General features: G+C 37.8%; 1 protein-coding gene, 1 non-coding gene and 2 pseudogenes across 2 annotated transcripts; all 4 read right to left on the bottom strand.

Annotated features, from left to right (window-relative positions):
• Nucleotides 1-76,619: 76,619 nt before the first annotated feature.
• Nucleotides 76,620-125,583, bottom strand: HNMT (histamine N-methyltransferase). Its single transcript, XM_036254570.1, has 6 exons — nt 125,283-125,583; nt 117,374-117,426; nt 95,754-95,861; nt 94,462-94,592; nt 91,803-91,896; nt 76,620-77,224 (listed from the first exon to the last, which is right to left on the bottom strand). Exons 1-6 carry the CDS (start codon nt 125,417-125,419, stop codon nt 76,869-76,871), a joined length of 879 nt encoding a protein of 292 aa, XP_036110463.1. The 5' UTR covers nt 125,420-125,583; the 3' UTR covers nt 76,620-76,868.
• A 5,221-nt stretch (nt 125,584-130,804) lies between these two features.
• LOC118625914 lies at nt 130,805-130,867 on the bottom strand. Its single transcript, XR_004958765.1, has one exon. It is a non-coding gene; the product is annotated as a U7 small nuclear RNA (small nuclear RNA).
• A 4,444-nt stretch (nt 130,868-135,311) lies between these two features.
• Nucleotides 135,312-135,988, bottom strand: LOC118625588 (annotated as a pseudogene).
• Nucleotides 135,989-138,247: 2,259 nt separating this feature from the next.
• On the bottom strand, nt 138,248-139,644 carry LOC118625586 (annotated as a pseudogene).
• Nucleotides 139,645-144,179: the final 4,535 nt, after the last annotated feature.

Below are 144,179 nucleotides of genomic sequence, written 5' to 3'. Positions count from 1 at the left end.
CAGTGACTGTTAAACAGAAGGGATTCTCAGACTCATGCCCCAAAGTGACACACTTTCTTCTTACATATAGGCTCAAGACAACCAGAATCTGTTTTATATTTTAAAGATGTAAAGGCCTTTTTGACTAAGAAGCAAAGAAAGTTCCATAATTGGAAGAACAAGAGGATTTTCACTCTAAGCTGAGACATTTATACATGGAAATAGGGAATGTAATTAAGTTACAAAATAGAATGTGGTTAATTCTAGTTGAATGGAGTTAAGTGTAATGACAATGGTCCTCAAAGCTTGCTGCCCATTAGCATCACCTGGGGCCTTTTTAAAAACTCCAGTGTCCATTCCATCCCAGACCAATTAAATAAGCTTGGGATCTGGACCTTAGTTTTTTGTTTCTTTTTTTCTTTTACATTGAAATCTCCCATTTGATTCTATTTTTTTTTTTTTTTTATCCTCACCCGAGGACATTTTTCCATCTTTTGTTCAGGTATAGTGGGAGGGAGAGAGAGGAACAGAGAGAGAGAGAGAAACATCGATGTGAAAGGGACACATCAAGTGGCTGCCACCCGCACGACTGACCAGGGCCGGGGACAAACTGCAACCGAGTTACGTGCCCTTAGCGGGAACCGAACCCGGGTCCCTCTGGACCGCAGGCTGACGCTCTAACTGCTAAGCCAAACCAGTCAGGGCATCATTTGATTCTATTTTACAGCCAGCGTTGAGACCCCGGGAGCAGAGGAGAATTGCAGGGATGGAAGATGCATCTTGAGAGTTTGGCTAGATGTTCATAGATGGAGAGGAGTAAAAATGGCAGGAGACTAGTGTGAGAACAAGCGGTCAGACTTGAGAGTGGGGCTGAGGGCACCCTTCAGCCTCCAGCGGGTGAGTGACCAGGGCCCTGAGCCTTACAACCACAAGGAAATGAATTCTGCCAACAATCTGAGTGCATTTGGAAACGAATGATTTCCCAGTCAAACCTTCAGATGAAAACTCAATCTGGCTGTCACTTTGATTTTCTCCTTATTAGACCTTAAGAATAGGACCCAGGTAGAAAGTGCCCCAAATCCTGAGCCCTGAGAACTCTGAGATAAATATGTGTGTTGTTTCAAGCTACCGGATGTGTGATAATTTTTTACACAGTAACAGGAAACTACTACACTTACCCAGAAATACAAACCAAAATGGTGATGAAGATGAATCAAGCAGGGACCAGGTAAAAGCTGTAACACTCCATCTTATCTGCAGCATTTTTCTGTAGTTGGGGCTTCTGACTTTCAATATTTTATTTACAGAAGGTTCAGTGTGTAGAATGATCACTTTGACTTGTAAAAGTCCCTTTGAGCTGAAGAACAAGTGGGATTCAGGCAATTTGAGGACACCTTTAAAATTTTAACATAGTTCACTCTTTTAAAGAAAAACAGGTCAATGCAATTTACCATTTGTTCACCAGCATGAGAGAGAGTGGTTTTCTCAGTTATTGTAGTTACTATAATCAATATGAGAGGGAATGAACATTTCAGTGTTTGAGCCAGATCAGTTCATGTCTTTTGAAGCCAATTTTAGAATAGATTAATTGCTTCAAAACAAGCAAAAAATGCTAGCTAGTCAACTCAAAATAGTATCTATCTATCTATCTATCTATCTATCTATCTACTTACCTATCCATCCTGATTAATGTCTTCTTTTAAATAAAGGAACAAGTAATTCCTTGTATGTGCACACATTTTCAAAATGACACTGACTCCAGCTGCATGGGTGTTCCTTGTAGGAAGTAAGTGGCAGTCCTGGGTGACAAGTGAAATTGCCTAATGCAAATCAAATATGAGCTGTAGAAAAGAACTCCTGGAAAACCCTTCAAATGCAAAATGGTATGATCCCTTCTCCCAGAATTCTCTATGTAGATCACTTTGTGAATATTAACTTTTTTTTTTTCAATTACTCTCTGTAGGGTAGTCCAGAGTTGAATATAGTTTATAGGCAAGGAGAACTGGAGACATTGTTATTTAGAATTATGCCTGCAACAATGATTACATACTTAGCAATATTAGTTTATATTTGTATATTGTTTCATAAAGGTGTTCATGTTAATGATCTGCTGAAATATAAGACTAAAGTAATATATTCTCCAGTTGACATTTGGGTGGCGGGGGGAGGGGAGCAAAGCCAAGATGAGAGTGGATGTTTTACACTTTCTTCCCTAAGGACGTAGCATCACCCTGCCCCATTTAATTAACACTTGTACAAATATGGAGACATACCTTTGTCCACCCAGGAAGCCCAAAGAGAGGAGGAGATTCATCAGGCTTTGTCAGGAAAATCCTGATTTTTTTTATATCAGTCCTCCTTCCCTGAGTTTTGAATCTTTGAGCACTAGAATTGATTCTTTGAAAAGAAAACCGGAGCCCCAAAAGGTTGCATGTCTTGTCCAATAAGAGCAGGAGTTGACTGATAAGAGAAGCCACCTACCATTCCTTCAGGTCTTGTTCTGTTCAGCCACTCTGAACATTTCATCTATGATGCTTCCAAGAAACTATACATGTAAGGAAACTGAGGCTCAGAGAATTTGCTCAGAGCTGGACAAATTATATATGTAATGTGAGGGGTTTAAAGCCCGGTCTCTTTAATTTTAAAGCACATGCTTTTTCCATTAAAATAGGGCCCTACTTTAGAATCCAGTTCTCTTTATTCTCAGCTATAGCAATTTCCTTTTCTTTTCTTTTCTTTTTTTTTATCCTCACCCGAGGACATTTTTCCATTTTTTGTTCACATAGAGCGGGAGGGAGAAAGGAAGAGAGAGAGAGAGAAACATCGATGTGAAGGGACACATCGAGTGGCTGCCACCCACACGACCAACCAGGGCCGGGGACAAACTGCAACCGAGGCACATGCCCTCAGCGGGAACCGAACCCGGGTCTCTCTGTACCACAGGCCGACGCTCCAACCGCTGAGCCAAACCGGCCAGGGCTATAGCAATTTTCTTATCAATAAGTCTGAGCTGAGAGTTCTACATTAGTGATAAAATCAAAATTGGTCTTTATCTTATGAGGATTTATCCAGACAGTTTCTTTTCCACAAATAGTTAGAGCTTGGGCTTGTGAGGAGATAGAAGGACAACTGCTCTCTGGTGAAGGTGGGTGCGTGTGTGTGCATGTGTGTGTGAGTGCATGCACATGCAAACACATGCCCTACTATAATAGATGCAACAAAATTGGATGATCTCTCCAATGTTTCTGCATAATTATATATTTTTATTTTTTGGATTTGTATCTGAAGTGTAGATTTTCATTGTTTCTATATGCAGACTTTCCTCAGCATGTATTAAAATGCCCATTGGAAAGTTCACAGTGACTGGGCCATGGTGAGCCATTTCAATATGGCTAGACTGTGCTTCCTAAGGGCATCAATCTGGTGTCATGGAGCCTGAGCATCCTTGCTGTTTCCCCTCAGGAAAGGTAGTAAAAATTTACAGGCACAGAAGGGCTCTATTAAAAACACCAGACTTTGGGTGGAGCCAGGGGTACAGTGTGGTACCGTGAATATTTACGTGGCAAATGGAAGGCTTTTCTTGGAATTTTAAGAACAGAAGGTGCAGACAGACACAGTAGTCTCTCAGATATGCTTTAATGAGCCAGGGCCCTTGGCTGGTTGGCTGCTCAGTAACAGGACCATGTGTGCAGTGATAACACAAGCAAAGGATGCTTGGGCTTGGCTTGGGCAGGTGTCTCCACAGGGAAGACAGCATGAGTCATGACACTCGAGCGAAGTTGACACTACTGCCATCACCCTTGGAAAGCAATCTGTGGGCAGAGATCTAGGTTGTTTATAAAAATGACATGAGCAGAAGCTTCAACCTCAGGAGGCTTCATAGGGATAGATAAGGAGGAGGATTACAAAAGCTAAAGCTTTTGTTTAAAGAGAGATTACAAAGCATTTAGTTCAAATCAAGTCGGTCTGAAGCTTAACTACTAAAACGTGCCCCTTTTCTCTGTTTTGTGATGAGTTTTGCTGTTAAACTTAGTGCTCAAACGTGAAGATGAAGATGAGGCTTTATTTAGAATAACTGCAGATAAGGTTGTCATTCTTTTCCCCTTATGTTAATATGAATTCAGGAAACATGAGGATTAGAAGAGATTCTAATCAACTGCCAGACATTAGTTTTTCTAGTAACAAGGACAAATATGCTTTCTAAGTACTTGAACGTGGAAAGGAAATCATGCAGCAGAAGTAGATGCCACAAGGTTAACACCTACAGAGATTTTCATCAAGTTTACGGTTTCTGTTTGGAAATTGTCCAAAGTATAGACAGACCATGTTGAGAGAGTTAAAAATATAGGTTTAAAAACATTAATCTATTTCTCCCTTCTGAGACTGAATTGGATTGACTGCACGGCTGATCCAGTGACTGCAAAAAACTACACATGCAGGAGGTGACTTGAAAAAATGAATTGACCACAACTCAGCCAATTTGTTAGCTATTTGTAGACTTGGCCTTTGCTCAACTAGGTATCATTTCTGATCTTCTTCTCTATGTCAGAGAGATTTTTCGCTTCAATGAATCTTTCCCTCTTTGGAAATTAAAACTAAAGGAAAATAATAGAATTCTAAAGGAACCATGTACAAAATTAGAAGCATGTGATTTATTAATTTAGTCATGAATACAACAGTGACTCATGGAATACCTACTAGATACCTAACTCTATTCTGAGCACTGGAAATCTAGTGATGAACAGGAGAAATTCCATGCACTTAAGCTACAGTAAGGGAGACAGAAACTAAATAGTAAACAAGTACATATAAGAATATACTTTCAGATTGTGTTGCTACCAAGAAATCAAAGGAGACTGAGCATAGGGAATGGAAAGGCTATTGGAGAATAAATGTCAGGGTAGGCTTTTTGGAGGGGATGGTATCTGAGCACAGACCTGAAAATATATGTAGGGACAAGCAGTGTGAAGATGTAACCAAACAGTGTTTAATGGAGAGGGTATAGCATAGAAAGGGAATAGCAGGTGTAAAGTTCTCAAAGCAGAAGCTATCTTGAAGTGTTGTAGGAACGTCGAGGAAACCAGTGTGGCTAGAGTGGAGAGGGTGAGGAGGAGCAAAGCAGGAGCTAAAACTCAAGAGTGGCAGAGGCCACGTTATGTAGGTGAAGGGAGTTCATGGTAAGGAGCTGGGCGTTATTCCAATGTGATGAGAGGCTATGGAAGAGTATTGCAGGGAAGTGACAAACTCTGATGCGAGGTTTTAAGGAGCTGTCTGGTGACTGGAGCATCACTGTATGCAGCAAGGGTGGAAGCAAGCGACCAGTCATGAGTTCATTTCTAAAGTCTATGAAAAAGATGGCATCTCGGAGGAGTGTGACATTTGAACAAGTGAACAGAAGTAATTGGACCTGATTATACTTCGAAAGCAAACTCAGCAGAGCTTTCTGATGGATTAGCTATGGGGGAAGAAGCTGAGGCGAGAAAAGGACTGGAAAGAATGGAGCCACCTAGAATTTTGCAGAGCACAACCTTCATCTCTGCACAGGCCCTACTGAGCTTTAGCAAGTGGATGAATGTCAGTGGCTTCAATGAGGAAGATAGTGAAGGGGCAGGCTTTTGATGGATGTGAACGTGTGTGTGTGTGGGGCGGGGGGAGGTGGGAATAAAGAGTTTGGATTTAAACATGTTATGTTTTAGATACCTCTTAACAACTACTATTATACTAACTACTCAGTTGGGGATGAGTCTGGAGTCAGAAAGCGGTCTGGATGGAAAATACAAGTTGGGCATTATCAGCACGTAAACGCTGTGTGAGGTCATGGTAATGGAAGATCACTGAGGGAGGGAGAACAGGGCTCCAGGGAGCAAGAATGAGGAGGACAACCTTCACAAAAGTGTAGAGAAAAAACTGGCAGATAAACCTGAATGGAAGCCATCTGTGAAATACGTACGTTTCATAAAGAACAAAACAAAGGGAATATTTTAAATCTCACTGGATTGTTGAGTTATATATGGACATTGAATTGACTGATGAATTTAGTGAGATCGAGGTATCAGTGACATTGATAAAAGTGATTAGTGAGGAAAGAAGGCAAATTATAGAGTTGAAACAATGGAAAGTAAGAAAGTTGAAACATTGTATATAAGACATTCAATGATTTTTCTCTAAAGAGAGTAGAATAAATTGACAATAGCTGGAAGGGGATGTAGGATTAAGATATTTTTTTTTTACAACACATGTATATGCTCTATTAGTTAGAACAGGCTAGATTATGCTGCAGTCACAAATTAGGTCCCAGATCCCAGTGACTTACTACTACAAAGGTTTATTTCTCACTTATGCCACAAGTTCAAGGAGAATCAGCTGGAGGTTCTGCTACTCATAGTTTCTCGGGGTCAAAATTATCCTGCTGCACTGCCTTGTGTCTTCACGATCTTAAATATGCAAACTCTTCGGTTGCTACAGCAGAAGAGGGAGGGCTGAATAAAGGGACTGGGATTTTCTTTCTCTTAGTTTGAGGTGATTTAATTGTTCAGAACAAACATTTAATTGGTCAGAAGTAATCATATGACTTGCAAAAGAGGTGGGGAATGTAGGAGAGCAAATAAAATTTTGGATGGGCATCACTGCCTCTGCCACCTAAGCCAATAGGAAGGATGCAATGAGGAGAGTAAATTAGATATAAGAGGCAAATTCCTGAGGCAGCCAGAGGAGATGAAAATCAGTGTGCTTGAAGAGACTAGTTTTAGCAGCCCTATCTGAAGAAGGATATTTTACTCACTGTGGAAGAAACTTGAGTCTGTGAATACTGATTCATGGAGGCTGGAGGATTTGATGATGGGAAAATGAGTGCATTGTCCTCTGAACACTTTGTTTTATTAGGGAAATAAAAACCTAGGTAATCAATTAAGAATGAAGAGGGGGTGAGTTTTTAGATTTTTAGGAGAATGTCTGTAAATAATAGTCTCCAACAGTGAAAAAAATAAGTTTACTAGGAAAATGAGGTAAGATGGCAGAGGCAGTAAAGTGTACTGGTTACTGTGCAGAGATCCTGAAGCCAGACGGAATCCAGTCTCGGCTGTGTCACTTATGACTATGACTTTGGGTAACTTACTTAGCAGCTAAGTGCCTCAATTTCCTGATTTATAAAATTGGATAATAATAGTATACTTACATCATAGGATTGGTGGGGACATTAAAATGGCCTGGTCCTATGAAATATCATCTGTCAATGTGAGGATAGACAGACAGTGGGACAACTTCAGGCTTATGGTCCTAAAAGAGAAATGCTTCTAGTTAGTCCGGCTCTGTGTTTTTTCTCTATCCATGTTCAACTGCTTAGTTGCTAGGAAACAGGTGTGGAGTGGACAGAAAATTACATTTAACCAGGGTTAGACTTGGTATGTATAAGAAGAGCTCTTGTCCAGAGCTCTTGTCCCTTCAAGTATGAAGATGTCTACTTCCACAATGTTTTAATTCCTATCTGAAACCCTAATTGTTAGTCTATTTTCTGTGAGCTTTGTCAGATTTCACAAGGCTAAACTTCTCAGGATCCCTTCAGAATATTTAGAAGGTTAGAATTCCATTTCTGATTAAATTAATCCTCTTCTCCAAAAAAAGTACCATTTATGATTCCATAAAAGTGACATATTTGGAAGCAAACAACCAGCAAGTCTCTCCATGAGTAAATATCAATTAGAGCTACAGAATCAAGTACACTATTTAAAGCTTCTCTCTTGGAAGTGAAAGAAATTATTTCGGTACCAAATAAAATTATATTATTGAGATAAAGTTTATGTTATTTTCCCCATAGGTGACCCCTTTTTCCTCCATTTTAGATTCCCTGAATATCTGACCTTGATCCTTAGTGGGAAACAGTACACGGAGGATCTCTACTTCAATTATCCTGGCAGCTTACACATTGCTTTCTTGGTTGCTAATGACCTGAGGCTAATGTCACCAAGTAGAAAGGAAGCATAATTCCATTGAGACTATACAGGCATTCCAAATCTGTCTTCTTTCTCCCTGCGGGAATCTGCAAGGAGGCCAATACAGGGATCTGTTCTTGTGTAGAAACATTAGGACGATTTTCTCCATTTGTTACTTTGCCTTTAGAAATCTATTTACTTGGGCGTCTCTTTCCAAAAATTCTTTCTGGCATCCTTAATAACCCAGCTTTGCAGAAACATTTGTAATATTTGATACTCGATATTACTCAGTGTATAATACATTGGGATTCCCCATTCTAAATTATTAGATTTCTGATTTCAGAGGACAAGTAGCAAGCAATCTCCATGATAAACTCTTTTAACTCTCATTAAAATATGCTTGTAAATAAGAACAAGCATATAGATCAATGGAACAGAACAGATAACCCAGAAATTAACCCAAGACATTATGCTCAATTAATATTTGACAAAGGTGCAAGAATGTAAAATGGAGTAAAGACAGCCTCTTTAATAAATGGTGTTGGGAATATTGGACAGCTACATGCAAAAAAAAAAAAAAATGAAACTGGACCACCAACTTACACCATACACAAGAATAAACTCAAAATGGATAAAAAAAAAAAAAAAACTAAATGTGACTCTTGAATCCATAAAAATCCTAGAAGAAAATGTAGACAACAAAATTTCAGACATCACATACAGTAAAATTTTCACCAATACAATGCCTAAAGCAAGAGAAAAAAATAAAAAAAATGAATAAATGGCACTATATCAAACTAAAAGCTTCTGCACAACAAAATAAGCAAGCATCAAGATGGAAAGGGAACCCACTATATGAGAGAACATAAATGCCAACAATATATCAGATAAGGGGTTAATTTCCAAAATATATAGAGTACTCATAGAACATAACAAAAGGAAGACAAACAATCCAGTTAAAAAATGGGCAGAGGACCTAAAAAGACACCTCTCCAAACAGGACATACAAATGGCCAAGAGACATAAAAAAATGCTCAACATCACTAATCATTAGAGAGATGCAAATGAAAACAATTATGAGTGCTCTGGCCAGTGTGGCTCAGTGGTCAGAGGGTGAGCCCACAGACTAAAGAGTCATGGGTTCGATTCCAGTTAAGGGCACGCAACTCAGTTGCAGTTTGTCCCTGGCGCTGATTGGGGTTGTGTGGGAGACAACCAGTCAATGTGTCTCTCTCATATAGATGTTTCCCTCTCTCTCCCTCCCTCCCACTCTATCTGAAAATAAATAGAAAAATGTCCTATGGTGAGGATTAAAAAATAATAATAAAAATAAAACAACTATGAGGTATCACTTCACATGTACCAGAATGGTTGCCATCAACAAATCATCAAACAACAAGTGCTGGTGAGGGTGTGGAGAAAAGGGGACTCTAGTACACTGCTGGTGGGAATGCAGACTGGTGCAGCCACTATGGAAAACACCATGGTGTTACCTCAAAAAATTAAAAATGTAACTGCCATTTGATCCAGTGATTCCACTTCTATGAATATATCCTAAGAAGCCTGAAACACCAATCAGAAAGAATATATGTGCCCCTATGTTCATAGCAGCACTATTTACAATTGCTAAGATTTCGAAACAGCCAAAGTGTCCATCAACAGAAGAGTGCATAAAAAAGCTGTGGTACAATAGAATACTATGCAGCTGTAAGAAAGAAAGCTCTCTTATCCTTTGAGATGACATAGAATGACCTGGAGAGTAGTATTCCAAGCAAAATAAGCCAATCAGAAAAAAGACACATATCACATGATCTCACTAATTTGTGGAATATAATAAACAAAATAAGCTGATGAACAAAATAGACCCAGAGACATAGAAGTAGGGTACAGACTGATAAACCTCAGAAGAGGGGGTGGGGGCAAGGGAAGAGAAAAACCAAAGAAGTTATATGCATGTATGCATAACCAATGGACATAGACAACAATCCCAGGGCAGGGGGAATTGGGAGTAGGGTGTCAATGGGGGGAAAAGGAGAAACAACTGTAACAAAAATTTAATTAATTTAAAAAATATGCTTGTAAATATATGCAAACAAAAAAATACAAATAGCAAAAGTTTAAACCTCAGAAAAGAGTAACTGAAATTGGGAAATAATCTAATGTCAAAGTCAAAGAAAAACTGTAATTATTTATATTGCAGATGGATCCAGATGGGAAGATGCTCCACATTTCATTTTTCTATTTCCAGACATCATTTTCTTTTCCTAAGATCTGAAAACCAAGGAAATAAGCATTTCTTCTATGGCATCAAGACTACAATGCTTACCTTATTGGAGTGGTAGAATTATGAGTAATTTTGATATTTTTTGCCAATATTTATTCTTTATCTTCTGGTTTTTAAGATCTAGAAAGCTTATTTTCAATAACTAAGATCCGGAAACAACCCAACTGTCCATCAGTAGATGAGTGGATAAAAAAGCTGTGGTACATTTACACAATGGAATACTATGCAGCTATAAGAAGGAACTCTTATCCTTTGAAACAATATGGAAGGACCTGAAGAGCATTATGCTGAGTGAAATAAGCCAGTCAGAAAAAGACATGTACCATATGATCTCACTTATTTATGGAACAGCATGAACAAAATAAGCTGTCGATCAAAACAGATCCAGAGTCATGAAAGTAAAGAACAGACTGATAAACCTCAGAGGGATTGGGGTGGGGAGGGGGGAGAGGGAAGAGATAAACCAAAGAACTTATATGCATATATACACAACCAATGGACACAGACAACAGTTTAGGGAAAGTAGGAGGGGGGTGGGAGTAGGGGGTGGAAATCATTGGGGGAAGAATTGGGGGACATCTGTAATACAAAATAAAATATAAATAGGTTTAAAAAGAGAGTATTTATTTCTGTATTTATCTATCTAATTGAAGAAATTATCTTAAATACAAAGTAATTGTCTTTGGGATTGAATGTTTGGGTGATCATTTTGTCTTTTTATTTTATTATATTTTCAAATATTTTTATTATTTTCATATATTATTACCATATAATTAGAAAACAAGATATAGCTTTTAAAAGACAATACCTTAGAAAACTTTGAAGAAACTTATTTTATTACCCCTATTTTAAGTCAGATTTTACAACAAAGTATTTTCTTTCCCACTTGATTTTTTTTTTATCACAAATGTGAGAAAGATTATCTTCTTATGAAGATTAATACATAATTCAATATGGAAATCTGGATTCTGGACCAAAATAAAATGTATGTTTGCGTCAAGGTCTGCCTTGAAATATAGTCTAGTTAGTATGCAGAACTCACAACAGTGGTCCCAGAGGGCCATCAAAGAGTTAGATTGTCTAGAAGCTAAAACTGAGGATAACTTTTTAATGATAATTTTTACAATGTGGGGAGAACTCCTGAGATAATCTGTGTCATTAATGGAAGCACAAGTAATGGATACATTAGGGGCTTCAGCATAGCTTCACAATTGGAGTCATCCTCAGAAAAAACTAAAACTGAAGTATGATAGGAGACTCTTATAAGTGCTATTTTGCAAGCACCTACTTTACAATTTATTATTTTATTGTTATTATTATTATGGAAAAATTTACATAATTAAAATATACAGATTTTAAGTACACAGTTCTATGAGTTTTGACAAATAAACACACCTGTGTAATCTACATCTTCACCAAGAGAACATGTCCATCACCCCACAAAGTTTCCTCTGATTTCTTCTCAAATAATTTGGTTTCTTTCCAGGTTAGGGCTTTTATGAAATAAAGATGCTATGGATATTCCTGTACATTATAGTGGACATAACACTCCTTTATGTTGGGCATACATCCAGGACTGAGATTGTCAGGTCATGGGATATGTATATGTTGAGGTTTAGAAGGTACTTGAAGACCAGTTTACACTTGCCTCACTAGGTAAGAAATTGACAGTTGCTTCACATACTTGCCAGCACTTAGTAATGTTCATCTTTGTACTCATTCTGGTGAGTACATAATGGGAATTCATCGTGGTTTTAATTTGCATTATTCTGGTGACAAAATGATATGAACACTTTTTCATATGTTTATTGGATATTTTGATGTATTTCTTTATGAAGAGCCTATCACAGTCTATTTTCTTGTTATAATTTCACCCCAAAATTTGTCATATGAGTTCCGCAAAGGCAAGAAATGCTTTATTTATTTATTTTTATGTTATTTTCTAAAATTAATTAATTTATTTTTGTTACAGATGTTTCTCCTTTTTACCCCCAGACACCCTCCTCCCTATCCCCACCCCCACCCCCAAGCATTGTTGTCTATGTCCATTGGTTACATGTGCATGCATATAAGTTCTTTGGTTTATCTCATCCCCCCACCTCGAAGGAATGCCTTTAAAAGATCTTTTTTCCCTTGATATTTGGCACATGCACTAGCACATTACAAATTCTAAGAAATATATGGGTTTGAGTAAAATAAGAATGATTATTTAGTTCTTTCTTTGTGCCAGATGCATTTCGTGTATTACTTCAATTAATCCCCATACCAACTCCATTTACTGATAAGGACCTTGAATCTCAGAGAGCTTTCTGTATTTGCCATGGCCACAGAGCTAGTAAGTGGTTCACTTGGCCATAGTGTGAAACCAGGACTTTCTTGTTCAAAAATAATTGTATTTGTTTCTTCCAATCTACCATAATGGTTTCAGCTTAGACAGTGTCTTTCATTGCATTCATTCTGCACCCATTTACCACACATGATGGCAGAGAATGCTATTCTCTCCAATATCCATATTTCTCTTCCTTCCTCTGGGAACAAGCAAACCTACCTTTCCCCTTGAAGTTAGGTTAGGTCTGTGGTTGAGTTATGGCAATTGGATGTGATTCACTGCTGTATATGCTACGTCTGGATCTCACCCACACAAATCTTCTACACCCAATCCTTTCATTACTGATTCTGTGGCAACCATGAGGAGTCCATAGATTGAAGATTGTGATGTCCTAAGATATAAGGAACCTGAGTCCCTGAGAAACTGGAACAGAAATACCTCCCTTTCCTCATCGCACTGTTCTATCATGAGTAAACTTTAAGCTCTCATTGTGGTAGACCACGGAGATTTCAGGGTTTGCTATAACGACCTGGCCTTCTACAGTCTTTCTCTGGGTATTGGTGATGAAGAGATGAATAACTGTTAGCCTTTGGAAACTTCAGTTTGGTAGACAAAGAATTCTAACACATGACATGTTATAATAAAGGTACAGAATGAATTCTATGGCAAATGATGGGGACAAATCAATTCTGCCTTGTAAACTTAAGGAATGTCTCACTGAGGGGATAATATTTATTTTTATCTGGGTCCTTGGAGTATCAGATTAAAGTGATGAGCATTTCACATTTTACAAACAGCATCAGAAAGTGTGTGGAAAGTTAAAAAGCATGCTGTAGTCCTTCCGGGAGATCTGTAAAGTTCCATGTGGCTACATTACAACTTGCACAAAGAGAATAATAAGAGATATATCTAATAAAATGCTTTGGTGGCCAAAATTGAAGCATCTAGTATTCCATGAAAAGAAAGTAGTACTTGGTTTTATGATCAACGGAGATTCATCTTTTATGAATTGAAAGGAGAAGAAACTAGAGCAGAAAAATAATTTGACAGTACTGAAATTATACAGATGGAAAATAATGAGGATAAAAACTAAGACATTGTCAGTGGAAATTAAGAGGAGATAGTTTTGTAAAATTAATACTGATTTGGAGGCAAAAAGAATGACATTTAGACTATTTCTTTTGTTGAATGCCACCAACTATTAGAAAAATATTACATTAATCAAGTTCAAATGAATTTTTGGTATTTTCAGGTCTCATTTTAGAGTTCATGTTTCTTATTAAAAGGTCAATTGTTGATTTCTTTCTCTATCTCCTCAAACTTCTAGAAGCCTTGTTTACTAAAAATGTGCTCATCAATAATATTCTATCAATGGGGAAAAAAAAAAACAGGTTATGGTTCTGTAATTGTTAAATTCTTATATGCCCTTCCCCAACTTATCAATCTCTTTGTTTTGTTTTAGATGGAAGACAAGCTAATTTAATTCCACAAATAGTTATTGAGCTTCTATTATGTTCTCACCATAGCAATAGGCACTAATGAAAGAGTATAAACCTCAATCTCAGCCTTTAAGGAATTTCTGGTCTAGTGTAGGTAGGGATATAATAAATCAAGAAGGTTGAGATAATAACTACAAATGGCTACAATGCAGTCTAAAGTAACTACCAAAATGAGGTATTATGAGAGTCCAAAGTGCTAAGAGGGTTCCAAGGAGTGATGTTAGGAACTAAGAATACAAGGTATAATTTCATGCAGACCACACATAATGTGGTATAGGTTTTAATGATGATGAAGGAGGAGGAGGAGGAGGGGGAGGAGGAGGAGATGATGACAATGACAATGACAGAGGGATGATTCCTTTTAGCATCTACAGTTATATTAGTTGATATGTCTATATATGCTGATATGTCTATGGGCACATAGCCAGGAAGGCTCTTTATTTACATGCAAGCCTGGTCTCCTGCATTAGTGATTCAAATCATGAATTATCTAATAATAGTGATGAGAACTATGAGCCAAAGAGGCAGTTTTCATGGTTTATTTTGCTTCTTCAGGGGAATAAAGGCAGTTTGGGGAAACCTCTCTTGAATTTACAGAATAAAGCAAACACACATGAGAAAAAATATCAGCAAGGATTAAGGAAGCTCATGTGCCAGGTTCAGAGTAGGAAACATGAAGAAGCTTAGCAAAATAAATGAAAGACCAGTGTTTTTTTTCTTTTCTGTCCCTGAAAATAACATACTACTTAAAAACTGAATCACAAGTAAAGGGGTAAAAGGTAGGCCACTGTAGAATGAGAGAGGCATAAATATAGCAGCAAGCAGGATTTCAGTTTGATTTTTAGAGGATCAAATAAGGCTGATGCCAGGAACATGATGAAATATATTTCCCAAAGGCATAAAATTTTGGCAGGAAATCAGAATCATGTATTTAGAAATGAGCATTATTCTTTAACTATAATGACAAAAACTCTAAAATTTTCAGCCCAGAAATGATTTTGGAAAGAATATAATGATGTATTCATTCATTCATTTATTCTGTGAACATGTATTGAATGACTATTATAGAGCAGACACTGCTAGGCAGGCAATGGTAGTAAAAAATGTAGAGACGGTGAGGACTCCCTCATAAAATTTATCTGAGGTGACTCACAGGGAAACAAAAACAGCCAATGAGCATGGTGATGTGCATTATGAAGCTATGTATGGTCTGCTAAGGAAGTGTGAAGAAAAGAATCCTTTATCTGCCTGGGGCAGTCTGAAACAGTTTCCCAGAGGAGAAACCATCTTGAGCTGGGAAGTGCAGGAGGAATAGAAACTGGCCAAGAGGAAAAAGTGGGGAGAGATATTTAAGGCCGGGCAGGGTTGGGGGGGCGGTTATGAGAAACAGATCATCACTAATAGTGCTGCTGATAATATTCACTCTTGGATGCTAAAATTAGTCGGTAAGTGCTTTAGAACAAACTAGATTACATTGTCTCTAAGTATCTCCCACAAGATACATATTAACTATAAAGGCAAAGATAGAAATTTTATAGTAGAAAAATCCAGCATAAACCATTTTCTAACAGATAGAGGTCAACATCACCAGTAACAAGACAAATCAAAATTATGAACTCCATGATATAATTCACCGAGAAGAATATAACATTTCTGTGGTGTTCTTACCCAAAATGCATAACTTCAGTCCAATCATGAGCAGGCATCAGATGAACCAAAACTGAAGGACATTCAACAGAACAACTGGTATTCTTCAAAAGTGTCAAGGTCATGAAAGATGAGGAAAGACTGAGAAATTGTTATAGACTGTAGGAGACTAAGGAGAAATAACAATTAAATGCAAAGTGGGGTGCTGAATATGTTACAGAATAGGAAAAAAAGTGAAAAAACTGGAGAAATTTGAATTAAGAGTGTTAGTTTAGTTAATATAATGCCAATGTGAATTTCTTTTATTTGACAAATGAACTGTTGTTACATACAATGTTCGATAGAGTGAGGGATAATGGAAAGTCTCTGTACTAGTCTCAGATTTAAGACAACAGAATGCACATATGGGAGGATGAATACACTGATAGAATCTTCATTTTGGATGTTTGTGGGAGGTGAGACAGGCCAAGTCCTTCCTAAGGAGTTTAGGTTTAATTTTATAAGTGATAACAGTCATTGGGGAGGCTAAATAGCAGAACATCATAATCTGGTTTGGGTTTAATGAACACCTTTCTGGTGCCAGTAAGAACAGGAATTTGGGGAGACACTGGACTTGAGAATACTGTCAAAATAGTTATAGGCCTAGAGAAAGATGGTAAATACTTGTACCAGCACAGGTGCACAAGTGAGTGATGGAATGGAATTACAGAGTTCTACTACTCCATATATCTTTTAAAAGATTTATTGTCATTTCCTTGTTAAAATCATATATGAATATGTCCTAGGCCTATTTTCTACATCCATCACCTGTATACCTTGTGTATAGCCTGCACCATTGGCCCATTTTATCCTGTTTAGGAATTTACTTATTCTCTATCACATATGTGCTTCTGCTTTCTGATTTTTAGCCTAAAGTTTGGTGTCATTACCTGGAGATTAGCTGCTCCTTATATACAACATGTCAAATTTCTTTCAGTGGATTATCCAACCTGACAATTGGCTTTTTCACCCCAGAATACTCTGTGAAGGCAGCAAGAAACAGAGATAAGGGGTTTCTACTTCTTTCCTTTGCTAAAGTTGCCAATCTATCTAGCTGATCAAGACCACTGGGATTCAGGATCAAAAAGTTCTTAGCCAGGAGGAGTATTACTCCTTTGTTAAAGAAGAAAGAAAAGAAGGGGGAAAAAAGGAAGTGATGTTGTCAAAGAGAATGTTTCGTGAATCTCAAAACAAAACCATACAATCCACCTTCCAAACCACTTTTCTTCTTTGGATCTTATCACTACTTTATAGTGTTTTACCACCCCCTTAAAAATTCTGCTACTTGTGCTTACACTTGAGACTGCTTAGTTCTCCGCTGTAAGTTACTCTGGAGTTTCTATTTTAAAAGATCCAGAAATGGGGAAACTAAGATAAGGTAAACATATTCTTCAAGACCTCTCTACTCCATCCTGTACCCTCTACTAGTTTCTTGGATGCTTCCTTGCAAATGGAGCCCAAGTGACCATCAGGTAGCTTCACAATAAAGCAGATTTGATTTGTTAAGTAGATGAAATAAGAAGTTACCTTCCCCAGTTATCATCTATCTGCATTGCTCTGCTAGACACTCAAGCCTTTTTAATTAAACATAGCTCCCAGTTCTTCCTAAATATTTTTCTAATAAGTCAAAGACTGCAGATAAGATGGCTTTATTAGCCCTGGCTGGTTTGGCTCAGCAGTTTGAGCATCGGCCTGTAGACCAGAGAGTCCCAGGTTTGGTTCCTGCTAGGGGCACATACCAAAAAAAAAAAAAAAGATGGCTATATTAGGCCACACAGTGCTAGTGTTCAATGTTCTTAGATCTCTGTTCTCCTTGAGTAAAGCAGGTAGAAAGCCCAAATATGCTGACACTATAAAAGGAACAGTAGAATAGGGTTCAGAATAAAAAAGATACAGTGGAAATTCTGGTAGTTCAGGAATGCCAGACCTCTAAGTATTAACAGAATACCTCATGTATTCCCACATGTGCTCCCATTGAATAGGATTGCTTTAACCATTAATTTAAATGTAAAGCTACCCATTGCCATTAACATTGGAGTAAGTAAGGAGGAATCTTGTTCACACGTAGAAAAGGAGTCCTGAAAAAGATCTTGAAGGGAGGAGGGAAGAGACTACACCCATGAGAAGAACTAGATTTTTTTCCCAAAAAAAATTAAAGCACTCTTTAATCAGCTAAATGCCCAAGTTGAAATGGGGAACAAAAAATAGAGGAATCAGGATTTGTAAACAGGAGAGTGCAGTCTGTTGGCAGGGAAAGATGAACTGACTTGGAGAGTATAGACACGTATCATCTATTTGCCTAAATTCCTTAGTTCTAGCAATCTGGGATGTAGTTTTTCTCCAATAAACTGATGTAAAAACAAACAAACAAAAAAACATCATAAATATAGCCAAGTTTAACAAGTTTGGTATAAAGGTTATTGAACTCCTTGGCCTGTTTTCTGGCCCTGTTATAAGGAAGGGGAAACCACTGTAGATAAGTCCAATAACAAAACTATCCCAGGAAGAAATAGTGGGTGATTGTTTGTTTTAAGGGAGCTATTGTCTAAATATTACAAAAGACTCCCAACTCCTTGTCAGGCTCCAAATTAATTGGTTCTTTTTATAAGTTAAGGAGAATTCAGAAAATATAAGAAAGCCCTGGCTGGTTTGACTCAGCGGTTGGAGCATCAGCCCATGGACTCGAGAGTCCTGGGTTCTGTCCCCGCTAAGGGCACATACCGCAGTTACGGTTTGTCCCCGGCCCTGGTTGGGGTCGTGTGGGTGGCAACCAGTCGATGTGTCGCTCTCACATCAATGTTTCTTTCTCTCTCTTCACACCTCTCTCCCTCCTGCTCTATCGGGAGATAAATGCAAAAAATGTCCTCAGGTAAGGAGAACAAAAAAGAAAGAAAAAAAAAATATATATATATATATATAAAAGTTTAGACAGAAAGGTTTTCAGCAAAATACTTTTATTTTTTATTCACAATGACGTTAATAATCAAATATTACTCACATTGATTTCTCAGCTTGGTATGAATAAGTTCCTTTGCCATTACCTTTTCAAGTGTCAGAGTATAGATTCAACAGCTGTTTCAGGAGAAGGAAACAAAGAGATTCTTATGAAATCAAGCTTGTGTCTTGTCTTAAGGGAACCATTCTCTGTTACCCAAGACCATTACCAGACATAATAACTTGTTACATAATCCTCTTTCTCATTTGAATGTAAGAGGTAGGTTGTCTCTTTTCTGCTGCCCAGGTTTTACAATGTAACAAGCAAAATTTTCCAGAAGTATAAGATATAAACCCAAAGAAAGTGCTAAATTCACCTTCCCATTCCCTGGTTGTAAATCATGCACTAGAATGTGCCATGCTATTCTAGTGAGAGTATTATCAGTTACACTCACAGATGAAAGCAGCACTTTCACATAAAAAGTGGTCAAGCAGAACTGTTTATGGGACATGTGATACAAATTCGCCTTTTCAAAATGTTGTCTTGAGTGAGCCCTGAGTTCACAGCAGAGTTCTAACAGCAATATGGGAGTGGCCTCTCTCCCTCACAGTTCTACTACTGAGGACGGCAGAATAATAAAGCCAACTTTAGCCCTGGCCTGTGTGGCTCAGTTGGTTGGGTTTTGTCCCATGCACCAAAGGGTTGCTGGTTCCATTCTTGGTCAGGGAACATGCCCAGGTTTTGGGCTTGATCCCTAGTAGGGGGCACACAGGAGGCAGCTGATGGATGTTTGACTCTCACATCAATGTTTCTCTCTGTCTCTCTCTCTCCCCCTCTCCCTTTCTCTTTCTCTAAAAAAAAATTAGTATTTTAAAAATATATATAGCCAACATCACTCAATGCACTGGCTCTCCACCAATGGCATGAGTGGCTGCTGTTGGGATGCAGAGGTTGTCTGTGGAGATTGGTGGAATTGTATAACAATTACCAGAACTTAATTTTCATTCAACCTCCATTAACTAAGATGTGCTACATATTAAAAATATTACTTTTCAGGGATAATTTATTCATGACCTTTGGAATATGAGGAATTATCTTGTCATGTATTATCATACTAAATCCTCTTTCTTTATTATCTAATAGCAGACAGTTTTAATAGGCCTCTGAGGGTCTACTTGAAATATCCAGCCTATTACAGAATGCCTGTAAACACACACCTTGTGCAGATAAAGTGATCTGCCTTTCTTTTTTCCTTGGAGATCCTGGCTTTAGGTAGATAGACTAATGAAGGATATGAAATGTTGAAAGCTGTATTTGCAATTCAACCCCCGTACTTTGAAGTAGAGAGCTCAAGCTAAGAGGTTAGTTGATTGTCCTAAATTAATGGGTAAATCAGAGGCAAAGCTTAAATTCACACTGAATTTTCTTTATTCTCTGTCCATAACTCTATCCTGCACATTGATTTGTATGGCTGAGAACAGGGTTTAGAAGCAACTGCTGTCTAGCAAGCCAAGATAGAAAAACCCACACAAAGGTGAGAGGAAATCCATAACTATACAGTGACTCATGTTGCCATCTAATACTGTGCTGCTAGGAGATAAAGTATTTGGTCCTGTGGAGAATAAATGAGGTCCCCCTGATTCTAACATAGGCCAACCTACATGTGTGTGAGTTAGAGGGTATTTGTTCTTTAAGTAAATACTTTAAAATATATATACACCATGCCTACCACCCATACAAAGAGTGATAACTGTTTTATAAGGATCTTGGGGGCTGGGGTAGGAATCTCAATTTCCTAGCTTCAGGTTTCTATGAGAAGAGACTTCACTTGGTGTCTCTCCACCTCACACACTCACAGCTTCTGGGGAGTGGAGGGGGCAGGGATCTACCTCATTGCAGCATTTCAAAAAGGAACTTAGCATAGCTCAGATCTTTATTCTTTTTCTTCTCTTTGGAACCTGTCTGGTCAGCTCTTGGTCATGTGTTAAGCTTAACAACAAAAGTTTTGTTCTAATGGGAGTCAGTCTATGGTTTCCCCTTGATGCTTATAACCAGAACTATCAATCTGTCTAATACGAAGGCTCAGTATAATAAAACCCAATTTGCCTCAAACTTACATGACGTTTCTATTATGTTTATTAGTAATAATGATGGCTGACATCAGGCGAAAGAGGGTTAGTCCAATAACAGCACATGGACCCCACAGTGTGGTGCCAGACCCCCGGGTGTATGATCAGTGCAGTCACAGGAAGCCTGCTACTTGGTTCAGTACTTTGTTGTTGTAATCTTGAAATTCCTAATAATTTTTGAACAAGGGGTCCCCATTTCCATTTTGTGTTTGCCTGCAAATTGTGTAGCCACTCCTGCCAAGGTCCTTTGCCCAATAGTGGGAATTTAGGGTGTGGGCTGTATGGCTTAATCTTCAGCTACTCGAGTTGAGTATGGCCTGGTATTCCAAGAACATTTTAGGCATTGGTGGATAGAATATTTGCCACTTCTAAACCTTGATGTGGCTGGGGTATACCTACAGAGAGAGCACTGGTAAAGTTTTAATAATAAAATTTAAAATTGCACCGGATTTGCTACCCACCAAGTTCCACTTTATATTTAGGAACATGGAAGGAATTCTGTATTCCTGAGGCTTATTGAAAGCTTCCTTGCAGAAGAATCTGTTATTGTTTCCTCCTTCTTAAACAAACAGGTATTGACTCTATACTGTTTTTAAAGACAAAATATGGACTTAAATGAAGATTAATTCCCTTTGGTATAAGTGAGACCTATGAAAACATCCAAACAAAACTAAGGAGAAGGCAATGATTCAGACAGTGAACTTTCCCTTTTGCATGAGGCCTGAAGAAAGAGCAAGTGCTGCTTCCCTGTCCTTGTTACACCAGCCTGATGCAGGGCCTGTCGTGTGGAAGGTACTTAGCAACCACAGGTCTTATGTTTCCAATTATGAAACTGTAACACTCATTCAGTCAAGCTTCTGCCTCCCAGCCTCACCGAAAGAGGCTCAAGTTTCTAGTCCTACCTGATGATTGACTTCTCTCTGACTTGGGCTTCTCTTGGAAAGAAGATAACGCTGTCTGTCCCAATTGCCTCACAGGCTCTACATAACCCCCACCTTTACCTACACCCCCACTCCACTACACAAATCGACTTCAAAATGGTTCCATATTGTGAACTACTGAATTCTTTCTGTGTATTTGAAGAGCACATGTCAGAGATTTTGGTCTTCTCAGGCCCCCCAAGTGTAAGTTTTAGAAGCTTCAGTTCTAGGGTCACACAGAAACCCAGGCAGGGAAAGGGAGAAACTCTCTCCCAAGGTCTCTCATAGTTTTAACCAATTCTGCAGCAGGGGCTTTGTTAACAGACTCCTGGGCATTGGAGCAAGAGTGTCTGCCAGCATGAGAGTGTGAAAGATGCTTCCAGGAAGAGCCATGCTCAATAGAGGATGGCCAGGGACCCGGGAATCCAAGGAGAAAGGGAAATTAGGAAAGTTTAAATACACTGAATGGGAAGAAGGATACCTCAAAATAGACTTGATGATTGGATTGCTGTCATTGCCAATTTCTAAACCCCAGAAGACACAATACATCAAATGGCAGTTTCTGGGATGGGAGATCCCTGAGGTGGAGATCTCTCTCAGATACGACTGAAGTACAGTACCAAATCAACCTTTGTTAAAAATAAAATCTCCCAACTGAGTTTAAATTTCCAGGTAATGGCTTTCTTGAGAGGCTTGGTCTAGACATCTTTTGGAGCTGAAATAAAAAAATTTCCCCATATACCCACTTCTTTCAAATATCATTGCATCTTTGCTATATTGTTTGGTAGCCCTAGGTTTTAGGCTTCTTTGACTGAGATGAGGGCTTGAGGCCTGGGAATTGCCACTCTTTCTTCATGGCTAGGTTTGCAGCAGGACTAGAATAATCTCTTCGATTCTAACATATCTTTGAACTCTTTAGAAAGTGAAGGACATACCAGAGTTAAAGTAGAACTAATTAAACTTTTGTTGGTCCAGAGGCACTGCCTGTATTTCATTGATGGACACCATGATCTGAGGCTTCTGAAAGGACCAAACTCGCTCTGACCAGTTTGGCTCAATGGTTGGAGTGTGGGCCCTCAGACCAAGGGTCTGGTTCGATTCCCAGTCAAGGGTATGTACCTGGTTTGCAGGCCCTGGTTTGGGTCATGTGGGAGGCAACCAAGTGATATGTCTCTCTCACATCTCTCTCTCTCTCGCTCTCTCTCTCTTCCCCTCCCTCCCTCCCTTCCACTCTCTCTAAAAAAATAAATAAATGGAAAAATATCTTCGAGTGAGGATTAACAAAATAGATAAATAAAAAGACAAAACTCTATTCAGGCATTGAGAAAATATCTTCAACTAAGAGTAAAATACAGAAAGAACTTAACTTTTTTTCATACCCAAGGACAAGAAATTTGATTTTGGACTTTAATTATTTTGAATTTTAATGTATTTAAACTTGCATTTTCAGGAAGATCTAGTCTATGGACTTTATATTCTTGTAATGAATTTGATCCTGGAAAGGAGTTTATGTTTAGGGATTAGGAATTGTATTATTGGATTAATTTTGTTTCCTGGCAATGTGCTTAAACAGAATTCAGGATTGGGGAAATAGGCAAGCAAATTTAAATTGGCTACAGGGCCTTAGAATTAGTTTAATTAATGACATATTTCAGTGGGAACCATCTATACTGTCATCAGCAGCCTTGGGTGGGTCATCAAGGGAGGACTCACCAGTATAGTAGAGATCTTTATGAAGGTAAAATTAGATCAGCCTAATGGGCTGTCAGTCTCCTCCTACTAAGAAGAAAACCATATCATTTTGACCATGTATTTAAGGTTATACCAAATGGGTTAAGAGAACCAACCTTGGGAATATTGATTGGGAGGCATCCTTTATTCTGGTTTATGTTTCTAAGGGAAGTGACATGAATCAGCATAACCTCTTGGCTTTTCCTTCCATCTTACTTATTCCTCTCCAAGGCAGGTGGACTGAGTGATCAGAATGGTGAGACAGGGAGAAGAACAGGGATGCTTAGTTCCTTCATGCTTTCCTTTGGGGATCTCTCTGACTTCAGAAAACATGTGTTCTTCTCTGCTCTTTGCCATGAGCTAAGCCTAGGGCTTACGGTTTCTCTTGGGGAGGCTTACAGTTTTCTCATGCTATTTGAGGTTGGGGTACAGTATTATGAAATGATGCTGCTTTTCACTTAAACCACAATCTCTATCACCTCTACAGTTGAAAAGATTGACATTTTGATTTCTATCTGCCTTGTTGTGAACACTGGAAAGATTTCTATTTATAAGCTAGATGAACTTTGTCTAACTACTTAACCTCTCTATTGCTCAGTTTCCCTGTGAGTAAAATGGGATAATACCTGTGCCTACTTTTAGAGGACCGTTATAGATTAAAAGAGTTAATGAAAACTGGTTAGGAAAATGTTGTCAGTGTTTGCTATTAACCCTTTATCTTAGTTATAAATTTGTACAAAATTTGAGAGTGGGAATGAGAGCTGCTTTTTATTGGATTTCCAATGAAGTCTAACCATTGGTACAAGGTACACACACAATCATGTCTTGGTCTTGGCAACAGTCTAATGGTAGAAACAGATGAGCAAATCAATCATTGTAGTACAGCATGTGGCAAGTTATAAAAAAGACATGTTCCATGTTTTGTGGGAACTCAGAGATGAAAACAACCAACAATTCAAATGTTACTATAGCTGTACCCAAGACTAGCCCCCCCAAAAAATGTGAACTAGAGTTAAATATTTTTTTATCCCCAGAGTTAAACCTTCATTTCAGTGCTTTCCTTCCCCATTTTTCTGCCACACAATGATCGACACTCTGTCACCACTCCTTGGCTGCCCTCCTGGAGTTCCAGATTCAGTCGCAGGTGGGCACAACAGCCGAGGCACACCAAACCACCAGCTGAGGGTTGAAAACATCACTGGCTATGTAACAAGGAGGAGAAAATTGAGATTATTAGAAAAGAAAGGACATTGTACACCCGATGAGGGTTGCAGTTCCAAGCAGCAGAAGCTGGCTCAAAATGATTAAGCAAAAAAAAAAGGAATTTACTGAAAAGATATTTAGCAGATCACAGGATAATTGAAAGCAAGCTGCAGACCAAGTGTTCAGGGAAATGCTCCAAACCACACTGTAATACCAGTCTGGTGAGAAAACTGCAGCTGAGGCCACTGCACACCAGACAGGACGATTTGTATCACCAGCACTTGTGCATCCGGACTTCATTGTTTCTGCAGCCACCAAGGCTGCCTGTAGTGATACCTCTTCTACGCCAGCATAGCAATTTTGTATCTGCCACAGCTCCCACAGACCCCACATTCTGGGCATTTCTCCTTTAATCTTGCAATACAGTAACAGAAAAAAATGGATTCTGTGAAGTTCTTCTTTTGCCACTGTTTACTTTCTATCACAATTTTGCAAAGGTGCAGCCAGTTGGTGGAGTCCAGGTAGCATGCCTGGATTCTAGCTCTAAGGAAGCAGACAGAGCCAATTCTCCAGCTTCTCCCTTAGGGTGGGATTGGAAAGTCTTAGGCCACCAGAAAACAGGAAAAAATGTCTAGAAAATACTAAGAGCCTTGGAGGAGGAATGAGGCCCTTTAAAAGTTTTTTTTTTTTCCTTTAAAAGTTTTATTGAATAATGATTGATGCCAGTAAATATTTTATGAGGTTTCCCTTTCTTTTTAAAATTAATAGAAGGAATAAATGGTGATGAAAAAAATAAATAAATAAATAAATAAATAAATAAATAAAGTTAATAGAAAGGTTTTCTTTTCCTCCCCTGCCTCTTCTTTTCTTTTATATGTGAATTTGGAACCAGAACTCAGAAAAATATATGTGAGGCCAATCACTGCCACTCTGGGTTTTTGTTATCTAACACTTCCCACACAGTGGCCGGCCTCTCCTTTCAGTGTTGAGTATATATTAAAACAAATTATTTTGAAGGTTCATCAAATCACCACCTTATCTGGGGCAACTACTGTCTTGTAATTTAATGGCGTTCCATGGTAAAGTTCTCTCCCAGCCCTTCCAAACTACAATGTCACGGATTCTCTCGTACAAAGAGGATAATGTCAGATATTGTCCAATGACCAAAGCCTTCTGAAATCTGGACTGAATTATCTCTCCATCTTACACTACATTCCTTCCCTCGCCAGATGCAGTGACCAGACTGGACACTACAGGCCTTGCTCAAACACATTGTATTTGTGCCTCCATGTATTCTGAATACAGGCCTTGTCATCAAACATGTTTTCATGTATTAACTCTGAAATGTCATAGATATAGAAAATTTTGGTAAAGCTTTCTACCCTATAATAAGAAACTTCAATATTATCAAGTAAATACCCCCAAAATATTAGCCATTATTATTGTTTTTGTTTTTTTCTTTAGTTCTCTCATAGTTCAAGTTATACTCAATCTCTCAGCCAAAGTAAAATCCAGATGCTCCCGGAGATCGGCCCCCTTCATCACCACCACCACTCTCTCCTCTAACACCATTGTGCTTTGTTCTCCTATTATAACACTCATCACAATTCCATGGATTGGCTTGTATTAGTCATATATTAGCTCTTCCATCTGCCATCATCTCCACTCTGATCAACTTAATTATGTGTTCTCCAACACATAGGTAAGTTGCTTATACAGAGCAGAATTTCAACAACTGTTTGTTAGAATGAGTTAAATATTAATTCTTATTTTGTCTCATTCCCTGGCCCTTTGTTAATTTGACATAGATGCTAAAGAATTTTAATAGAATACTGAGTTATCCCTCCATGTAACTCATTTAATTTTATAAGGGTAGGGGTTCCCTAAAATCAATACAGGTAACAACCCTTGAGAAAATCAGGCAAGTAAGGGCTCATGATCCAGAAGAGAGGTAGAATAACACTTTGGGATTCATAGGGTAAAAAGAAAACTTTCCTGATCCTTCAGAGAAAGACGACAGTGAGCTAAGAGAGCTGACTTCAGGGACCAAGGAGCATATATTGGGGTTGGGTTCAGCACGCAAAAGTAGAGTCACTTGAAAGGTCATTGACGGAAGCTGGTCTAGTGAAAACCAGCAGTACTGGGTGGACAAAAGCTAAATTTTTCAGAGATATTTTTGGTAGTAAAAATGATTGGGTACAGAATGTGAAACAGACTGATTAGAAAGCCAGCCTGTCCTTCTTTGGACTTGGAAGTCAAGGGAAGAGGCTGGCCAACTCTGCTTTAAACTTCCTCTGGAGAGTTCATGTGGCTTTGCTTTCATGGGGAGAAATAAAGCATGTCATCAAAATTCTATGCCAAGTTACACTTTTCAAAACTCTAATTATGATTTTACCATTGTGGCAGTTAAACATGTATGCCAGTAGGCACAGAGAGGACATGGGGAAGCCTGGCGCTGCCGTGGGAAAACGTCTAAAAGTATAAAATATAGGCATAGGGGATTTAACATGGTCACAGATAGTCTTACTTCAGAGTAAGTTCTAGATGCTATTTATTCTTCCACTGAATCTCAGGGCCCTTTTGAGGGAAGGACCATGGACTGTTTGACCTGGAAGAAACTTGGAGATTGCCCAGTCATTAAATATGGCAAAGAAATATCCTGAAGGCCAGTGAGGAAGTGAAGCCTTATTAAAAAGTCATGCAGAGTAAAAAGGAAAATAGGAGTGGAATCAGATCTCTTCATCTAAGGAACTACTCAAAGACACCATCCTCTGCTTTCTCCCTAAGCATCAGGCAGACTTGTATTCAAGCTTTCCTTCTTATAAAGGATTACTTTCCAAATTTTAATAGCCATATTGAGAAACAACACAATTCCAATATTAATTACTATAGATAAAAGGAGAGGTAGACTTGGCAAATATTTTACTATATCTATAAACAAATGCAGCCGAGGAGCTATTTTCTTTGTTACCTTCCTCCCTAATTGCAGTCTAAAAATAGCTTGTTCGAGCCAGTCCATTTTTCAGAATACTAACACTTGTATTTGCTTTTCTTTAACATTGGACATCTGTGGGTCCTGCTTTGGCGTTGTTCCTAATTACTATACGATTAGCTCGCTCTTCATCTGTTCTTGGCTGTTTAGTCTATATGGACTTGTTATCTCTGCCCTACTGATGATGACTTGGGGGGCGGGGGGGGGTGCTGAAACAAGACCACTCAGAGCCAATAGATAACCTTGTCCAATATTAACTGTCTCATTTGACAAAACTATTACTAACCACCCCTGAAGCATTCCCTTTGAATCCTAATCCCTTATTTAATAAAGTTCCCAAATTGGCAATCAGGGCTCTATAGGGTTTAAGCAGGCAAATCCTATATGTTAATCCTATTAAACCAATTTGCAGGGCAGAGCTCAGACCTGGGGTGTTTCTTGAAAAGGTATATCTAATTTTAAGGTTGTATTTGGCAGCTTTGTTTGAGTGAAATTTACTAAATAACCTGGTATGTCATTTTCTCTGGACACCTTTGTGTGTGAGTAGGTTTTTCATATTATAACAAAGTGAAACTGGTTGATAACCTAGCTATATTGAATTGAATAGATATATTCTGTTCAGCAGAAAAACATCTGAGACTCTGACTCATTCCCATACCTCTAGAAAGTCCTAATTAATTTATTCTTCTCTCTAGCCTCTATTGATTACTGGTGAGAACAGGACCTCAGAAGAATTTCACACTTAGTTTAATGTCCTACTATTGTTGTCTTGAAACTAAATAATTTAATATCTGAATGTGTGTTTTGTAAGTGAAGTCCACAGGACAATGGGTCATCTACTTGAGCAAAGGACATACATGCAAAGATATACATGTATTTGAGTTCTTTAATCGCATTATTTTTCTGCTTTTTGAACAAGGAAACCCACATTATTATTGCTGTTCTGAGAGAGTAGCATATATCTCAGTCCTACTTTTCCTTGGCCATTTATACTTACATATGACCCTATAACCTTTCTCTTGGCTTGCATCCTACTCACATATCACCTCAATGACTAAGGTTCACTTTCTTTCACTTTTACGAGCACTTATTTAAACTACTTTTGAAGTACTTACTCTGCACCAGACATTGTACTCAGTGCTTAACCTACATTATTTATGTAATCATCATAGCTCTCTGAGATCACTGTTCTCATTATTCCTATTTTACAGATGAAGACATTGAAATTTAGGTTAAGTAACTTATCCAAAATCACCTGGTAAGTGTTGAAGTTGGTATTTAAACCCTGGCCAACTAAAGCAAGAGCAAATGCCATAGAATCTTCAGTGAGAAATACCTAAAAAATTCTCAGCTCAAAATCATGATTTGAATAGTACATTCTTATGTAACTTATTCCATTATTTTATCAATGATCTTTTAACCTATTATTGACTTCTTTTGATTTAAAAAGTATCTTCAATATAGTACTTTATTATAGTAAGTTTATAGTCTACTAAAATCCATTTTGATGAAACATCAATGAGGTGATAATTGACCATCAATCACCTGTCTTCTCTCATTTCACTTTTTTATTAAAATTGAGGAGTATTTGAGTGACCTGTTGTTCTGTTTAAGATCTTTAAGATACTTGAGTCAAAACTTCACTCTAGTTTACTCAATCGTTTCTACTTTTTGATCACTCCTTCTCTTTCCTTCTGAGTCTCAGTTTAGAAACCTGTGCAGTATAGATAGAAAGGTCAACATCTGTAGGATTCAATTTCTAGAATCTAGCTCCAAGAAAGCGTGCGTGGTCTTCATACCATTTCAGCAAATATGTCCAAAAACCATTGTCTTCTGTCAATTCACCCCTTTAACCCCAGGAATTACCCCCCAAAGACTGCTGCAAGGTACTCATTCTCTTGACTGACATACCAATTACTCCAAGGTCAGAACTTAGACCATGTTTCAGTCTGTGAATGCAAGGACAGAAGTTCACTTTTTACTGCTTTTTTCATTTTTTTCCCATTGCTGTGAAGTCTAAATACAACTTTCTATAGCGTTCCAGTGAACTGAGCCCTGAGGACCTGGAGATCTTATGCTGAGTGTTTCTTGTCCTGCCTGGTGGCTGTCCTACTGCTGGTCCAGGCTGGGGTGTGGGGAGGTGCTTTCCCTCTGCAATTACTGGAATGGGCAACCCTGGGTAGAATGAATACATTAGTTTGCCTTTCTCAATGATGAACAAAGTTTCATCTTCCTTCCTTTATGACCTTTAGTCTGGGAAGTACAAAATGTAATTATTTTTAGGAGGCCAGATTTTTCTAGGGATCTATTTTCTATTCCACATGAGTTTTCCCAAAGAAGAGGCTCTTGACTAGCAAGGAGAGAGAATATGACAGCAGCAGGAGACCACAGAGGAGGATAAATGAGTTTGTACACACACCTCACCAGAACATCGAGTGTGCACAGGCTGTGTCCTCTGGCTGAGAGTGGTTCCACAGAGAAGAACCTCATTTGAGAAACTCATTTTTTGACATTTTCCAACTTGCCCTGACCTCTGTGCTGATAGCCTGACAGTGTTTTTTGATGTTAGAATGATTTAGTGGTAGTTTTCACCTGAGGGGCTCATTTTCCATATACACCAGCCCAGTTGGATGAGGAAGAGGAATCCCCAGCTCTGTGACCAAGTGGCAGCTGCCCACCCAGGGAAGAACCACAGACTTTGAGCTCTCCCATGGCTGCTAGCCATAAATACACTCCCGTAAGCTTCAAGTACCCGCAGGCTGGGCAGTTAAGGAGGTGCTGACCCCTTATAACATACTGGACCTTACCTCCAGGCCACAGAGAGATCCCACGAGGCCTAATGGACACTATCCTCTATCAGGAGGCTCATGCCATCACGTGCTCAAATGTGAGCCTCGCCAGTCATCAGTCACACTTTGATCTCTACTCCACTCCCGGTACTGAGGCTTCCCTTCCCCATCCCCTTCCACCATCCCTCTGGGACACGTGACTCCAGTGGGCAAATTCCCTTCACCCTCAGCTTATGTTGCATAAATCCTTCCATCTCTTTGTTTTGTCCGAGCACTGTTTCTATAAGCCCACTGAAGAGCAGGGTGGTTTGTCTCATAATAGGGATAGGAGGTGGAATTGTTCTCTCCCTTTTTCTTGGGGTAATTCCAGACAATTCCATACCCCTCTGAGGAGAACAGAATCCTCCTATTCCGTTCTATGTTCCTTTACCAACCGACACTGAGACATTACCTCTCATTCACTAACTATTTGATGCCTCTATTCATTGTCTTAACGTCCACTCAACACTGATCGCACTCCCAGGAAAGACAGTGTCTCTGCCTTGCACAGCCCTTTCATTGATCTCTCACTTCCTTGAATTATCTCTTGATTTCAAATGAGTTTAACCTCCATTTCACTTCAACTACCCATTTCCACATATCTGTATAAAAGTGTGATTATAAATCTATGATCCCAAATTTCAACTGAGCTTTCAAAAGTGCTTAACATTGTAACCTGACTATGCTACTAAGCAAATTCTTCTTTGCCCTTTAAAATATAGTTCCCATATTCTCTATTCTCCTCAAAACTCTTAACCTTCCCCTCTACTCAACTTTACTAACTTAAAGACATGGCCTCATACCTCAAAAATAAAACAGAAGTGATGAAATGGGATCTTTCATGTGACTCAGTTGGTTGGAGTGGCATCCGGTACACCAAAAGGTGGTGGGTTCAATTCCTTATCAGGGCACGTACCCAGGTTGTGAGTCCCATCCCCAGTGGAGGCGCACACCAGAGGCAACTAATCTACGTCCCTCCCTCCCTCCCTCCCTCCCTCCCTCCCTTCCCTTCTATCTCTAAGATGAATTTTTAAAATGTTTAAATTTCCAACATAAAAACCCATATTCCTCTTCTTTCCTCCTGCTCTAAAGGGGAAAAAGTATCCCTTACAAATATTAAGGCTCCCAGATATTCAGGTTCCCTCTCACCCTCCCAGGGACCTCTCTATATGTTATAACTTCTTTCTCTTAAATTTATGTATTCTCCTTTAGTGGCTTCTTCTCATTGGCATGCACACAAGTCCATGAATCACTACCTTGATCCCCATCCACATTCAGCCACTGCCCAACATTTCCAGCCCCTCTTCACAGTTAACTTCCTAAATTATCTACATACCCATCCTTAACTTCTCTCTTTCACTCGTACTTAACATCTAAGTGAAAAGCAAATGACATCAGTGGTAGCTCCAAAATAGTTCTAGAATTCTAAGTTTCCTCACCACGTCCAGCACTCCCACCTAGGATAAGCTGCTGTCATCCGTTACCTGACCATTGCCAGGGCCACCTGCTCGCTCTTCCTGCTTCCCTGCAGCGGCTTCTGCCGAGAACCCCCAGCGGCTTCCCATCTCGGAGGAAATACGACGTCTTGAGAAAGGATTTTCAAATCCTGACATAATCTGCCCCAATACCACTCTGACCTCACCTCCTACCCATTTTCACTTCATGCACTTTACTTCAGACCAGCTGGCCGCACTGCTCTGCGTGTGGCTCTTCTGCCTGGAATGTGCTCCACAGATATTCTCTCTCTTACTTCCCATAGCTTTGGGCTCCAACTTTACCAATGAAAGAGAGCTTCCCAATACAAAACAGCAACCACCTCATTCAGTAGTGCCCATTCCCCTTAGTGTTACTTTATTTTTCTACCTGCCGTATTTTATATTTAATTATTTGTATGGTTATTGCCTGTCTCCCCGGGAATTTTTTGTCTTTGTTTTTTTTATTTTCAACTTCTTACTGCAGCTTCAGCATGTGGAACAGCACCTGGCATGTAACAGGACTCAATATCTGTTTTCTGGAAAAGTCGGTATCTTTCAGTTTCCCCTTTAATCTCCTATTTATTCCAAACTGGTTTGCCTCTTTGTCTTCTAAATTTGCTCTTAAGGCCTTCATCTCTTTTGTTAATCATCTTCTAACTTGACCACAGAGCAGGTTTTGACAGAATGGTAACTACCTCACTCTTGAATTACTTCTGATGACTTCTGTGATTTTTTTCTATGTCCCTGGTCTTCAGTCCCATCATTTATTCCTTTTAGGAAGCCCTTAAATCATGGAGTTCTTCAAAGACCTCTCTTCTCGGGCTTCTCTTTCTCTCTAGGTGATCTCATTTCCTCCCATGGCTTATATTTTCATTAAGAATCTCAGTATAATATGTGAAAAACTAAATGCCTAATTTACTTATCCTTATGTGTTACTTCCCTAAAAAATGCTACCATTGCTTAACTTAGAAAACTAGGAGTCTCTTTTATTTCCTTATTTTCTACATGCATTTCATGACCAAGTCCTGTCCACCAAATCCTGCGTTCCACACCATGCCCTATGTCTGTCTCCTCCTCATCTCCTTTGTCATACCAAAACCACCATCATTTCCCACCTAGCACATTGCACTAGTGATCTTAATGACCTTTGTATTTCTACTCTTTTCTCTTTTAATCTGTTCTCTGCATAGTCTCCAGCATAACCACACCACTTTCTTGTTTAAAATACTTCAAACAACTCTCATCACAGTTAGGTTATAAAGTTCATCATGATCTTGCCTGTAACTATTTTGCATGATATCTTATATCTCTTCCTCACACACATCTGTGCTCAAGAATGGCTCATATTAGGGTATCTATTAACTGTACTGTGTAGTGACTTAACCGATATTATCATACCATTACTATATCTTTCATGCAAAATGAACATTGATGTCACTAACTTTTAGATGAGAAAATTAAATTTCAGAGAAAATAATCCTGGCACCGAAATAATATTGATTGAATGAATGAATGAATGAATGAATTAATTAATTAATTAATTTGCCCAAGACTACATATCTAGACATTGCAGAGCTTCTCTACCACATAGGCTGTTAAGATGATACACTTGAAAAGCATAAAGTACTAAAATGTAAATTTTTTTAAAAACATAGTACATTTGGAACTTTGTGTTATCCTATACTACACAGACGTTCTTACTGGTTGTGAAATAAATAACTAAGAGTTTGAGTCCCCATTATTAAAGAATTTATCTTTTCACAAGGTAGGCTTACATATACCAGAACTCATAGAGAACAATATAATATGTCACTTATAAATGTTGGGGAGATAAGTGGAGAAAGTCCTAATGCATTGTGTTGAGCAAGAATTCAAATAAGGAGGGTCCCACCTCGCCAACCTAATCTACCAAGTCAACTAATAGAGTTATTAAATTAAACCAGATTTCCAATATTTTATATTAAAGCTCCCAGCACTTAACTTAGTTCAGCTTATATACAAAACTCGTCAAATCTGATCCTACAAAACAATATCTAACAAAAGAGATTTTCTCTGATACTGTGTCCACCCCACCCTGCAACCCCTACCTCTTCCATTTGGCTCCCCTTTAATATAATGTATTTCCACTCACCACCTGACACCGTAGATTTATTTGCTTGTTGTCTCCTTGTTTCATTTGTTCTCTGACTCCCCAAATAGAATATAAGCTTGAAGAGAGCAGAGACTTTGTTTCATTTGATGTTGTGTTCCTGGTCAGTAGTAGGGACTAGGGATTGACAGTAACTTCATAAATAACGAGTTTGATGAATGAATAATGAGGCATTAGGTTGAATACAGTTCATTCTTCAACTGAGAGACTCAGTAACTAGGATGGTCATTTTAACAATTCTCTACTCTAATATTATCCTTTCTTGAGTGGAAAATACCACCTAACTATCTCCTCTCAATTTTCAGGATTGGCTTTCCTGCCCTTTTACCAAATCTTGTAATAGGATACACTGCAGCCCTATTCAGTGTCCCCAGGGAATATGACCAGAGACATGGGCCACACCCTCTTCAGAGGCACTCTGAGAGCTGTCTGGTGTCTCAATAGGCCTCACTTTGGGCATGGCTGGCTCCAATACAGAGGATCGCCAGCTCATCTCCAAATGTGCCACTTCTGAGCATTGATCCGAATACTGTGCTCCAGAACCCAAGAGGCTCCACACTGGCTCTGTTCAGCTATGACAATGTGCCCAAAAGCTACTGCAGGTTTCACTGAATTGTGGAGCAAATGTCAGACTTGCATTGCATTATCAGACACACATCTTACATGTCCTCTTTATTGGGTTTTATATCTTGAGGGGGTCTTAATAGGATGAAAAGGAGATTTGCTAGGTGCAAATGAGTGCCATTTGACTATTTAAAGGCACATTTAATTAAACTGGATTCATTGCCTGCATGGGGCAAGTTAAATGAAAACTAAATAGATGGAGTATGATTACATATTATTAAGAAAAGAGACAGCTCTGGAGACCAAATTGTTTTAACACAACATTAAGCTGAGCTCATTTTATATGCACAGTTTAGCACTGGCCTATAAGGAGAACGTGTTTTGAGAAAATCAGCAGAATGGTTATGAGCTCTAAACAGCTTTTAGCAAAATGCAGTGTTTCAGGGAAGAAGTAGCTTCTAAGCTTAACTTAAATATGCTAATTAAAGAAAATAAAGTCTCCCACTGATTCCAGGTTCTCTTAGTTTTCCATCTATTTTTTTAGGTTCATCTCACCCAGACTATTTTCTACCTTATTTTATAAATTCCTAGAAATGCTCCAGATTCCTTATTTAAAAGATGTCAGGACTTGCTGAAAGTTGGGGGTGGGGACCTGAGTTTGTCAAATTGACGATATTATTAGAATTGGTTGTTTGGGTCTAATCAGTCCATATACTGAAATAACTCTCAGCTTCTAGCTGATATCTAGACCACTTTGACCAAATGGAACCACCAAGTTTGGCAGTGATAATAAAAATAGTTGCTATCTGTTGAGTCCCTCTGATGGGTTTACAAACATCATCTAATTTTGATATCCAACATCATCCTAGAAGATAGACATTGATTTCCCGATTCCACAGAAATAGAAAAACAAGGCAAATAATGAATAATCAGTGGTGTTGCTGGGATTCAAACTCATGTCTGACTACTTCCAAAATCCTCACTCTCTCACTGGCAACAACTTCCCTGACCCCATCTAGGGAATTACAGCTCTCTGGTGATATTTGAAAAGCATGTAAAATAATAAACATAATTTTTTTTAAAAAAAGAACAAAAACCTTCCAAGACTTTCAAAGCATGAACCTCTTTAAAGAAAGTTTTACATAATCTTCTTGGCTGCTGGTCTATAGGTTTTTTAAAAAGGATAAGAAACACTGATTTGATTACCCAACACTAAGTTACAGTCTTTGACTTTGCCTCACTATTCCCCATTCTCCTGATAGCAACACCTTGGTATAATTACAGCTCTTAAGTGATATTTGAAATCATGTAAAATAATAAACATAATTCCAAGAAAGGAGCTTCAGCCCTCATACTTTTGGCTAAACCTACTATTGAGAACGAGATACTCTCAAGATTTCTAAATTGGTAGAATATATGCTTGGCATTGCTAATTGTGCTCTTGTCTTCATGAGGAGAGCCTGCCTAAAATAAAACCAAACCAAGAGATGAAAAAGCTCAGAATGCCAATGATATTGTTTGAGAACCTACAGTCAGAAATGCAGAAAGTCAAACGCCTACCAAAGAACTTGACAAGTTCCCCAAAAAGTCAATTCTGTTTATTACTAAGCCGATCTGAGTCATGTTTCGATCACTAGCTAGCACCTAGAAAAGTATGCCCTCTTCATCACCACCAATTTAATAGCTCTAGAACCTGAAGCTCAAAGAGGGAGAATGATTTTATCAAAATGTTTACTCCTAATTAGTGGCATATTTAGGCCTAGAATCTAGGGCCACTTCTTCCCAAGCCAGTGTGTCTCCTTAGAGCATTGATGCTGAAAGTGTGATTCCAGATCAGTAGGATCAGTATCACCTGGAACTTGCTAGAAATTCAAACTCCCAGCCCCTTTCAGGTCTGCTGAATCAGAAACCCTAGGGGCTAGGACTAGCAATATGTGTTTAAAAGTCCTTCAGGTGACTTGGATGCCTGCCCAACTTTCAGAACTATTCTAGATCACTGTTTTCAAAATTTTTGAAGTGGCAGACACATTTTCTTCAAACAAAATATTGCATAGGAACTCAATATATATGCCAGTTAAGGGCAAATTTTTTGTTTGAAATGGAGCAAAGAATCTAGAGATCTGCTTGTTCCCAAAGACACCCGGCAGCACCCGAGAACATTTTCAAGAAAGTTCTAGGACCCCATGAAGCACAATTCTGATAAAAATGGGTAACATAGTATGTTAATGAGCACTCATCACATTTAGATAATTTTCCACTATCACTTATGCTCCAATTTTTTGTAATTCCTGTAGTCTTATAGTGAGCTATTCACAAATCTCTACAAAAAGGGCTTTTTGAATATTTACAGAATCAGAAAGGGAAGTTGGGATCAGGGAATGCACAGTAACAGAGATCTACCTTGGGGAGTCCCAGGTCCTGTCCCAGCTCAACTCCAAATCCAACTATGGATGAAAGAAACAGAGAGGCAGCAGCTTTTCTAGAAGAGCTCAAACCCAAACCTTTGGTCTGGGGTAAATGGTACGGGGGAATATTTATATCCCCCTTAACCATGGATTGCTCTATATCTTACAAATTCAATAGGGTTAATCTTCGACAAATTTATGAGAAACAGAACTGTTATGGAATCTGACACTCTCCCTGCTCCTTCCTCATCCAGCCTTGCCTCCAGGGACTTGGTCTCTTCCATGGACAGCTGGTTTAGTCACCCATGCATACCACGATCTTAGTCCCTTGCTGTTCTACCTTCCCAGGGATGTTTGCAGAGGATAGGATGGTGTTCAACAGAAAAGGAAGCATCTGCTGGGTAAATATCTGGGGGGAGGAGGTTTTACAGACCTTCTAGGAACACTGGTGACTGCTCCTGTGTCTTTGCCATGGTTAGTCATTACCTGTGAAATGCCCTGTGACCTTCAACTCAGCCCATTTCCAAAGCTTCTTAATATTTTTTTGAGTTCACCTATCACTAAGTTCAACTACCACCTCCCCTATAAAACTATCCCTGTCTCCCTATCTTTTCTGTCATTGCTTTTTTCATGTTCCTATTGATTCTTGTATATAGCTCTGTTGTAATTGTTATCACAGTATTTTAATACTAACAATGTGTTTATAATAATATATAATACCTTTTTATTATTGTCCTTTTGGGGATACATCTCTTCATGATGTGGTAAGAGTAGGGACAGTATTGTTTTATCTGTGAATCTCAAGAGCTAGGCATGGCATCTGTCACACCATACGTTCTCAAAAATACCTTTTCTGTTAAAACAATTTTCTTGCTAGCCCTGGTCCATTTGACTCAGTGGTTAGAGTGTCAACCCGTGAACCAGAGAATCCTGGGTTTGGTTCCCGCTAAGGGCATGTACCTCAGTTGCAGTTTGTCCACTGCACCGGTTGGGGTCGTGTGGGTGTCAACCAGTCCATGTGTCTCTCTGTCTCTCTCACATCTATGTTTCTCTCTCTTCCTCCCTCTACCCCTCCCGCTCTATCTGAAGATAAATACAAAAAGTCCTCAGGTGAGAATAAAGAAAAAAAAGGATTAAAACAATTTTCTTGCTAGGTCTATTCTCCCAAGGTCAGCTGTGAAGTTCACCATCTTAAGAACTTAATTGTACTGGTCGGCTCCTATCACTTTGTCCTGATTAAATAAACAAAAGGCCAACTATGAAGCTTTCAGAGGCAAACTGAGGAAGTACCAGCTGGCCTGGTACTCCTCTAAATGAATTTGTCCTCTAAACGAATTTGTTAGTTTTTAGAACTTAGAAAATAGAATGGATAGCAGGATAGATGTGTGCTGACCCAGTTCACCCAGTTCCCTTTCCCCTCAGCTCCCTCCCACCTCCGTTCCCTCCTGCTTATCGCTAACTGCCTCCGCTTCTGTACTTGCTTGCTTGCTCTTTCCCAAGGCCAACAAGAAATGCCAGTTGCAGAAGTTTGTAACAAACCCCCTATAAAATGAAAAATCAGCTGAAAGTCGGGGCTGATCTCCGAAGACTGGGGATCAGTTGCCGGCCGACTTTGCTCTCTGTTTGGCTTTAATTTGGCTCTGGTGGTCTCTCGGTTCTCTCGTGCCACAACATTAATAACACCTGCCATGAATCCAATACCTAATATTAGGTAGGCCCAGTGCCTGGTGAGTTTCAGATGTGGAAACTGAAATTTGGAGATTTTCAAATTTCAGTTTGTGTGCAGCAGCTAGTAGAGCAGGAACTTACTCCTAGTCTGGTTTGATTCTAAAACCTTTGCTCTTATCATTATGTCTATCTCTCCCTCTCATTCATTCATTCATTCATTCATTCATTCATTCATGCCACACTTAAGGGGGCCTCCTGTGGGTCAGTTATGTGGCTGGATGTATGGCCATTCTGAGGGCCTGTCCTTAAGGGCCTCTGACTTCCCTCAGTTTATAGAATTATGGAGAGCAAGTCCCTAAAACTGCAACAAGTAAACAGACAAATACAATCCTGTATGATAAAGGCTCTTGTCTTGGATCTACATAGCACTTTCCTCCTACAGAATATAAAACTCTGAGTACACAAGCAGTAAGATCATAAAGGGATTGTCCTTGTTTCACTAGTTTTCCCGTACAGAAACAAAGTCCCAATTCCTTTACAACCTCCTCAGGCTTAGAGGAAGATCAAATTCAGCAGGTCATCTTGGTGCTGTTCATTGTCCCAGGCCCGCTTGCCGTCCTCTGCTCTAATTGCTACTTTCCTGAGCAGGAATATCTCCACGCTGCACACTCTGCACGTTCTCCTCCTTTCAAATATCGTCGGATTTGAAACAGGCACACACTGCAGCGGAGTTGCTGGAAATATTACAGGAGCCCATACGAGATATTTGCATATTTATGAAAATAGTTTACCTTCTGCTATCACAATAATAAATGTTCACACACTCAGCAAGTCTGTCCACTTTGTCTGAAGAGAGAATAAAACAGTACAGTAGCAATTTAAGACAAACTTTTGGGGGGGTGGTTACAAAATGATTTTATTTTTGTTAAAGTTGTTATTCCATAAGGTTTTTTGATGAGGGCATAATTTCTTTTATCTGGCATAAGCTATTCTGGCGATGATAAGCATGAAAACTTTTAGAATTCTCTTCAAAATGTGTCAAGAGCCTTGGCCGGTTTGGCTCAGTGGTTGGAGCATCGGCCTGTGAACCAGAGAGTCCCGAGTTTGGTTCCCGCTAAGGGCACGTACCAAAAAAAAAGCAAAAACAAGGTGTCCAGAGTTTAGGTCAGACTTTGCCTAACTTAGGCTAAACAAATCTATACTTATTGTTCATATTTGACAAATATATTTTTGTCAGATTTTTATATTTATATATGACTGATCTTTCAGTTTTATGAGTAAGTTTCTGCTTTCTAGATGTATTTTTAAATATCTTTATGAAGATATTAAGCAAAGGAGGATGCAAAATCTGACTCAACAATACAAGTTTGTAGACATTTTCTAGGAAGAGAGCAGAGATCCCAGAAGATATGTTTTAAGACAGAAAGATGAAAATTACAGTCCCTTTAATCTCACTAAGTTTATGGAAGCTAAAGTCTATGTCAGATTATCTCCAGCTACACCACCAATTTACTGTAATTTTGAGATGGTTTAAAATAAATGAGCCCTATGTGAAACAGGCTGAATGACATATTAGAAAGACCAAAGGCTTTGCCTTTAGAAAGGCCTAGACAGAAATCCCTGCTCTCTTACCTATTTAGAGGGGTCTTTGGGAAAAAATCCTAAATGTTTTTGAGATCCAATTTCATCAGCTATAAAATTAGGGTCTTGCCCATTTTGAATGGTTCTGTAAGTTTGAAATGACAAAAAAATATGGGATAGTTTTAGGTACAAAATGTTCCAAAAATATTAGTAAATGTTCAATAAACTTATTTATGCTTAATAACCATATTCTTGGAGTATGTATTTTATCTTTTACTCTCTTTATGTTGTAGTTATAGTACAGTTTCTGTTACCAGTTGTATTAATTAGGTACAAAATGTTCCAAAAATATTAGTAAATGTTCAATAAACTTATTTATGCTTAATAACCATATTCTTGGAGTATGTATTTTATCTTTTACTCTCTTTGTGTTGTAGTTATAGTACAGTTTCTGTTACCAGTTGTATTAATTTCCTGTGGCTTCTGTGACAAATTACCAAAAACTTAATGGCTTACAGTAATAAAAGTGTATTGTCTTGCAGTTCCGGGGGTCAGAAGTTTCAAATCAAGATGTTGGCAGTGCTGTGTTCTCTGAAGGCCCAAGGGCGGAAACCTTCCCTGCCTCTTCCAGCTTCTGCTTGCTCCACACAGTCCTTGGCTTGTGGCTGCGGAGCTCCAGTCTCTGTCTTCATACGGCCGCCTTCTCCTCGTCTCCTCCTGTTTTGCCTGCTATGAGGACTTTTATTGCAGGACTTGTTATTGGATTTAAGGTGCACCAAGATATCAGGATGACATCATCTTGGACATCCCTAACTTAATTACATCTGCAAAACTAAACAAAAACCCTTTTTTCCAAATAAGTCACATTCACAGGTTCTAGAGATTAAGGCATGGGTACAACTTTGTGGGGACCACCACTCGGTCCAGTCTTAGTAGCCTGTGAAACTGCAGTGAGCCAACTTAAAAGATAAATTCCCTTAGTTGTGTAGGAGGGTGTGCCAAAGTCTTTAAGTAAACTAGGACCTGAGTGGATTCATAGAGGTCATGGATGTCACAAGATGATTAGAAAGAAAATTAGGCAGGAAGATAGAAAAGAATAAACTTAGGCCAAGTTGTCTCAGTTTGTGATAAACTTGGGTGAAGGGACTTTTACTAAACTTTGATAATAGCAGCTATGTAAAATGTTCCATTATCTGAGCACAGAATATTTTATCTTATTTTTAAATTTTGTTATATTTTTTTTTTTTTTTTTTTTTTTTTTTTTTTATCCTCACCCGAGGACATTTTTCCATTTTTTGTTCAGGTAGAGTGGGAGGGAGAGAGAGGAACAGAGAGAGAGAGAAACATCGATGTGAAAGGGACACATCGAGTGGCTGCCACCCGCACAACCAACCAGGGCCGGGGACAAACTGCAACCGAGGTACATGCCCTTAGCGGGAACCGAACCCAGGTCTCTCAGGACCACAGGCCGACGCTCTAACCGCTGAGCCAAACTGGCCAGGGCAAATTTTGTTATATTTTTTCCATCACCATTTATCTGCTCTATGCCCTCTTCTACCTCCACCCATCCCCTCCCCCACCACAATTACCACACTGTTGTCCATGTCCATGAGTTCCCTCTACTGCCCAACACCCTCCCACACACATCAGAGCTGTCTGTCTGCTCTCTATTTATGAATCTGTCTCTATTTTACTTGGTAGTTCAATTTGTTCATTAAATTCCACATATGAGTGAAATCGTATGCTACTTGTCTTTCTCTGACTGGCTTATTTCATTTAGCATAATGTTCTCCAGGCTCATCCATGCTGTCTCAAAGTGTAAAATTGTCTTCCTTTTTATGCTTGAGTAGTATTCCGTTATGTGAATATAACACAGCTATTTTATCCACTCATCTACTGATGGACCCTTGAACTGCTTCCAAATCTTGGCTATGGTAAATCATGCTGCAATGAACATAGGGGTGCATATATTCTTTCAAATTAGTGTTTTGCTATTCTTTGGATTAGTTCCCAGAAGTGGTTTTGCTGAGTCATTAGGCAGTTCCATTTTTAATTTTTTGAGGAAACTCCATACTGCTTTTCACAGTGGCTGCACCAATCTGCATTCCCATCTACAGTGCACAAGGGTTCCCTTTTCTCCACTCCTTGCCAACACTTCTTGTTTGTTGATGTATTGATAATAGCCATTCTGACAGGTATGAGGTGATATCTTGTTGTGGCTTTCATTTGGATTTCTCTGATGATGAGTGACATTGAGCATCTTTTCATATGTCTATAGGTCATCTGTATGTCCTCTTTGAAGAAGTGTCTCTTTGGGTCTTTTGCCCATATTTTTAATTGGATTCTTTGGGTTTTTCTGGTGTTGAGTTTTATAATTTCCTTATAAATTTTGGATATTAACCTGTCATCAGATGTATCATTGGTGAATATGTTCTCTCATTCAGTGGGTTGTCTTTTCATTTTGTTGATGGTTTCCTTTGCTGTATAAAAACTCTTTAATTTTTTAATTTGATATAGTCCCATTTGTTTGTTTCTTCTTTTGTTTCCTTTGCCTGATATATCAGAAAAAATATTGCTACTAGAAATATCTGAGATTTTACTGCCTATGTTTTCTTCTAGGATTTTTATGGTTTCAACTCTAACATTTAAGTCTTTAATTCATTTTGAATTTATTCTTGTGTACAATTTAAGAAGATGATTTAGTTTCACTTTTTTGCGCATATTTGTCCAATTTTCCCAGCACCTTTTATTGAAATAGACTACCTTTACCCCATTGTATGTTCTTGCCTCTTTTGTCAAATATTAACTGACCATAAAGGCATGGATTTTTTTCTGGGTTTTCTATTATGTTCCATTGATCTATATGTCTGTTTTTATGCCATTAACATCTTTATGGGGACAAAATAAAGTGCAAGGATCAATGAGTAAGGCCTCACTAGAGTGGTATGCTCACAGGGAGAGAATCAGGGAATAGGTGTATAGCCATTTCTTTTCCCCTGAATGTTATATGCTGGAGGTCTTTTCTGTTACAACAGTCAAGAGATTTGGGACATCTAGGATAATAAGCTGGGTCTTCATGACTGATCTGAGTGTAGGGAAAAGAGTATGAGCCTTGGAATCAGAGAGACCTAAATTAGAATCTAATCCTAGTTTTGCTTTCTCAAAGAAGTTGCTTAACTTTTGACCATTTCCATCATTATTAAATTGAAGAGAATACCACCTAACTCAAAGCATTGCACAGAAGATTAAAAAGAATGAAAAACTTTGTTTCACCATAAGAATGTATTATCTTATAACTTGATGTAAGCTTTAATAATTTAACAATAATAAATTGACTATTCATAACATTTTTAACTCACCTATACCTTTAGCTTGTTGTCTCATCATCTCAGGATTCTCAGGCTGCCATCAATTTGATTCCCTAACAAGTTACTTGATGGATATTAGAGATGTAGATGAAGGTACTGTGATTTTAAAAATCTCTTTTTAAGTAAATATACAAAATTTATATTCTTACCTTTCATTTGCCTTTAAAAATAAACCAATATGGATAGAACTTTCTGACATACTTAAATGCTAGTTTGAGATCACTCAACTCATTTGCATGGATGACCTCTACTTGAACTCATTTCTCTGGAAATAAAAGTTTAGTGCACTACTAATTCAACTTAGAAAGTAATTGGAAGACTTCAGCAAATGAGGAAAATTCTAATTTTATAGGGACTGGGGACTTAATTCAAATGAAAAAAGCTTCATTGATGACATGAGTTAATTGTGCAGTTAACATGAAATAACCTTACCTAGCATTACAAAGACTCTAAAAGCATAATTTGCAAGTATCAATGATTAAAAGATTCTTTAACAAAAAAATTCACATTTCTTGAATTTTCTCCATGTTGTACATTAAAAGACACAGTCAATGGTCACTAGGGAATCTAATACTTTCTATAATATCATGTACTAGAACCCTATTATAATTCCAAAATCTAGGCATAAAGATAGGGTTTCTTCAGATTCCAAGATACCAAACTCTCTTTTTTGCAAAATCCTTACCTTCTATCTCTAAATTCTGGAGATCCCAGGGCTCAGTCCTAGACCCTCTAATCTAATTACACACCTGCTTGGAGATTTCATAAATTCCTCTGGCTGTTAATACCATTCATATGCTACTGATGCCCAAATACTCTATCTCTCCAAGGTTGAGTCATATATCAACCTGCCTATTTAATATCACCACTTGGATGCCTCATAGTTGTTGAAAGTAACATGTTCAAAATTAAATTCTCTTTCAGGTTTTTTTTCCCTAGAAGCAGAATTTCAGATAGGGATTCTCAAGTGATTTATTATATTGATATTGATTTAGTGATAGTCAAGTGATTTATTTGGTGAGTGCTCTCAGAGAAAGGGGAGAAAAACAGGAAAGGGCTGAGGAAAAGAGCTAAGCAAGAAAAATTTCAGCGTGATCCCATGGGAAAGCTCTAGAGTGATAATTGTACACTAAATTGGTCTCATTTTGAGGCAAGGAGGCTGGCCTTTTATAACCACATATCAGGTTTCTGGCTCCCCAGGTCTGGAAGGTTGGAGAACATGACTTTCAGGTACTGCAGCTGTTTTACTGAGGAAAATTCTCCAGAGAGAGTGGTAGCTATGAACAATTCACCTCTGATATTCATGGCATCTGGGGAATGGGTATATCTGCCAATAAAGAGGGTGAGAATAGGGCACAGTAGAATCCACTACAGATTCTTAATGGACCCTTTAGTGTGTAGTCCAAATTCTCCTAAAATTTATATCTGAAACCCATCCACATCTCCTCAACTCCCTTCCAATACCTAGGTCAAGCTACCATCATGTCTTATCTAGTGAAATGCTTCCAACAGGTGTCCCTCTGCCCATCCTTTCTTATCACAATACATTGTCCTCATGGAAGCCAGAGTTGTTTTCTTTCTTTCTTTCTTTTTAAATTTTTATTTATTTATATATTTATTTACTTACTTATTTTGGTATGTGCCCTTAGAGGGAAACAAACCTGGGACTCTCTGGTCCACAGAACAGACCAACACTCCAACCACTGAGCAAAACTGGCCAGGGCTCTTTCTTTTTTTAAAACACAAATCTGGTCACCTTCAAATTCCTTTATGGCTCTTAATGCCTTCAAAATTAATTTCAAACTTAAGGCCACAATCTAAAAGGCACTGAAGACTCTACCTCTAATACCAACTGAATCAGAGGTCTCTTCCTCTGATTCTTCTGATGCTGCCCTTCAGTGCATTCATAGATCATTAAGAGCTTCTGTCTTGTGGCCTTCCCTCTTCTTGTTTTCTCTGGTGAGAATATTTTCCCAGAGCTCTTGGTTTGTTTGGCTCCCTCTTATTGCTCAGGTCTCGAGTTTAAGGAAACTCTCCTAAGAGAGGCCTCTACTGACCTGCTCTTTAACAGCACTAATCACAGTCTGCAAGGCTATTTTTTCTCTAGAAATCTGACTAGTGAATAAGCTGGATTGGTGTATATAAAAACAGAGAACACCTTTCTATTAACTTTGATCTCTTGACTCATTATCCTCCACAATGGATAATCTCATAGCTTTTTCTGTTCCACTCTGGCATTAAAACTCCATTCCTATGAAGCTTGTACACTTCAGTTTTTTGACTTGCACTACTAAGAATTTTAGCTTCCCCAACTTGGGCCTGCCTCAGGCTGGAGAGACTGCCTTAGACCAAAAGGGCATGATCAGCTTCTTTACTATATCCCTTAGCTTGCATTTCCCTCCTGCCCCCACCCAACTGTGGGCTCCCTGTGTTTTCTTAGGGATTGGAGCAAGAGCACAGAAGGACTTACTTTACTTGTAACTGTAATCTGGTATCAGGGCCTTCAATGTGTTGTAGCCTGACTACCTATTCTTTCTCAAGTTGATGACACCTGCAGTTTTCTGACAGTTCATGCCTTATTCTAGTTGATTACACCTCCTTCAACTCCTGGCTTCTTGTGATCTACTACTCCCTGAGACAATTATGTTGGGGTAACCTACTCCTTTGAGCAATTCTCTTTTGAAATAGCCCATGTACAGGTCCCCTTTTCAGGGACTATATCTGGAGCAGGGAAAATAATTCAGTCTTGCAATGACAACCTAAGGTCTTGCAAGTCTGTCTCAGTCCATTCAGGGTGCTATAACAAAAATAACATAAAATGTGTGGCTAAAGACAACAAACATTTATTTTTCAGTTTTGGAAGCTTGGAAGTACAAGACTATGGTGCCACCAGGTTGGGTGTCAAGTGAGATTGATGGCCATCTTCTCACTGTAATCTCACATGGTGAAAAAGATGGATATCTCTGGGGCCTCTTTTATAAGGGCACTAATCCCATTCATAAGATCTCCACCCTCATGACCCTATCACATCCTAAATGTTTCACCTCCAAATACCATCACATCGGGTATTTGGCTTTAATATATGAATTGGGGGAGGAGGGGGACACATTTAGACCATAAAAATATTTCCAATGAAACCTACTACCAAAGGTTATACAAGGTCATCTGGAAACTTTCAACCATGAGTAGTAAGATATCAGACTTTACGTCTCCCAGACATCTGCTTTCTGAAAATGAAACTTTCTGAGGATGAAACAGTCTGCTCCCCTGCAACACAGTCTGCTCATTCACAATACTCTGTCCATCACTCTTTACTTACTCTCAGGCCTCTCTTGTTTCCTGCTTTTAATAGAACCAATTCTATCCAATTCTGTTGCTTAGCCAGCATAAAAGATCTAACATTTTGATTTGGGGTACATTACTACTCTTCTCAGCTTTAGGGCCTCAGTTTAAACTCAAGGTAGGGTAACCTGGCAGGGTAGCTTAGTTGGTTGGAGTATCATCATTAACACCAAAAGGTGGTAGGTTTGATTCCCAGTCAGGGCACATACCTAGGTTGTTGGTTTGATCTCCAGTTGGGACATGTATAGGAGAAAATTGATCTCTCTCTCTCTCTCTCTCTCTCTCTCTCTCTCTCTCTCGCTGGTCTGTAACTCTCATTAGAATATATACTATAAAAGCTGGGATTTTATCTGTCTAGTTCTCTGATTAATCTTTAGCACCTAGCCCAGTCTCTGACACATAGTTTGTGCCAAGTACATTTTTGTTGAGTAAGTTTATGATTTCATGGTGCTATACAGATAAACAATTTTGGTTTTGCTTAGTTCCTCTATCTGTACAATTTATTTAAAACTTAACTCTCAGGATGAGGGAGACAAGAGGAAAAATCATGCAGCATACAGAGAAAAGAGTAGGGAACTAATGTTTAGAGTATAACCTTTATTTAGAATTTGAAGGGTCTCAGAAACCAGTCAGTATCAGTGATTTATGACCCCTACACTGATTCTCTGTGGTTTTTTGTTCAAAATGTAGTATTAAAAATGTTTAGTACTTTTTCCCAACCTTGTTCTTGGTAGATTTTCCCCAAGTTATTCATTACCACACCTGCTTTCCCTGAAAGACCTGCTCAACATAAAGTGGTCTGTGTAATTCTGCAAGACAAGAGGCCCTTTCTTTCACTGTGCAGGTATCAATTTCACCAACAATGCCCACTTCAGCTACTCTAGCCTCTCTCCCAAGAGCTAAGACAGCCACAGTTATAGCTGTCTTTACTACATGAGGCAGAAAGAAGAGTGTTACCTGAAAAATTTTCTCTGTTTTTGGGTGATCAACTCATCTTAGTTATTGTAATAATTTTCATATCATTATTATTATGGCATGTTAACAAACCATCCTGACAGTCTTTTATGTAGTAAAAGTAATGAATCTTCCTTTGTCAACACACATATTATTTCTCATGCTAAATAGGCAAACTAATTTTCTCATGCTAAATAGGCAAACTAATACACATTTTCAAGGTCAGAGTCCCAATAAGTTTTGCACAAAATATTCAAGAGGAAGAGGGACTCTTTCAAGAAGAACTGAGGATTCCAGCCAGGAAGCTTCGCTATATGAGAAGGCATCTAGCTTCCCTGAGGGGCTCCTTTTGTGTCAGGTGATGATTTTGCCAGGGTTAGTGCAGTGAAAAAGCTGTGATTAAATACTTGGTAAAAAGTCAAGAGGCCCAATGGAGCCTGAAGCAGCTACAAAGCACTGGAGACTCTCTTCTCCTCTTACTCCTTCTCACTACCCTAAGTTTCTGCCCTGCCCCCAAGAGAAGTCCCCCATCTCATCCCAACCTGTTAAGAGTAATCTTGGCTGTACTTCATATCCTGAAGGTCCCTGCATCCATTTTTAGATATTCTGGCACAATTAACTTCCGACAGCTAATAATGAACCAAATCCCATCTTGTGTTCCTGTTTGTAGAGTTGTTTGCTCTCACATTTATTTTTCTGCTTTCTCCCTTCTCTGTGCTTTATCACAAAGGATGAGGAGGCATCAAAAGGGAAAGTTATCTAACCCCTGTAGGCTATTCTGCAGGGTCCTATGCTATGGTCGCAGGCACATGCTTATGGTTGGATTTAGTCAAGGAAGGCACTAATAGAAGACTGGCCCTGGCCGGTTTGGCTCAGCGGTTAGAGCGTCAGCCTGCGGTCTGGAGGAGACTGGAGGTCAGTGGGAAGAAGGAAAGAGCTACCACTTCTTTGTCTATGGAAGGATTTTCAACAGCAGTTGCTTCTCCTCTGGGCAATGACCTATCTTGGCTCTAACATACACCATGTGACACCCCTCCCCAGGGCTCAAGTGACAATACCCCATATGGTCCCTTCGAATTTGGGATTGTAGGGGCCTACTGCTATTGATCATCTTTGGGTTGCTTTTTCCAGCTGGCTTCACAGCTTCCTCTCTTTAAACTACATAACTTTCAAATCAATTCTCTGTTTATTTTTAATACTCGGAGTGTTTCTGTTTTCCTGGTTGGACCCTGAATGACAGAGTCTGGTTTTGGAAAAGGTGGTTGTGGTGGGATGGAGATGAGCATAAACTCTAACTATGGTATGTAGAAGAAATGGAATGCTGTGAAAATGATTCTGATTCAAAATAAGATGTTGTTGACTCCTCAATGCTTCATGGCAGGAAGGAAGGAGGTTAGTACCACCAGCCTAAAACTAGGCAATTATCACACCCAGAGTATTACATCAAAACCAACTATTTTTGTTCATACGAGGATGCTGTACTGGATTCCACTTCTGAGAACTGCTTTGTGCTGAGTAGGGAAGAAATGAGCTTCTGCCACTGAAGTACCAGACGACGAGATCCTGTTATACTCAGGATAGTGGTGAGTGGTGAAAATGTCAAAGTAGTTACTTGAAAGACATATTTCTAACACATATTTTATAGGACCACAGTGTTTGTCCAGTAAGACATTAAGAATAACTGTTTTGTTCAGTCATTCTACAACTATTAGAGAATGCCTACAAGGTTCCAGTCTATTTGAGGCACTGTGGATAGAATAGTGAGCAAATAAAAAATACCTTTTCTCCATAAGTTTATAATACAGTGTTGGGGGATAGAGGAGACAGATCATAAACAAAATTTGTAAGTAATATATATATATGTTAAAATGGTTATCTTTTATAGAGAAAAACAATGCATGAAAGTGAATAGTAAATGTTGGGAATAGAGAATTGCAATTTTAAAAAGAAAATTCAGAGAAAGCCTCACTTAGAGTAGAATGTTGCTTGGGGTTGTGTTTGGAGAGATTAGGAGTTTCATATTTAGACATATTCAATTTGATAAGTCTATTACACATTTAAGAAGAGATGCCACAGCCCTGGCTGGTTTGGCTCAGTGGTTGGAATGTCAGCCTGCAGACCGAAGAGTCACAGGTTCAATTCCAGTCAAGGACATGTACCTCAGTTGCAGTTCAGTTCCTGAACCCTGGTTGGGGTTGTGTGGGAGGCAACTCGTCAATGTGTCTCTTTGACCTCTCTCTCTCTCTCTTTCTCTCACTGTCCTTCACATTCTATCTGAAGAAAACTAGAAAAATATCCTCAGATAAGGATTTAAAAAAAGAAGAAGAGATGCCAAATAGGTAGTTGCTTCTATAAATCTAAATCTAAATCTAAATCTAAATCTAAATTTAAACAGAGAGAGAGAGAGAAAGAGAGAGAGAGATCTTGGAGTTGTCAGCATATCAAAAGTACTTTAATGAATTAAATTTAAAGCATCAAGAGAATAAGAGTGAGCATAAATATGAAAATAAAAAGCCAAAGTTCAGTCCTTGGCACGACAAAATTATGAGGTCAGAGGATGAGGAGGAACTTGAAACAAAGTTTTATTAGTCAGCGTTCTCTAGAGAAATAGACCAATAGGATTTACATAGAGATATAGAGCTATATAGGCAAAGATTTATTATGAGGAACTGTCATATGCAATGATGAAGGTGGAGAAGTCTCATGACCTGCTATCTGTAAGTTGAAAGCCCAGCACAGCCAGCAATGTAGCTCCAGTCTACACTCAAAGGCTTGAGAACCATGCTGTACTATTTCACTTATATGAGGAAGCTGAAAAACAAAATAAATGAATAAGCAGACCAGATAAGACTTGTAGAGCTTCTAAAATGGGGGTGGAGTGAATGGCAGACCATCTCCCAGGACCAAACTGGAATTACAACTAAAATAAAGAAAAACCATCAGGAAATACCAACAGAAAAACAGCTGGACAGAACCCATATAACCAGGGATGAAAAGAGGACACCAAATTAAGCCTGGCAGGACAGCACAGGCATGAGAGGGCAGGCTTGGAGCCCATGGACATTAGTTGTTTTAGCTATGAGCTGTTACCTCAGGGTTAAAATCCCAAGCTGGCTCCACATGGCAGAGTGTCAGGACAGAGCACTACATTAGCGAAAGCCACTCACCTTGGGCACTGGCAGAGGGAGGGCACACTGGACTGGAACTGTGTGAGGAGACTAGAGAGTTTGGAGAGATGGGAGAGCTGAACCACTTCCTCATAGGATAGAAGTTATCTTCTTCAAAGAACCCCTTCCCAGAGCCCTGGGGAGAACTAACAGCCCCTTCCTCAGGAATTTAATACCACATGGCCAGGCCAGAGAAATGCAAATTGAGACTGATTAAGAGATAGAAACAGCCAGCAAACATCTGCCCCAACACTGGAAATCCTCTTACCTTGAACACCTGAGGGATTGTTTTCATTCAGCTGAGGGCTATAACCCAAGGCTTATCAAGTAACTGAGACTAATAGTTAGCAGGAAAAAAAAAAACAACTATAGGAAAACTAAATTTTTGATTGGCTTTAAAATCCACCCAGGAATGTAAGACTTGAGAGTGGTGTTTAACATGGGTCTTCTCACACTCATCCAAACCCAGTAGAGGGAGCCACAATCAGTGGAACATCAATACCCACAGGGAAAATTTGAAAAGCCAAAACCCACCGAGACAGCCAAAATGGTGAACCAAAGAAACAAATCCCAAATGAAAGAATAAGAGAACTTTACTAAAATAGAGATAAATGAAATGTAGTTAAGCAAGTTATCAGAGGTAGAGTTCAGAGTGATGATAATGAGGAAGCTGAGCAGCATGAGTAAAGAGCTCAATAGCACTAGTAAAAATATAGAAACATTGAAAATCAACCAATTGGAAATGAAAAACCACCAAGCAGAAATGAAGAATGACATACCAGAAATAAAGAACACATTGGAAGGAATAACCAGCAAAGTAGAGAAAGCTGAGGACCGGATCAGTGAATTAGAAGATGGGGTAGAAAAAAATCATCCAATCAGAGAACCAAAAAGAAAAAAATATTGAAAAACAAAAGACAGCTTAAGAGAACTGTGGGACAATATGAAACATAAGAACATCTGCATCATACGACTTCCAGAAAAAGAAAATGAGCAAGGGTTAGAGAATATATTCAAAGAAATAGTGATAGAAAACTTCCCTAACTTGGTGAAGGAAAAAGGCACACAAGTTCAAGAAGCACAGAAATCCCCAAGTAAGAAGAGTCCAAACAGGCCCACAACAAGACACATAATAATTAAAATGCCAAAAATTAAAAATAAAGAGAGAATCCTAAAAGCAGCAAGAGATAAGCAACAGGTTACCTACAAAAGAACCCCCACAAAGCTATAAGCTGACTTCTCACAAGAAACACTACAGGCCAGAAGGGAATGACATAAAGTAATCAAAGTAATGAAAAACAAGGATCTGAACCCAAGACTACTCTATCCAGCAAGGCTATCATTCAAAATAGAAGGACAAATAAAGAGCTGCCCAGGCAAAAAAAGGCTAAGGGAATATGTTAGCACCAAACCAACACTACAAGAAATGTTAAAGGGACTGCTGTAATTAGTAGAAAAAATAGAAATAAAAATAGAACCACAATAAACAAAAATGACAATAAATAAGTACATATCATTAATAACCTTAAATGTAAATGGATTAAACACTCAGATCAAAAGACACAAAGTAGCTGATTGCATAAGAAAACATGACTCATATATACGCTGTTCACAAGAGACGCACCTCACAACAAAACACTCGAATAGATTAAAAGTAAAAAAATGGAAAAAAATCTTCCAAGCAAACCAAAAGGAAAAAAGAGCTGGGGTAGCAATATTTATATCTGATAGAATAGATTTCAAAAATAAAGGCATTAACTAGAGACAAAGAAGGCCACTACATAATATTGAAAAGATATATTCAACAGGAAGATATTGCCTTGGTAAACATATATGCACCCAATATAGGAGCACCAAAATATATTTAAAAACTTCTGGAGGACTTCAAAGAAGAGATCAACAGCAATACAATCATACCAGGGGACTTCAACACCCCACTGACATCACTGGTAGACCCACTAGACAAAAAATTAACAAGAAAACAGAGATTCTAAATGATGCACTAGATCAAATGAATTTAATAGATATCTACAAAGAATTATACCACAAAATTGCAAAATTCACATTTTTTTCAAGCGCACACGGGACATTCTCAAAGATAGATCACGTGTTAGGATGCAAACTAAGTCTCTACAAGTTCAAAAAGACTAAAATCATATCAAGCATCTTCTCAAATTACAATGGCATAGTACTAGAAATAAATTACGGCAAAAACATTTAAATACATGAAGGCTAAATAGCATCTTATTAAACAATGAATGGGTTACCAAGGAGATCAAGGAAGAAATTAAAATCTTCCTGGAAACCAATGAAAATGAACACACAGCACAAAATCTATGGGACACAGTGAAAGCAGTCCTAAAAGGGAAGCTCATAGCACTACAGGCCTACCTCAAGAAACAAGAATAATTTCTAATTGGCTATCTAACCTCACAACTTAAGCACTAGAAAACAAATAAAAAGAAAAACCCAAAGCAAGAAGAAAAGAAATAGTAAAAATCAGAGCAGAAATAAATGACATAGAGGCTGAAAAAACAATTCAAATGTTCATACTACCCAAAACAATGAAACAAAGAGCTGGTTCTTTGAAAAAATAAACAAGATTGATGGACCTTTAGCTAGATTCACCAAGAAACAAAAAGAGAGGACCCAAATAAACAAAATCAGAAACCAAATAGGAGAAGTAACAACTGACACCACAGGAATACAAAGGATCAATAACAAATACTATGAACAGTTTTACTCAAACAAATTAGACAATCTAGGCAAAACGGATAGATTTCTAGAAACACAGTCTCCCAAAACTGAACCTGAAATAGATAGAAAATTTGAACAGACCAAAAACAACTAAAGAAATTGAAGATGTAATCAAGACTCTTCCAGAAAACAAAAGCCAGGGCCCGAACGACTTCACAAGAGAGTTTTACCAAACATTCAAAGAACTAGCACCCGTTCTTCTCAAACTACTTCAAAAATTTCAAGATAAAGGAAGACTTCCAAACACATTTTATGAGTTCAGCATAATTCTAATTCAAAACCAGACTAAGACACTGCAAAGAAAGAAAACTACAGGCCAGTGTCCCTGATGAACATAGATGGTAGAATCCTTAACAAAATATTAGCAAATTGGATCCAGCCATACACTTAAAAAAATTATTCACCACGACCATTTGGGATTCATCCCAACGATGCAAAACTGGTACAATATTCGCAAAACAGTAAATTTGATACACTACATACACAAAACAAAAGGTAAAAACCATATGATCATATCAATAGATGCTGAAAAAGCATACAAGTAAATCTAGCACCCATTTCAGATAAAAATGCTCAGCAATGTGGGAATAGAGGAATCATATCTCAACATAATAAAGGCCATATATGAAAAACTTACAGCCAACATCATATTGAATGGACAAAAACTAAAAGCATTTCCTTTAAGAATAGGGACAAGATAGGGATGCCCACTTTCACCACTCTTATTTACCAAAGTACTGGAAGTCTTAGCTGCAACAATTAGATGTGAAGAAAATATAAAAGAGATCCAAATTGGAAAAGAGGGAGTGAAACTGTCATTATTTGCAGATGAAATTATATTGTACATAGAAAACCCTAAAGAATTCATTAAAAATATACTAGAGTTACTATACAAAATTAGCAGGATAGAAAATTAACATCAAGAATTTGACAGCATTGTTATAAATCAATAATTAACTCACAGAAAGAGAAACTAAGAAACAATCCCATTTACCACTGTGGCAAAAAAATTAAGATACTGAGGAATAAACTTAACCAAAGAAGTAAAGGACCTATTTGCAGAAAACTACAGGATATTGAAAAAGGAAATGGAGAAAGATATAAAAAAGTGAAAGTATATACATTGTTCATGGATTGGAAGAATTAACATCATTAAAATGTTCATACTACCCAAAACAACCTATAGATTCAATGCAATCCACATTAAAATACCAATGACATATATTACAGAATTAGAACAAATAATCCAAAAGTTTATATGGAACCAAAAAAATACCCTGAATAGCCACAGCAATCTTGAAAAGGAACAAAGTAGGAGGGATCACAGTGCCAGATGTCAGGTTATGCTACAAAGCCATTGTAATCAAAATAGACTGGTACTAGCACAAGAACAGGCATATAGATCAATAGAACAGAACAGAGAACCCAGAAATTGACCCAAGACATTATGCTCAATTAGCATTTGACAAAGGTGGAAAGAGCATACAGTGGAGTAAAGACAGCCTCTGTAATAAATGGTGTTGGGAATATTGAACAGCTAGCTACGTGCAAAAAAAAAAAAAAAATGAAACTAGACCATCAACTTACATCATACACAAGAATAAACTCAAAATGGATAAAAGACTTAAATGTGACTCATGAATCCATAAAAATCCTAGAAGAAAATGTAGGCAACATAATTTCAGACATCATGCGCAACAGAATTTTCACCTATACAACACCTAAGGCAAGAGAAAGGAAAAATTTAATACATGGGACTACTAAACTAAACTAAAAAGCATCTGCAGAGCAAAAGAAACATCCATCAAAATGGTAAGGGAACTCACTCTATGGGAGAGCATAATTGCCAATGATACAGCAGATAAGGGGTTAATTTCCAAAATATGTCAGTTCATTCTCTTTTTCTATTTTTTATGTTAAATATCTTTGTACTCATACAGCTCAACAAAAGGAAAACAAAGAACCCAATTAAAAAAAGGGCCGAGAACCTAAATAGACACCTCTCCAAACAGGACATACAAGTGGCCAAAGACATATGAAAAAATGCTCAACATCACTAATCATCAGAGAGATGCAAATTAAAACATCAGTGAGGTGTCACCTCACACCTGTCAGAATGGCTGCCATCAACAAATCATCAAACCACAAGTGCTGGTGAGGGTGTGGAGAAAAGTGGGCTCTAGTACACTGCTGGTGAGAATGCAGACTGGTGTAACCACTATGGAAAACCATATGGTGTTTCCTCAAAAAATTAAAAATTGAACTGCCGTTTGACCTAGTGATCCCACTTCTAGGAATATATCCTAAGAATCCCAAAACACCAATCAGAAAGAATATATGTACCTCCATGTTCATAGCAACACTATTTACAATTCCTAAGATCTGGAAACTGCCCAAGTGTCCATCAATACATAAGTGGATAAAAAAGCTATAGTACATATACACAATGGAGTACTATGCAGCTATAAGAAAGAAAGATCTCTTATTCTTTGAGACAACATGGAGGGACCTGGAGACATTATGTTAAGCAAAATAAGCCAATCAGAGAAAGACAAATACCACATGCTCTCATTTATTTGTGGAATATAATGAACAAAATAAGTTGAAGAACAAAATAGACCCAGAGACATAGAAAGGAGTTTGATTGGGACTGACAATCCTCAGAGGGGAGGGGAAGGGGGAGGCATGAGGTAAAACAAAGAACTAAATTCATTGCTAGACTGACAAACCTCAAAGGGAAAGGGGTTGGGGGGGTGGGAAGAAATAAACTGAAGAACCTATATGCATAACCAATGGACACAGATAATAGTGTGGAAAAAGGCGGGAAGGGGGCCGGAGTGGGGAGGAGGGGGTCAATGGGGGAAAAATATGGAACATCTGTAATATATTTTACATTCAACAATAAAGATTTTAAAAAGATTAAAAATAAATAAAATGTACCTTATATATATATGAAGTTGAGCAGGAAACGAACAAAGTCATCAACTAAGAAAGGAGGATGGGGGAAGAGGTGTTGAAGATTGAAATAGTCTACTTGTAGAGTGGCAGAGAAATGGATATGGAAATATAATTTCCAGTTAAGCATTAAGAGCCCACTTGAGATTAGTGGTCATGAATGTAAAGTGAGGCCATTTATCATGGTTTTATGCTTTTCCTTAGTTATGTTCAGTTGCTCAGTTGCAGGTGTAAAGTAGAGTTAGATTTAAGTTGGGCTGTGTTTTTGCCTCTGAGGAAGCTAGACAGACAAAGAAGTCACGGATATGTGCAAGTGAGTTTTTGGTCACGGAACTAAGGATGGATAAGAAGGGGAGTGAATACAAGATGGGCCAAAAAAAGTAAAATATTGATATCATTGATAGATTGTAAGTCCTGAAGGGGTCAGAAGGAGGTTGGAGAGGGGATACTGGAAGAAATGTGCTGGGAAGATAGCAGGTGGTGGTCAGAGAGTGTGATGCTGGAAATGGAAGATACAGAGGGAATGTGATTCAGATAATGAAAAGGGCTGTGCTATAGTCATGGCAACGTGATGGAGGAACATCAACAAGAGGATCATGGCAGAGAGGAGCTCAGGTACTGGTATTAGACAGGGCATGTTAGAGTAGAAGGACATTGATGTCACCAAGAAGCAGAAGTGGTATAAAAGAAAGTGACAATAAGCCAAGATCAACAATCTTCAAAAATTGAAAAGTGGCCTGAGAGCGAGTTGATAACTATAACAAGGAGAACGGGTGTGTGGAATAGCCTGATCATCTGAGATTCAAAGTGGAGTGTTTCGGTGGAGAAAGAAGAGAAAATAGGAAGGAAGAAGTGATGAGGTGGTAAGAGGACACACATCCTTCCTGTATGGCCAGTGTGTGAGTCCAGGGGAGCTAATATCATTTGCAAGGGCTATAAGAGAAGCAGTATCCTTAAGAGAGACTCAGGGTCCAGAACATAATGTGTCTAATTATAATGGGCCAGGAGATTTATAAGTCACAGTGGAAGAGTTTTAGAAATTGGGTATAGTTAGAAGATGTGATTAGAAAAAAAAATTCACAGCGTTAATAGTATAGAGAAGGAAGGACAGCCTGGAGACCAGGACTTCTTATATGACTTTCTTTAGTTGAAATTTTGACTTTCTTTTAACTACTGACTTAGAGCTTTGTCTAATTGTGGGGGAACCGCTGTGGGACAAGGTGCATACCCATAAATACATAGGTACTGGGTTGTGTTTAAGAGATAATCTCCCCTGGGTTGTGATGCAATACAACTAAGAGATAATGTATGGATGAGGTGGAAAGCAGAGTTCGGCTCAGGGTGGGGAGATCTCTACAAATTAAGAGAAATTTGCATAGAAGTGGGAAGAAGGGTTATTAGAATGTAAAATATAAAGTCTGAAATAAAGCTTATTTTATTGTTATGAGAGTGATCTTACACTGTCTCACTAAAAACAATGTCATGTCTTGATATTGAAAACATAGATTTCAAGGGTAGGAGAAGGAAGAACTTACATAGATTTTGAGTCCATACATAAGTGATATATATTTTGAAAATCACAAGAGAAAAAGTTTAATTTCTTTTTTCATGAATTTGTTGCTTTCAACTTTATTTTCATTTAATGCTAAAAAAAATATTACAGTCATTTTTTAGGTAAATTTAGACAAATTACAGATTATTTGGTCATTTCAAGTAAAAGCTCAAAGTCAGAAACTTTTTCTCTACCCATCCCCTCCCCCCAATCTGAACTCTGTAAATTTGGGGTGGGGGATGACTCCGCTTCACTCTGAGGGAGAGCCAGTGCTTACATTGGATCTGTATAGCAAGTGTGATGTGAACAAACATGGAGCGATGGTCTCTGTCAGCAGGGAAACGTGATCACTGGCATCCCCTCTCTCACTGGCTTCCAGTCCCCCTGCCAAGCAGCCCTGTGGTTGCATATTGTCATCATAACATGACTTCTGTTGAGGACTAGTGGCCATGTCTCAGCTCTTGCACAACCATTTGGGGGGTAGTGGGTAGAAGGATGGCAATCTTGGGAACATTTACTCATGATACTTTTAAGCCTATGGCTGCACATATTGGAGTGTGGTGTCCTCTGTTGCCCTCTTTTGAGCCAGGCTCAGCCACGCTCTACCAAAGGTGATAGTTTTACTCGGCAGATCGCACAAAGATTTCTCCATGAGGCTTGCTGTCTCACTGGGTTTGACCCAGGATGGAAGACTCTGATATAATGTACTATCAGATCTCAATTTTTAAATGCATTTTTTTTGTGTGTGTTACCTCACATATCTGACATAAAGTTGAGCATATGTATTTCTTGCCCAACCCTCCAAATAAGAATTCTCTCTTATGTCTAACATTCTCATTTTTCTCCAGTAACCATACTCCCTCTCTGAGTTAAAGCCCTATTTAGCTCATGAAGGTATGGGGACTTAATCAGTGCAGGGAGAAGAAATTGTTACTTATTGAAGTCATGTGCTTTATCTTTGGAGTAAAACATTTGACAACCTTGCTCTTTGGAGCCCATGAAAATAAATTGGAGGAGATGTTATTGGATAAAACACATGGTGGGTTTTTACTGTCTCCTGAACTATCTATTTTTTTCATTAATATGTTTTTATTGATTTTTTTTTTTTTTTTTAGAGAGAGAGAGAAAGGAAGGGAGAGAGAGATAGAAATATTGATGTGAGGGAGAAACATCAATCAGCTGCCTTCTGCATGCCCTCTACCGGGGATTGAGCCTGAAACCTGTGCGTGTGCCCTGACTGGGAATTGAACCAGGACCTCTGAGTCCATGGGACAATGTTCACCACTGAGCCACACCATCCAGGTGTGAATTATCTATTTTTATTTAGTGAATAGTTTGGGTTGATAAATGAAATAATATTCATGGCGATGGGCAAATTCTTTGGGAAAAAAAGGTACTATTGGAATGGAAATAATTGGTTTAAATTCTTGAGAATGAAAAGAGAGGAAGAGCAGATGGTTCATCATGCTTTTACTGGCCTTCAGGTTGGTTCCAAATGGCACACTATCGCCTGGGCAAATATTTGAAAACAAAATGACCCTATTCCATTTGTTCAGAATATATCAGTACTCTGTTGACTAGTCAAGTCATCTTCACCATTATAAAAGGACATAAAACTTGCGAGGAAAAAATATGCGATTTATTGGAGCACTAAGATGGAGTTTGAAAAGAAAGCAAATGAAGGAACAGATATCCACCACCAAATGGCAAAGATACTGTCAGGAAAAGTAAAGAGTCTGAGTGCATTGTAGAATTTGAGTTAAGGTGGCAGACTTTTATCTAGGTGTAGACAAACTATAGTTTCATTCTTGTAGAGATTAGACCTATTTTTAAATGAAAAGGTGGGTCTTAAATTATGGATTTTGTTCTAAATAAGCTAAAGAGAAGAGTTTATAATTTTGATAGAACCAAGTATCTTTATGAGTAAATAATCTTTTGTTGTTGTTGTTGTTAAACATGAAATCACTGTATTTTGGAATAGCTCTTGAGGAAAAAAAAAAGTATAGCAGAGTAATACACAACTAAAGAACCTAAAAAAAAAAAAAAAATTGAACCACAGTTACTTGGTAATATGAACTTAGATTTGGGTAGTGGAAAGTGACCATCTCAATGCTCTTATTTATTTTTAGAGATTAATTTAACAGCGATAGTAGGTGTGCATAGAGGCTAGAGTGTGACACAGTCTGTGCAATTAGACTGGCCCAAGTCTAAATTCCCACTTACTAAATAATAGCTGTTTAATATTAGGCAAATCTTAACCTGTCTTAGTTTCCACATCTTGCTGAAATATCAGTTTTGCTCTCTGGAAAGGGGAAATATTAAAACCTACTTTATAATTTTCAAGAATAAATATATATTACATTGCTTAGCAGAGTATCTGGAACAGAGATTTAGGATTTTTCATGTAGTCCCTCCTAGCAAATTTGCTATGCAAAGGATTAAACTGATATTGCCTGAACTATTTAATTTTCTTTCAAAGATGTTAGGGAATAAATTCAATAAAAGAACCCATTTGTTCTGCTTTTTTCACTTAATAATTGAAGGCCCAGTGTCCTGTTGTAAGCAGGCTAGAGGGACCTAGATATTAGAGTTTCCCTGAAATCAAAAAAAGATTTATTCCTTCTCGCTAAGCTTTGGCTGCTCTAAGCAAATGGTACCTTCTGGCTATGATTTTGTATTTGTCACTCTTAGAAGTTATGCAAGTATAAATTAGACCACCCCACCCCAAGCTAGTGGTCATTCCTGAACTAGGCTCTATTTTTCTCTGCATCTTGTGACATATCCAAGAAAAGAGCTTTGCATTGAGGAACTGAGAGTTTCTAAAGAAAACAAAGCAGAACAGAAACCAGTGGAATTCTTCAGGATCCAGTTCAAATGTGTCCTGTTTACGAAATCTGTTTCTCTAATTCTCTAGTAAGGATTAATCGCTTTAAACTCTCTCAGGTCGTTTTTATATACAGCATAATTTTGCATTATGTCTTGCTTCATTTTTATATTTGTATATTTTTATGTATTCTTACTCTAGATTTTTTTACCTACTTGTTAGTGATCCTTAGCAGTCAGCACTCTGAGACTAGGCCAAGTCTCCTTTTCTGCTGGCTTTCCCATTCCACCCAGCATCTGGTCTTGCAGAGGAGGGTCCAAACAAGGTCAGCCCCTATCACGCCCTCTCTGCAGAACCCCGAAACTTGAGACTCTTGTTTCAAGTTATTGTGATTGTATCCATGAAAATGTATGTCTTTAATTTGGGAATTGGGGTGACATTAACTGTAATGATCTAAATTCCCATTTTGAGGTAGCTAAGGAAGAATATAGTTTATGGAACCAGTCCCTATGCGATGCAGAAAGCTGTGGTCCAGCTGACGTCCAGCTCCTTGGCTGAGAAACGTCATAGACGGTAAAGCTCGCCTCCAAGCAAAGAAACATCTATTTACACAGCTGTGGCTATTTCTGTTTCAAACTAACATTTGCTTCTCCAATTCCCCTCTTCCTTCTCAGTGATGTTTTCTCACTGTTCCATGTAAATCCTTCTGTTTTTTAAATGATCTAAAAGGGGTGAAAGTGGGGGGCTCTTTGCAAGAAAGGAAAATTCCCTTGGCATATGTAGTTGCCTTGCATGCCTGACTTTTGAGTTTAATTGTTACCCTCCTAAAAATTAAATAATGTCTTCTTAAGGCACAAAACTGTGACTGTTACAAACTTCGTAGGTATCTGGACCAGATCTAAGCACACTGTTCTTGGTGGGAAATGATTATTATAGATCCCTTTAGTACTATTGTGCACAAGCCAGCAAACCTTTGTTCTTTTGCTTGGAAATGTAAATCATACTTAAGAATTGTTCCCAAAGAATCTTGAGCTGAGTCCTTGGATGCAAAGTTGCAACTCACTGCAGATTCTGATAGTTGAGTTACAACTTATTGAAAATCAAGGGTTTAAAATGGAAGCGCTGACAAGCCTTCAAGCCAGGACAGCACAAATGGTGCCTTGATAATTTATAGTCTACAGGCAGCTCTTGGGTTTATTATCACAATGACAAATGCACTGTCATTGTTAATAGGATATTTCCCAGCAAGGACTTCTTGTTATGCAAGCCAGGTTCGGTATGTCGTGCAGCATGATAGCAGTAAAGTCTACAAGAATTTGTAATGAACTTCAATTACTAATAGATTATGGTTAATGGGAAATATGTGCAGTAAAGATATGGGTTTTTATATGCGCCTTCTGGTATTCTACAAGGCAGTGATTTATGCTACAATTTATGTTAACATTTTCTACTATGAAAAGGCCCAATTTGGTAGAAAGCCACTTCATCCATAACATGTATTTAAGATAATTTTGCACATAATATAAATGAAGGCATAAAATTAGATATTAATCTATTTAATTTTGCATTTTTATTTTTATTGAAAGGGAGACTTTTTTTTTCTCTCCTGAGTAGTACTGTTAAAAATGCTTGCTATAAAACAAAAGCATTAGCCATATTGATGCCTTTGAGTTAAATGTAACATTTTGTGTATGAATTTCTTTGTTTAACTTCCTGCTGTAATTGAGGAAGCAGTAAAGATTTTCTATATACTGGTGTCTTGCTTATGTCAGTATTATTTTAAATTAAGAAAACCCACAAGTTTCTTGTTAAATTAACACAAATTTATAATCCACATCATGATTCCTCTCTCTATAGAGACTGACAGCTGTGACATAAACATGGGGGTGCATATTTAAATTTACAAAAGCTGACAGAATTAAAAAATGCTAACCACAGCTTAGCCAAGTATACACAAAAGCGCACGCGTACAAACACACACACACACACACACACACACAAATCAGCCCTTTTTCCAATATGTTCAATCTATGTTATCTACCTGCAAACCTTCTAGATTATTAGATCACCTGTGGAAGCATCTCAGTGCTTGTGTTTAGGTAACCTTAATTTTATTGTTATAATTATTCTATTTTATTGTTAGTTATTGTTAATCTCTTACTGTGCCTAGTTTTAAATTATATTTTGTCATAGGCATCTATGTATAGGAAAAAGAAAGCATAGCACATATGGGATTTGGTACCAGCCATGGTTTAGGCGTCCACTGCGGTTCTCGGAACACAGGCCCCGAGGGGTGAGGGAGGACTACTGTAGATGATACCATGCAGATCAAACATCTGGGATCCACACGATTCGTAAAATAAGTACATTTCTCATTTTGATATTTTGACTCTACTTGGGGGAAAACTGTTTGTCAAAAATAGTCACCTACTCTCCTAGACCCAGTACAATCTGTGTTGCACTTTGCCAAGTTTTTCTCTTATTTTCTCAGTGTTCCCTTTGGCCCACTTGATAGATTAGGCAGAAGATTCTAAAAAGATGGAAATGACTTGGGTCAGATTAATTTACCTGTGGTAGTTAGGGCAGGGTTCAGCCACTGGTACTCCAAATAAGTGAACATTGTATAAAAGGTAGAAAGTTATTTCTCTCTCATGTAGCAGTTGGAGGGTAGGCAGTTCACTCCTGATGTGGCAACTGCTTCATCAGGACCCAGGACCCAACTTCCCTGCCAATTGCTTTGCATTTCCTAGGCATTGCCAGTCTACATTCCAGGCAGAAAGAGAACATACCTCCCCCTTTGTCCTCATAGCCCACAAATTGTTACTTCTCACATCCCATTGGCTAGAATTCAGTCATATGACCATATGTAATTCAAAGGGACTATGAAAAATATAATCATCTGGGCAGCCAAGGACCTAATTTAAAAGAAAAAACACATTATGTTACTATAGAAGAGAAGGATTGCTATTAGGAAACTGCTTCTGCTACATTATCTTCAACTCTCTGGCCATCTGGAGCGACACAGTTATCATTTGCCATTACAAAGTCTCTTTTGTTATGGATATTCAATAACTGAGATTATGTTTACAGGAGGATAAAATAATAAATGAGTTTACTGGGATTGTCCTCCCCTGCACAAGAAGACAGGCCACAGTCCCAAAGGAGCTGGTTTTTTAGGTAATCCATCATTGGATCAAAGGTGATTGAGTCAAACAGCTGCTTTCTTTCTATCAGAGTCACCAGGTGAGATCAGTCCCCAGGAAATAGAATAAAAATTCAGAAATTGAGAGATAATTTCTAAAATTAAGCTTGGAGAGTTAGGAGAGAAAGGAACAGAAAAATCAACAACAATCACCATTAGAGGCGGCCAAGATAAGGTGGTTAAGAAAATGGTCCCTGGGGTTGATCAGCGTGGGTTGGAATTCTGGTTCCACCAGCTAGGGGAATGTGGGGAAGTTATATAAGCAACTTAAACCTCAGTTCCCTTATTTGTGAAACTGGAATAAAAATAGTAACTAACTCATATGTTTGTTATGAGAATTAGATTAAAGAATGTAACAGAGTGCCTAACCCATGGTAAGTCTCAATAAATATTAACTATCATTGACGTGCAAGCCTTAAAATTCTTTAAGGTTTGTTTAATCTAGCAAAGACTCTTCTTCCATCATCAACCCCTTTCAAACTGGAAATCTATAAATTAAGGATACCAAAGAAAACGTATGGAAGCTGGTGAGCGTGGGCACCAATGTTCACTTCACCTTTCCTGAGACACACAGGTGGGGAACTCGTGGATTGCCAAACTTGTCCAAACAAACCCATCCCATGAGCTTCCTTCTGAAGCAGTAAGACCTAGCTAATTTCCTTGTCCTGTTTTCTGGGTATCTTTTATACAATGAGAAAGAAATCGATACAAAATACAAAGACAGTAAAGCGCCTCTCATTAAAAGCTGTCGTGGGGTAGATGAAGCCCCTTGGAAAATGTGCAGAACAGTAGTAATATCTTGATAAATAAGCCAATGCTGCAATGTGCTTGTGCTGATAATAAGTAGTGTGGAACAACTGCCTCTTCTGCAGACCAGAATTTATGTCCAGTCTGTCTGCACTGGAAACTAGGGAATGAACTCATGAAACTCATCTGTCAACACGTGGAGAAAAAGGAATCACAACATAGAAATGAAATTAGCATGAAATTAGTTATCTCTAGGACATAAATAGAGGTATTGATGTTTTCCTGCATCTTCTGCATCAAATACCTTTGGAGAAGTCACCCAGCCTGGACTGTGGTTGACGATCCTTGTGATTTATTTCAACATTTTCTATCCAAGGCAGGTTGTTCGCAAAGTCCTTCAAGTATCATTAGGATGAGTCAGGAAACACAGATAATTCTTCAAGAGAATATGATCATGGGAGAGCACTGCTTATATAGAATATTCACAATGTGTCATTACAGCCTCCAAAACAGCATATTGCTGCATTTATTAATCCATTGCTACAGAGATTATGGCCATCTGACATGGAGGCCTAATGAATTTGGGGCACATTTTGAAATTATGACAGTCATTGCCCAGGGAGCCTCTTAAATCAACCCCCCTTTTACTGCAGTCACCTTTTCATGGTGTATATCACATTGAGAAATAGATTGCACAATCTGTAGCTTTAACTACCTTGCATTAGTTGATCGCATACTATGGATGTGTGTTACACAGTGTATGAATCATGAGGGAGCTAGAATATGGTGACAGATAATTTAAACATGAAATTGGTGATGCCTGGGACCTGGTAGGAGTAATAGAGAAATAAAAGCAAAAGTTAAGGCAAATGGATAGGAGAATCCATCCATTTGTGATGAGATTAAAACAAGCTTATTAGTGAAGCATAGTGTTCAGAAAGAGTTCTATTCATTCAAGAAAGATGATTTGTATACTACACTTTGACCATCTGTCCTCCCTCCCCCAGTTAATTCTTCTCCTTTTGTTATTGGATTCCCTTCAGTTTGCAGATGGACATTTAGGGGCAAAGGTAATTTTGTTCTATGAAGACTTACTCCTTTAATCTTACTCCTTGTATCTAAGATGAAAAAGAATCACAAACTTAATTTTCCCAGTAAATAGACACATAGTGTGAAGTCAGATGGTATAGTTTACCTCCTGTTACAAACTTGATTTGAGAGCTGAGCTAAGTCATTGAATTAATAGTCCCTCAGCTTCCTCACCATCAAAATGGAATAATAATAACAAATCTTTGAAACTCATTGACAATGACATGAGACTTTATATACTGTTCTAACTAGGACATTTGGGAGGCAAGGCACAGACACAAGGATACCTTGGGGAGAAGGGTATTTGTTTGCAGGATAAACAGGAATTGGAAATGACAAGGAGCATAACTTGAGACAGCCAAAGCTCATTTGTTTAAAGGCCATATGGTCTTCTCTCTGCAAGTCAGCTCCATTCCCCTCTTTCTGACTGTGGTATCCTAGTGAGCTTCTCCCACAAGTGGGCCACAGTGGCAACTCTGGACTTGAATCTATCTCATGACCTTTTAGTTCAGCTCTGTAGAAAGCCACCCAGCCTCCTGATTGTTTTCAAATGTGTCAAGCTCATTCTCACATCAAGGCCTTTGTACTTGTACTTCCTTCTTCCTGAAATGATCATTCCCTAACTCTTCATCTATCTTTCTCCTTCACTTCATTTAAACCTCTGTTTAAATTGCACACTTTTTAAAAGGCCTTCTCTGACCATTCTAATATTATACCATCTGGTATTCTTTTTTTCCTTATTTATTTTTTTTAATTGATTTTTTTTAGAGACAGGAAGGGAGAGAGAGCTAGAAACATCGATGTGAGAGAGAAACACCTATCAGCTGCCCCCTGCACACCCCCTACTGGAGATCGAGCCCACAGTCCCGGCATGTGCCCTAACCGGGAATTGAACCGGGACCTCTCAGTCCATGGGTTGACACTCAATCCACTGAGCCACACCAGCCAGGCTACTTTTATTTTCTTAATAGTTACTATCACTATCTAACTTTTTTTTCCCTGCTTTCTAGAAATCAGATCGATGGGGTTGAAAACTTTTGTTTTTGTTTTTTACTGCAGTATCACCCTTGCTTAGAACAATGCCTCATAGAGTCAATATTGGTTGAATGTTATATTTTATGAATAAATGAAAGAATGAATGCCTGACTTCTCCAGATTTGTGATTCTAAATAGAGAATTAAAATGATCCATTTTATATTTTTCAAAAGAAACCACTCCAGCCAAATGGTGGCCAGCCTATGTGGTGCCATTTCTATGTCAGCTGTCCCACCCATGGGTCTGCTCAGAGACAGAGTTGAGATGGGATCACTTCACATAGTACAGAGTGCAGGTACTTACAGTGTCAGGCAGGCAGAATCCTTAAGTGGGGCTTAAGTGGCCCAACCCTGTTGGCACCTGCAGTTTCATGAAGCAACACCTGAGCTCTAATAAACATAGAGAGTCCATATACCTTTGACTAGAAATGTCAAGGTCAGGAATTAGTTTGGCTCCTCTAGGTACTGGCTCTCTGACCTCAGTCATAATTTTCCTTAATTTTTTATCTGCTCTGAATTTTATATTGAATTTTTATGAGCAATTAATATGGTTAATATTTTTGAAATTCCCTACAACCTGCTACTTTATCAGAATATTTATGGAGTTTAACTCCTAAAATCCTCACAATAATCCTCTGAGGTAGGTACTAGGAATATCTCATTTTGAAGGTGAAGAGATGTGGGAATGGAGAGAGAATAAGTTGCTGACATTGCTTAGTGAGCTCACAAAACCAAGATTCAAACCTAGGAAGTCTGGTTCAACCTTGTCATCCAACAAGACTATTTCATGCATTTATTCCCCTGTGGGGCTTAGCAAAAAATTCTTATTTTCTTAGAAATAACATTCTGAGGGGGTAAACACATGAAAATATGCTCTTAAAATATCAAAATATTTTGAGTTAGCTATTCTTAAAATTTTTTATTTCCCTTTATTGATTTTAGAGAGAAAGAAAGTGAGAGAGACAGAGAGATAGAAACATTGATGAAAGAGAACATCGATTGGCCACCTTCTGCATGCCCCCCACTGGGGATTAGGCACACAACCTGGGCATATGCCCTGATTAGGTCACCCGATGACCTCTTGGTGCATGGATTGATGCTCAGCCACTGAGCCACACTGGCTGGATAAGTTAACTATTCTTAGGAAACATCTAAAATATGTCAAACATATCTTTGGGTCTGTCCCTTTTCACAGACTTAAGCTCTAGTATTCTCTATGATCTATGCTTTTGCTTTTATGTATGTACACCAGAAATTTAAAATATTTTGTAAAAACTGGCAGTTTTCTATGAAGACATTTGCCAATTTTTATAATAAGCAAACAGCCAGGTCCTAAAACACTGTGTTATACTTTAAATAAGGTTTATACTAATACTACTGGCAACAGTTTTATTGAGTTTCTTGAGCTATGTTTACAATAAGAATATAAACACAGATAAAAGGCTATCTTCACTGCTGGTAGAAGATGTTTTAATTCCTTCCTGTTTGTGAATTCTTGCTCCTCAAGTCCCTTCAGAGCTGGTCCCTCCCCTGCACCAGTGTCTGCTTCCTACAGAACCTAACTGGAACATCTGTATAGTCAAATTTATCCTTAAAAATCCCATCAGAGGATTCCAAAATGGCAGCGGAGTGAATGGAAGCTACACAGACTATCTCCCAGGACCAAACTGGAATTACAACTAAAATAAAGACAAATCATCAGGAAAAAGTAACAAAAAAGCAGCTTGTGAAGACTATATAACCAGGGACACTGAATCAAGCCTGGTAGGATTGCAGAGGCACAGAGGGGGGCTGGGACCCAAGGACAGCAGCGGCCTTAGCTGTGAGCAGCACCTTCGGGATTAATTCCCAAGCCCACTCCACAGCTCAGAGGGCTGAGACAGAGTGCTAAAATAGCCACAGCCACTAACCATGGGCTCCAGCAGCGGGAGGGTGAATTGGACTGGAACTATGAGGAGACACTCAGATTTGGAGGGCACTCAGAGCTTTTGCTGAGTTGCAATCCATGCAGGATGGTGGACATCTTACTCCTTTCCAGGGCTCCTGGGAGAGATAGTAGCCTCTCCCTTGGAGATTCAAACTCCACCCAGGTGGGCCATTGAAATGCAAATTGAGGCTCACTAACTACCAGCATCTGCCCCACCCTTGGGAAATCCCCTTACACTGAGCACCTGAGGAAATTTTTCATTCAACTACAAACCCAAGGCTCTTCAAGTAACCATGACTAAAAGCCTCCAGGCAAAAAGCTAGAAGATGCCTGAACCAATCCTGGGCTTGCAACTCTACCCAGGAAAGTAACACTTGACAATGGTGTTTAACATGGGTCCTCCCACTCTCATCCAAACCCAGTAGAGGGAGCCACAAACAGCAGAACACCAGCACCCACAGGGAAAATTTGGCAGGCTCCAAAACCCACTGAGATAGCCAAAATGGTGAAACAAAGAAACAAATCCGAAATGAAAGAAGAAGAGACCTCTACCAAAGACGAGATAAATGAAATGCAGTTAGGCAAGTTAACAGAACTAGAATTCAGAACTATGATCTTGAGGAAGCTCAACAGCATGAGTAAGGACATCAACACCATAAGTAAAGACACAGAAACATTGAAAATCAACCAACTGGAAATGCAAAACCACCAAGAAGAAATGAAGAATGACATAGCAGAAATTAGGAACACATTGGAGGACTAAACAGTAGAGTAGAGGAGGCTGAGGACCAGATCAGTGAATTAGAAGACAGGGTAGAAAAAATCAACCAATCAGAAAACCAAAAGGAAAAAAAACAACAACTATAAAACAAGAAGACAACTGAAGAGAAATGTGGGACAACTGGAAACATAATAATATTCGCATCATAGGAGTCCCCAGAGAGGAATAAAATTAGCAAGGGTTAAAAAATAAAATTGAAGAAATAGTGACAGAAAACTTCCCTAATTTGGTGAAAAAAGAAGGCATTCAAGTTCAAGGAGCACAGAGGGTCCCAGGTAAAAAGAACCCCAACAGGCCCACACCAAGACACATAGTAATTAAAATGCCAAAAATTAAAGACAAAGAGAGAATCCTAAAGGCAGCAAGAGATACGCAACAAGTTACCTACAAAGGAAACCCCATAAGGCTAACAGCTGACTTCTCAACAGAAACACTATAGGCTGGAAGAAAATGGCATGAAGTAATGAAGGTCATGAAAAACAAGGATCGGAATCCAAGACTACTCTATCCAACAAAGCTATCATTCAAAATAGAAGATCAAATAAAGAGCTACCCAGACCAAAAAAAAAAAGGCTAAGGGAATATATTAACATCAAACCAGCACTGCAATATATGCTAAAAAGACTGCTGTAATTAGTAGAAGAAATAGGAAGAAAAACAGAAACACACTAAACAAAAATGGCAATAAATACGTACATATCAATTATACCTTAAATGTGAATGGCTTGAATGCTCCAATAAAAAGACACAGAGTAGCTGACTGGATAAGAAAACATGACCCACATATATGTTGTTTACAAGAAACCCATCTCACAACAAAACTCACGTAGGTTGAAAGTGAAGGGATGAAAAAAAGTCTTCCAAGCAAACGGAAAAGAAAAAAAGAAAAACTGGGGTAGCAATACTCATACCTAATAAAACAGATTTCAAAATGAAGGCCATAACTAGAAACAAAGAAGGCCACTGCATAATATTGAGAGAATCTATCCAACAGGAAGATATAACCTTGATAAACATATATGCACCCAATATGGAAGCATCAAAATATATTAAAAATCTTCTGGAGGACTTCAAAGGAGAAATCAACAACAATACAATCATAGCAGGGGACTTCAACACCCTGCTCACATCACTAGATAGATCCTCTAGACAAAAAATTAGCAAGGAAACAGAGACTCTAAATGAACCTTTAGACCAAATGAATTTAATAGATATCCACAGAGAATTACACCTCAAAACTAGAGAATCACATTCTTCTCAAGTGCACATGGAACATTCTCAAAGATAGACCACAGGTTAGAACATGAAGTAAGTCTCTACAAGTTCAAGAAGATTGAAATCATATCAACATCTTCTCAGATTATAATGACATGATACTGAAAATCAATTGCAACAAGAACATGCAAAGACATTTGAACACATGGAGGCTAAATAGCATGTTATTAAACAATGAATGGGTTACCAAGGAGATCAACGAAGAAATTAAAACTTCCTGGAAATCAATAAAAATAAACACAAAGCAACACAAAATTTATGGGATGCAGCGAAAGCAGCTCTTAGAGGGAAGTTCATAACACTACAGGCCTATCTCAAAAAAACAAGAAAAATTTCTCATAGACTATCTAACCTCACAACGTAAAGAACTAGAGAGCAAATAAAAAGAAAACTCCACAGCAAGTAGAAGGAAGGAAATAGTAAAGATCAGAGCAGAAATAAATGACATAAAAAACAATTCAAAGGATCAATGAAACAAACAGCTAGTTCTTTGAAATGAAAAACAAGATTGATGGACCCTTAGCCAGACTCACCAAGAAACAAAGAGAGAGAACCCAAAATCAGAAATGAAAGAGGAGAAGTAACAACTGACACCACAGAAATTCAAAAGATCGTTAACAACTACTATGAAAAATTATATGGCAACAAATTCGACAATCTAAGCGAAATGGACAAATTTCTAGAAACACATAGTCTCCCAAAACTGGACCAGGAAGAGATAGAAAACTTGAACAGACCAATAACAACTAAGGAAGTTGAAGAGGTAATTAAGACTCTCCCAGCACACAAAAGCGCAGGCCCAGATGGCTTCATGGGGGAGTTTTGCTGAACATTCAAAGAAGAACTAACACCCATTCTCCTCAAACTATTAAAAAAAATTCAAGAAGAAGGCAGACTTCCAAACTCATTCTATGAGGCCAGCAGAATTCTAATTCCAAAACCAGAAAAAGACACTACAAAGGAAAAAACTACAGACCAATATCTCTGATGAACATAGACGCCAAAATAATTAACAAAGTACTAGCAAATCGGATCCAGCAATGCATCAAAAAAATTATTCACCATGACCAAGTGGGATTTATTCCAGGGATGCAAGGCTTGTACTATATTTGCAAATCAATAAATGTGATATGCCGCATAAACAAAATGAAGGATAAAAACCTCATTATCATATCAATAGATGCTGAAAAAGCATTTGACGAAATCCAGCATCCATTTCTGATAAAAATGCTCAGCAATGTGGGAATGGAGGGATCATATCTCGACATAATAAAGGCCATATATGAAAAACCTACAGCCAACATCATACTCAATGGGCAGAAACTAAAAGCATTTCCCTTAAGAACAGGAACATGACAGGGATGCCCACTTTCACCACTGTTATTTAACATTGTACTGGAATTCTTAGCCACAGGAATCAGACATTAAGAAAAAAATAAAAGGGATCCAAATTGGAAAAGAGGAAGTGAAACTGTCATTATTTGCAGATGACATGGTATTATACATAGAAAACACTAAACTCTCCATCAAAAATCTACTAGACTTAATAAATGAATTTGGAAAAGTAGCAGGATACAAAATTAACATCAAGAAATCGACGGCATTCTTATACACAAATGATGAACTCACAGAAAGAGAAACTAAAAAAAACTATCCCATTTACCATTGCAGCAAAAAATTTAAGATACCTAGAAATAAATTTAACCAAAGGACCTAATTGCAGAAAACTACAGGACATTGAAAAAAGAAATAGAGGAAGATATAAAAAAGTGGAAGCACATACCTTGTTGATGGATTGGAAGAATTAACATCATTAAAATGTCCATATTACCAAAATTAATCTATGTATTCAATGCAATCCCTATCAAAATACCAACGACATATTTCACAGAACTAGAACAAATACTTCAAAAGTTCATATGGAACTAAAAAGGACCCCAAATAGCCACAGCAATCTTGAAAAAGAAGAACAAAGTAGGTGGGATCACAGTACTGAATATCAAGTTATACTACAAAGCTTCTGTAATCAAAATATCCTGGTTCTGGCATAAGAACAGGCATATAGATCAGTGAAACAGAACAGAGAACCCAGAAATTGACCCAAATCATTATGCTCAAAGGTGGCAATATTTGACAAAGGAGGCAAGAGCATACAGTGGAGTAAAGACAGCCTCTTTAATAAATGGTGTTGGGAAAATTGGACAGCTACATGCAAAAACTAATGAAACTAGACCATCAACTTACACCATACAGAAGAATAAACTTAAAATAGATAAAAGACTTAAATGTGTCCCGTGAATCCATAAAAATCTTAGAAGAAAATGTAGGCAACAAAATTTCAGACATCATACACAGCAAAATTTTCACTGATGCATCACCTAAGGCAACAGAAACAAAGGAAACAATGAACACATGGGACTACATCAAACTAAAAAGCTTCTGCACAGCAAAAGAAACAACCAGCAAAATGGAAAGGCAACCCACTGTATGGGAGAGCATAATTGCCAATGATACATCAGATAAGGGGCTAATTTCCAAAATATATAGAGTGCTCATACAACTCAACAAAAGGAAGACAAAGAACCCAATTAAAAAATGGGCAGAGGACCTAAATAGTCACCTCTCCAAACAGGACATACAAATGGCTAAGAGACATATGAAGAAATCCTCAACATCACTAATCTTCAGAGAGATGCAAATTAAAACAACAATGAGGTATCACCTCACACCTGTCAGAATGGCCGCCATCAACAAATCATCAAACAAGTGTTGGCCAGGGTGTGGAGAAAAGGGGACTCTAGTACACTACTGGTGGGAATGCAGACTGGTGCAGCCACTATGGAAAACACTATGGTGTTACCTCAAAAAATTAAAAATTGAACTTCCATTTGACTCAGTGATTCCACTTCTAGGAATATACTCTAAGAAGCCTGAAACACCAATCAGAAAAAATATATGTACTCCCATGTTCATAGCAGCACTATTTTTAATAGCTAAGATCTGGAAACAGCCCAAGTATCCATCAGTAGATAAATTGATATAAAAAAAAAAAAAAGCAGTGGTACATATACATAATGGAGTACTATGCAGCTATAAGAAAGAAAGATCTCTTATCCTTGGAGACAAAATGAAGGAAACTGGAGAGTATTATCCTAAGTGAAACAAGCCAAGCAAAGAAAGACACATATCACATGATCTCACTTATTTGTGTAATATAATGCACGTAAGAGTCTCAGAAACAGGGTAGACCCAGAGATGTGGAAGTAGGGTACAGACTGACAACCCTCAGCAGAGGGGAAAAGCGGGGAGAGAAGAAATAAACCACAAAACGTATTGCATGTAAGCATAACTGATGGACATGGACAACAAAGCTGGGGACGTGGTGAGGGAATGGGGAGGAGGGTGTCAATGGGGAAAAAAAGGAGAAACATCTGTAACAAGAATAAATTACTAAAAAGAGAAAAGAATATAAACACATAAGTATAAAATGGATGCTTGAAAAGAAGTTACTGAACACCCATTATTTAGCATCTTCCATATGCATGGCACTATGTTAAACACTGGGAGATGTACATTTATGTATATATAAAACAATGTTCTAAATACATGTTGTAGGCTTTTTTCTTGTGAACCTCAAGAACAAACTTGAAAAGTCAGAATGTGACAATAGTGTAGGCAGAAATCAATATTTCTATTCTTTGTGCCTAGATAGCTTTCTACCACCAACTGATAGATATTCATGGAGATTCTCTCTTTTAAATTAAAAGGCTTGAATGTTCTCATCATATTAAATTGAAGCACCTGAGAACTTATTTATCCTTGTATTTTATCGTACGAGCTGTGTAGAGATGAGAAAAATGCCATATTTACAAATATCCATCTATGGACTGCTATTCTTTTCCATCTTTAAATAGCAAGTTAGTTCTATCCTTGTTTTGTTTTATACATGTGCTTTGTTGAAAAGGCCATAATTTGCTCTGCAGAGTCTTGATTCCCATCCTTTTGGCAAAGTTGTTCAAGGTCATCATGGTCCATATTCATCAATCATGTGTGCCTCATGGATTTCCTCTGTCAGTAGTACATATCAGTATGATTAATAGTTCAGGATTCATATTTACGGATCTGATTGGGTAACTGTCGTTTCATTTGTTGGAACTTATAATTCAAAACATTGATGAAGTTGTCCAAGAAAAGAGGGCAATGCAAGTCAGTTTTACTTATTATAAATAACAAAACTTCATCATTTGTAAATGCAAATAGGCCCTGTACTCTAGTGCAATCCCTGGGCCTCAGTTAAGAGATTAGGAAGGGACATTAACTCTTTAAAGTGACTATACCGCAGCATTAAGTGGTAGCTCTTCACTGTGAAAGAGTGACTATCACACTGTGTTGTGTTGAAGATTTCATTACTGGGAGAATGAGGATTCATGAGTGCTTTAATAAAACCTTATTTTTGTTCTAACAGGAAGTAATAGTTATTTATTTACTTTAAAAATATATTTACTTATTAATTATAAAATTATTTAATTCTTTACTCATATAAAGAGATGTACTATTTTTATAAGGATCCTAGATTTTTTTAATTAGAATTAAAATAAAGAACATCAAATAAGTTTTCAAAAATCTCCTCAAATCTTACTGTTCAAAGATGATTCTTGGTCTTAGAGGAGATCTTAGAGAGACATAAGGGACTACAGAGTATGGAAAAGAGTCAATGTTTTCTAGAAGTTTAGTAAATGATAAAAGTACATTTGAAGTCAGTGTATTTTTAGTAACCTGTGTTGACATAGCTGGCTTACCTTTTTGAGAGAAAACAGCTGATTTCTAATCTCACTCTTGATATTTGTTAGTTTCAAACATAGCAAAGATTTCTTTGTAAATATGAAACTATAAAATTATTCTGATAAAACATGTTACTACTTTTAAATGGTTTTAGAAGGCCTTTCAACGTATGTCAGAAACCCAGAAAGAAAAAACAAACAAACAAACAAAAAACTCATTAAATTTGACTAAATAAAATGGAAAAACTGCAGTATATATATATAAAAAAAAACACGCACACACAAAAAAAACACTATAAAAATAATTGATGAGACTAAAAAATAAAACAAAATGGGAGAAAATGGCAATAATAAAAAAGAGTTAATTTTGTAATATTCTGAAAGTTTTTACATTTAGTAATCAATAAAAATAAGATAGAAACTACAAAGTATTAATAAGCATGTACTGTACTTTACTAGTATTTAAAGAATCCATAGTATATACTTTATTATTGTTCTAGAAAATTCCAGTACAATCAACAAATAGAAAGAATTTTGTTGTCAATAAGCTTGTGAACCTTAGTTGTCTCTCTCTCTCTCTTTTTTTTTTTTTAGTTAATGTGGTATTTGGTCTGCAAGTTGTCTCTTTACCTGGGGAAGGGGTGGGATAAGACCAGCAATATCATATATGACTATATGTGGAAGTTCAAGAATGTCTTGGAATTTTCTAGATTTTACATATAAGAGACAATACTCTATTTATATTATGAGATGTATTTGTAATTTTAACAAAGAAATAAACAACACTGTTTAAAATATAATTTTTGAATACATTTTCCTGATTGATATTTATGCCTCAACCACTATGAAACTCAGACTGTTATTAAAAAGAATCTTTCCATCTTTCTTCATGCTGAATTCAGGCTCTTGTAGATCTTTTGCAATTTCTGCTTTGAGGTCAGGTGGTGCTGTTGTACTGAAGTTGCATGTTTCTGTCAAAAAATCCCAAAGCAGTTCCCCATTTTCATTGCCATCAATAAAACAGTCAGATATGTCCATGGTGGACAGAAGGTCATAACATTCATACTTGGTCCCCAATTTGTCCAACATCTGAGTGAGGTCAGTGGATGTGACATACTGGCAGAGGTCATCCAGGGGTAAGCGGGGTCCATACTTTCTCCACAGCTTGTCCCAGGCACTGGTTCCTGTGAGACAGATCAAAGTTTGTGTTTTCATTTATTCTTTCACTTACCTACTCTGCCAGGCAGTACATTAGATACTTGGGATAAAGCAGTCAATTAAAAAAAACTATCCTTGCCTTTGTGTAGCTTAACTCAAGGAGTGATGGTTTTGGGGGTAGAAAAAGAGAAGGTTAAATACATAAACCATATATCAGACTGTGCTAAGTGCTATTAAAAATAAACCAGAGCCCAGTCAGTGTGGCTCAGTGGTTGAGCATCGACTCATACACCAAGAGGTCGCTGGTTCGATTCCCAGTCAGGGCACATGCCCAAGTTGTGTGCCTGAACCCCAGTGGGAAGCATGCAAGAGGTGGCCAATCGATGTTCTCTCTCATCAATGTTTCCATCTCTCTCTCCCTCTCCCTTCCTCTCTCTCTAAGTTTTAAAAAATTGAAAAACACAAATCAGAAAAAAGAATAAGGAGGGGCAAACTCTTGGATGTGTTGCTGTTTTATAAAAGGTGGTCAAAACAATCTCTTTTTTGACATGACCTTTGAGCACAGGTGTGACAAGCTAGGTAGATATATCAGAGAGAAGATTACTCCAGGATGAGGGAAGAGCAATTGCAAAGGACTTGAGAGGCAGGGACATGCTTGGCATGTGTCAGAACTGGCTGGGAAGCCAGTGAGACTGGAATTGAGTGAACAAGGGGGAAGGTGGCAGGAGATGGGAAGCCATTGAGGTGCTGTCTGATAGAACTTTATGGACCGATGGGCATGACAGAGAACATTCTCTATTTTCATTGTCCCATATGGTAGCCATTTGTGGCTATGGAGCCTTTTAATTGTGGCTAGTGTGACAGAGGGAATGCATTTTAAGTTATAATTCATCTTAAGTCATTTAAATTTAAACTTTAGTATCCAAATGTGCTTCCATATTGGACATTAGAGTGACATTGCATTTTAATAAAATCACTGTGACCGCACAGATGAGAATCAAGTGTAGGGGCATAAGGACAGAAGCAGGGAGAACAGTAAGAAGGCTACTGCAATAACCGGGTGACAGATGATGGTAATGTGGACCATCAAGCTTGGAGATGATGATAAGTGATTGGATTTTTTATGTTACAATTTGCCAACAATTTTGATGTTGAGTATGAATAAGAAAATTTTTTTAAAAAGTCATTAACAACCCAAATAATTTTGGCCCAAGCACCTAAAAACACAGAATTGCAATTATTGGAAATGAGCAGAATGAGAAGTAGTTTTAAATGTATCATCAGGGTGATTTCAGACATGTAAATTTGAGATACCTATTGGACATTCAGATGGTGATAGGAGGAAAGCAGTTGTTTGTGTTAGTTTTGAGTTTAGAAGAGAACATCTAAGAGTAAAAACTGTAATCAAAAGAAAGAACACAATAAATACAATATTGACTGGGTAGCTTCTCGTGTCTATCCACTCACTACACTCTGCTTTGGACTGCCAATAACTAGGTTGATTTCTACAAATTTTGTGCCCAACTTCAGAGGATGTTTTAGCAATGTCTATTGTGACATTTTAATTTTGAAAACCCAGACTAGTATAGAAGCTAAGAGAAGCCCAGTGCAGCAGCTGAGGTGAGAGACACATAGGTTGTTGGACTGTTCTTCTGATACTTCAAAACTAAGATGAGGTCTGTTACGTATACTCTCAGAATCTCAGTTTTATCATCTATAAACTGGGGACAATCATACTAGCAACTGAGAGTATTAAATGAGATACTTTAGTCAATCATTGCACAATACTAAGCACATGGTAGGTGTGTAATAAGTACTTACAACATAAATGAACATTACATAAAATTAGTTTGATAATGTATTTCTACTGGTTGTAATCTTGAGACTGTCAAAAGCAAAATTGCTGTTCAGAAATCTATGATTATAATAAGTCAAAACAAGTGAATATTGATCCGTAGACCTTCTAATACAGGCATGTAATGCTGGGCTATTGCATACACAGTAGGTACAGTGAATTAAGTGTAGTCACTGAAGCCCAACCGCTCAAATGTAAAGCCTGGCTTTCCCTCTTGCTAGCTTTTTGAACCTGTGCCTCAGTTTTAACCAACTGTAAAACAGGAATGATAATAGAATCTATCCACAGAATTTCTGCAAGGATTAACTGAGTTAAAAATGTAAGGCACTTAGAACCATGACTGGCACATGGCAAACATTGTTAAAATGTTAGAATGTGATTAAGCTGGACTTGGCCTAAGCAATATCAAAAAGAATCTATGTTTTCTATGAACTTTCAGGATTAAAAGTAAAGATTTCAAAGGTTGAATTTTTTTTTTTTTTTTTTTTGATAAGGTGAGTATTTATTTTTTTCAAGGAGCCCAAGTTTATTTTATTGGAGAATGGTAATTAGAAACCAGTATCTGGGGACTTGTGCTAACTTTTGTACTTTTTTTATTTTTATTTTTTTTATTTCCCCATTGACACTCTTCTCCGCATTCCCTCACCCCGTCCCCAGGTTTGTTGCCCATGTCCATTGGTTATGCGTACATGCATATAAGTTCTGTGGTTTATCTCTTCCCTCCCCTCACCACCCCATCTTCCGGGGGTTGTCAGTCTGTACCTTATTTCCATGTCTCTGGTCTACCCTATTCCTCAGACTGTTATGATCATTATATTCCACAAATAAGTGAGTATTTGTCTTTCTCTGCAGACTTGTTTCGTTTAGGATAATACTTCCCAGTTCCCTCCATGTCATCATAAAGGATAAGAGATCTTTCATTCTTACAGCTGCATAGTACTCCATTTTGTATATGTACCACTGCTTTTTTATCCATTTGTCTACTGATGGACACTTGGGCTGATTCCAGATTTTAGCTATTATGAATAGTGCTGCTATAAACATGGGGGTACATATATTCTTTCTGGTTGGTGTTTCAGGTTTCTTAGGGTATATTCCTAGAAGTGGAATCACTGGGTCAAATGGAAGTTCAATTTTTAATTTTTTGAGGTAACACCATAGTGTTTTCCATAGTGGCTGCACCAGTCTGCATTCCCACCAGTAGTGTAGTATACTAGAGTCCCCTTTTCTCCACACCCTCGCCAACACTTGTTTGATGATTTGTTGATGGCGGCCATTCTGACAGGTGTGAGGTGATACCTCATTGTTGTTTAATTTGCATCTCTCTGAAGATTAGTGATGTTGAGGATTTCTTCTTATGTCTCTTAGCCATTTGTATGTCCTGTTTGGAGAGGTGACTATTTAGGTCCTCTGCCCATTTTTTAATTGGGTTCTTTGTCTTCCTTTTGTTGAGTTGTATGAGCACTCTATATATTTTGGAAATTAGCCCCTTATCTGATGTATCATTGGCAATTATGCTCTCCCATACAGTGGGTTGCCTTTCCATTTTGATGGTTGTTTCTTTTGCTGTGCAGAAGTTTTTTAGTTTGATGTAGTCCCATGTGTTCATTGTTTCCTTTGTTTCTGTTGCCTTAGGTGATGCATCAGTCAAAATTTTGCTGTGTATGATGTCTGAAATTTTGTTGCCTATATTTTCTTCTAAGATTTTTATGGATTCACGGGACACATTTAAGTCTTTTATCTATTTTAAGTTTATTCTTCTGTATGGTGTAAGTTGATGGTCTAGTTTCATTAGTTTTTGCATGTAGCTGTCCAATTTTTCCAACACCATTTATTAAAGAGGCTGTCTTTACTCCATTGTATGCTCTTGCTTCTTTTGTCAAATGTTAATTGAGCATAGTGTCTTGGGTCCATTTCTGAGTTCTCTATTCTGTTCCATTGGTCTATATGCCTGTTCTTGTGCCAGTAGCAGGCTGTTTTGATTACAGTAGCTTTGTAGTATAACCTGAAATCTGGTATTGTGATCCTGCCAACTTTGTCTTTTTTTTTTTTTTTCCCCCAAGATTACTGTGGCTATTCAGGGTCCTTTTTAGTTCTGTAAGAGGTTTTGAAGTATTTGTTCTAGTTCTGTGAAATATGTCGTTGGCATTTTGATGGGGATTGGACTGAATCTAGAAATTGCTTTGGGTAATATGGACATTTTAATGATGTTAATTCTTCCAATCCATGAACAAGGTATGTGCTTCCACTTTTTTATATCTTCCTCTATTTCTTTTTTCAATGTCCTGTAGTTTTCTGCAAATAGGTCCTTTACTTTTTTGGTTAAGTTTATTCCTAGGCATCGTAATTTTTTTTTCCATGATGGTAAATGGGATTGTTTATTCAGTTTCTCTTTCTGTGAATTCATCATTGGTGTGTAAGAATGCCATCAATTTCTTGACATTAATTTTGTATCCTGCTACTTTTCCAAATTCATTTATTAGGTCTAGTAGATTTTTGATGGAGTCTTTAGGGTTTTCTTTGTATAATATCATGTCATCTGCAAATAATGACAGTTTCACTTCCTCCTTTCTAATGTGGAATCCTTTTATTTTTTCTTCATGTCTGATTGCTGTGACTAACACTTCCAGTACTATGTTAAATAATAGTGGTAAAAGTGGGCATCCCTGTCTTGTTCCTGTTCTTAAGGGAAATGTTTTAGTTTCTGCCCATTGAGTATGATGTTGGCTGTAGGTCTATCATATATGGCCTTTTTTATATTGAGATATGATCCCTCTATTCCCACATTGCTGAGCACTTTTATCAGAAATTGATGCTGGATTTTTTTGAATGCTTTCTCAGCGTCTATTGATATGGTCTTGTGGTTTTTAATCATCTTATTTATGTCGTATATCACATTTATTGATTTGCAAATAATGTACCAGCCTTGCATCCCTGGGATGAATCCCACTTGGTCATGGTGAATAATTTTTTTGATGTATTCTTTGATCCAATTTGCTAGTATTTTGTTAATTATTTTGGCATCTATGTTCATCAGGGATGTTGGCCTGTAGTTTTCTTCCTTTGTAGTGTCATTTTCTGGTTTTTGAATTAAAATTATGCTGGCCTCATAAAACAAGTTTGGAAATCTTCCTTCTTCTTGAATTATTTGAAATTGTTTGTGAAGAATGGGTGTTAGTTCTTTTTTGAATGTTCGGTAAAACTCCCCTGTGAAGCCATCTGGGCCTGGGCTTTTTTTTTTTTGCTGGGAGAGTCTTCATTACCACTTCATTTTCCTTAGTTGTTATTGGTCTGTTCAAGTTTTCTATCTCTTCCCCATCCAGTTTTTGGAGACTATGTGTTTCTAAAAATTTGTCCATTTCATTTAGATTGTCAAATTTGTTGCCATACAATCGTTCATAGTAGTTGTTAACGATCTTTTGAATTTCTGTGGTATCTGTTGTAACTTCTCTTTCATTTCTGATTTTCTGTATTTGGTTTGCTCTCCTTGTTTCTTGGTGAATGGTCCATCAATCTTGTTTATCTTTTCGAAAACCAGCTCTTTGTTTCATTGATCCTTTGAATTGTTTTTTTTGTTTTTTTTTTTTTCGGTCTCTAAGTCATTTATTTCTGCTCTGATCTTTACTATTTCCTTCCTTCTACTTGCTCTGGGGTTTTCTTTTGGTTTGCTTTCTAGATCTTTAAGTTATGAGGTTAGATAGTCTATTAGAAATTTTTTCTTGTTTCTTGAGGTAGGCCTTTAGTGCCTCAACTGCCCTCTCAGAACTGCTTTCACTGCATCCCATAGATTTTGTGCTGTGTTGTGTTCATTTTCATTGGTTACAGGAAGTTTTTAATCTTTTCCTTGATCTCATTAGTAACCCATTCATTTTTCAATAACATGCTATTTAGCCTCCATGTGTTCAAATGTCTTTGTATGTTCTTCTTGCAATTGATTTCCAGTTGCATGCCATTGTGATCTGAGAAGATGCTTGATATGATTTCAATCTTCCTGAACCTGTAGAGATTTAGTTTGTGTCCTAACATGTGTTCTATCTTTGAGAATGTCCCATGTGCACTTGAGAAGAATGTGAATTCTGTAGTTTTGGTGTGTAATTCTCTGTAGATATCTACTAAATTCATTTGGTCTAGAGCTTCATTTAGAGTCTCTATTTCCTTGCTATTTTTTTCTCTAGAGGATCTATCCAGTGATGTCAATGGGGTGTTGAAGTCCCCTGCTATGATTGTATTGTTGTCGATATTTCCTTTGAAGTCCTCCAGAAGATTTTTAATAGATTTTGCTACTCCTATATTGGGTGCCTACATATTTACCAAGGTTATATCTTCTTGTTGGATAGATCTTTTCAATATCATGTAGTGGCCTTCTTTGTTTCAAGTTATGGCCTTCATTTTGAAATCTATTTTATCAGATATGAGTATTTACCCCAGCTTTTTTTTTTCTTTTCCGTTCGCTTGGAAGACTTTTTTCTATCCCTTCACTTTCAACCTATGTGAGTCTTTTGTTGTGAGGTGGGTCTCTTTTAAACAACATATAGATGAATCATGCTTTCTTATCCAATCAGCAACTCTGTGTCTTTTTCTGGGAGCATTTAATCCATTTATATTTAGGTGATTGTTGATATGTACTTATTTATTGCCATTTTTGTTTAGTGTGGTATATTTTTCTTTCTATTTCTTCTACTAATTACAGCAGTCCTTTTAGCATATCTTGCAGTGGTTGTTTGTTGCTAATCTATTCCCTTAGCCTTTTTTTTTTTTTTTTCTGGGAAGCTTTTTATTTGACTTTCTATTTTGAATGATAGCCTTGCTGGATAGAGTAGTCTTGGATTCAGATCCTTGTTTTTCATGACCTTGATTACTTTGTGCCATTCCCTTCTGGCCTGTAATGTTTCTGTTGAGAAGTCAGTTGAGAGCCTTATGGGGGTTCCTTTGTAGGTAACTATTGTTTATCTCTTGCTGCCTTTTGGATTCTTTCTTTAACTTTTGGCATTTTAGTTACTATGTGTCTTCGTATGGGTCTGTTTGGGTTCTTCTTACTTGGGGTTCTCTGTGCTTCTTGAACTTGAATGCCTTCTTCCTTCACCAAATTAGGGAAGTTTTCCATCACAATTTTTTCAAATATATTCTCTTACTCTTGCTCATTTTCTTCTTCTTCAGGAACTCCTATGATGCGAATATTATTACATTTCCAGTTTTCCCACAGTTCTCTTAAGCTGTCTTCCTGTTTTTTAATTGTTTTTCCTTTTGGTTTTCTAATTGGTTGTGTTTTTTTTTACCTTGCCTTCTAATTCACTGATCCAGTCCCCCTCTTCCTTTACTCTGCTGTTTAGTCCTTCCAATGTGTTCTTAATTTCTGCTATGTCATTCTTCATTTCTTCTTGGTGGTTTTAATTTCCAACTGGTTGATTTTCAACATTTTTATGTCTTTACTCATGGTGCTGATGTCCTTACTTATTCTCCTGAGCTTCCTCAATATCATGGCTCTGAATTCTAGCTCTGTTAACTTCCTTAACTTCTCCTCACTTATCTCATCTTCTGCAGAGGTCTCTTGTTTCATTTGGAAGTTTTTTTTCTTTGTTTCACCATTTTGGCTATCACAGGGGGCTTTCGAGCCTTTCAAATTTTCCCTGTGCATGTTGCTGTTCCGCTGTTTGTGGCTTCCTCTCCAGGTTTTGGATGAGTGAGGGAGGACCTATGTTAAACACCACTGTCAATTCTTTCTTTCCTGGTTAGAGTTGCTAGCCCAGGAATGGTTCAGTTATCCTCTAGCTTTTTTCCCTGGAGGTTATCAGTAGCAGTTACTTGAAGAGCCTTGGATTCTCAGTTGAATGAAAAACTCCCTCTGGTGCTCACTGTAGGAGGATTTCTGGAGGGTGGGGCAGATGCTGTTTGTTAATGAGCCTCAATTTGCATTTCAATGGCCCACCTGGGTGGGGTTGAATCTCTGAAGAAGGTGTCACCGCCTCTCCCCAGAGACCTGGGAAGGAGGAAGATGGCCACAGACCTGTGTAGCTGCAACTCATCAGAAGTTCTGAGCGCCCTCCAAATCCCAAGTGTCCCCACACAGTTCCTCTCCAGTCAGCCCTCCCTCTGCAGTAGCCCAAGGTGAGTGGCTGTGGCTATTTCAGCATCTGTCCTGGCTTTGCGCTGTGGAGCCACTTGGAAGTGCAACCCCGAGGGCACAGCTCACAGCTAAGACTGCTGCTGTTCATGGACTCCCAGCCCCCCTCTTGCACCTTTGCAGTTCTACCAGGATCGAGTCAGTGTCCCTGATTATATGTTCCTTGCAAGCTGCTTTTCAGTTATTTTTTCCCGACGATTTGTCTTTATTTTAGTCGTAATTCCAGTTTGGTCCTGGGAGACAGTCTGTGTACCTTCCATTCACTCTACCACCATTTTTTTAAATTAAGGTTGGAATTTTTTTTGGCTCTCAAAACTCTTTTAGGGTTTAATAAAAGTAGCTGACTCCCCAGGAAAGTACACAAACAAGACACAACCATGCAGTTGTGAATATAACCACAGGATGTACAAAGACCACTGATCCTCATCCATGGACTAGGTTCAAATTCCCTGATTTAACTCAACAAAAGAGACTATCAAAAGCAGGAAATAGTAAATAATAATTAACCTACATAACTAATGTTCCACCTATATTTCACAAGAGGAAGTGATAACTGCAGGATATTCTCCAAGCACTGGAAGAAAACAGAAAACAATAAAACCTTGATTCAATGGGAAAAAATAAAGGTCATGAATATATATTAAAAGTTCTTTCATGCTGCCCTGGCCAATTTTGCTCAGTGGTTAGAGCATCGGCCTGAAAACCAGAGAGGCCTGGCTTCAGTTCCCGCTAAGGGCACATACCTCAGTTGCAATTTGTCCCTGGCCCTGGTTGGGGTCCTGTAGGTGGAAACCACTCAATGTGTGTCTCTCTCTCACATTTATGTGTCTCTCTCTCTCTTCCTCCCTCTCTCCCTCCAGCTCTATCTAAAAATAAATGCAAAAATGTCCTCAGGTGAGGATAAAAAAAAATAATAATCTTTCATGCCAATACAGTGATTGTGTTTCTGAAAAAGAATTTGCCAACACACAAAACTTTATAAGAACACAAATATTTCAGTGGTTGAGGAGAGGTTCTGTTGTCATTATTTTTTTTAACCTGGCAGAGAAAAAAGTACAAAACACTAATTGCAGAAAATGTGCTGGTGTCAGTGTGCTGTGATTCAGCACTGTTTCTGAACTGAGAAATTATACACTTTCTGACTGATGCATTATCATAATGGCTCTCAGTGGGCACAGCATATGGTGTTACTTTTGTTTTCAACATGATATAAACCAGATTGTTTTATCCCACTGTATTAAAAATAGCACACCATGATTTGCCTCCTTCCTTAGGTAAGGAGAGGGAAGGACAGAAAACTTTAATGATCTCCTTTGGGTTAATCTCCCTTAACTAGAAAGACTGCATTTTAATTAGCAACTCATTTCACTAATACCTGGCTACTACATTTGCAGAAAAACATATCAGTGACATCATTTTAGTGTGTAATACCCCCTTTTTGTTCTTATTTCTCTTCTTTTCATTTCCAAATCAGATCTTTTATCTTCATTATCAGAAACTTCTGCTTGTTATAATTAAATGAGTATTTACTGAAGCTGGGCTAGTTCTGCAACAGATACTTAGAAACACAGAGTAAAGCCTCACTTTCCTCAAGCAACATGTACTCTAATAGGCTGACCAGCAAATGCTGACATTTAATTCTGGTTTCAATTTCTTTTTCTTTTCCTGATTAGTTCTACTTGCCTAACCTTCATTGCATTTGTCCACCTATTGCAGTGCACACCCTGTGTGTATGAATATATGTATTTTCTTCGTTGAGTCTTTTATTTCTGTTTATTAAACCTCTTCAAATCTCCAGAACTTTCTATATTATCTGATTTTATGTCCATTTTGTAGTAAGTTTTAGCTAAAGCACAATATTTATTTATTTAGTTATTAGAATGACATTCAGAGCAAGTAGTTTGGATAACACAGAGAAGAAATAATAAGCAATTATTCAGTTCAATCCAAACACATTGACTGGGTGCCTTCTAGGTGCCAAAGGCTTTGCAAAGATCTAGGATGAGATAAGAGGCAGAACACCCTGCTGTCAAGTAGCTCTCCCTAACCTCCCTATAGGCCTCTGATGGGGAACTTAGCACACTGCTGAGAGTGTTTGCACGTCTGGTCTGGATCCTCCATTAAATTAGCAGCCTTTCAAAGGCAAAGAAAAAGTAATCTTTGCAACCTTCAGAGCCTAGCAGTGATTGACTACAGGGGCTCAATAAAAGCTGAATGAAGCGAACGTATACGACAATTCTCCTATGCAGCCAACGTGGAACTGAGTACAGTCTGTGTTTCAAATATGGCTAAACACACATGGCTCCTTAGCCACGCTAGGTGCTCTGCATAATTAAATCTAGAAACTGACCCCATCTGTTGTTATTATATAATCTAATAAATTGTAAAAATGCGTATCTGTATGGTGCTCAAATAACTGAGGAATTCAGTCTATTCAGAGAAATAACTCATCTGCCTAAGATAGACAGGCAAGAGCCTTGCTTTGATATTTAAGATGACCACACAGAGCAAGATGTTGATACATACATACCTTTATCTGCCTGGATAAAACATTGGCTACACGAGTGCTCTTAGAAATTTAATTTAATGATGAAATGTAATTTAGGCTTTTGGAATCTGTCTACAATGAACACTCAGTTTTCTGCACTGCATTTTAGCTATCAAGAACAATGTTGCCCTGAAAGAAAGGAAATATATGGACAGGTTTCTGCATTTCTAGGTAATTATGAAGCGGATTCCATTTAGAAAATGACTATAAGAAACCTGATAAAAACAGAGCCTAATGTGAATCATTTTGGTGGAGGTGTTCCAAGTTTTAGAGCAAGTTTTAAGCTTAAGGAATGTGTTCATTGGACAAGCATGGAGAGTGGGTTTCACAGAATTATAGTTTGGGCTGAGAAGGTCATTTAGATTAATAGTTTTTATACATGGTGGGGGAAGGAAGTTGATTGGGCACCTCAGATAACTTGGAGAACTTTCTCAAATGTGTTTGCTATTCACAGAATGGTCTGAAAGACAGAGATTTGAAGTGAAAATGAAAACAATGATTAAATAAAAGTGTGGATCAATCCTAAATGATGTTTGACAATGATATAAGATAAATCTAATTGGAAATTTCTTGTGATTAAATTTGTTTCTACTTTTGGGAACTGACCATGACTATGTTCTAAAAGCTGACCCATATATTTATATTGACTTTATTAATACAACAAAGCAATTATTGCTATTTTTTTTTTTTTTTGTCCTCACCCGAGGACATTTTTCCATTTTTTGTTCAGGTAGAGTGGGGGGGAGAGAGAGGAACAGAGAGAGAGAGAAACATCGATGTGAAGGGACACATCGAGTGGCTGCCACCCGCACAACCGACCAGGGCCGGGGACAAACTGCAACCGAGGTACGCGCCCTTAGCGGGAACCGAACCCGGGTCTCTCAGGACCGCAGGCCGATGCTCTAACCGCTGAGCCAAACCGGCCAGGGCAATTATTGCTATTTTTAAAAAAGAAAATTGGAGCCACTTCTCTATACTGAGGGGGCAACCGAATTTATCTCGGGGAGATATATTATTGTTCAGACAGATTTATAGGTGCACAGGTTTATTGTTTTATGTAATAGGTAAGAGGGGTGGGAGGGAGAGTGAGGAGTAGGTATCTTAGCAAAAGCACAGAGCTAAGAGGATATGGGTGAGGTCTGAGAGAAGTTATAAGTGGATGCAAGAGAAGTGAGCTCCTACTGATTAAGGGAAAAACTGGAAGAAGAGCGGCTGTGAGACACTGATGCTGAGTTGTGTTTCTGCTGTTCCTCCCACAGACGTCCTCATCTCCCCACATCAAAGAGTGCTGCTTTGGTGAATGAAGGAAGTAGAGCTCTGTCCATGTTTGGGGTAAAGCAGAGCAGGATCATAAAAGGTGGCTGCAGCCCAGGCAAGGTTTGGCCATAAGGAATCAAAAGTTGAAGTGTGAGAAATCTGGAGCAAACAGTGGCTGGCACCCATCAGAAGCATGACCCCAGGTGCACTCAGAAGTGAGTCACAGAGCAAGGGGGAGATGACCAAGCTACTTGGGATGAGGGCTTAAGCCATTTACTCTGGATTTTGAAGAGTTAATAATAGCCTGTAGACGGGAATCTGAAGACATTCAGGTTACAGTAGCTTGGTGACAATTTTATTTCCCTTAAAGGTAGAATATTTTCTTTAACTGCAAAGGAAACTATATTGAACAAGGTGGTTTGTTTTTAATTTTACTTATATTTAATAAGTTTCTGCCATGGCCAGTTTTTCTCGGTGGTTAGAGCATCAGCTACTGGACCAAAGAATCGTGGGTTCAATTCCCAGTCAAGGGCACATACCTCGGTTGTTGGCTCAATCCGATCCCTGGCCCCTATCAGGGTTGTGTGGGAGGCAACCAATCAATGTATCTCTCTCACATCAATGTTTATGTCTCTTACTTCCTCCCTCCCACTCTATCTAAAAAAAAAAAAAAAAAAAAAAATCAATGGAAAAATATCCTCAGGTGAGGATTAAAATAATAATATAAATAAATAAATAAATACATTTATTTACTTAACTCTTCTGATAAATAGAAGCAATAAAGCTATAACTTTTAGCCTTAAGAGAAAAGTTGAAAGTCCAAAATAAAATACCTAAATCTATTTTTTCCTTTTGCTAAGTGGTTCTTTAAGAAAAAATGTATATGATATTTCTTCTATAGGTGATTATAATCTTCTAAGAAAGAAGTGTATATGATAAAGAAAGGAAGTAATGAGAGTCCCTTCATTAATTCAACAACTATTATTTGTTGATGCTTATGTCTAGGAACAGTATCCATTACCAATGTGTTCTTCTTTGGGATACCTGTCTCCACACAGTGTGCAGTAATTAGGAATTATGAACTGCAAACTGAAAAAGTTAGTAAAATATTTTGACCATCAAACCACATTGACTAAATAATATTTGACTCAAAATATTACAAAAAAAAAGCTAACTTATTTTTAAGCCTTCATTCCCTTTCTTTGATTTTTGCCCATGAAAGTACACACACACACACACACACACACACACACATATATATATATATATATATATATATATATATTACATATGCATCACATATATGCAATATAATGTAGGCATGATTTTACAGAAATGATCCTTGAATAAACTCAGATACATAGACCAAGTTCACAAAGCTAGGAAGTGCCTAGGCACTCTTGCTTCATGTATCATCACACATTTCAATGGGCCTGTTTTGGTTTACGCATTTCATGATGCCAATATGCCATGGATTGTATTAACTTATTCATTATATAGCCAGTGGAATCCTGTGTCCATAAGGGTACTTAGTCAATTCTCAGTTGCTTGTAAACTGCTCATGCCACTTTCTAAACCTTAGGCTGGCTTTTTCTTATTGGTAGACATTTACTGATAGACAGCTGCCTTCTGACACTCAAATACATAAATCTAAAAATATTTAAAGTAAACCAAATAAAAGTAAGAGTGGATCTTCTATGGATGGTCAATATGTTCTAAAATGAAACATATGATCTCTGTATGAAATGCTGTTTCTGTCTGCAATACTTTTTCTGTATTATTGATACAAATTATCAAAAATAGACTGTCTTTAATGTTGATAACTAAATTTAATTTTGCTTTCATGTGTGTAGAACAAAGTGCATTACCCAAGTGTCCTAATTTAGAGAGAGATTAGCAGGAAGTATCCAGTTTACATAAGCACTTTTAAAGGAGAAGATAGAACTCTCCCACTTAAATGAGTATTTTTAACTAACCAGAGATGAAAACAGTATATCAAAATGTTTCCTCAGGGAACAGGTTGTGTTTAGGAGCCTTATCTGCCAGATTCCCAGGATTAAGGCTAAAAACCATGTTTGTCATCCTTAAAACCATTCTTCATATTTAAGAAAAAATTAATTTTGTGACATATAGTGTTTTGAGTATGGGGGCTGGTATAAGCTTAAGAAGATAGAAACTGTTGTATACCTACAATTAACCTGTCTAGCACTGCATAGACCATCCATAAAGATTGATGAATGAAAGAAGTTATGAATTAAGGAATTCTACAATGTCAGTGTTTCATTTGCTAACATGTTTACTTATGCTCTCTGTGTGGCAATTATCATATCCCTGGAAGTAACCTAAGAGAATCAAATGCCTTCTTTGGAAAATAAAACAGCATAAAACAAAACAAGTGAATTATTATAAGTTATTTGAAAAAAGCCTATAATAGACAATATTAATAATGGCTCTAGAAATGCAAATTAGCCAAATATGATGACATCCCAAATAGTTAAACCTTTATTTATTAATAAATAGCAAACAGAAGAAAGAGACATTCAAGGGACAAAAAGGAGGCAAACAGAAATACTTACTATTTTTAGTCTCATTTAAAAAATTATTAAAAGTTGTATTTTCTCTATGTTATATAAAAAAAATGTATATACAGATAACAACAAATTTTCTCAGGAGAAAGAAGTAAATAGACATTTAATTTCATGAGACCCCCCTATACTGGGGGCTATTGTGAAGGACTTTCCTAATATGGCTTTCAAACACTTTCATCCATCCATATATGCAATATTGTTGTTTTAAAATTCAGGCAGGATGACAATAACTTACCTGACACGAGAACAATAAGAATCTTAGCATTGGCAGCTAAGAGGCTATGAAAGAATTTCAGGGTAGCTGGGATGTCTTTTACATAGTACAGCATCTAGAAATGAAGGAAAAGAGACATAGACACTTTTTTATGTCAATATCTTTGTGCGCTTGGACTAGATACTCACTAGAAAGTTTGATTTTCAAGTTGAGTAGAATTAACGAAACAAAACACTTAAGAAGTTTAAAAATTAAAAATGTTATATGAAGAGAGAGAAAAATAATATGAAAAAATTTTGAGGAAAGAGAAGCTATGTTATTTGCTCAAATAGAGCCAAGTGGTTTTAAATTTACTCTTTCTGGCTTTAATACCACAGACATCTATAGCTGGAGACGCTCAGTCTCCACTGCACATGGAGGCAATTCTTTCTATGCTTACTCTGCATTTTGTGAACTGTAGTTCTTCTGGGAGAAAATGGTGCCAGCACCATAAACACAAACTCCATTACAAAGAACGTTGCTTTAAAATTAAGCCCTGTGTGTTAGCTTTACCATGTACTCACAGATGCTTTAAAAAAAAAAAAAAATCACAGAAAATGTGACAGATTCTAATGCTGACAAATTCCCCAAGAAAGAACTAGATAAAGCATGCAGTCACAAGACGCTGGGTCAGTCTACCCATTTTTAATGATTCTGGAACATCTCCGGTGAAGTCCAGGGAGAGACTTGTACACCCAACACAGACAGATCTTGGAATTATACATTGGTAGTGGGAAAATTTCCCTGAGGGCTTGTATTCTTGGAATCTACCTCCACAGACACTTACTTCTTATATCCCATCTTTGCCTCTCTTGGACAATAATTCAATATTCTAGGTAGATTCCCACAATAGAATTTATTGCATAAAACAAAACTAACTTAATCTATGCCCCTCTCACTTAAATAAATGCTATAAAATGGACCTGCACATGGCCTGTGCTGCCTCAGCAGACACATTCTATGTTCTCATTCCATGCTATTCTCCATAGGGACCATACTTAGGTAGGTACCCACATACAGCTAGTCCCTAAGTGGCTAAAAATTTATGACACGACCTGGTGAAAAAAGTGGAAGTGGCCCATGGTAGATGCTCTGAAAGTTGATGTAATAGACCCTGAGATTCCCTGTAGTTCACTGTGGATATTAAGTTGAAAGAATGTTACGAGAGTGTTAGGGCTATAAGGAACAAAGAAGAGACAGAGACATAGCACAGAGAAGAGCAGAGTGGACAGAGGAACAGAGTCATAATGCAGAGGAAGCAAAGCTGGTATAAGAAAAACCCAACGTGGAAGCTTAGAGAGAAATGGGAGAATGATCTCTGAAGCTGTAAAATTTTATTATAGGCAAAGAATGGATCCGGAGCATAAGTGGAGAGATCGGTTTTTGATAAAAGGAGGCTTTTGTAATAAGGTGAAAGAAAGGTATGATGGGTAGAGTTGGAGCTTTGTTTGTAAATTTGGAGAGTGAAGAAATATGAGTTTCCACCTGATGGTTTCTCTGTTTTCCCTATACAGTATGAAGTGGGGCCACCAGTTGGGAACAAGTGGTGGGGAAGGGTTACAGGAGGTATAGGCAAGAGAGGGAGGTATGAAACAGTTGTATGAGGAGGTGGGATCAAGTTTAAAAGAGAAGTAACACAGGTTTGCTAGGCACTCCCTTACAGGCAAAGGATTTTGTCAGCTAAGAGCTCAGAGATGTAGGATTGTCTGGATATGACAATCTTGGAGTTATTGCTTCCTTTTATTTCTTTTAAGTTTATGCCTTTAGAGTAGCAGTTCTCAACCTGTGGGTCGCGACCCCTGTGGGGGTCGAACGACCCTTTCACAGGGGTCACCTAAGATATAACAGTAGCAAAATTACTGTTATGAAGTAGCAATGAAAATAATTTTATGGTTGGGGGTCACCACAACAGGAGGAACTGTATTAAAGGGTCGTGGCTTTAGGAAGGTTGAGAACCACTGCTTTAGGGTAACTGTACTTATGGACTATAGAAAATAAGAAACATGTTGTTGTTAATTGTGATATTTTTAAAATATACACATCTTCTAATGGATGCCTATACACCCATATGCTATCCAGAAATATCAGTGGAAATATGTTCCCATACCATCTACTGAATAGTCACCCTCTTGCCAAGAAATACACAATCAGTACTGGACCACAGAAATAAATTCCTACTGAATGACTGATGTTAATAAAACTTCACTAACCTGAGGAATCATCTAACCTGGCCTTTTTGTCACATGCTAGGTCATCAACAGAAGGCAAAAGCAAGAGGATTCAGAAAAATTCTGAGACATTGGTCCATCCAGACCATTAGAGTTACTGGGGAATTGTGCTAGGTCCTCAAATCTTCTGTCCTCAAATCTATAAACCTTCAGTTCTATGAAAATTAATTAAGCCAACATAAAAAAAAATCAATAATTCTGGAAGTATTTTGAGTAGAGAGAACTGGCTTTTTTAATGTTATGGAGAATTTCTTAGTATTATCAACATCTTTACCCTCAATTTGAATATGCTCTCTTAAAAATCAGAAATGATATTCTCACTTTTTCTTTTAAAGTTAGAATATTAGTCACCCTTCATACATATTTCTGAAAAATCTCTTTTCTGAGAGTATATAACAATAAATATTTCTTACCTGAATCATATGAATAAAGTCCCACTTCTGAAGTTCTTCTTTCTCCATCATTCTATTTTGATATTCAGATGATGTCTCCTTATGCCAAGCAAACTTGACGTTCTTGAGGTTTGATGACTTGGCTACAAACTCTAAAATACAAAAAAGAGGTGGCACAACGTCAATTTTAATTGCAAATATGAAACCCATTTTCATTTAGAATTTTAATGCAATTAATGTTATATACATAACAAATATAAAACACTTTTTTTTTCTTTATTATGTAGCTCTGGAAGACCAGAGAGTTCATCCTGACTTTTTTTTAGTATTCGATCAAATTAAAGACGAAAGAGTCAACAAGAAATAATTGCGAGAACTCTAATCAAACATAAGTTACATAATCTCAGCATTAATGGAGAATCAACTTGTGGGTTTCACCAATGGAAAACTGATGTAAAACATGGTTCTATAACCCAGGAGTCAGCAAACCATGGCCCATGGACCATACATGGTCCATTAAACTTTTTTAAAATTTATTTCATTGTTGAGAGTATTACAGATGTCTCTCATTTCTCTCCTTTGCCCCCCTCCACCCATTTCCCACCCCACCCCAGGTCTTCACCTGTCTATTGTCTGTGTCCATGGGTTATGCACTACCTATTTTTAAATGAACTGCAAGCTAAAAACATATACTATTCAACTTCCTGACATCATGCCTCTGCCTTTCATATCTTATGCCATTACACCTTTAAATGATTGACACAATCAAAAGAAGAATACTATTTTGTTATATGTGAAAATAATGTCAAATTCAAATTTTAGTGTTTATAAATGAAAGTTTATTGGAACATGCCCACAGTCATTAGTTTATGTGTAGTCTGTGATAGCTTCCGTGCTACTGTGGCAGAATTGATTAGCTGTGACCAAGATTCTGTGGCCTTCTAAGTTTAAAATATTTACTACATTTTGACCTTTTCCAGAAAAAGTTTTATTTCCATTATAACCCATTAAACATAAGCTCTTTAAGGACAGGCATTCTGATTAAATAAGTCTGAATGAATTAGTAACTCTCTCTAAGAATAAACATAAAAAATAATGTTTGATGACCATAAATGGATGGAGAGTCAGTAAATGAAGGAGTTTAATTATTCAGTTAATATTCTGAGGAGTTTAGCTGTCCCTAGGTGCTTCACCTAAAAAGCTTACTAAGAACATACCACAGCAACAATGCTGTTAATGATTAAAGGGACAAATTTGGGATGATAAGCCTTTGGAGACAGAATTTGACATATAGAACCATGGGTTACAGGTACCTTTGTACTTGGCAATTTGTTCAGCACTTGGTTCAACAACTTCATTGTTGATATGAACTCCTGGGTATTGAGCCTGAACTTTGGAGAGAATCTGAAGATCAATTTCACCTAGAATATAAGCATAGGGAACAGATCACACCAGTCCAGAAATAAATTAATAATAATTTGAGCTAGTTAATCTGTCTTAGTTTTACTAAGAAAGCGCAGCATATATAAAGAATAATGCTCAACTGTTTCCCTACTACACTGTCTATGATGCAGAACAGCTAGGTTGTAAGTAGGAATAATAATGTAATTTGAGGAGAGCTATGATTGCTATTCATTCATCCATTCATTCATACAACATTTATTCAATATCTATTACTGTATTACATTTAATCTAAGATGCCATTGATTGTAGGATGCAATCAACCCTTCCTTTTGTATCAATAAGTCAGAAAAAAAACACCCTCGATTATAATTTTAAAATATCATTAACTGAAACATGTATCCCAATTTCACAGATGTTAAAATATGAAAAAAAAAAATGCACCTTAGAATAAACTAGGCTAGGCCAGAAGCATACCAAAAAATATGTCAGATGCAAAATGTCAGGTATAAAAAAAGGATACAAAAATATGTGAGACATCTATTTTCAAAATCACCATGATCTAGTGGAAAAGACAGACATGGAAAGAACCCTGACTGGGTTGAGCTGAGGTGGGAAAAGGAAAGGAGACAGTGAGAAGGGGACAGTGAGGGACAGCACAGGAGGAGAGGCCAGAGAGATAGAAAGCTTCATGGAGAAAGGTCACTCCTGAGCTCTGTGTTACAGGGTAAGCAGTTAGCCCACAGACTTCTGGGGAAGTGAAGAAGGAATTTCAGGTAGAGAGGACAAGAAGATGGAGCATGAAGTCAGGAAGCAGAACAGTATACATGGGACCACTGGCAGTTCAGAGTTTTGAAATCCTGGGCAAGGCACAGCCTCCAAGAAAGAGGTAAATGAATAACAAAATATTTTTTAAATTTTTTAAAATTTATTTCTTTATTGATTATTAGAGAGAGAGAGAGAGAGAGAGAAACATTGATGAGAGAGAACATAGACTGGCCACCGCCAGCATGCCCCCAACTGGGGATATGGCCCACAACCTGGGCATGTGCTCTGACTGGGAATCAAACAAGCGACCTCTTGGTGCATTGGTCGATGCTCAACCATTGAGCCACACCAGCCAGGCATGAATAGATATTTATTCATTAATTCATGCATCAACTATTAATTGACTGTTGACTATGTGCCAGACACTGCATGAGGCTGTAGCAAATGATGATAAAAAGAGACATAGATACCTGCCCTGATGAAAATTTAGCCTGTAAGTTACTGCATTAGAGAGATGATGATAAGTTGTATGGACTTGAGTCTCAAACCTATTTTCTTCACTTACTAGGTATATATGACCTCTGGCAATTTGCTTTGCCTCTCTAAGTTGTAATTTTCTTATCATACAAATAGCAATGATGGCACATAATTTATTCGTTGTGAGTACTACATAAGGCAAGGAATATAAAGCACAGTGCAAGATAGAGTTGGCACCCAATAAATGTTAGCTGTTTATTTTTATTATTATTGAGTTCCTTTCTTTAAAAATATGCATTTTCTCCCTATTACTGATGCTTCCAACTTAAGTTTTGTACTTTTAATCTCTTAGGTTATGATGTTGACACCTTCATTGAAACAGACCTATGTGCTGGCAAGACTAGCATATTCAAACGATCTTAGTCTTTAATGTTTTAACATAAATTACATTAACAGAACTTTTTCAAGGTTAGATATGGCAGGCAACAAAACCATAGATCACAAGACCAGAAGGTCTAAAAGGAAGGAGATGAGGAAGATAAATCAGGAACAAAATATGCTAATGTAAGAAAGGAAGGGAGCATAATGGTATACTGAGAGCCCCAAGTCCTGATAGATAATAGGAGATGGTGGGGGGCTGGGGAGGGGGCAGAAGCTGAAATGAAGGAGGAACAGCCTATGTGACAGTTTTCTCCAAAGCTGGCTCTATCAACATGGAAACTTTCATTCTTCCTTTTTAATTCCAGCTGCCATTTATCGGCCACTTATTATTTGACAAACACTGTTCAGGGAATTTACTTGGAACATCTCATTTAATCCTGACCACAATACTATCACAAATTCCACAAGATTATTCCCAACCAGAAAAGGTGATTTAAATAATTTGACACTCAAGGGATACTAATATGCTTAAAGTTTAAGGCACATTTGCCTGACTCTAAAGTATTTGTTCTAACCATTTCATACTAAGAAATAGGAGAATACCAAATACTAAAAGGACACAGAAAACTTTTATTCTTCTCCACAGTAACTATTTTTTTATATCTTTATTGTTGAAAGTATTACAGATGTCTCCTCTTTTTTCCCCCATTGACCTCCTTCTCCCTACTCCCACCCCCTCCTGCTTTCTTCAAACTATTGTCTGTGTCCATTGGTTGTGCATATATGCATATAAGTTCTTTGGTTTCTCTCTTCCCAATCCCCACCCCCACCCCCACCCCCTTCACTCTGAGGTTTGTCAGTCTGTTCTCTATTTCCGTGTCTCTGGATCTATTTTGATTGACAGCTTATTTTGTTCATGACATTCCATAAATAAGTGAGATCATGTGGTACTTGTCTTTCTCTGACTGGCTTATTTTGCTCAGCATAATACTCTCCAGGTCCCTCCATGTCTTCTCAAAGGTGATACAGTAACTGTTTTTGAAGGGTAAATAAAAGAACTAAGGCAAAGGCTGCTTAGAAAAGCAGTGAGCTAATGAGAAATAGAGAGATTCCAGCTTGCCCCAAAGGACCAGAAGCCAGAAGTTCTGTTCTTGCCTATATCAGCCTAGCCATATATTTTTTAATTTAAAAAATGTTCAATTATGAGGACCCCAAGTCCCACATTTTGAAATTCAAATAGTTGAAATACAATCATTTTCCCCCTGAGGCTTGATGAACTCTTCTCCTAACATGGACCCTGACATTTTGGATCTCTCCAAATGGCAAAATGTATCTAGTGCACCCCCAGGGTATGTTCCTATCTTGTCGCTTTCCCAACTAGCAGAACATTTTACCACAGTCAGAGCCAGCCAGTCCTTCTCCTAGGGCAATGATAGAGCACTTAATGCTAGAATTACAACTGAGACAGAAACCATGGTTCAATAACAAGCTTTAGAGTGTGAGCACATGTGTGGAAATGAACCATCCATGCATCCACTGCCGGATCCCTAGCAGAAATGAATGAACAAGGGGAGATAATGAAACTATTTCCTCAGGAGTTTGCACATAAAATCCATTCTGATTTCATAAGTCAAGTGACCATATTCCTGCTTGACAGGGACAGTTCCACTTGATGCTTGTTGTGCTAGTGTCCTGTCTGCTTTTATTTCTTATTATATGTTGTCTTTATTTCTAACAAAATAGTATTACTAAAATTTTCTTTATGAAAATAGTTTTTAAAAGAACTATTTAATAAATGGACAAATATAATAATAAAAACAACTTGTTTGATAAATACGTATCTAAAAGTTATAATAATTTTAATAATTTTGCCCACTCCCTCCAACTCTCACTCTTAAAAGTATTGTGGGTCAGACAATAAGTAATGTCACTGTGCTCAATAGTCACTTATTTTTGGTGCTATATTTTTTTTATAATGGACCCTATTATTTCTTATTGTGAGATGAGAGATGGGGGGGGGGGAGAAAGAGAGATCTCATAAGATAATAGAGTCCTTGGTTCCATACCCTACATAGTTTGTTTTCTAGTATCCTTCAAAAATAGGAGACATGCATTTTTTTTAAAATGATTTATATGGACCTCTTCCCCAACAAAAAGAGAGTTCACAGAGAGGTAAAATCTAGTCTAAACATTAGTATTTTGTTATAGATATATTCTTGATACATCATCTATACTGTTTAATATACACCTGGTCATCCAAGTTTTGCTCCTTCCTTCATCCTCCTTCCCTGGTCATCTGCAAGTTTTCCTGTTAAATGTTTATTTACTTTCTTTTTCTCATCTCTACTAGCAATGCCCTTGTTCAGGCTCAAGTTATCCATCTCATGGAATACTGCAATAATATCCTAAAAACTCAGTCCATGTCTTCTGGACGTTGTCTTCCTCAAAGTCATCACTTTAACAACCATTTAAAACCCTAAGCTAAACAAGCCCATCACTTTCCTGCTTAACACCTTCTAATGCTTAATCAATTACATAAAGTCCAAGCTTCTTAACTAAGCAGAGAACACCCTGCCTGGTTCCTTTTTTCTCATGTTTCATAACTTCATATTTTGAAACTTTTGGCCCCAGGAACCCCCAAATTTTTACATTTATACCCTTCTCACCTGCACTTTGCCCCCATACATACCATGCTCTGGCATGCTCTTTGTCTTTTTCCCACACTTCCTCCTCTTACAATGTTACTTTCCCTTTACTTCCTCACTTTACCTAACTCCTATGCATACTTCTACAAAAGACTAATTGCCTTGGTAGTATTTCCCATAGAGCCTGGAAGTACCATCAGAATCCTCAGATGGAAACTACCCATCAATTGACTGGAGATGGCAACACAGATAAAACCTTCTTGTGTTCCTTGATCTTATTTTATTCACTAGCAAAGGCTTGATTCCAATGAGTTTGTTAAACAGCATCAAAGACTCTAAAATGGTAGACTGACAACTGAGCATGTTTGATCATCAATCACTGGGAAGCATATGAGGGATTATCAGACCCTACAGAACCATGAACCAGAAGTAAAGAGATTCAAACAAAACAAAACAAAACAAAACAAAAAAAAAGAGGGAAGGAGACCATTTTTTCTTAACTGAATTCTTCTGAGCAGGAGCTATAACTTTATGAATGTGCTCCAGTATTAGACATTAAGTGCTCTATAAATGCTTTTAGAGAGCACACAGCCAAACTAATGTGCCAAAAGAATGAAGGAGAGTAAACCAGAAATGCATAAATCAAATAATTCAGAAATTCTGAGCAAACTCAGGGGGTAAACAAAAGAAATGTGGAAGCCAGCAGCCTGCTTTGATATTGTGCATTGCAAAGCCTTCTGAGAATCTTAAATTTGAGATCCAGAAAACAGCATTTAAGGGGAATAAGGCAATACATGTTTATTTTATAGCCAGTCTCCTTTCACACATGATTTCATTAGGCATTGCTTGATCATGATTCTGACAACTGTAGACTACTTATTTTTGACATCCTAAGCCTTTAAATATATAAACTCTAACAGTTGTTGGTGTTAACTAAATCCTTATTATGTGTTTCCCCCTAAAGTTTTGTAACAAAATCTGCAAAGTTTCTTGTGACAAGTGGAAAAGTTATAATGATTAAACAACTCTATTCCAATATACCCTCCTTTTCTTCCTCTCCTCTTCCCCCAGCCCCTCCCCTTTTCTCTCCTCTCTCCCCCTCCTCTCTTTTTCTCTTCTCTCTTCTCCTCTCCACTCCTCTCTGCTTCTCCCCTCCTCCTTTTATGACTACCAAAGCAAATTAATAATTTTGGTGTCTGCATTTTATGATGATGTAACTGATTTTCTCAATTGATCAATATGTGGAACTTGACTAAAATTAGAAAGATCCAGACGTGGGTCATTTTTAAGAACCTACTAAATGGCAGGTGCAAATCACTGAAGATACAACAACAAATAAAGCAGACAAAAACATCCAACATTTATGGATGGTGTTAAGTCCCATGGAGAAAACCAAGGCCAAAAAAGGTGAAAGGAAGCCATAAAGGGTTTTTTTTGTGTGTCATTTTCCACTGGGTGGTCAAGTACACTTCGTGGAGAAGGTGATACTTAAGACACATCTGAAAGAGACTGGGAATGAGGGAAATGAAGATTTACCTCACTAAAATGACAAATTTGGAAAAGCACTCATCGTGTATTCAAGATGGCTTGTCCTTCTAACTGGGCCTACGTTACATGAAACACGAATCCCAATTTGAAAATCCTGTGGCTTCTCCAAAGGAGAAAATCTGCAGGTCAAGAAAATGGGGGATTAAAGGCTGTCAGGATATCTCCTGCCATTTGATTTCCATCTATTCTTGCTTCATTTCTCATATCAAAAATATATGTGAATTCTTCAGACTATCAGCAGGAAAAATTTATTTTATTACATGTTGTATTAAGATTATTATCTTCCTTGTTCCTTCTACTAGAGTTCAGGCAGACAAAAAAAAAATGTTTCTAGGAAGAAACATTGCACAGATAACCCTGTGCTCAGTGACAAAAAATAATTTCAGCTACAGCTTTGCAGCCAGAGCAAGAACAATTACTTTGAGTTGGTGTTAAAGATATAAGATTCTTTTCCTCTCCCTCCCCACCCTGGATGCCACCCTATAGAGGCAGCTCTGTCAGTATGGAAACATGAGAGTAGAATATTAAAATAGCTGTAGGGTCTCAGGAAGGCGATTATAAATATAAATTCTGAGTCAAAAGGGCATTGCCATTTGCTCTGGTGTCTTCTGGCTGTTGGCCCAGGAACAACACTGCCTGAACGGACGCTTTGCAGCTGCAGGAGGCGCGAATAGTTCAGAAAAGTTTTTTTACAGCTTCGCAAGTCAGATTGCTAATGTCACGTGTGTTTTTTGATTCATATTTGGAAAATCTTCCATCAAGCTTCTGTTATATATAGCTATAAGATTTCAAGGTATTTCACGTTTTCTGTGTAGTGACTAATATTAAACATTGAAATGACAGTAGTCATTAAAAACAAAACAAAAACGCCACGCTACCCAATTGTTCTATGAAATACAAACAGAGAAAATGCCTCAAAGGGAGCTGAACACTTAAGTATAGAGATATTTGATAGACAACTCAAAAAAGACTAAATTTTTTCTTAACTTTTAATTTACAAATTTTAAACACATACATAGTCGGCTGCTACTTCAGCACATCCTTAGAGAGAAATAATATACATACAGTGTTGTAATATTTATGTTTTATCAAGCTACCTTAATGAAGTGCTAACATTGTAGTCCCTCACTCAGGCAGTGACAGGATTTACAAAATAAATTAGTTGAACAAAGGTAGTCCCAGGTAATCACATAGTTGACGTCATCAATATTAGTGCGCATGTGCGAGTAGGTGCTCTCACGAAGTCTCGCGCACTCTCGTGCAGTCTCGCGCACTCTCGCGCAGCCTCGCGCACTCTCGAAGGCTTCCTCTCTGCCTCTCCCTCAAGTAACCTTCGCGGTCTCAGAGCATCATTCCATTGGCCCACCACGTTAATGGTGATTAAAACACAAATGTTGTTGAGGAAAATATTACTCATTTACGCCCTAGTGTAAGTAGAGAGTGTGAGAGCTGCCGTCCTTGTGGAATAAGAAATAAGCAACATAAAACATCAGGTGCATCAAGGAACAGACAGCCGCTGCCCTTTGGCTCCTCGTCACCCTACGCCTCGTCACCAGGCTGCCTCGTACTTGGAGCGGGCACGGGGATCTGTGGGCTCTGCGGAAAAGCTCGGCTGCGCACAGTGGACCGTCCTTGTACAGGCAGGTATAATGCTGTCGCTCGTGAGTCACGCGTGGCCGCTGACACCAGCTTGTCATGAGAGCGTGTGTCAGAGCAGTGCTTTGGGCGGCGGTCGGAGGGCAGGAGCTGTCAGGAGCCAGTGCGTCTAGTCCTTACCACCACTTCCCAACTGGAAAATTTTTGTTTTAATTGGACTCCTTTTCCCCTCCTTGGATATAATTAATACTATAGGAAAGCTGAAACATAGACAAAACTATAACATAGAAAATAAATATCTCACTAATAGAGGGAAAAAAAAGTTAACGTTTGGTTTATTTCCTCCTAAGGTTTGTTTTTTTTTTTTTCCTTTGAGCAAATAATTTTCTTCAGTCTACTCATGTGAACTCATTATGTGTATATATTATTTTGACTTTCTCACTTGAAAGTTAAACCACAAATATGCCAACATTTATTTGAATGTATTTGTAGTGGTGGTGCTATTTTCTAAAAATATGTGCAACAGTTGATTTAATTAACCTTTTATAAATGATATAAAATATATAAAAGTGTACATTTATATTTTCATGAAAATTTGTTTATTTGCCTTTGTCCTGGAAAAGTACAACTGTATATCATTGGGAAAGTTACTTCATCTTTTTTTTTTTCCGATTTTTTAGTTCTTTTTTAAAAATCTTTATTGTTAAAAGTATTACAGATGTGTCTCATTTTTATTCCCCATTGGCACCGTCCATCCTGCTCCCACCACCCTCCCTGCCTTCACCACACTGTTGTCTATGTCCATTGGTTATGCATATATGCATATCAGTTCTTTGGTCTTTCTTATCCTACCCTTTCTACCCCCCTTCCCTCTAAGTTTTGTCAGTCTGTTTCCTACTTCCATGTCTCTGGACCTATTTTATTCATCAGCTTATTTTTTTCATTGTATCCCACAAATAAGTGAGATCATGTGATACTTGTCTTTCTCTGACTAGATTATTTCATTCAGCATAATACTCTCTGTGTCCCTTCAGACTATCTCAAAGGATAAGAGATCTCTCTTTCTTACAGCTGCATAGTATTCCACTGTGTAAACATACCACAGCTTTTTTATCCACTCATCTACATCTAATTAAAAGTCTTCTGCACAGCTAAAGAAATCAGCATCAAAATGGAAAGGGAACCCACTGTATGGGAAAACACATTTGCCAATAAAACATCAGATAAGGGGTTAATATCCAAATATACAGAGTACTCATACAACTCAACAACAACAACAAAAAAGACAAACAGTCCAACTAGAAAATAGGCAGAGGACCTGAACAGACACTTCTCCAAAGAGGACATACAAATGGCCAAGAGACATGAAAAAAAATGATTAGTGTCACTGATCAGACATGCACATTAAAACACTGTGTGGTATCATCTCACATTTGCCAGAATGGCTGCCATCAACAAATCATCAAACAGCAAGTGCTCATGAGGGTGTGGAGAAAAGGGGACTCTAGTACACTGCTGGTGGGAATGCAGACTGGTGCAGCCACTATGGAAAACAATATGGTGTTTCCTCAAAAAATTAAAAATGGAACTGCCATTTGACCCAGTGATCTCACTTTTAGGAATATATTCTAAGAAGCCTGAAACACCAACCAGAAAGAATATATGCACCCCTATGTTCATAGCAGCACTATTTACAATACCTAAGATCCGGAAACAGCCCAAGTGTCCATCAGTAGATAACTGCATTTATATATAGTTTTACGTATAGTTTTAGATAGATATACTTAGTTTTAAGATTTTACCTGACAATAAACCATGAATTTTTATGCAAAAAAAAATCTTAATTTTTTCAGATTAATTCCAAGAAGCAGAATTAATAATTAGAATGAGACCCTTGGTCTTTTGGTTATATGGGAAAATAAAACCAAACCAAAACCTGGTCTAAGGTGTCAGTTGCTGAGAAAGGATTTGGGCTGAAGAACTATATAGCACACTCTTAAGAGGCTTCCTGGGAGGGCAAGACCAGTCCAATTGTTGGACCCCTTGGATGTCGGGGCAAGGATCCAGACTAGGTGGGGGGGTGCACAGGAGTCCAGGAGAAGGGGCTGGAGCAGCAGTTGGGGCTGTGGTGGGACAGCAGGGGAGTGGCTATTTACCAAGTCTGTAAATATTTTAACAAACTGACCAGGCCTTTGTGTATTAGAAGAATATCAGAACTGTACTTGATGACTAATGCCACATTACTTTCAGGAACCTTTTGTTTCCTTTCATACCCTGCCCTTTTGTACATGAAAACTTTCATTAGCACTGTAACCCTATCACTATTATATACTGGCTTTCTAAATCTTCTCAAAATGTTCTCAGTAAATATTTAAAATTTTATTTAAATAGCTTTTTAAACATTTTGTATTAAATATATTATTAGCAAATACTTAAACATCGTTTCTGTCAGTTTGTTACTGTTAGTAGAAACTAAGTTGATGACAACAGACCCCCACACCAGGGTTGTATAAGTGTTTGTACTGAATCACAAAGTTGTATTCAATAGTGTATGTCAAGTGGAGGCCTATCCACTGAGAGACTGTGTCCCAAACTGGCAAAATACAAATTTGTCCTTCAGCAAAATTACAGATAACCACATGCCAGGAACTTTCAGTTACATTGCAAATAAACAAAACTGCGTGAAAAACACTCAGTGTTAACAACAACAAACAAGAATGTAGATCTACCATTGCTTTTTACCTATTTTACCTGTATTCAGGCCATTACTGCATTCTTATTTTTTCTAAGGCTGTACTTCTGAGTTTATTTGTTTTTCTAAGTATGCAGTCATTTAATCTGCAAATAGGGATAGTTTTGTCTTCATCTGCCCATTATCCCATGTTTTCCTGTTTCAAGCCTTATTGAATTAGCCAAAACAATCTTGTTTACTCTGGTTTTAATGACAATGGCTCCAATGTGTAGCATCACATTTAGTTATCTCAAATCTGAAATGTATGTCTTTAACCAAAATATTTTTATGTTCACCAAAAGTTTTAAATACAATGCAATGAGGTAAACTATTTTTTTGGTAAAAATATATATGGAGAATAGTTCATTTTTAAATAATATATTTGTGAATGCCTTTATAGCTGAGGCCGCAAATTGGTTACCTGTAGACCTAAATTCTGTTTTATTAGTGAATCACTGGAGTCCATATCCTTCTCACAATGGAATAATTGCTAGTATGCTGCACATACGTAAAACAGCTCTTACTCATTTCAAGTTATAAGAAATTGAAATGAAGGCTAAAAATTGTCTGCATATCTAGAAGTCCCATATAAATTCCACTTCCTTAATATAACCAGGCATGATATTAGCTATACCACTTGGGAGAAATTCCTACCTCTTTCTAGAAGTTTACTAACAAAATCATATATTTTTGTGGACTATTAAAACATGTTTAACAGCCCCACCACCCAAGAAATCAGTGCCTAAATCCCTTCCATAGTATATCTGTAAAGTATTTTTCCAGCCGATGCTGACATTCCAGGAGTGATAGCTCTTTCCCTCCCAAGATGTGTGCTCTCCTTTCTGAACAGGTTGGATCATTAGTAAATACTGAACCAAGAAATCCTTTTCTCTTTCACCATTGGCCCTTCAGGGGCAAATATTCTGTAGTTTTGTCAACAGGAAATATTTAAAAATGTTGAAAGGCACATTGATATTCTTATTTTATAGGCAAAAATTTCCCCAATCCCCTGTTTCGCCAATCATTAACTAATTTGCTGATAGAGATTGTTGGCTTACTCTGAAGCACTGGAAAACACTAACCTTTGCTGCTTACCACCTCCTGGCTGCTAAAGTTGACATACTGGCTCTTCTAGTTTCTGCCCTAATTATTTTACTTCTAGCTAACTAGCTTAGAAAACTAAACCTCTGTGTCACATTAACATGTCATTTATGAAAAGAGAGAAAATTAATAATTTGATAAGATTAGATTTTCAAATAGCTGGTGATTACTGAATACCTAATCTTTCTTTTGCCAAGTCAAAAATTAACTTTTATATTGTTTAGTACAAGTTGTTAGACTGGACTAAAATCAAGAGACCTGAGTTTTGTTCTGCCTTAGTGGCTCTAAGTTTTCTTATTTATAAAATGAGGATGTTAATGGTCTCTAAACTCTTTATTTTTTAACCTTTGTAAGAAAGCTGGTGTCCATATGTTGTAGAACAAGAAAACCACCTAACTTCTGTCAACATATGTCAGAAAAATTATTAACAAAAAAAGTTATGAGAGAGTTGAGACCACCTGTGCTTCATATGTGAGTTGCTTCAGTGAATTAAAAATCTATAAATATATGTATATACTATCATATTATATAGGGTATGAAAATTGAGTTGGTACACAATAGGTTAATAAGAATAAAATTAGAAAGCTGGATAAAACCAGAATGAATTATAGTTCTGTCTAACCCTTATAAAACTTACTGGCATTTGAAGAACTGAACTGTACAGCAAATTAAATGGTTCTCCTTTAAGCAGAGCCCAGAGCAAGGCGAACACAATGCCCACTACTGCCTTCTGGAATATTTTGCTAGGCCTAAGTGTATGCACTATAAATTCATAGCATTCTTCTTTACCAAGAAGTATAGGTTTCTTTTTCTCTATGTACCATCTAGACAACACTGTTTCAAGTTGAATAATAGTGGAGCTCCATTCAGTAGTTTAATTTTAGGAAGCATCAATGTCAAAGGTGGACCAAAAAGCATATTCTATGATATTTAGAATATAATACAATTGTTTTCAATATCTGAAAAAACAATGCTGAAATGAACTTGATATGAATACTTTGAGACCTTGACTATAAAAGCTACTTGGTCTGTATTTCTGTTTGTGATTTTTTTTCTCCTGATTTTCTCTTTCTTTATTGTAGTTCATATAATTGTTTAATATATTTTCCTGTATAATCTATGAATAGCAGTACTGTTTACCAGTTGTATTTTGTTGATGTGGTAGATCATCTACATCTAAAAGTTTGCTGCTGACTTCCTTTCTTTTGAACTGCTCAGAGCCCTAAGTATAGCTTGGCTTCTAACCTGAATTTCCAAACATCTCTTCGAATACCTTGCATTCTCTCTTAACCATGAAACCTCCCTCCACACAAACATCCACCTCTACAGAAGAGAGTCAAGAGACAAAAAGGGTACACGTGCACCCCGTGCTTGTATTTCTGAAAAGGAAATCAAATAGGCCACCAAAGAACATGAGCATCAAGTGATATAAAAGCAGAAATTTTACATAGGAAAGTTTTTAATTAGTTCATTTTCTTTAAATTTCTTTTTATTAATTTGTTATTGTTACAGATGTTTCTCATTTTTTCCCCACTGACACCCTCCTCCCATTCCCCCTCGCTCCGCCCCATCCCCAGGTTTGTTGTCTATGTTCATTGGTCATGCATACATGCATGTAAGTTCTGTGGTTTATCTCTCCCCACCCAACAACCCCTCCTCTGAGGCTTGTCAGTCTGTATCCCACCTCGTCTCTGGGTTAACTTTGTTCATCAGTTTGTTTAGTCCATAATATTCCACAAATAAGTGAGATCATGTGATATTTGTCTTTCTCTGCTTGGCTTGTTTCGCTTAGCATAATACTCTCCAGGTCCTTCCATGCCATCTTGAAGAATAAGAGATCTTTCTTTCTTACAGCTGCATAGTATTCCATTGTGTACATGTACCACAGCTTTTTTATCCACTCGTCCACTGATGGACACTTGGGTTGTTTCCAGATCTTAGCTATAGTAAATAGTGCTGCTATGAACATAGGGGTACATCTATTCCTTCTGATTGGTGTTTCAGGTTTCTTAGGGTATGTTCCTAGAAGTGGAATTACTGGGTCAAATGGCATTTCAATTTTTAACTTTTTGAGGTAACACCATAGTGTTTTCCACAGTGGCGGCACCAGTCTGCTTTCCCACCAGCAGTGTACTAGAGTCCCCTTTTCTCAACACCCTCATGAGCACTTGCTGTTTGATGATTTGTTGATGGCAGCCATTCTGACAGGTGTAAGGTGATACCTCATAGTTGTTTTAATTTGCATCTCTCTGATGATTAATGATGTTAAGCATTTCTTCATATGTCTCCTGGCCATTTGTATGTCCTTTTTAGAGAGGTGTCTATTTAGGTCCTCTGCCCATTTTTTAATTAGATTCTTTCTTTGTCTTCCTTTTGTTGAGTTGTATGAGCACTCTATATATTTTGGAAATTAACCCCTTAACTGATGCTTCATTGGCAATTATGGTCTCCCATATAGTGGGATCCCTTTTTGTTTTGATGGTTGTTTCTTTTGCTGTGCAAAAGCTTTTTAATTTGATGTAGTCCCATGTGTTCATTTTTTTCCTCTGTCTTGCATTAGGTGTTGTATCAGTGAAAATTCTGCTGTGTATGATGTCTGAGATTTTGTTTCCTGCATTTTCTTCTAGAATTTTTATGTATTCACGGGACACATTTAAGTCTTTTATCCATTTTTAGTTTATTCTCATGTATGGTGTTATAGGATTATTTTTTTGCATGTAGCTGTCCAATTTTCCCAACACCATTTATTAAAGAGGCTGTCTTGTCTTCACTGTATGCCCTTGCCACCTGTGTCAAATATTAATTGAGCATATTGCCTTGGGTCAATTTCTGTGTTCCCTCTTCTGCTCCATTGATCTATCTGTCTGTTCTTGTGCCAGTACCAGGTTGCTTTGATTAGAGTGGCTTTGTAGTATAACCTGAAATCTGGTAATGTGATCTCTCCTACTTTGTTCTTTTTCAAGATTGCTATGGCTATTCGGGGTCATATTTGGTTCCATATAAACTTTTGGAGTGTTTGTTCTAGTTCTGTGAAATATGTCATTGGTATTTTGATGAGGATTGCATTGAATCTATAGATTGCTTTGGGTAGTAAGGACATTTTAGTGATGTTAATTCTTCCAATCCATGAAAAAGGTATATGCTTCCAATTTTTATATCTTTCTCTCTTTTTTTTTTTTTTCCAATGACCTGTAGTTTTCTGTGAAGAGGTCCTTTACTTCTTTGGTTAAGTTTATTCCTAGGTATCTTACATTTTTTGCTATGATGGTAAATGGGATTATTGTTTTAGTTTCTCTTTCTGTGATTTCATCATTGATGTATAAGAATGCCGTCAATTTCTTGACGTTAATTTTGTATCCTGCTACTTGGCCAAATTCATTTATTAAGTCTAGTGAATTTTTGATGCAGTCTTTAGGGTTTTCTATGTATAATATCATGTCATCTACAAATAATGACAGTTTCACTTCCTCCTTTCCAATTTGGATCCCTTTTATTTTTTCTTCATGTCTGATTGCTGTGGCTAAGACTTCCAGTACCATGTTAAATAAGAGTGGTGAAAGTGGGCATCCCTGTCGTGTTCCTATTCCTAAGGGAAATGCTTTTGGTTTTTGCCTATTGAGTATGATGTTGGCTGTAGGTCTTTCATATATGGCCTTTATTATGTTGAGATATGATCCCTCTATTTTGACATTGCTGAGCATTTTTATTAGAAATGGGTGCTGGATTTGTCAAATGCTTTTTTCAGCATCTATTGATATAATCATATGATTTTTATCTTTTCTTTTGTTTATGTAGTGTATCACATCTGTTGATTTCTGAATATTGTACCATCCTTACATGCCTGGGATGAAACCCACTTGATTATGATGAATAATTTTTTTGATGTATTGCTGGATCCGATCTGCTAATATTTTGTTAAGGATTTTACCATCTGTGTTCATCAGGGATATTGGCCTGTAGTTTTCTTTTTTTGTAGTGTGTTTATCTGGTTTTGGAATTAGGTTTATGCTGGCCTCATAAAATGAGTTTGGAAATGTTTCATTTTCTTGGATTTTTTGGAATAGTTTGAGTAGAATGGGTATTAGATCTTCTTTGAATGTTCGGTAAAACTCCCCCAGGAAGCCATCTGGGCCTGGGCTTTTGTTTGCTGGGAGTTTCTTAATTACATCTTCAATTTCCTTTGTTGTTATTGGTCTGTTCAAGTTTTCTATCTCTTTCTGGTTCAGTTTTGGGAGGCTGTGTGTTTCTAGAAATTTGTCCATTTCTCCTAGATTGTCCAATTTGTTGGCATATAACTGTTGATAGTATGTTTCGGTGATCCTTTTTATTTCTGTGGTGTCAGTTGTTACTTCTCTTTCATTTCTGATTTTACTTATTTGGTTTCTCTTTTTGTTTCTTGATGAGTCTGGCTAACAGTCCATCTATCTTGTTTATCTTTTCAAAGAACCAACTTTTTGTTTCATTGATCTTTTGAATTGTTTTTTTAGTGTCTATGTAATTTATTTTTGCTCTGACTTTTACTATTTCCTTCCTCCTACTAGCTCTGGGTTTTTCTTTTTGTTTACTTTCTAGTTCTTTAAGTTGTAGGGTTAGAAAGTCAATTAGGAATTTTTCTTGTTTCTTAAGGTAGACCTGTAGTGCTATGAACTTCCCTCTCAGGACTGCTTTCACTGTGTCCCATAGATTTTTTTGTTCTTGTGTGTTTGTTTTCATTGGTTTCCAGGAAGTTTTAAATTTCTTCCTTGATCTCATTAGTAACCCATTCGATGTTTAATAACATGCTATTTAGTCTCCAAGTGTTTGAATGTTTTTGTGTGTTTTTTATTGTAATTGAGTTCTAGTTTCATGCCACTGTGATCTGAGAAGAAGCTTGATATGATTTCAGTTTTCTTGAATTTGTAGAGACTTGCTTTGTGCCCTAATATGTGGTCTATCTTTGAGAATGCCCCATGTGCACTTGAGAAGAATGTATATTCTGCAGCTTTGGGGTGAAATGTTCTGTAAATATCAATGAAGTCCAACTGATATTGTTTGTCTTGGAAGGACTCTATGTCCTTGTTAATTTTTTGTCTAGAAGATTTATACAGTGGTGTCCGCGGCATGTTAAACTCACCCACTATGATCATATTGCTATTGATCTCTCCCTTGAAGTCCTCCAGAAGTTTTTAATATATTTTACTGTTCCCATATTTGGTGTGTATTATGTTTACCAGGGTTATATCCTCTTGTTGGATTGATCCTTTTAATATTATGTAGTGACCTTCTCTGTCTCTTATTATGGCCCTTGTTTTGAACTCTCTTGTCAGATATGAGTATTGCTACATCAGCTTTTTTTTATTTTTTATTTCCATTTGCTTGAAATTTTTTTTTTCCATCCCTTCAGTTTCATCCTGTTGAATCGTTTGTTGTGAGGTGGTTCTCTTGTAGACAGCATATATGTGGGTCATGTTTTCTTATCCAATAAGCTACCCTATGTTTTTTGATTGGAGCATTTAAGCTATTTACATTTAAGGTAATTATTGATAGATAGTTATAAGTTGTCATTTTAATTTTATGCCTGTGTCCCCCCACCCCTCCCACTCTGTTTCTTCTTCTTCTTACAACAGTCTCTTCAGCATTTCTTGTAGTGCTTGTTTGGTGGTGGTAAATTCCTTCAGCTTTTTTTTTTTTATCCATAAAGCTCATTATTTCTTCTTTAATTTTGAATGACAGCCTTGCTGGATAGAGTAGTCTTGGATTCAGACCCTTGCCTTGCATTACTTTGTACACTTCATGCCACTCCCTTCTGGCCTGCATCATTTTGAGAAATCAGCTGGCAGTCTAATGGGTGCTCCTTTGTAGTTAACTTTGTGTCTCTTTCTTGTTTCCTTTAAGATTCTTTCTTTGTCTTTAATGTTTGCCATTTTTATTATGATGTACCTAGCTGTAGGTCTTCTGGGATTCATCTTGTTTGGGACACTCTGTGTTTCCTGGACTTGTGTGTGACTTTTTCCTTCACCAGTTTAGGGAAGTTTTCTGTCATCATTTCTTCAAACAGGTTCTCATTTCTTTCTCTGATTCTTCTCCTTCTGGTATCCCTATAATGTGAATGTTGTTACATTTTGTATTGATCCACAGCTCCCTTAACCTTTCATGTGGCTTTGGAAAATTATTTTTCATTTGCTACTCTATTTGAATGTTTTTCTCTACCTTGTCTTCTAAGTTGCTGATTCGGTCTTCAGCTTTTTCTAATCTACTATTGAATCCTTCTAAGGTATTTTAAATAACCGCTATGTCATTCTTTATTTTCTCTTGATTTTTATGCATAGCTTCTACCTCTTTTTTTAAGCTGAAGTAGTTTCCAGTGAGCTCTTCATAATTCTTATTAAGTTGCTTGTAGTTCTCATCAAATTGTTTGAGCACGCTTAAAATCATTGCTTTGAATTTTTATCTGACAAGTTGCTGTCTTCCATTTCCTGTAATTCCTTTTCTGGTGATGCCTCTTTTTCTTTCCTTTGGGTGTTGTTTCTTTGGCTCCCCATTTTAACCGTCTGGTAGCTTTAGACCCTCTGAGGGATGTTTGGATATGTATGCAGCTCACTGTATATCAAATAAAGCTACTGTGCCTCCCAGACTGTTTTTTTGCATGTTGCCTCTTGCCTACTGTGGATCCTAGAGGATTGACTACTGGGTGTGTCCTGGTAAGTGCTGCTGCTGGATCACATGGGCCCCTCTGGAGCTGTGTTCCCAGATGGTCGCTGGTCATTGGTACCATCTGTAGCTTTATAGCTCAGGCCCTGTTGGAGCTGCACTCCCTGCCTTTATCATGGGCAGCTGGATCACACAGTCCCTTTGGAGACTCCACTCTATGCCTATCTTGTGGGCAGCTGCATCACACAGGCCTCTCTGGTACCCCAGCATCCCGTAGGTCCCTCGGGAAGTTGGATAGTGCAGTCCCTTTGGAGACCCGGCTCTATGCCTATCTTGTGGGAAGCTGGGTCACATAGGCCTCTCTGGTGCCCTAGCACCCCGCAGGTCCCATGGGCAGTTGGATCGCATCAGTCCCTCTCAGGCTCTGGCTTCCCGCTGCCGCTCTTGTGGGCTGCTGGGTAGCACAGGCCTCTGTGGAGCCCCAGGTCCCACTGCTGGTGGCTGGGGAGTGCTGCTGCCCTCTGGGGCTCAACTCCTGCTCAGCCTTTCCTGTAGTTTTTGGGGATGGATCTCAGCTGCTGGTCTGTGCTTCTGTTGCCTGGGGATGGATTCTGCTCCTGAGCCTCTGTTGCTGGGAGTATATCTTGACTCTGATTGGGCTGCTACTGTGGGGGATGGTGCTGGGCTCCCAGCCGTTTGACGCCTCTGCAACTGACACCTTGGGAGTTCCACTACTGTGCACTGGTCTATGTTGACACAGGGTGTCCACTGGTCCGATGGTGCCAGGTACACTGGTGGCTCAGGTTGCTGGGCTTTAGCCACTCCCACTGCCTCCTCCCAGGGAAGATCTGGAATTTTCCAAAATGGAGGGACCTCCTATGGCTCAGGGAGAAGCGCCCTTGACAGCCACTTACCACGGTAGCCAGCTGCTCCCGTCCACAGCACAGGAACCTATTGCTCCGCGTCTCTGCACTGCACAAGTTTGGTTGTCCACCTTCATGTCCACTCACACTCTCATACACTAGTTCACTCTCTCACACACTCACCCTCCCTCCAGTCCTGCCTGCTGCCATCTTTCCATCTCATTTTCTTTTTGTGTGTTTTTCCATTGTGGTGGGGAGAAGTGATAGCACCATTATAAATGCAGAGAGAATATTTGCAACAAAGATTTGGAGAATATGATCTGAAGGTGTCTGAGAAACCAAGAAGAGAACCTCTAGTAGGTAAAACCAGAGAGGACTATAAGCTAAGACTGAGGTAGAACCCTGTATGATGCATTATGGGAGCTGAGCCAGATAGGGTCAATGACCTTGTTTGCCATGGATTGTAGTTCAGTGACTAATTTGGGAGGATACTTAAGGCACAGGATAATGCAAAAGTCTCAAACACAGTGTAGACTGGAACTTCTAAGGAGACCATTGCTCTAAAGCAAGGATAGGAAGTTCCTCACTTATGTTGTTCTTCTGCAAGGTGCTTGCAGTTAGGTTACCAGGTGAGCATCTCCAAGTTGGTGTAAAAGCACTCAGACTAACTGAATGAGTGTCTTCTACCCCCAAAACATTGCTCTTTTGTGACAGGGACATCTAGACCTAGCTATTTTAAAAGTACTGCTTTTGATTTCACCTAGCTTACTTCAATAGTGAACGATAGGTATCTATAGCTTGAATGTCTCTTAGAGTTCTTATATTTCTAATCAATTTCTTATGAAGTGTGCCCTTTAATGGGCACCCATATACTCCCCAAGGCAGAGCTTGTTTTTAACACAATGTTAGGGCTCAGTCAGAGGAACTCCAAGTATTGTTCCCTTTGACTTGATAAGTTCTCCATATTAGCTCCTATGTGCACCTTCATGTAACAATCACTATGCAGGCCAAATGTTCCTTTCTCTCCATAGCTTATAAGTATCTGGATAAATTTACATTAGAAATTCAATTAACTTTATATTAAAAGGTCAATTAGCTTGGCCATGATAGAGATTGTTTTTAATTACTTTTTCTTGTAGGGCTTCTCTTCTTATGCGAGTACAAGCGACAGTATCAAATGATAGTATCACTGACTGTTGGCTGCCTGAAACTCATATGCAAAACACACTGGGAGTGACTGTTTGGTTAAATGAATCAATAGGACACTCTGGGCAATTTATCACTCTTATAATCCTTAGGCCTTAAAACACCACTAAGCAATAATGGAATATTTTAGCTCAAACACTCCCTATAAAATAATTCATGACAATATCCTTTATTATTTGTTCTTGTTGTTTTCTGTTTTCTTGGTGAAAGATGATAGTAAAGTAAAACTATTTTAAGGGTTAGTCCTTATTACATTATATCACAGTGTATTTTATGAGACATGAACAAATAGTAACATGAAAAAGTAGCTGTCCAATTCCATTAGTGTGTTCTTGGTTATCTTTGTATTAATATGGGTCGACAATTCATTTATTCATGGGGTGCTAAAACACTTATATTTAAGAGACTCAAGAGATTACCACTTGTCACTATGTAACATCCACTTGTTACCAAATGATAACAAATACTAAGCAATGATTGTTTCAAAAGAAAACAATAAAGAAAGATGGAGGGAGGGAGAGAAGGAGGGAAAGAGGAAGATATAAATAATATATATGACTATACTTTTATATATTAATATATTAACTTAGTCCTCTGGATGACTAGTAACTTAAACATAAGGCAAGCACAACTTAGGAGTTTGATATAAGGCTAAGCACGGGGATGAAATTTTTTGTTTTGTTTTTGCAAAAGGGACCAACCTGAACCTTATAGGAAGAGTAATAATGTGTTAACCTCTTTATACATTTTGTCTGTATAATTCTCACTACCACTCTATGAGATATGATTCATTGTTCCCATTTTACTAATAAGAAAACCGTAGCCGATGTTTCAACCAAGGTTACACAATCCATTGGTAGCAGAGTCAGAAACTATACCCACATCAATCTGCCTTTCCAGACTTTCCATATTTTCTTCCACTAAAAGCACTGGTTCTAAGAGTAGTGATGACATGAAAAGCATTATATATATATGGATATATATATATATATATATATATATATATATATATATATGGACTGGGAGTATGCTGAATTCATAGAGGGCGGTTTGGAACAGAATCAGAGGAAGAGAATGCCTTAGGTAAGTGCAACACAAACAGTAGGGTCACAAGAGGATAACTTAATTATGTCATTGAGTGTAGTTTTTCCCATAGCAGTACTTTTCAATGAAGGGACCTGTGTGTTTATTTACATTCCAGTTCATGCTTCTTATCTCCTCATGGACTGGCAACAGTTTGCAAACCAAAAACCAGTCTGTGGACCACACTTGAAGTGGGAACAACTTAAGAAATGTCTTAAGAAATTTTCTTTTTTTTGTGAATGGATAAATCATTTTGGATTAAAGTTAACCAAATTATCTTATAAGTTTATCCATTTATTAAAAACAGAACTATATTGTATCTATATTACAGATAGTAATCAACCCTATAAACCTATGGGGGCATTAATCTTAGTTGAAGTGATATTGCCCTTACTAGTTTTAATAAGCTAATCTCTTCCAAAAGTAGCTTTCCCAAAGAATGAACAATATTACCATCAAACAGCATAAGTTTGGAGTGAAATTTTAAAATGTGTTATTCATACCTGCACCTCCACCAATGCTTAGAATCTTAATTTCTGATTTTTTGTCTCCAATCCTGAAAGAAAAAATTATGTAGTTTAAGAAAAATGTGCTAGATGTTTGGAAAAATCTGATTATTATATCTAGTTAAAGAGAACAGCCTAAAATTACAGTGAACAAAAATTAGGCCAACATGAAAGATTCCAATTATTTCAGTAGTTATAATACTGTCTTCAGAAATCTTTAGGAATATAGATTCCATTCATTAACAATCTTGAACTGATAGACTTTTAGAAACACACTGTAAACATCTCAGAGGTAAGGTAGATCATTTGTTAAGAATTTATTTGTAGAACAAGAACAGAAAAGGTGGGTCCTTAAGTCTCCTAATATAATTAGCCTTTTGTTGTAATATGGGGAAAGGCTGAGGTGATTCATACTGTCTCTATGATATCTGCCTTCTTTACTTTCTTCTTGCTAACTTTTTTTCAACAAACAGGTGTTTAATAAAAATTTATTATATGCCTAATCTAGGCATTGAGGATATAAAAATGAATAAAACACCACTTTGCTCTCAAATGCAATGTGAAATAATAAAGCCTGGCATTATGGCTTTAGTACTAGAAATAGAGTAGAATTAATGGCCTCGAAAATAACACTATGACTTGCTTTAGGTGTAAAGGGGTCAGAAAAACTATGAGTGCACAGTGACTATCAAGTTTCCTGCTAGGATGACTTTGTGAAACATAGTGCCCAAAAGGAAGCTGGAGAGTAGAGCTTGATGGCAATTTTATGTTTACTCAGGGTTTTTCTCTCTCCTTTTGTTTTAATAAGTCTGAATTCAACAGATAATTTGGATATACAAGATTTAATCTTGGTGAGAGAGATCAGGATAAATGATGTATTCTATAGAATTATTGTCATAAAGTAACAGTCAAAACTAGGAGAACAGATTCCATCAACCAAGGATATTAGAAATACTCAGAAGGGCAGTGGAATGATGATGCAATACTGTCTTTTTAAAGTCACTGGGACAAAGGAGGCAAGAGCATACAAAGGAGTAAAGACAGTCTTCAATAAATGGTGTTGAGAAAATTAGATAGGGACATGCAAAAAAATGAAACTAGACCACCAACTTACACCATACACAAGAATAAATTAAATATAGATAGAAGACTTAATTACAACTCATAAAACCATAAACATTCTAGAAGAAAATGTAGGCAGAAAAATCTCAGATATCACATTTAGAATGTTCATCAATACATTGCCTAGGCCCTAGGACAAGAGAAACAAAGGAAAGAATTAATAAATGGGACTACATCAAAGTAAAAAGTGCACAGCAAAAGAAACCAGCATCAGAATGGAAAGGGAACCCACTGTATGGGAGAACATAACATAAGGGGTTAATATCCAAAATATATAGATTAGTCATACAACTCAACAAAAAAAAGATAAACAGTCCAATTAAAAAATGGGCAGAGGACCTAAATAGACACTGCTCCAAAGAGGACATACAAATGGCCAAGAGACATAAAAAATGCTCAACATCACTAATTATCTGAGAGATATAAATTAAAATAACTAGGAGGTATTACCTCACACCTGCCAGAAAGGCTGCCATCAACAAATCATCAAACAACAAGTGCTGGTGAGGGTGTGGAGAAAAGGGGACTCTAGTACACTGCTGGTGGGAATGCAGACTGGTGCAACCACCATGGAAAACAATATGGTGTTTCCTCAAAAATTAAAAATGTAACTGCCATTTGACCCAGTGATCCCAATTCTAGGAAGGTATCCTAAGAAGCCTGAAACATCAATCAAAAAAATATATGCACCCCTATGTTCATAGCAGCACTATTTACAATAGCTAAGATCTGGAAACAGCCCAGTCAGTGTCCGTCATAGATGAGTGGATAAAAAAGATGTGTTACATTTACACAATGGCATACTATGAAGTCATAAGAAAGAAAGACTTCTTACCCTTTTAGACAATGTAGAGGGACCTTGAGAGTATTATGCTAAGAGAAATAAGCCAGTCAGAGAAAGACAAGTATTATAAGATCTCACTTATTTGTAGAGTATAATGACCAAAATGAGCTGATGAACAAAGTTGATCCAGAGACATGGAAGTAGGGGCAGACTGACAAACTTCAGAGGGAAGGGATTTGGGGATGGGGATAGGGAGAGATAAAACGAAGAACTTATATGCATATATGCATAACCAGTGGACACAGACAACATTTTGGTGAAGGCGGGGGGGGGGTGTGGAACAGGAGTGAGGAGGAGGGTAACAATGGGGGGAAAAAGAAGGACATCTATAACAAAAATAAATAAATAATAAGTTAGTAAAGATTGCTGATAAAGCAAAAAATAACCAGCTGTTGGGATGGGATATGTGGATATGTGCCCATTTTTGAGACTCAATCTGCCACCGAAGAATACTTAAGACACTTTAACAGTGGTTACCACAGAGAGTGGGTGAACACAGGGTATGAGATGGGGTAAGAGGAAGAGGGAGGAAGAAATATGTAACTTTTTATATATTAAAAAAAATTGTGTGTCAAAACCATTTCAACATTAAAAAAAAAAAATCACTTGATTATGAGACATACCCAAAGACAGAGGAAAACAGCAAAGCTCAGAGATATGATAGGGGTATTAGAGACAGAGAAAGCCGTCAGTAGTGTCAAAGGTAGCAGAGTGTACAGTACTACTAAAAAGTAAAAATAAAGAAACAGTCTCCATTGAATTTCACAATATACATATTGAAAATTTTTTTTCTTTATTGATTTTAGAGAGAGAGGAAGGGAGAGGGAGAGAGAGATAGAAACATCAATGAGAGAGAGTATCAATTGGCTACCTCCTGCATGCCCCCCACTGGGGATTGGGCCCACAACCTGGGCATGTGCCCTGACTGGGAATCGAACTGGCGACCTCTTGGTGCATGTGTCGATGCTCAACCACTGAGCCACACTGGCCGGGTAAATATTTTTGATAATAGCGAATTTAAAAGTACGTTGAGGACAGAAATCGTATGACAGTGGGTTTAAAAGTGAGCTTGATAAGGAGGGAAAAAATCTAGAGAGACTGTTGAAATAGTATGAAAGAGTGAGAAGAAAAGGGGTGACAGCTAGAGGGGAGACGTGAACTGAGTGTATGTTTGTTTGTTGGGCTTTAAGATGGTAAACAAGTCTGCTCTTCGGCTAAAGTTAAAGAACCTGCACAGAATAACAGAATGAAGGAGTTTAAAGCAAGGTTCTTAAGGAAACTGGAAAGTATAGACTCAGGGACACCTGTGAATGAGTTGCCTTCTGTAGTTCTAATTATTTTCCAGCTCATAATCATGAGTCTTAATATACTTCTTCCTATCTATATTCTTTGTTAATTCTTAAAAATGCCCATATCTGTGTATAGCATAGTGAAGCTAAGAATCAGAGCATCCAGGTTGAAATTCCAGCTTACTGATTTGTTACCTTGAACAGGTTATTTAACTTCTCTGTATCTTTGTTACCTATAAAATAGAATAATAATACCACTTACTTTATAGGATTACAGTAATGATATCTAACTCCTGGAGGAATTATGAGGATTAAATTATTTAATTCATGTAAACCTCTTAGATATGTGTCTACTTATGACAAGCACACAATATATATTCACAATTATTGTTCCAGGCACAGCTAAGTGATTTAAATGAATTAACTCTTTAAATCCTCACAACTCCTCTGTGAGTTATAATCTATTATTATCCCATTTCATATATTATGATGATAATTAATAATCATTGAAAACTTAATGTTTTCCAGGCAAGGATCTAAATGTATTATATATAACAACAACAAAGCCTTACTATTTACAGCTGTAAACTGTAACTCTCTCCATTCAACTCTTCCCTTCCAGATAGAGGGTCTCAGTGAATAAACTTACATATATTGACATCTGAGAATCTCCTAGCAAACAGCTGAGTCCACATCCAGTTGTTACAGTGAGCCAGCCACTCAACAAACTCTTCCCTTACATATACAAGGAGGATCTGGATCACTTCTGAGCGCCTCATTATTTGATTGAATGTACAGCAGATGCTTATCAGGTAGTTTGGGAACTCCCCTAGCATGAAAGATAGAGACCAACCAAAACAAAACCAGAACTTAGAAGAAAAATGCAGAAAGCAGAGAAAAATTTTATTAAAAAAGAAGGTGTGACATGTGTGAAAGATAAATAGGAAGCTATAAAAATAATACTTTGGGAAATTAAAAATATAATAGAAAATAGTTAATAGAAAGGCTGAGAGATAAAATTATAGAAAACTAAAAATATAAGAAAATTAGAGAATCAATTTAGGAGGTCTAGTGTTTGCTGAATACAAATTCCAGGAAAAGCGAAAGAAATGGGAAAAATGATTTAGAAATACCAAAGTTTCCCTGAAGGATCTGAATCTCAATTGAAATGGCCCAGGCAGTGCCAACAAAAATGGATGAAAAAGACCCACACCACAGCTCATTATATTTAAATTTTGTAATACTAGATAGAAAATTCTAACAGCTTCTAAATAGGGAAAACAAAAACAAAACAGAAGGTCATAAGCCAAAATGACAAATTTGAATGGTATTGGATTTCTAAACAGTAAGTCTGGTATCTAAAAGACAATGGAAGGATACCTTTAAATTTACAATATAAAATCATTTCAGCATAGAGTTTTAGACCTTATACTCAAACTATAGGGTTAGACCCTATAGTCAAACTATACAAAGATGAGCACAGAGTGAAGGCATTTTAAAAATACAAAATCTCAAAAAGTTTACCTCCCAGTATCCTCCTTCTTGGGAAGCTGTTAAAGGATTAGCTGGGGGGGGGGGGGGGGGGGAGAGGGGCGGGGGAGGAAAAGAAAAGAAACCATAAGATAAAGGAAAAGAAGAAAAGAAGGGCATGAGATCCAGAATCAGGAAATACAATACCAGAGAGAGGACAAGAGAATTTATAAAAGGTGAAATAATTTTCCTTATCAATAATTGTATAGCAAGCCAAGAGCAAATCACTATAGACTGGGGAAAAAAAGAACAGACAACTACAGAAAAGATGTTCCCATGAGAAAAAAGTAGCATTACTTGATCTGCTGGAATATATTGAGAGGAGATTAATAATTCTACTTAGGGTGTAAGTAATAACAGGTTCATAGAAAACTAAGAAAATAAGCTAAAATTAAGACAGTAGTTTAGGAAAAATAAAAAATAAAATTGGACATGAAAGGAAATCTAGTTGTAGTATAATGAGTGCATGTTCAAATATGAGTATTAAGTACGTAGGCAAAATAATATAAACACTCAAATTATTTAACCAAAAATTTCGACATAAATCTGTTGACATGATAAAGGAGGAAATGTGCATGTTTGGTTAGCTATTTTAATACAATAAACATAAGAAAGAAAAGAATAACATGTTATTTAGAAATAGGAAAGTAAATTCCATAAGAAACAACCGAAAAATTTCAGAGTGTTGAAGATGGTTGTCTCTGGAGAGTGGAAGTGGGTAGGGCAAGGAACCAGTTTTTTTTTGTTGTTGGTTTTTTTTTTGCTATTGTTGTTACAAGATTTTTATAACCATTTGATTTTCAAAAAAGTTTTTTAGAATGAAAAATAAAACAGGCATATTGTGTACTTATAAACTTAGAAACAACTTTAAGCAGCAATTTTTTTTTTTTTTTTTTTTTTTTTTTTTTTTTTTTTTTTTTTTTATCCTCACCCGAGGACATTTTTCCATTTTTTGTTCAGGTAGAGTGGGAGAGAGAGAGAGGAACAGAGAGAGAGAAACATCGATGTGAAGGGACACATCGAGTGGTTGCCACCCACACAACCGACCAGGGCCGGGGACAAACTGCAACCGAGGTACGTGCCCTTAGCGGGAACCGAACCCGGGTCTCTCCAGACCGCAGGCCGACGCTCTAACCGCTGAGCCAAACCGGCCAGGGCTAAGCAGCAATTTTAAAGTTTCTTTACTTAAATCTCATTCCAAACATCGATCACCTTCAGGAAAATAAAAATTGCTTTTTTAATAAATGATACTTTGATTTAGATAATTTCTAATTATATATTACCACTATAATGAAAACTTATTTATGCCTTTGAAAGTTCTTCAGTCTTTTACAAATTCCAAATTTAATATTTTCAATTGGATTGTATACACCTTGAAGAAAAAGGTCATCATTTATTATGTTATAGTCATTTATAGTGCCTCTTCAAATGAAACTGGTGGCTAAAGAAGACCAAGCATCCAGAAGAGGGGGTGGTGAGGGAGAGATAAACCACAGAACTCATATGCATGTATGCATGAACAATGTACATGCATAACAAAGCTGGGGACAGGGTGGGAAGGGAGGGGGAGGGGGAGTCAGTGGGAGAAAAGGAGAAACATCTGTAACAAAAATAAATAAATTAATTTAAAAAATAAATAAAAATACACATCAAAAAACATTTTAAAAAAAGAAGACCAAGCATCTGGCCCTGGCCGGTTTGGCTCAGCAGTTGGAGCGTTGGCCCGTGGACCAGAGTGTCCCGGGTTTGGTTCCTGCTAAGGGCACGTACCTTGGTTGGTGGGTGGTGACCACTTGATGTGTCTCTCTCACATTGATGTTTCTCTCTCTCTCTTCCTCCCGCTCTGTCTGAAGATGGATGCAAAACTATCCTCGGGTAAGAATAAAAAAATAATAATAATAAAAAAGACCAAGTATCTGAACAATCTACAGACATGAACACAAACACTTAGTTCTGCAAAAGAATTCAGAACTCAACTCATTACTTTTAATTTTAGAAATGAGACCCACAGAAATAAACTATAATCAGTTCCCAGATAAGAAGTTTGTCTGTATTTGCTCTCTGCTTTGATTTGTACATCATTATTCTATTACTTTTTAATTATTAAAATAATATAATGCTCTACTTTTAATTGTATGTCAACTATAAATTGATTTTTTTTTTTAATTTAAAAACTAAACCATAAGAAAATAGAAAGGGAAACAGAATCGAATATACATCCAGCAATATCTGCTCTGGTCAGGCAGAAATACCATTTCGGTGAAAGAATTTCAGGCCTATACTAGAGAAAGCCTGCAAAAGATAAAATTTCAGTTTCCTTTGCTGCTGCTGATTGGATCTGCAGTCAGGCATTTCTTCCCAGTTTTCCATCATTATTTCCCGAAGCAGAGTAAGTTACAGCAATCCACCCCTAGATAGGTGATTTGATTATCTTTAGCATGTGGAATCTGTTACTCTCATAATGCTTATCAGCTCTGGCACAAATTGAACACATTAATCACCAAAAACAGCAGTCTGGGAGAAGGATAGGAACTAGTGAGTTTCACTGATAATAGGAAAATGCTTTTTCTTTTGGGCAACATCACTAATATTAAGTTAAAAGGAAAAGACACTTTTTTTTTTGGCGCATGATAACTATAATAATGGATAAGAAAAGTGAATTTAAATGGATATTAGGAGAACTGAGAGGTACCCACTCAATCCTCAAGAGCAAATAGTATTTGGTAATTATTTATATTTGATACTAATGAAAAGAATATTAGATTCCATTTGGAACATTTTTGAATGCAGAATTTAGAGGAGGGTTGAGAAAATCTGAGCTCAAAGATTTGCATCTTATCTTTTCCCAAATGAACATGGATTTGTGCCTTCAAATAGTTAATGCTTATCTCCCTGCAGCTGGAAATGCTGCGCGAATAGGGTCCTTTGAATGCTTACAGCAAATGTCTAACTAAAGCGCCACGGGAAAAAGGGGGTACAGTGGGATGAGGAGGGAGGGGAACTGCTATCAGTAGCAGGTTCTTATCCCCTCACCCAGCCTGCAGGGCTGGACTCCACCCATCTATCACTGAAAATAAAGCAGGGAGGCTTGTCCCTTTGACAAAACGTCCTTTTTTGTTACCTTGCTATTATGCCTGGCAGCTTCTTGTCCATGAATTCCTGCATGCACTGGTGTTCCGTGGAATTGTTGAGAAACCTTCGAAAAGATTCAACGTATCTGCTGTGATCAGTAAACAAGCTCCTCATGGAAGATGCCATATTTGGTTTTCTGAGGATGACAGGGAGGGAGAGAAGGTTTAACTTCCCCTCTTTTCCCAGTTCCTTTTTTCTCTCTCCACCCCCACCAATTTATATTCAAGGAAAAAAAAAGCTTGCTTTGAATTTAACCAGCAAGGGAATAGCTGGCGTGCAAAGCTTATTACCAAGGGACTTTGCACTGATATTCGAACCCCTACACACTTGTTTTATACGAATTGGAGGTAGTAAAGCAAGGCAGTAAATCAGCTGTAAAACTTGTTTTAAAACTCCCAAAGTTCAGAGAGTTGTATAAACAAATTACATTCTAATCACTTCCTGTTTGTCCCGGGCTGCCTGCGTGTAAGTTCCAAGTGGGAAAGTGCTGCTTTCCAGGGCCAGAGATTACAAACACAGACATAAACAGGCCAGCTACAAAATGCAAAACTACAAAGTGCTTTTTGAAATTTACAGCAGCTGAAATTTTTGACGTATGACTGTCATAACTTTCTTGCTTTCTGTGAAGAGTTTTATGTCTTCATGTCCCTAAACAGTTGAACTTTAAACTCATCTGCTGCATTTCTTCAAATACTTATTAATTTGTTGTGATTTAAGAATCAGAGAACAATTAGCTAGAAGGTCTCAGAATTCTATGGGGGGGGGGGGGGAATGGGAAGATTGAGAGAGGAGTCTTCAGGCAAGAATGCAGGGCACCAGGGTAAAAGCTGAGACACCTTCTGTAAGTACTTCTGAAGGTGGGATCACAGATGCTTAGGCTTGGATGAGTTCTTGGAGATCCAGTAGTTTCACCCAGCAAAAGACCCAAAGTGTTAAGAGTACCAAAATGCTGGACCTTTTACCTGGAAAGTGGTCTTAAAGGAAGCCACCCTTTACACAACAGCGGATTGTTAATGATAGTATACAACTCATGGAGGAGGTGTGAGAATTAAATGAATTAATCTATATACATCTCTTAGAAATGTGTTTGTCTAACCATTTCCTTCTCTGATTCAGTTCCAAAACTGCCCTCTAACTAGTCTGCATACTCCCAAACCCTCTGTTATAAGCATTTTATGGTCTCATTACTTTCGGGGCCATGGTTTTTAATCCCAGGAGAAAATGGGAAGTCTAGAAAGGCAGATTGATGTGAGTATAGTTCCTGACTTGGCCACTAATGAACTATGTGACGTTGGCTGAAACATAAACTTCAGTTTACTCAGTAAAATGGGAACAATGAATATGTGTTATAGAGTTTTGTTTTGAGAATTATAGAGATAATTTTTATAAAGTGCTTAGCACATTATTACTGCTCCAGTAAGGTGCAGGCTGCTCCCTTCTGCTATAATAAAACAACAAAAAGATGTTTTATTTATAGACACTGAAAATTGAGTTCCATATCATTTTCACGTCATGAAATATTACTCTCCTTTGGATTTTTTTCAATCATTTAAAAATATAAAAGTTATTCTTAGCTCAAGAGCTGCTTGAACAAAAACAGGTGCTGGGCTGGATTTGGCTCATGGACCCTAATTGGCCAACTCCTAATCTAGCTCCTAGGCCTCCAAACACACTCTGCTTAACTCCCATCTCTCTCCAACCAGCCCCATCTTCCTCAAACTGACTCTCTCAGCTTTCGGTTTTCCTATTACCATCTTCCACTCTTCTCTTTTAGAAATCAACCCAAATCATTTCATTTTTCTCTTTAGAACTCAATCCAAATCATTCATTCATGTATTCATCTACTAAACAAATATATAGTAAGGGTCTACTGTGTGCTATTTGGCTGAAAAGAAATATCCTTGACCTTATCTTCAAAAGTTCCTACCTTTAAATAAAACCCAATTTTCTCCTAAATTTATCACCTGCCTTTCTTGTTAAATCTTCGCCAACAGTGGCTCTTAATGTAAGTCTCATTAACAATGTTCTCTATTCTCATTGCATCTACCCTACTTAAGATTCTCTCTTTTATTCACTTCCTGTTTTTTTCTTTTCTTTTTTAAAGAAAGATGTAGGGTTTAACACACTTCTTTTCATTTGTTTTTAAATATTTTTAAGGTTTAAATTATTTATTTATGTTTTTACAGTGAAATCTAATAGAGTTTTTATTTTATTATGATCATTCCTTAATTTTATTATATTTTTCCACTTTTCTAAAAAGAAGGTAACCAGCCCTGGCCGGTTTGGCTCAGCGGTTAGAGCATTGGCCTGCGGTCCAGAGAGACCCGGGTTCGGTTCCTGCTAAGGGCATGTACCTCGGTTGCAGTTTGTCCCTGGCCCTGATTGGGTCGTGCGGGTGGCAGCCACTCGATGTGTCCCTTTCACATCGATGTTTCTCTCTTCCTCTCTCTCCCTCCCACTCTATCTGAACAAAAAAATGGAAAAATGTCCTCGGGTGAGGATTAAAAAAAAAATTATATATAAAAAAAGAAGGTAACCAACTAATCTCAATTTATTTTTTTTAAATATTATTGAATTGATTGGGATGACATTGGTTAATCAAATTATATAGTTTTCAAATGTAAGTTCTATAATACATCCTCTGCATAATGTATTATATGTTCACCACCCAAAGTCAAATCTCCTTCTGTACCATTTATCCCCCATTCACACTCGTCTACCTCCCAATCCCCCTTTTTCTCTGGTAATCAACATACTGTTCTATGTGTTTCTGATTATTTTTGTTATTGTTACTGTTTTAATTTTTGCTTAATCCCTGCAAATTTTTTACCCAGACCACCAACCCGCATCTCCTCTGACAGCTTTCTCTGACTGGCTTATTTCATTTAGCATAATACTTTCAGGGTCCATATCCATTCTGTCACAAAAGGTAAAATTTCTTTTTTTAGGGCTGATTAGTATTCCATTGTGTAAATGTATCACAGCTTTTTAATCTAATCATCTACTGATGGGTACTTGGGTTGCTTCCAAATCTTGGCTACTGTAAACAATGCTACAATGAACATAGGAATAGAGGTGCATAAATTCTCTTGCATTAGTGTTTTTGGTTTTTCAGATGTAGTCCTAGAAGTGGAACTACTGGGTCATAAGGTAATTCCATTTTTAATTTTTTGAGGTTAAGAACATATGTACTGCTTTCCACAGTGTCTGCACCAATTATGCATTCCCACCAACAGTGCACAAGAGTTCCCCTTTCTCCAATCCTCATCCAAACATATTGTTTGTTGATTTATTGATGATAGCCATTCTGATAAGTGTGAAGTGATATCTCATTGTAGTTTTAATTTGTATTAATGACATTGAGCATCTTTTTATAAGTCTGTTGACCATCTGTATGTCCTCTTTGGAGAAGTGTTTATTCCGGTCCTTTCACCTTTTTGTTTTTTTAATTGATTTTTACAGAGAGAGGAAATGAGAGAGAGAAAAACACACATCGATGAGAGAGAACATGGATTGGCCGCCTCCTGCCCCCCAGCTGGGGATCAGGCCCACAACCCGGGCATGTGCCCTGACCGGGAATCTAACTGGCAACCTCTTGGTGCATGGGTTGATGCTCAACCACTGACCATTTTTTAATTGGGTTGCTTGTATTTTTGGTGTTGAGTTCTATAAGTTCTTTATAACTGTTGGATATTAAACCCTTATCAGATGTATCATTGATGAATATGTTCTCCCATCCCATGGGTTATCTTTTCATTTTGTTGATGGTTTCTTTGCTGTGCAAAAACTAGTTTTATGTAGTCTCATTTGCTTAGTTTTTGTTTTCCTTGTCTGAGGAGATATATCAGAAAAAAATATTAATATGAGATATGTCTAAGATTTTACTGCCTATTCTTTCTTCTAGGATTTTTATGGTTTTAGGCCTTTCATTTAAGTCTTTAATACATTTTCAGTTTATTCTTGTGTATGGTGTAATGAGATGGTCTATTTTTTTTTTTTTTTTTGCACCATTTATTGTCTTTCCAGCACCATTTATTGAATAGAATGTCTTTATCCCATTGTATGTACTTGCCTCCTTTGTCAAATATTAATTGACCATAAAGACATGGGTTTATTTCTGGACTCTTTGTTCTGTTCCATTCATTTATATGCCTCTTCTTATGCCAGTACCAGGCTGTTTTTATTAAAATGGACTTGTAGTATATTCTGACATCAATTAGTGTGATTCCTGCAACTTCATTCTTCTTTCTCAAGATTGCTGTGGCTATTTGGGGTCTTTTGTGGTTCCATAACAATTTTTGGAATATTTGTTTTAGATCTGTGAAATATGCCATTGGTATCTTGATAGGAATTGCATTGAATCTATAGATTGCTTTGAGTAATATTAACACTTATTATTTATTTGTTTTTTTAATCCTCACTCAAGGATATTTTTCCATTTCTCTTCAGACAGAATTGAAGGGAGGGAAAAATGGAGGGAGGGAGAGAGAGAAACATCAATGTGAGAGAGACACATCAACTGGTCTCCTGCATGACCCCGACCAGGGCTGGGGACCAAACTTCAACCAAGGTACATGCCCTTGACTGGAATCAAATCTGTGACTCCTTGGTCTATGAGCCAACACTGTAACTGCTGAGCCAAACCAGCCAGGGCTAAGTATGAATATTTTAATGATGTTAATTCTGCCTATCCATAAACACAGTAAATGGTTCCACTTATTTGTATCTCCTTCATTTTCTGTTGCCGTGAGGGTCTGGGAAATGAGCAAAAAACACAAACACACACAAAGACAGACAAAACTGCAGCCCGGAGGTTCTGCAGCAGTTTACTTTTATAGCCAAGGAGATAGGCCCAGTTCCTTTCAAGATAACTAATCTAATTATCACCCCTGCTGGTTCTTATCAACCCCCATTCAAAAGTTAGCCCTGATCTTAAGAACAACTGGTCCTTCCTGTTTGCAGACAAGGAGGAGGAGCCAGCCTGTGTGCAGGACATGCTCTGAATTGTTCTAAGAGTTGAGCAGCACTCCAAGGCATCTGTGTGCAGAATAACCTTGTTTAACCTGTGCGTGAGTCCATCCGTGTGCAGAATAAACTCACATACAATCTACAGTTTTCAGGCCTCAATATCATATAATTTTTGAGTACAGCTCTTTAAATCTTTGGTTAAATTTATTCCTAAGTATTTAATATTTTTTGGTGCAATTGTAGATAGGATTGTTTCCTTTGTTTCCCCTTTTCTGGACTGAAGGCCGATGCTCTAACCGCTGAGCCAAATCGGCCAGGGCCGTTTCCCTTTCTGATAGGTCATTTTCAATGTATAAAAATGCAACTGATTTTTGAATATTTATTTTGTATCCTGCTACTTAACTGAATTTATTAGCTCTAGTAGTGTTTTGGTGGAATCTTTAGGGTTCTCTATATACAGTATCGTCTCATCTACAAATAATGACAGTTTTACTACCTTCTTTTCTATTTATTTTTTTATTATTTATTTATTTATTTTTATTTTAGGGCCTTCCGGTGAAAACTGGAAGATCTACTAGACAAATTCAAAAAAAGCTGTAATCACTACTTTTCAATTTAGATGCCTTTTATTTCTGAATCTTCTTGTCTGATTGCTGTGGCTAGGATTTCCAGTACTATGTTCAACAGGAATTGTGAAAGGATACATCATATCTTGTACCTGTTATTAAAAGAAATGGTTGCTGGTTTTGCCCATTGAGTATGATATTGGCTGTGGGTTTGTCATATGTGGCCTTGATTATATTGAGGTATGTTCCTCTATTCTCACTTTACTGAGAGTTTTTATCATAAATGGATGCCAGATTTTATCAAGTGATTTTTCTGCATTTATTGATATGATCATGTGGTTTTTATCCTTTGTTTTGTTTATGTGGTGTATCATGTTTGTTGATTTGCAGATATTGTACCAACCTTGCATCCCTGGAATAAATCCCACTTGATCATGGTGTATGATTTTTTTAATATATTGCAGGATCCAGTTGCTAATATTTTGTTGAGGATTTTAGCATCTATGTTCATTAGGGATACTGGCTTACAATTTTATTTGTTTGTATTGTCTTTATTTGATTTTAGAAAGAGGATAATGAGGGCCCTAAATATGAGCTCGAAAGTCTTCCCCCCTGTTGAATTTTTTGAAATAGTTTGAGAAGGATTGTTGTTAGTTGTTCTATGAATGTTTGGTAAAATTCCTCTGTGAATCCATCTGGTCCACAACTTTTGTTTGTTGGTGGGAGTTTTTTTTTTTACTCCTGCTTCAATTGCACTAGTTGTCCGTCTATTTAGATTCTCTGATTTTTTCTGATTCAGTTATATCTCTAGAAAATTATTCATTTTGTCCATGTTGTTGTGTTTGTTGTCATAGTTGTTCATAATGTTTTCTTACAAATTTTTGTGTTTCTTTGGTGTCAGTTGTTACTTCTCCTCTTTCAATTCTTATATTATTTATTTGGGTCCTCTCTTTTTTTTCTCGATGCATCTTGTTAAAGGTTTGTCGGTATTGTTTCTCTTTTCAAAGAACCAGCTCCTGGTTTTATTGATCTTTTGTATTGTTTATTTTAGACTCAATTTTGTTTATTTCTGTGCTGATCTTTATTATTTTTTTCCTTCTACTCACCTTGGGCTTCATTTATGGTTCTTTTTCAAGTTTCTTTATGTGTAAAGTTAGATTGTTCATTTGAAACTTTTCTTGTTTCTTGAGATAGGCTTGTAATGCTATGATATTCCCTCTTAGGGCTGCTTTTTATGTCCCATAGATATGGGATTGTTGTGTTCTTATTTTTATTTGTTTCAAGTAATCTCATAAATCTTTCTGGATCTCATTGTTACTCATTCATTGTTTAGTAACATGTTATTTAGCCTCCATGTCTCTGTTTTCTTTTGTTTGTTTGTTTGTTTTTTCTTGTGGTTGATTTCTAGTTTTATTTTTATTTATTTATTTATTTATTTTTTATGGTATGTGCCCCTAGCGGGAACTGAACCCGGACTCTCTGGTCTGCAGGCTGACACTCAACTGCTGAGCCAAACTGGCCAGGGCTGATTTCTGGTTTTAAATGATTATGGTCAGAGAAAATGTTTGATATGATTTCAGTCTTCTTAAATTTATTGAGACTTGTTTTGTGTCCTAATGTGGTCTATCCTAGAAAATATTCCATGTACACTATAAAAGAATGTACATTCTTCTTTGGAGTGAAATGCTCTGATGTTATCAATTAAATCCATCTGATCTCATGTGTCATTTAAGGCCACTGTTTTCTTGTTGATTTTCTTTTTATTTTTTTTAATAACTGTTTTCTTGACTTTGTACTTTTGTTGTTGTTGTTGTTGCCTGTTAATTCTCACCTGAGGATATATTTTTTTTTCATTGCTTTTTAGAAAGAGTGAGAGGGAGAGAGAGAGAAGCATCAATATGAGAGAGACACATTGATTGGTTGCTTCCCGTGGGATCCCAACTGGGACCGGGGATTGAAACTGCAACCTAGTAAGTGCCCTTGACTGGGAATCAAACCCATTACCCCTTGGTCTGGAAGCCAATGTGCTAACCACTGAGCAACACAAGCCAGGACTTCTTGTTGGTTTTCTGTCTGGAAGATTTTTAAAACTATGTTTTTATTAATTTTTTAGAGAGAGGGGAAAGGAGAGAGAAATAGAAACATTCATGTGAGAGAGATAAATCAATCAACTGCCTCCTGCATGCTACTCACTGGGGATTGAGCCTGCAACCCAGATATGTGTCCTGACTGGGAATCAACCAGGACCTCTCAGTCCATGGGGCGACATTCAATCCACTGAGCCACACCAGCTGGACTCTGTCTGGAAGATTTATTCATTGATGTCAATGGGATCTTAAAATCCCCTATATGATTATATTACTGTCTATCTCTCCCTTTATTTCCATCAAGACTTGCTTTACATATTTACGTGCTCTGATGTTGGTTGTATAAATGTTTAGAAATGTTATATCCTCTTTTTGGATTGCTTCCCTTGTTATTATGTAGTGTCCTTTTTTGTCTCTTACTATTGACTTTGTTTTAAAGTCTATTTACCTGATGTGAGTATTGCTACTCCAGCTTTGTTTTTTATTATCATTTGCATGAAATATCTTTTCATTCTCTTTATTTTATTTTGTGTGTATCTTTTGTTCTAAGGTAGGTCTTTTATAGACATATATATGGGTCTTCTTTCTTGTCCATTCAACTGCCATGTTTTTTTTTGTTTGTTTGTTTGTTTGTTTTTAATTGGAGCATTTAAGCCACTTACATTTAAAGTGATTATTGATAAGTACATATTTTTGCCATTTTATGTGTTATAACTATGTTCCTCTGTTGTTGTGTTGTTCTGCTGCTGCTGCTGCTTCTTTTCAAGAAGACCCTTTAATATTTCTTGTAATAATGGTTTGGTGGTAATGAGCTCCTGTAGTTTTTTTTTTTTTTTTTTTCTTTCCTTGTCTGTGAAGCTATTTTTCTTCAGTTTTAAATGATAGCCTTGCTAGGGGAAGTAGTCTTGGTTGTAAGTCATTGCTTTTCATCACATTAAATATTTCATTCCAGTCTCTTCTGACCTGAAACATTTCTGTTGTGAAATAATCTGACAGTCTTATGAGAGCACCCTCTTAGGTAAATAACTGTCTTTCTCTTGCTTCTTTTAAGATTCTCTCTTTGTCTTTAACCTTTGCCGTTTTAATTATGATGTGTGTTGGTGTGGGCCTCTTTGGCTTCATCTTGTTTGGGTCTCTATGCATTACTATTACTTATGTGTCTTTTTCCTTCACCAGATTAGGGAAGTTTTCAAACATTGTTTTTTCAAATCAGTTCTCGATCCTTTGCACTTCTTCTGGTACTCCTATGATGCAAATTTGTTACAATTTATATGTCTCAAAAGTCCATTAAACTGTCCTTTTTTTCTTTTTGCTGCTCTGATTGGTTGTTTTCAGCTACCTCATCTTCCAAATCACTGTTTTAATCCTCTGCTTCATCTAACCTACTGTTTATTCTTGCTAGTGTATTCTTCATTCTAGATATTGTATTCTTCATTTCCGAGTGGTTCTTTTTTTGTTGTTTAATTTCCATCCAAAGTTATGTTTTTATTGATTTTTAGGGATAGAGAGTGAGAAATATTAGTTGATTGACTTCCATTTGTGCCCCAACCAGGCATTGAACCACAACCTAGGTATATGCCCCAATCAGGAATCAAACCTGAAACTTTTTCATGTGTGGAACGATGCTCCATCCAAGTTAGCTACCCAGCTGGGACTGAATGGTTATTTTTTATGGTTTCTATATCTTTTTTTATGCTGTTGAAGTTCTCACTAAGTTTTTTGATCATCCTTATAACCAGCTTTTGAACTCTGTATCTGGTAAATTGCTTGCTTCCATTTCATTTATTTTAGATAAATGAAATTTACCTAAATTTATCTATTCCTTTATTTTGGGCATTTTTGTTATCTCCCCATTTTGGCTTCCTCTTTGTGTTTATTTTCTTTTCTTTTCTTTTTTTTTTTTCATTTAAGCATTTTAATAAATAAAGCATCATGGCTGAGATCTGAAATCACAGTCACAGATAAGGAACACCGCTAGGCTCAAGTGGTGACGGTGAAGCAACTACTGCAGAGGAACGCATGGCCACGTGCATGCTGAGCCTAAAGAGCAAAGACTTGCTGCAGGCACCACACACACCACCTCTGGAGAGAGAACTAGAGCAGAGGGAAAGTAGAAGACTGGGTAATGCCCATGCAACCACCACTGGATTACACCTTCATGCTGCAGAATCAACTGCGAGTTGTGTTACTTTTAGATAAGCTTTTAGGTAGGTTCCTGATCACATTAAATGAAACTTTCTCCCATTGTTAACAATTAGGCGAGGGCGTTAGTACAGGATATCCACTGATACATACAGAATATTAAAACAGCAGAGAGGAAGCTACACAGATCATTCTGTCTTCAAATATCAGAAACTTCCACATCGGAGCAGTGCATGAACTCCACCTCCCAAAGGCTTAGTACAAAAACTTCCTGTTGGCATTTGCACCAAACAAGGCTTCCCCATACTTCTGGCATCATTTGCTGAGCTATGAGATCCAGTCGGCTTTCTAGGGTATTGGAAACCTTTATTTTACAATCCCCATTATAGATCTTAACTCCACCAGCTATCTCATCAGGCAGGTAGGCCTCCTGATTAATTTGGACATCAACATCTCTTTTGGTGGCCATTTTGTACATAGGGATTGCTTTCTGCACTGCAGCCTTTACCAGAGGGAAATCCTGTTTCCAGCAACAAACAATCATCCAGGGCTCCAATAACTGGTACAAACCCTGGAGGACCAGTTTATCCAGCACCACTTGGTACCTAGTTGTATCTTTTACAACCTTGCCGAGTCTCTGTTTTGCTTCATTTAGTAGGTCTGTAATAAGGTCATCTCTAGCTCTAAGGACTTTGAGTCTTGATTCACCAAATTGGACATCTGAATTTTTTTTGCTGCTCTATCTGCTTTTCTTTCTTCTCATAGTATTCCATAATCTTCAGTATCTGGGCTTGCACAAGATGACCCTTCTCAATGTTGAACTCTTCTTCTGCTTTTGCATCTATTTCTTCTGCTTTTTCATTGGCTTCTTGTTCAATAAAAGCCATCATATGCTTGATCTGTTTCTGCACATCAGCATTGCTGAGGGCCATGGCGATGGCAAGGCGAGCCCGGTGAGCAACGAGCTCGAGCTCAGGCCTGAAGGAGACGGTGAAAGGAATTGGAAAGGCTGTGTTTGTTTCTATGTATTAGATAGATTTGCTATGTCTCCCCATCTTGCTAGGGTGGCCTTATGTAGTAGGTGTCCTATGGGACCCAGTGGCACAGTCTCCTTGATCACCTGAGCTGGTTACTCCATTAGTGTCCCTCATTTGGGTTATGTGAGTCCTGCTCTTGTAATTGAATCTTGGTTGCTATTGGCCCATTCATGTGTGGGGAGGACCCTCTGGTCGGCTGACTGTGATGATTGACCTTCATTATAGTGTATTAGCTGCTGTGCAGGTGACCACTTGAAGCAGATTTTGCCTCAGCAGAGTCTGGTGCTTACTGAGATCTCCCTTTGGATATGCTGTTGTGAAGCTAATTGGATCCTGCTCTGATGTTGTCTGAATCTGCCCACTTGGTATGTCTGTTTTAGGACATCTTGGGAGGAAATCTGGTGCAGACCAATGTCAGGTGCTGCCTGTACTGACCCTGGGCAACTTGTTTACGACTACAAAAAATTCAGTTTTTGGCTGCCTCTGCTGGGCCTGGGTGTACATGAGAGGGTCTAATTGTGCACCAAGGCTGGCTTCCATTAGCACTATACCTGGGGGCTAATTAGCAAGAGGAAAGCATCCCAAGATCTGCTTCCACCTACTTTGCCTGCCAGCTGCCTGTTAGGTTTAGTCACTGTAAGAGCCTCTGATGGTACTTTGAATGCATGAGGTAGGTTCTCAGTGAGTCACCAGGTAGGGGTGAGTGATGTTCACCATATTGATATAGTTTCAAACAAGGTGCCAGTGCTAGGTCTGAGGCCACTCAGCAAAAGTTCCAGGGTATATCAAGTCTAGCTGCCCCTCACTGGGTGCCCACAGACCTTTGTGGTGGGGTGGGGCCTCAGGGAGTTGTCAGGGTGAAGCCAGTGTAGTTAATCAGGCCCAAACAGACCAAGATTTGGCCATGTGAAGGAAAGGCTCTGCACTGGTTGAGCATGTGAGGGAAAAATGGCCCCTCTCCTAGAGCCACACACTCAATCTTTCCCAGATTCTGTCAGGAGTTTGAGCTAAGCAGGGCTGGACCACTGAGGGTAGGGAGGGTAAAGCTGCTGGGAGCCCAGAGGATGGGACTACAGATCTCCCATGCAGGGGAGGCACCACTTGTCAGTTTTACAAGAAAGTGGAGGTAATGACCTTGGCCCTAAATTGCGCAACTCAGTCACTAACACCCCCTGAGCCTGCCCTAGGCAATTGACTCCTCATCAGGTCTCAAACTCTGTAGGGTGGGGCAATAAGGAGTCCAGAGGGTGGGTCTACTGTATTCTGCCAGGCTGGTGACATAAGAAGGAGTGCTTCACCCAAGAAAGATGTTTTCTTTGGTGTCATAGAGGGACTTAGCACAGGGATCCTTGAGGCTGTCCCTTCAGCTCTCTGCCCAGAGCCACAATCCCCAGTCTCTCCTCATACAACTCTAGTCCACTCTGCCATTTCTCTGCCAGAGCCCACGGTAAGTGGCTGGGAAAGAGATTTTTTGTGCTAGACCTGTAAGAGGACTCCCTTGTCTCTAGCAGACCCCAGTCTCTCCCTGGTAGACAGAATCCCCATTGCTTTGTATAGCCAGATGTTATGTGGGTGCCTCTTCTTGGCTTTGGTGCTCTGGGCTGGGAGCCCAGTGTGGGGCTGAGACCCCACGCTCCATAGGGGGAACCTTTGCAGTTGAGATATACCTCCAGAATCTCAGCCACCACCAGAGGAAAGCAGCTGCCCTTTTCATGTCTCTTCCCTCCCTACCTGTTTTGATGTGGCTTCTTCTGTAAATCCTTGGTCATAGGACTTCTGTTCAGCTAGTCTTCATTTAGTTATTCAGGTTGATTGTTTTATATTTTAGTTGTAATTCCAGTTTGGTCCTAGGAGGAGGTGAGTGTGCTTTCCACCTACTTTGCCACCATCTTGTAATCCTCTAAGGTATAAAAGTGTTTAAACTTTATAATTCCTAGTCAGAAAAAAATATCTGAACAAATACCCAATGGCAAACTACTGTATAATGTTGCATCTTTATTTGGGGCAGAGAGGTAGGGATTCTCTTCAAAGCACCCCGGCTTTCTTCATGAGAAGGTCAGAGGTACACAGGTATGTATTATTGTGTCATCCATTGGATTGATCTAAGTTGCTTTTCTTTCAGCGAGGGCTTTATTCATCTGAAGGGCATTATGCTTAAACTCCAAGTTTGGCTGACAATTTACTGATGAGACTCCTAACTTTTGGGTTGCTCTGATATTTTGACACATTTGCTAGGTTCTGAACCATATCCTGGAAGGCCACTGTAACTTCTGGATCATGCATGGCTGTAAGAACTTCTGGATTTACTATGAACTATATTAGCCTAGGCATTCCTGTCAGTCCAGGCATGCCTCCTCTCATTTCAGGCACTTCTCCAGGAAAACTACCTGGAAAAGAGTCATACTGAAATCCTGATTGTGTCTGGATTTATATTCCCTCTGGGCTCTCTCATGTTCTTTCTGAGCCTTCTTAACCCTTTCCATACTTTTCTTTGATCTCTCGCTCTTCACATTTTTGCTTATACTTTCTCTGATGTTCTTCAATTTTCTGGGCCCTTGGTTGAACTTCTTTCAGCATTGGACTAGCATGCTCATAATCCAATTTATATGCAAGGTCAAAATCTGGGCTGCTTCTTCCCAATGGCCCAGAAATCTGTATGCTTTCCCTTGCCACTTGTAAGGCTGAGCTGAATCAGGGTTTATTTGAATAGCTCTGTCACAGTCTTGGATGCCAGCATTTTCTTTTAGTAATTTGATGAAGACACTGGCTCTCTTGACATTTAGAATGTCCAAGTGAGGATTCAGCTTGATAGTATCTGTGAGTAAGTCAGAGGCTTTCTGTAGTTCACCATCATTTAGGGCACTGATGACAGCCACTTCTGATCATTTGCCTGATCCATCATCTCCTCGGCTATCTCTATATTTTCATCTTATATTTCATCTATATTTTCATCAGTTCAATTACACCATTGTCAATTTCTAGATCATTGTCCTCGCTTGATGGTTGTCTTTATATCTTCTTCTGTCTTCTTGCTATCTGTTTTGTCTTCCTTGATATTTTCTTCTGATTTAGTTTTATGAGTAGCAGGAGGTATTTTACCACACATGCTCTTCACCCACACCCTCTGGAAGTACATTTTCTCAGTGCAGTCATCCCTCGCCACTTTGCGCTTCGACTTTTGTGGGTTCACTCTATCGCGGTTTTTTCAAATACTATATTATACTATACTATACTATACTATACTATACTATACTATACTGCACTGCACTGCACTGCACTGCACTGCACTGCACTGCACTACACTACACTACACTACACTACACTAGAAAAAACCGCGATAGAGTGAAGCTGTGAAAGTTGAAGCGCAAAGTGGCGAGGGAGCGAGGGCTGTATATAAATAAAGAATCCTACTTTGTGGAAATTCATTTATCACAGTAGAGTCTGGAACTGATTAATCGCAATAAAAAAGGGCCGACTGTATAAAGAATGGTGGTATTCTGCTTACATATTTTTATGAAGGCCCAAAGCTGGCTCACTTTGTAAGAGTCCATATTCAGAAGCAGTGAGGTGGTGGGCACCACACCACTAAGGTTGCAGAGGGATTGTAGGCCAGAGTGCTAACTCAGTGTGGAAGGGTGTGGCTGCTGTGTGGCAGAACAGACTCTGTGCTGTTAGGAATCATGCAGATCCTAACCATTTTTTTTTAATTGCCGCTGACAAATAAAGCTTTTTAAAGCACAGTTTTGATAGTCACTTCTCTCCTCTGAAATATTTACTGTATCCCCACTGTCCCCCAAGTTACGTCTAAGACTCATTCTGTGATACACCCCCTCAAATCATTTAAATTATTTTACTTTAGGGTTGCCATTGCATCTCTTCAAATTGTGCTTTTTCTGCCTATGGCCTCTCTTCATAATAGTTTCTTCTTCTATAATGCCCTGCTTCTCCTATTATCTCACCCACTGAAAATTTTTCCATTTTTCATATGCGACCACATTCATGAATTCTTCCATATTTCCCTTGAAAGGATTAGCACTCATGCTCTTAACTTCTGAGCCTCTTGAAACTTTGCCTGCATTTGTCCTTGTGTTATGGTTTATGAATGTAGTTTCCCTATCTACCCTGCCAGTCCATGTGATTGCTAGCTCATAAAGGCAGGAACTGGATCACAAGCACTTTTTCTGATGCCTGATGTATGCTGCCCACAGTAGGCTTTCAGTTATTTTAAATGATTCTGATTGTACTTGATCATTTCCACTGTTGAGATACTCTCCATCACTAGAAGGTCTTCATTGTTCTCATTATTGAGCTACTCTATACTGTATTCAGCCAAAATCTGCCTCCCTATAACTTCTACATAGTACTCATATTTATGGTTACTTAAACTAAACAGAATGATTCTAATTCCTTCTTCATATAACACCCATTGAAAAATTTGAAATTGGCTCATAGGATAGCTCTATTCCCAAAGGTGTCTCTTTGATAATTTTTAGTCCATTTGGACTGCTATAACAAAAATACCACAGACTAGATGACTTAAGCAACAAGCATTTGTTCTCATTGTTCTGGAGGCTGGGAAGTCTAAAATCAAGGTGCTGGCAGATTTGGTGCCCAGTGAAAACCTGTTTATTGGTTCTAAGATAGCCATTTTCTCACTGCCTCATTACATGTTTGAGGGGGTAAGAAAGCTCTCTGGAACCCCTTTTGTAAGAGTACCTAATCTCATTCGTGAGGGTTGTATCTTCACGACCTAATCACCTTCCAAATGTCCCTACCTCCTAATGAGGCATGTGTCCTGGAGGTCCAGGTATCTGAAGGCTCATGACCCACTGTGGGTTCTTGGCCTCATGCAGGAAATAATTCAAATGCAAGCCAGGGTAGAGTTTAAGGTAAAATAATTCATTAGTGAAGCAGCGGGACAGAGAAAGGGCTGCTTGACAGTCCCTCCTAGCGGGATTTACTTCTTTTATTGGGGCTCATTTAACTGAGAAGTAGGGCATTCATTAAGGGGGAGAAATATTCAGGACTTCTCAGGAGAGCTCTGTAAACCAGCAGTTCTCAACCTGTGGGTCGCTACCCCTTTGGGGGTCAAATGGCCCTTTCACAGGGTTCGCCTAAGACCATCGGAAAACACATATTTCTGATGGTCTTAGGAGCCGAGACACCGATCCTCTATCCATCTCCTGACAGGTCTGCCCACATGCAGATACGTCCACATACAACCTGAGGAACTGTATTAAAGGGTCGCGGCATTAGGAAGGTTGAGAAATCATTTTGTGTCCTTACATGAGATTTCCAGTTCCATCATGATGGGTTGGGGTGTGTTGTTTAGTATGCTAACGTATTACAATGAGCATATAATGAAGCTAGGGATTACTATAAAGTGAATTAGTTGCCATATTGGATCAAGCTGATCTTCTGCTGGTTCTAAGCCATAAATCTGTTAGGGGTTAGTCTTACTACGTATCTCCCTGATAGTCCTGTAGCCCTTATCAGTTACAGCTGTTTTGCCATATACTCTATCTAATAATCATAACATTGGGGGTTAAGATTTTAAGATATGATTCTGGGGATACATAAATATTCAGGCCTAGACTAGACTAGTGTTTCCCAAAAATACTCTTTCCAACCCAAATTCTTTCAGATGTTACTAGGTGCTCTACAAAAAATGGGTTTCCTGGTCAAATAATTTATAAAGTACTGTATTCAATAGCTTCCTCTAGATAGTCATAACACACATTAACATATTAAAGTTTCATGAAACCTTTGTCACATGCCCTGTTGAAATGCAGATTGTGACATTTCTGTAATTAGTCTTTAGCCCCTCCAAAAAAAAAAAGAAAGAAAGAATGAGAAGAGAGGAAATTTTGTTGCTTTTAGCATGACTTTCACTCAACTGAATGCTAGATTTGGCAATCACAATTTCCTTTTAAAATTGCCTATAGAATATTTGTTTTGTAATCCATAATGCATTTGGAATGTTCCTGGGGATTAAAACATCTAGTGGCTGGCTGGAATTACTAAATTTTGAGAATTTTTTTCCCTCTTTTTTGAAAATTGGGGCAAATGTCTAGCACATCTATCATTTGTCATGACTGCTTGAAGGTTACTGGAAATAATATCATTATTGCTTTTGTAAATTATTTTAGTACAGGGATGCAGTTTTTCTAGAGATTGTCTAATTAGAAGTCTGAGACATTCTCTTACCCATTTTGGGCTTCTGTCCCCTGTTACCTACCATTTATTAAGCTGTTACTATGTCAAAGTGCCTTCCATACATTATCTCATTTAATATTCTGGCCCTCTGGCTATGAAACTATTGCTATTACATCATATTACCTCTCACCACCCTTTACCTTTCCAACATAAAGATCACTTTTCATGTTAGAGAAGATAGGAACAAAAAAGAAAAATAAATGGAGTAATTCTGTATGCTTCCTATCAGCTATTAATATACAATTTTCCCTCAATATCTGTGGGTTTCACATCCACAGATTCAACGAACTGCTGATTAAAAATATTAGAAAATAAAAAAAATCTTAGGAACTTTCAAATGCAAAACTTGAATTTGCCATGCACTGAGCACTATGCTGAATCCACTTGAATGGAATGATGTGTACGCATACCCTGCTATAGCCTATATGCAAGTACTACACCATTTTATATAAGGGACTTGACCACCTTTAGATTTTAATATCCTCAGGGGGTCCTGAAACCAATCCTGGATAGTATGGATGACTGTAATACTATTCATGCTAGATCAAAAAGCAAAAGTTTTCCTTGTTTATTCTTACTGCTCTGTGCTATACCAAAAACAAACAGAAGAGAAGAATAACAATAGCAAAATCCTAAGCATCCATTTTATTGTATGTAGCATTCTTCACCTATTTTTATTCCCCTGTTCTGTAGTATTCTGAGCACTGTTCTTACTGGCCTGGCTTCTTATCCTTAGTTATATGTTCTATAGCATAATATATATATATGATAATGCCAATATTGTTAAATTATCTTAATCAGATAATTAGAGGAATCTCATTTTATTTTCTCTTGACAAGAAAGGAAGGAGGAAGGCGTTTTATAGAAATTGATTAGGTCACTTGATGTGCTGTTTTATTTGAAATTTAGCAATAGGTTGACCCAACTGTAGTCTTGAAGGGAGGTTTGGGATCATAATACAGTAGTTCTCCTCACCCATGGGGGCATGTGTTCCAAGAGCCCAGTGGACACCTGAAGCCTATATGTACTATGTTTTCCTATACATGCATACCTATGATAACGTTTAATTCATATATTAAGCGTAGTAAGAGATTAACAACATGTAATAGTAAAATAGAATAATTATAACAATATATTATAATAAAAGTCATGTGAATGGTTTGGGGGCTATTATTAAGTAAAATAAGGGTTATTTATACACAAGCACTGCATTACTGTGACAGTCAATCTGATAACCAAGATGGCTACTAATTGACTAATGGCAGGTAGCATATACAATATGGATGTGCTGGACAAAGAGGTGATTCACATCCTGGGCAAGACAGATCAGGATGGTGCAAGATTTCATCAAGCTACTCAGAATAGTGTGCAATTTAAAACTTAGGAATTGTTCATTTTTGAAAATTTTTATTGACTATTTTTGGGTCACAGTTGACTAGGTAACTGAAACTATGGAAAGTGAAACCGTGGATAAGGGGAAATTACTGTACATAAAATTTTAGAGCTTGATTAGACTAGTACTTTCAGACAAATATAGATATCAGGAATCTTACATTCAGCATTTGACTAAGTTTCTCATAAGTGTAGAAACATGCCAAAGAGACCTGAATGCTATATAAGCTTAGCCTCTTACTCAGCGAGTGACATTGGGAAAATTACGTAACTGCTTTAAACGTCTTCTCTTCGTTTTCCATCCTCCCACTACATATAAATATGAGGGATGAAAGTAGACTAGATGATCTTTAAGATTCCTTGAAATTCAATGTAGTCTTCATCTTTTTTTAAAAATAAATAACTGCCCTGGCCAGTTTGGCTCAGCGGTTAGAGCGTCTGCCTGTGGTCCGGAGACACCCGGGTTTGGTTCCCGCTA

The sequence above is a fragment of the Molossus molossus genome, unplaced genomic scaffold, assembly GCF_014108415.1.
Source record: "Molossus molossus isolate mMolMol1 unplaced genomic scaffold, mMolMol1.p scaffold_m16_p_11, whole genome shotgun sequence".
Taxonomy (NCBI): Eukaryota; Metazoa; Chordata; class Mammalia; order Chiroptera; family Molossidae; genus Molossus; species Molossus molossus.
This window is presented reverse-complemented; position numbering and strand designations above follow the sequence as displayed.

Excerpts from the sequence above, each read along its gene's own strand:
- HNMT (XM_036254570.1), bottom strand. The coding sequence starts at position 125,419 with ATGGCATCTTCCATGAGGAGCTTGTTTACTGATCACAGCAGATACGTT. Across the intron at positions 94,593-95,753 it reads ACAAATTGCCAAGTACAAAG|AGTTTGTAGCCAAGTCATCA; the intron begins GTACCTGTAACC and ends TTTGTATTTTAG. Across the intron at positions 77,225-91,802 it reads TCTTATTGTTCTCGTGTCAG|GAACCAGTGCCTGGGACAAG; the intron begins GTAAGTTATTGT and ends TCTGTCTCACAG.